At 43.1% G+C, this 106,596-nt stretch overlaps 1 pseudogene; it reads left to right on the forward strand.

Annotated features, from left to right (window-relative positions):
* The first annotated feature begins 6,132 nt into the window (after window positions 1-6,132).
* LOC143640087 (teneurin-4-like) lies at window positions 6,133-69,304 on the forward strand (annotated as a pseudogene).
* The last annotated feature ends 37,292 nt before the right edge of the window (window positions 69,305-106,596 follow it).

The raw sequence follows: 106,596 nt of genomic DNA on the forward strand, positions 1-106,596 counted from the left end.
CCACCCCAGTGTTGGTAATTTGACAGGCTGTCAAGTGGGACTTCCCATCTGGACTAAGGTAACAATCTACAAGACTTTGGATAAATTGTGGTGGAAGCTTGAAGAATCCCATTTAATCAGCAGGAGTTTACAGAAAACATTTTAAGGGTTTGTACAAGTCAGGCATATAAATCCATTTAAAGTATATCATGCAAAGGAGTGATTTACATAACCAATAACAGCATGGAGTAGCAAATGTTTTCAAGCAGAGGAAGATCACCATTATTATTTGCCACCTCAACTTCAAGTAATTTTTCTAGTCTCCTGAATACCAGCTTAACTCATTAAGTTCCAAGTTTTTAATTCTACAGATATTTCAATGAGATAGGAGCATTAAATGCAAAAAAAGTACATGTATAAAGACACGAATTGGTGTGAGCATACTTTATATATAAAGATATGAAAAATTGTGCTCTATATGTGTAATGAGAATTGTAATGCATTCTGCCATCATTTATTTAAAAAAAATAAATTAAATTAAAAAAAATAGGTTGGGGCCTGACATGGTGATGCAGACCTGTAATCCCAGCTGCTAGGGAAGCTGAGACAGGAGGATCACAAGTTCAAAGCCAGCCTCAGCAATGGCGAGGCACTAAGCAACTCAGTAAGACCCTGTCTCTAAAAAAAATACAAAATATGGCTCAGTGGTCGAGTGCTCCTGAATTCAATCCCTGGTACACCCCCCACACATACACCCCCAAAAAATAGGTTGGGAATCTAGAATTTATAAGTCCTTCACCTGTTACTTTTATCGAAAGAATAGAGCTCTAAAAACAAAATTTATTTCAAAAGTTACTATAAATGATATATTCACTGCTCAATTTAATTTTCTGTAGGTGCCCCCACATTGGGGATAATGAGACTTGGCTTAATTAGCTGCCTTCATTTAATGACAACAACAAAAAATGAAATCTGCAATTTTTCTCCTCTTATTCTTCTTTATCTTATTGTACAATATATACAAGAATTCAATATATACCTTGAATCATGAATTTAACTTGACTTCTGACCTTTTTTGAAAGTTTGTCATATAAAACATGTTAGCTGAAGCCAAGTGAGCCTTCTGGGTGGGGTTCCTAGCCCTGGGAGGCAGTTTGGGCTGACCACACAGAAAGACCCAGCCCTTACACCCTTAACCCTATCCCTGACAAGGTCAAGTAGCTCAAGTCCTCTGACATCACCTTCACCTTAAGTAACAGAAACACATCACATCTTTCTTTATTCAGTAAATAATCTATTAAGAGCTTACACTATATCCCACATTTAAACCTCTAAGGCTAACACCTGATACAGAGGTTTTCCTTTGCCACTGAGAAATGAGCATCATGCCCAATGCCAGGAATAGCGCAGTGAGGGAGATGTGGTTGGTCCCATCTTCAAGGGTCTTCTGGGGAGAAAAGATTGTCCTGATTATATGAGAGCACTCAGTTTGTGCAAAGGTAGCCTAGAAAGGGGCAGAAGTGTGTGCTGTTTAACGAATGCTCCAGCTGGGTCCTGAGGGCTGGGCAGGCAGTCTTCAAGTGAACAAGTAGAAAGATCCAGATACAGAGAACAATTCAGAAAGAGTTATAAGCATTGTATTGAACTCTACCAAAATTCTGAAGCTACTTGTAGTAGAGCTACTTGAGCTGGATCAGGTAGCACCAGATTAAAATGATCATAAATTCTTAATTCTAAATCCAAGCCCAGAAGGCATTGGATTTTGTTTTATACCAGGTTGGGGAAAACTTCAGTGCTCTTGACAGATGAGAGAATGGGCATTCAGAGAGTTCTGATGACTCTCCAAGGTCATACCAAGGCCAGAACTTGGAAGTGTTCTTCTGTGTCTTCTTCCTGAGTGACAGTGGCAGTTGGCTTTTTATTTGCTTGATTCCATTTTGTGATGGCCTTATCTCCAACAAAACCTGGCTACTGTCCTCAGGAAGCAGTCAAGCGTATCTTCTCCCTCCTTGCCATCAGCAAGGGTACCTCAGTCAGGCTCTGAGCGTAGCTGGACTAATGCCAGGTTGTTTGACACCCCCCTGGCCTGGCATGAACACTCCCTCCTGGCAGAGTTCACCTAGCCTAATTGCTTGTTTTGTATCCCAGCTGCCTGACATATGCCAAACCCATGTGTTGACTCCCTGACGCTGGAGACAACTACACTAGGGCATTTCAAATAAGCTTTTGTGAGCTTTTTACCAGTAACTGGGGACTGTGATTCATGCACTTCTATAACTCTAGCACCTAACATGGCACCTGACTCATCTCATGATAGGTGCCTGCTTTTTTTGTTTTGTTTTCTGTTTTTTAAGTGAATTTTAACAACTGCAGATCTAGACACAGTACTAACAGTAAGGACTTGGATGTAAGAAGTCCAAGTTTTGAGTGGCAGCTCAGACAATTGAGTTTCACTCTGGGTGACCTTGAGCAAGATTTCTGAGTTTCAGTTTCTTGATCATTATCAGTGAAAAGGAAACAATATCCCATGCTTACCCTACGCACTGGAGATGAGGTCCCAGTCCTCATCTACTTCACATGTAAGCACATGAGACAACTTTGTGAAGGTGAATGATATAATCCTAGATGCTCACAGAATGGAGAAATACTTAATAAGTATAGAGAAGTCCAGAAGAGAGGGTGATTAGTTGTGCCAGGAAGATTTGATAACAACCTACTGAGGTAATAACGGTATAGAAGAGACTCTAAGGGTGAGTAGAAAATAGCACCCCAAACTGTTATGCCAAGACAGTGGCCAAAAGATAATAAAACAGGTCAAATGTGGGACTAGAGGTAAGAGGATCATGTGAGCTATCTGGGAAGGTGACTTGGAGACATCGATTAGCTCCTCACCTCAGTGGTTTCTCAACAAGGTGATCTTCTATTATGGACACTCACAAATAAAACAGCAGCTATATCTTAGCCACATCCTCAACACTAAGCAAATACCTAATCCTAAGTGTGGGGTCAATGCTCTGGTAGTGTGCCAGCTCTTACCAGCTCACAAGAACTGATTAGTAAGTGCTTAGGAAGTCTTTAGACTGGCTGCTATACCAGTCACTATTAATAATTAAATCATATAAAATTAAATCACACTAAAAGCTTATAAATACTCAAATTTTGCCACTTCCTAAATATTTCAATGTATTTTATAATTATCTTTGCTTTTGAGGTTATTTGGGACTATTTATTTGTATCTCTATGGTGGGAATACTGTATAGTGGCCTTCTGTGCATCTCCCTCCAGCTCTGTATTCAGTGGCATCTGTTGGTAGCCTGAAATCAGCCATGATGGGAGTATTTACACCACAGCAATGGGCAAATGCTGCAAGTCACACTGTTTTTCTTTCTTCCTTTCTGTATTTTTCCTTCCTTCCTTCCTTTTTTGTCTGTTTTCCTTCCTTCCTTCCTTTCTTTTTTTTTCCTCCCAAGTCTACTGTTAAACAGACTTACCAGTATACCACTGGTAGCATCAAATAAATAAATGCATGAAGCATAGGAAAACTCCACATCTCTTCAAACCTCCCTAGACAAAAGCAAATGGTACAAGACACATTTCAGAGGCCTCTACAGAACTACCTTCCCCACCTTCAGCTTCTTTGTCCCAGGAAAGGCTTTCTGTTAAACTTGGGTTTCTTGACAACTGAAAATCATGGTCAAATAGAGGGGGATGGAAATGTTTTTCTCTAGGACTTGATTCCTGAGCCAAATGTCTGTTTTGACATAATGCCTCTGTGGTCTACAGGGGTACATAGAGTTGACTTAATTTTCTCCAGAATCCAAAAGCAATTCACAGGAGCCTAAGCTAAAATTTCATCTACTCTGGCTTGCAGAATTTGAGGCTACATGATAGCAAAATGGTGCTGATTTAATGATTTCCAATTATTGGAAAATCCCCAAAGAGAGATAAATCAGAAGATGCTGGTCTGCATGTACATAAGGGGCAGCAGCCAGGGTAGCTCCCAAAAGGAAACCATCCCCAGAGGGCTGATTATTGTCTAGGCAGAATCTGAAGATACGTATGTCAGGAGAAGGTTGGCTAGTAGCCAACATCAGGGGATAAGATCTGTTAGTAATTCTCTGGAAGGACAAAGTTCCTGCAATAAGAAATTCAATTGTCCTCCATTAAAGAAAGCCTCTCTCAGTACCAGCTGAATACAATTGATGGAATAAATCTTTCCCATTAGTAGAGAGATAATTTTACATAAATATATTGGGAGACCTTCAGAGCAGGACTAAAAGTCTTTGCTGAGTTTCGCCTGCTTAACTTGTTTGTCATGTAATTGCATTTAGACCAAGGGCCTCGGAAGGAAACCACTGACTGAATTAGCTTTAACCAGATTGTGGGGAGAGAAGTGGGGTGGGGGTGGGGTGCCTGATGCATTGTGGGTAGTTGTTCTTGCCTTCAGAAAGGACAAGCTGACACTAGTGAGACCAGCTGCTTACAAGCCTGGTGTTAATTGCTTTTCTCATCAAACAGAGAAAAGTTTATCACTCTAGGAAGGTAGAGATGTGGGTACCTAATAAGGCAAGGACAAAGTTTGAGCTCTTTCTTTGTGAATGCCCATGGGCCTCATCAGTGGTTCTTCCCTTGGCCAGAAAAAAAGCCTTCTCTCTTTTTTTGAGCACAGTAATATGAGCATCTTTTCCTCAGACTTGTCTTGTCATCGAGGGCTGGTCTCCAGTGTCCTGATCCTTAGGATGCTGACAGAAACCAGCACATTCATTCCCACCAATTGCCCATGGCAAATAGGTTGGTCTAGCACTGGACCCAGAGTTATAAGGCCCCAAGTCATGCCAAGCTACAATACCACTTCCTACATGGCTTTGACCAAATAACGTACGATACCACTTCCTACATGGCTTTGACCAAATAACGTAACCTCTTCATTTCCTCTTCTATAAAGTAAGAGGTTCCACTAGCCCCATGATTTTCTAGCTCCCTTCTCCAAACACTAAGACTCCCAGAGTGATCTTCAGAACCAACCCAAAGGAAGAGGCCTTTGCCACTGCTTCATGTAGAGAAGATCTTCTCTTCCTTTGTTTTCCACATTGGGATATTTATAAAAGTCATCTGTATAAAGGTTCTATTTCCCACTTATTTGCTCAATCCCCCCACACACTTTTTTTTTTCCAACTGTGACCTAGTACTTGTTAGGTATAGTACAGGCACTGTAGAGAGAAAGAAAGGAAGAGAACTTGACTCTGCCCTCAAAGAGCTCAGGTTCTGTTGGAGACAAAAAAAAGTATATGGTCTAAAGGTGTTTGTATCAGGTTTTGAGGGTCAGAGGGTCTGGTTCTGATTAGGGACATCAAGAACGATTTCAGGGAAGAAGTATCACTTGAAGTGGGTCTTTAGGAATGAGAATGTCGGGAAGGGGCTACAGAAATGACATTTTAGGCAGACAGAAGAGCATTATAGTGACACAGGGGCACAAAGCAACATTTGCCTGGCACGATGTTCAGTTAAAGCATGCGGTTTGCTGACTAGAATACAGAGGAAGAATGGGGCAGGGTGGATTGCTGGGAGAGATGACAGGTTCCAGAATCCATCCCATCGGAATGCTACATCTACCCTTCTCTCACTAATGCCAGGTGAAAGCAAGTACCCTCTATCCTGTTCACTTTCTTGTACATTCAGTTCCAATGAGACAGCTAATGACAGTAATAGCCATTGCTTCTTATGGAGCTTACAAGGATGAAAAAAACAGGCTCAAAGAATTGTCACATACCTGCACAATTCAGAAAGCTAGAAAGCAGCAGAGCTGGCATTTGAACCTGGAACCCCTCACTCCAAATCCATATGTATAACTACACTGTATTGCCCTCTGGAATCAGCTTTCTCTACTTACAGCGTAATATGATATTCTTACGAATATTATGATATTCTTATGTTTTATTTGAAGAACTGTTCTCTCAAGGATACTTTGATACCTTAAATTGAGGTGATATTTTTAAGAGGTTATTGTTTATCTGGAGTGACTACCATGAGCCCCTGGGTATAAGATGCATCTGAGTGATTATTCGTCTGTCTTCTGACCTCTGGAAGTTCCCTGCCAGCCAGGACTCTGACCATGGAAGGTACCTCAAGTCATTCTCTCTTCTTTTCCCACAGGCATGCATGTGTCATCCGTGGTCAAGTAATGACATCAGATGGGACCCCACTTGTTGGTGTGAACATCAGTTTCGTCAATAACCCGCTCTTTGGGTATACAATCAGCAGGCAAGATGGCAGGTAGGAGACCTTTTATGGGCCAGGAAGAGTGAAGGCCTTATTCTCATGGTTTGCCACATAGAAAGAGGATTGGACTTGGATCCAAAAGGCCTGAATTCAAATGTCTCTGCAATTTACTGGTCATAGTATAGCAAGGGTATGACCTTATGCCTGACTCTAGCCTATGACTCCTTGGCCATAAAATAAGCAATTTCTTCTCATGTGAACCTCAAACTAAATATAGGGTACCTTATCCATATTTTCCTGCTCCATGAATTATGGTATGAAATACTCTCATCATGTGGACTACTTCCCACAGACCACACAGCTCCAGAAGTCTTAGTTATTCCTCTTGTGTGGTTTCCATCTACAACTGCTCAGGTCTATGGAAGCCATTTAGGTAATAACCTTCTGACCTTAAATTCCTCCAAGAACTATCAGCAGAATGAAGTAAATCTTCCTTAAAAACCTTAGCTCTCCCCCATTACTTGTGTGTTCTTGGACAGATCTCCTTACTTCTCTAAGCCTGCACTTCTCCAGCGGTTAAATGGTCCCAATGTTATCCATCTCTCAAAATGGTTGTGGGGACTAGATGATATGATGGATGGGGAAACACCTGGCACATTATAGGTGTTTAATAAATCTTAGTTCTGGCCGGGTGAGGTGGTACAAGCCTATAGTCCCGGCAGCTCAGGAGGCAAAGGCAAAAGGATCATGAGTTCAAAGCCAGACCCAGCAACCTAGCAAGGTCCTAAGCAACTCAGTGAGACTCTATCTGTAAATAAAATGCAAAAAGGGCTGGGGCTGCGGTTCAGTGGTTGAGTGCCCCTGGGTTCAATCCCCAGTACCAAAAAATAAAAATAAATAAGTAAATCTTAGTTCCCTGCTCCACTCAGATTAATTGCTATATTTAAGGTCTGACACATAGTAAGTCTATAATAAATATAACTGATACTAAAATTACAAATTATTGAATAATAAGGAGGTGATTGTGACAGGATAGGCAATGAGAATATTTTGGAGAAAAGGGAAGGAGGAGCAAAGTGGAATATTTAGGCTGTCAGTGGTGACAAGTCCTCTATTTTTAATAAAATCAGGTGGTGGCATTCCATCTGACTAACTGTGGGCCCATAAGGTTGATTTTCACTCTGTGTTGGAAATTATGCTCCAGCCTGATTGATTTTAGCACCTCTTTAATCCAATATCAGATGTGAGCATGTCCCGGCCGAGGTGCTAATGAAGTAGAGGCTCATCTGTTTGTAGACATGTGTGCCTCTTAGACAGGGCTGGCAAGCTTGGCATGGGAGCCTCCCCACCTCCCTGCAAATGGGAAGGGGCCCAGCTGGAAGAGGTTCATGGCCAGCCCCCAGGGGTAACTGGCTAGGCCAGGCCACCACTCCCTGCCCTGCATACATTCCAACCAGGAAGCACATCAGTGCAGACTCCCGCTACAGTGAAAAGGAGTCTCCATTATGCATTGCCCTCACTGCCTGCTGGTTTGGGGCTCTCGGCTTTATGGAAATGGCTCATGTGAGCCTCCTAGGCAATAGGTGTTCTCACTACATGATTACCTGCTGGGAAACAGTCATCAAAAAGGAGCCTGGAGGACTGTTCTTTTTTGCCATGAAATTGTCAGTCACTCATGGGGTGACAGATCATCAGTCCTTGCACCCTGCTAGGATTCTCTAGGGTAGGTCCAAAAAACATACAGGGTCTGGCATAAACATGGTGGCCCTTGGGGAAAACTCACTCTCTGGCACCTTTGGGCTGCCCTTTAAAGGTATGGAGGCCCCAGAGGGATAGTCCCTGCATCAGCTTCCTATGTTATGGCATAGTGACCAGTATAACTGCCACTTAGAGATTGTGTTTCTGAGCAGTTCCTACCAATGCATTGTGGGGCTTAAATTTACTTCCCGTTGTAGATATTGCATACTGTATGAGGAAGTCGTCATACACTGTCCCCATAATGTCTGAGACTTCATTTGTTACATGTGAGCTGGTTGCATCTTGCCTGTTTCTCTCCTCGCTTCCTTGACCCACCTTCTCTCTTAACTCTCATATCCTTGGAGAAACCATAAGGCCAGAGATACAGTCTGGATATAAGAGTACATACAAGTGCACTGTAACCCTGGGGACTGATGTGTCTGTAATCCCCACTTTCCAGACAGGCACCATGACACCTGCGGCAGTTCCCCACCCCTGCACACATGCTAATAGACCAGATTTCAGGATTAACAGGAGCTCATAAACAAAACAGTAGCAGAGAAGTTAGCCAAAGAGATCATTAAAGAAATGGAAAATAGGAGTCATGAAGAAAAACTGAAAGAATCGCAGACAGGAGGAACAGCTCAGGCTCATTGAATTGAAAAATGGGATTATATAGAGCATGACACCCAGGAAATGTGTGGGGCCCTGTTCTTTTCCCATCTATCACTCATCTCTCAAATTAATAATGCTGCCAAGTGATTATGGTCATCAGCTTCATTTTACAGATGAGGAAATAGAGGCTTGGAAAGGGAGCATAACTCACCCACGGAGTATGTAGCAATGCTCAGGCGGCCCTGAGCTGTCTGGGCTTTGTCTGAGAACCAGGCAGGCCTTCTCTTTGGGGTCGGAGTCACATTCTTATCCATAACAAGGTTTTCCCACCAACAAGTGGGCCTGGCCCCAGCCCATTGCACTCAGCAGCTGGCAAGCCAGATGCCCCAGCCTGCTCACAGTCTTGAGAATGTGCCTTCTCATGTTTGTCTTTTCTTTCTCCCCACGCTCAGACTCTCATGAAGAGAGCTTTTGATGCTGGCCAAAATTCTGTTTGATAGTTTAAAATGTTCTGTCAAAGCACAGATGCTATTTAGTTCTGTAACAGAAAAGTCACTCTCTGGATATTTCCCCAAAACCATGGAGACCCACCACCTGAACTCTTGGTCCAAAATGAGTTCCTTCCCTGGTGTTTCTCTGTCATTACGAATTGAAGGAGGTGGAGCCTGACTTCTTCTTCCCAAGTGTGGCATAGAAATCAGGGAAAGTGGGTGGAAAGTTCCTGCAGAGGATAGATAGACAGGATAGACATCTTTGGAACCTAGGGATGTGAATCTGGGAGTGCCATGTACCAAGAGCAGGATTGGGCACTAGATCAGGGCAGTCGAGCATAAAACCCTTGTAGCTTCTAGGGGAAGGGAAAGCAAGCTGGAGCAACAGGCCCAATCCCATAAAGTGGGTTTATCAGACTAAAGGTGAGATCCGACCCTGGGTCTCTCAAACCAACTGCACAGGTGAATCCAGGTTGAATTGCAACCACCAAGTGAGAAGGGAACAAGCACTAGGAAGGCAGGTGCTGCTTAGACCTATCTACCATCCACAGGAGCTGTGTACAGGCTGGGCTATCAGCTCTCAGAGCCGTGTCATGGTGATCTCATCTCAACTGACAGTGCCACTCAGTCTTCTGGCCCCCTTTTAGTTATAAAATGCTGTGATTCTAATTTTATTGTCTCTAAAGTGTTCAGCTATTTGGAATTGAAAAGGCCTTTGTTGAATAATCTATCGTAATCAGAGCCAAAATTGCTGTAGAGTCACAGAGTCATTCAGAGTCACAAAATCTGAGTGACTTAAGAATAATCCACTTGAACCTTTGCATTTTACCATGAGAAAACTGAGGATCAGAGAAGCTAAATGACTTACTTGAGGCTGCACAGTAGTTCATGTCAGAACCAGGAAGAGGCTTAGGGTTCCCAACAACTGAGTCAGAGCTTGTTCTGCTGACTTTTTATCGGGCTTCAGCTCTGACCCAGGTAAAAGGCCAACGCGCCAGGAGCACCACAGCAGCAGATTTGTTAATATCCTGTGCCCTGAAGACTGGCTCTTTTAATAGTAGCTTATCTGCCTCCGGTAAATTTTCTATGGTGAGTCACTTGACAACACAGCAACCACAAAGGCCTCTGGAGTCACTGTCACCACTGTGGCTGCAGACAAGTCTTTAGGTGTTAAGTCTCCTCACTGAGTGCTCAGACCCTTTGTGTAATTTTTTCTCCTCTTTCTCCTCCCCATCCTCCTGGTTTTCCTGCTCCCCCCTCCTCTCCCCACCCTCCCTCCCTCCACACAGTTTTGACTTGGTCACAAATGGTGGTGTCTCCATCATCCTGCGGTTTGAGCGGGCGCCTTTCATCACACAGGAGCACACCCTTTGGCTGCCCTGGGATCGCTTCTTTGTCATGGAAACCATCATCATGCGGCATGAAGAAAATGAGATTCCCAGCTGAGACCTGAGCAACTTCGCCCGCCCCAACCCCGTTGTGTCTCCATCCCCGTTGATGTCCTTTGCCAGCTCCTGTGCAGAGAAAGGCCCCATTGTGCCAGAAATTCAGGTACCCGGCTTTCCTGGATGCATATCATTTAGGAGATCTCAGAGACTGTACTTCTCTGGAGTCTGGGTCAGACCCTCTCAGCCCATCTTGTTGAATCCAGCTGCCAAACTCCCTGATAGGCATGATGTCAGGACATGCGGGCCACCTTTCCTACACACTGAAAGCACCTGAGCACCTGCAACCTACCTGGCTCTGGCTACAGTAAATACCCTCTCCCTTTCCCCTGTCATCCAGCTCAGTCTGCTTTCCTTTACCAGAGCCTGCAGGGTGTCCCCTCTCTCAGTATTTCTGTTGAGAGTATTTATAATAATAGGTTGAACCATGAGGAATAAGCCACGGGATCCCAAATAGCAAGCATTATAATAAAGATTAAATGAGAAGAATGTGTATGAGGTACTTAGCATGTCTGACACCTAGTAAGTGCTCAATAAATTTTAGCTGTTATTATTATTAAGATTACTTAACACACGCTGCCTTCACACCAATTAAGGATTGCTTTGGCTCAAATCTATACACGCAAGTGTTTTACTTAATTATCATTAAAAGAAAGTAATTGGGAAAAATGCATTTTAATCTGATAGAAATCAAGATGGATTCATGGCTTGACAAAGAACCCCTGAGTTGAATGTCCTCTACCATCCCCAGGCTGGTTTCCAGGGGCAGAAAGAAAGGCCTGAGGAAGGGGAGATATATCAACCAGAAGTCCAGGAGAAGCCCTGGTCTCCTGGCCTGCCTAATGAGAACTCTGGTGCTGTGCATGTTAATGGATGGCCCTGGTGCTGCAGAGCAGAGAGTTTATACATTTATGTGTGTATTTCATGCCTGACTGAGCAAACACATCTCTCTGTGCGTACCCTGTTGAGTGGCTTCCAATGCCGGCCCACAAGAGGGAAATACAACCATTGCAAAAGTCTCATTGCACACACAGGTTGCAAGCTCACTCCTTTTCAGAGATTCAGCACCTGTCTCCTGTCTCAATGACCAGGCTGACCTTTCTATAAAATGGTTGTCAGTGGAGACAGAACTTGCTGGAGAGAACTAATTTGTTACTCAACCCTGGCTCTGCTCCAGCTAGACATTTTTCCCAGGAGCAGGGACTTTGGAACAAATGAGGTTCAAGGTCGCACCCTCTTTACACTGCTCTCTGAGCCAGCTGCCTACAGGGCCAGTTGGGGCACAAAACTTGCTTATTGTCAGACTCACAAAAAACATGAAAACAAACTCCAGGGTTTTGCCAGTTTAGTCATTGGTTACCTTTGCAAGTGCTGGCAGGTGCAAAATGTAAAGGATACACTCAGGAAGGGTGTTGTGTATGAGAGCATGGGGATAGCTCTGGCTCCTGCCTATGCTTCACCAAGGTGTACCACCTGCTTTGCCTTACAAGCTGTGACTTCGGAAGACTGTCATGGGTTAAGGCCAACCCCTACAATTCCCTGTATCCTGGAGAGCAGGGTTGGGACAAATGTTCCCAGCTGTCTATGGGATGGACAGAAAAAGGCCCAGCTTATCTGTGCACACAAGGTAAAATACTCATTGTCCCTTGAATGGACATGCCAGCCTTGATTGATTCAGTGTTCAATGTTTTAATGAGAGAGAGCCCACAAGCTAACAAAAGTCCTCCACTTTGGCCACATACCTGATTATCTGGCATCCACTGACTCTTCTACCTTGGGCTGGGCCCACAGCACCCAGCAGAAAAAGCACTGCCTTCCCCAACACTCCATTCATCTGTCACGGGAGCGTTGTGGGGATCCCATATGTACTGAGACCCCATGCTGCCAATCCAGCCTCTCTGGGGGTGAGCAGAGGCCTCGGCATTGATCCTTGCCAAGCTGTACCCTCAGCTCTCAACTCTGCCTGGTCATTTGTTTGGTCAGCCTCACATAGTCTCCGTGCACTTTCCTGGAAAGTAACACCATTTGAAACAGATCTCATTTTAAGGAAATTTTGAGAAGCTTTCCTTCTTGCTCAAGCAGCTGTCCACATTAGTCTGAGAGGAAGATCTCTCTTCTTAGGATCCCCCACTTTCAGCTCTGCTGACACCCACTGCACCATTGTCCTACCCAACATTGAGGTGCTGGCCACTTCGTATCCATGACCTTGCTTAGCCCTGTGCTAATCCAGGGAGGAAACTGGGCTGCAGAGCCTCCATGAGTCTTTTAGGATGCCACAGCTCGTGAGAGGCAGCCTGCTGCCAGGGGTCTCCTAAGCATTATCTTGTGTGTTTCTCTCAATAATGGGATGCCGTGTTGCCATCCATGTTACAGAGGAGGAGCCAAAGCTCATCGAGGTGTGGTGGCTCATGCAGGGATATGCCACATAAGAGCTGGCCGGCCAGAGACCGGTCTTCAGGTTTCCTTTCTCCTCCCTCAATTTCTTTTCTCCTTTCTCTTCCTTTTTTCCCCCTTTCTCCTCCTGGCTCTTCTCACCTTCCATTCTACCCTCTTCTCTTTTCTTCCTCCTCCTCCCCTTGCCCACCGTCTTCCACTCTATTTCATCCTCTGCCTCTTGAACACCAGAATCCATGGGCCATGGCTGTCCTCCTTCCCTTGAGTGATCCAGTGACCATCCCCAACTGTGATCTATCTTGCTTTCTAGGCTCTGCAAGAGGAAATCGCCATCTCTGGTTGCAAGATGAGGCTGAGCTACCTGAGCAGCCGCACCCCAGGCTACAAATCTGTCCTGAGGATCAGCCTCACCCACCCCACCATCCCCTTTAACCTCATGAAGGTCCACCTCATGGTGGCGGTGGAGGGCCGCCTCTTCAGGAAGTGGTTTGCTGCAGCTCCCGACCTGTCCTACTATTTCATGTGGGACAAGACAGACGTCTACAACCAGAAGGTGCTTGGGCTCTCAGAAGCCTTCGGTAAGCCGCCTGCTGCAGAATGCCCCCGCCTCCCCCCAGAGCGACTCTTGTCACCTTCTTGACTATTTTTCCTCCCTTCTTCTTCTCAGATCAAAAAAAGTCTTAATTGCCCTTTAAGGTCTCTCAGTGACCATCCATGACATTGAAGAATGTATTGAAAGACCTAAATGTGGGAAATTCCACATTAAAAATGGCTACAAAACCCAAACAGCCCTCAAAAAGCACTGTGATGAGCTAAAAGATGCCATGTGCCACAAAGGCCCAGCCTGTGGGCTTTGCCTGGCCACCCCACAGCCATCCTGCCTCAACCTAACCCTTAAAGAAGGGGAGCCAAGAAACTGGGATGCTTCCACATTTTGAGGCACAGGAACTAAGATAGTCCCTTCATCAGAAAGGCATTTTGGGCCTCATGACTTTATTCCCAATCAGAGAAGTTGTTTTTCTGTCATTATTATTGCTGTCTGTTTGTCAATATAAAGCAGAAGCTGGTTCTGGCCTTACCTAGCAGCCCCACTGAGAGCTTGGGCTTCCAGGGGCAGGCTATACTTCTTCCAGCTTCTGGGTCAGTGTAGGGTCCCAGAAAGGGCTCAGAGTGGGTCATTAGCAGTCCTAACACTCAGGGCTGATCCTCCAAGCCCTTAGGGAGTAACTTCTCACCTTGAACCATACTCCAGTCTCATTCCCTTTGCCTAGCCAAGGAAGGATAAGGAAACAGAGAAGCCATGTTGTGTTTAGAAAGGAATAAAGGGAAGGTAGGAAGGAGGGAGGACAGAAGGGAAGGCAGGAGCATGAAGTACATAAGAGACTGTCCCAAGCACCAGCTCTGGGCAAGATGCCCCCCTGTGCATTAGCATCCAGTGAATCCTTACAACCGCCTCCCCAGTCAGAAATCCTGTATGAGGAGGCTGAAACCAGAGAAGTGAGGTGACTTCCCAAGGAGCCACAGCTGGTAATGAGCAGAGCTAGATTTATTCCAGGTCTTCACTACAGTTTGCATTCCCACCTGTCCCACAAAGGAACACTGGGAGCAAACATGGCATCTTTCACTCTTCGCAGTCCCGTTTGTAGATCACGCCACATCTATTGTCTTTTCAGGAAAAAAAAAAAAAACATCTTTCAGTTGAAATGATCATATTTAGTACTCACAGTCAATTAAAAAAGAAGGGTCTGCACAGTGAAATTTCAGGCATGGGCTCACTTTTCTGAGGTCACAGGTGAACAGTAGGAGGTACTGTGACTCGGGGTCATAGGGAAGAGGTGACAGGGACATCGCCAGCCTGTTCCCCATTACCATAGTTGGTCAGCCATCTTTATGGTACATACAAGAAACTGTAAGGGGCTGCCCAGTTGTTAATTCCTGTCTTAAACATAAGGTAGGAAATTGTCCACTGGAAAATAGTGCCTATTCAGAAAGACACTTGGAAGAAATAACATTTCTGTCTCTGCTGGTTTCCTTCACAAGGTCACTGACAGGGCCTTTACACACCCAGACTCAAGGAGCCTGCTGTACTTAGCCTTCATCCCAAGTACCTACTGAGGGGCCTGGATTTATGAAACAAAAGTTAAGCCAAAGCATTTGCAAGTTTGGAAAGCTTGAAGCAACTTTTGGCTTCCAAAGTTCCCCAACTGAGCTTATTTTCCATGTATTCATTACAAACAAGTCCAGATTTCTTCCCTGTAAAAATTTGGGAAATAGACAAAGATAGAAAAAGTCATGTGATCCCATGAATAAATACAACTACTTTTTAATATTTGAATTTGCTTTCTTTATTCTTGTGTATCTTTATTTTCTTGGCACACATAGATTACTGAAGAAGGCCAGTCTTTTTAAGCGAGCATTACTCCACGAGCATCCCCATGTCACCATGTGTCTTCACAGGCATAGTTTCCATGGGCTGTGTAATATTCCTGGATTGGACATGCGTAGGTTTGCTCAGTCCCTCACCTCTTTCAGACCTTTAGATTAATTCAAATTTCCAACATTATAAATAATGCTGCAGTGAAGACATTTGTGCATAAAGTATTTTCCTTATTGAAAATAACTTCCCTGGAATTGATTCACCATGGTCCTTTGACAGTATTCAGTACATTTGTTTAACTTTTCCCAGTCGTGTTCAACTGTTCATCAAAAAGGAAAAAAGATTTTGAAAACTTGGCATCACTATGTCAGTATTGGATCAGTATTTCACATAATTCTATTTCCCAGGTTAGAAACATGATCCTTTTTGTCATTGTTGTCTCCTCCTCCTCCCCCCTCCTCCTCTTCTCCTTCCTCCTTATCCTCCTCCTCTTCTTCCTTCTCCTCTCCCTCCTCCTTATCCTCCTCCTCTTCTTCCTCCTCCTCTCCCTCCTCCTCCTCTTCCTCCTCTTCCTCCTCCTCTTCCTCTCCCTCCTCCTCCTCCTCCTCTTCCTCCTCCTCCTTCTGCAAAAGACAAGCAGAGGGCCTTGCCTACAAGTCTAAAGACCAAAGAGGGACTTTGCTCACCCATGCATTTTGCTCTTTTTGGTCCCTACAGTTTCTGTGGGTTATGAGTACGAATCCTGCCCAGATCTGATCCTATGGGAAAAAAGAACAGCAGTGCTGCAGGGCTATGAAATCGATGCATCCAAGCTTGGAGGATGGAGCCTGGATAAACATCATGCCCTCAACATCCAAAGTGGTGAGTGGAATAATAGAATTCCTTGAGCCAGGCCAGGTTGTCACCTTGCGTCCTATTCCCTGGGCCCTCCAAAGAAAAAAGTACACACTTTGAATTACATGGGTTCCTGTGCAATCAGTTCAACAGAAAGCTCAGTCAACAAATATTGCTTGGGTACCTGCTCTCAGCCTATCACTGTGCTAGGCACCAGGGATACAGAAATAAGAGGCTTCAAGACTTTACATGGTCAGAGACAAATACTCACCAGGTAGTTGCATTGCTGTGCACTGGCCACGCCATCACAGTGGGAGGTGCAGGACACCATGGAAGCACACGAAGAACACAGCACTCGGTGATTCAGGGCATCCCTGGGGAGAAGATCCCTGGCCTGAGTCTCAGAGGTCTGCAAGATAACTCTGGGTCTCAAAAAGGTGAACATTCCAGCAGAGGGCACAGTACCTGTGGAAGAGCTGAAGCCTCCAAGAAGAGTACTTGGAGAGAAGAAGGTCCACTGATTTGAGCAGAGAATGAGATGAAGGAAAGAGTAGCCAAAGCCAAAGCTGGGGGCTGAGCAGCTGGAGCCCAGGGTAGATTAGGACTTTGGACTTCATCCAGAGGCAAATGTCAAGCCTCTGAGAGGTTTCAAGCAGGCAAGTGCCATGATCGCATCTGCACTTCCAATAATAACTCAATCCAACTCTTTCAGGGTAGGACAACTAAACATGGTAACCATGTCACGTACCTTCTGCTGAAAAGTACAGTGCATGCCTGTCAAAACCACAGCATGTTTTAAGGAGAAGTTGACAAACTAATTATAAAATTTATAATGAAATGAAAGTTTATAAATAGCTAAGGCAATCTTTAAAATAAGAACACAGAAAATGAGTTTACCAGGTATTAAGTTAAACTAGAAAACTGTAACATCTAAAACTGTGTGGTGTTGGCACAGAAACAGGTAAATGGAGCCCACAGAGCTAAGGCAGGAATTCATTAGCTGATCTGTGAGTGGTGATTAAAATTAGCCTTGGCCACATGTGTCAGAAAAGCCAAAATAGGGCTCAGTGGTAGAGGTCTCACCTAGCATATGTGAGGCACTGGGTTCAATCCTCAGCACCACATAAAAATAAAAAATAAAGAAAAGCCAAAATAGGACTGGAGTTGTGGCTCAGAGGTAGAGCACTCGCCTAGCATATGTGAGGCACTGAGTTCGATCCTCACCTTTCTAGTTCACCTTTCAGGAAAGGATTTCCTGAAACCTAAAAAAGCACCAACTTTAAAGTGGAAAAGCAATTCATTCGACGACATCAAAAATTAAAGCAATCCATTTGATAGCTTTGGCAAAGCTAACAAGTGGCAGCTTGAGAGAAGATTCGTGTGACCCATAAAAGCCAAAACCCTCTCAGGCTGCAGGCTGGAAGGCAAGAGGTAGCCAGTTTGGAAGCTGTGACAATAAGCAGGTGGGGGAAGAATGATCTGGAATGAAAACAACATAAGCTGGGAGGAAGCTTCCCAGTCACTGAGGTCAATCTCCCCATTGGGCTGCAGGGCAGTTAAAGTGTGGAGACTGTGCAAGATCTGTGATCAGCCGGTTAGGAGCAGAACCAGGCACAAACTCCAGTCTCCTGGGAGCACCTCATTCATCTCTATAAATATGTGCCAGTGTCTACTCCATGTCAGGCTTTGTGCTTGGCCCTGGGGCTACAGAAGGGAAAAAAAGACATACTGTCCACACTTGAAATGGTTCTGATAGAAAGGGAGAAAGACACCTAGCAATTAGAATCCACACTGTCACAGAGGTGTGATCAGGGCGCAGGAGCCATGTGCAGCCCATTTGCGAGTCAGGGTAGCTGAACAATCAGGAGCTGAACTCTAGGGCTCGTCCACTTCTCATCTGTGTGGGCTGAGTGAGCTGCCTGCTCTATTCCCTCTGTACAATAGTGATCTTATCAGTGCCTTCATACGGGTTATGATGACAATTAAGTCAGTGAAACAGTGTGGCCTGCTCAGTCCTTCTGGGTTTCACTGTGGGTGAGGCACAGCCTTGAGAGGTGAGTTGGGAAGTGGTTGACAGAGACTGGGGACCTTGCAAAATCAGGTGACTGTGGCTGACCATAGGAAGAAGGACCCACCTCCTGCTCCCAGATGATTCTGTTCTTCTCTTCTTGTCCCAGGAATCCTGCACAAAGGGAATGGGGAAAACCAGTTTGTGTCTCAGCAGCCACCAGTCATTGGCAGCATCATGGGCAATGGGCGCCGGAGAAGCATCTCCTGCCCCAGCTGCAATGGCCTTGCAGATGGCAACAAGCTCCTGGCCCCCGTGGCCCTCACCTGTGGCTCTGATGGAAGCCTCTATGTGGGTGACTTCAACTACATCCATAGGATCTTCCCCTCTGGAAATGTCACCAACATCCTGGAGCTGAGGTATGTAAGGCGGTGCCTTCTCTAAGATCCTGATAACATCCCCTTGCCATCCTAGGGTCCAGCTACATTATCCACTGATCCAGAGAACTGGGACCGACAGTGCCATCCATGTCTGTCAGAATCTGACTTTTCACTCTCCAGATCAACCAGGTGCTGCCTCCCTCGGTGCACTGTGAAGACAAACCACCCTGGGAACAGGGAGATGTCCTTGGCATCCAGGTGACATGGAAGGCTGCTGGCAGACTTCTGGGTGCCATTGAGCCTTTTTGCTCCCTAGTACTAAACTGATTAAAATTAGTCACACAAGTCTCTTTTGTAAAATCAAGGGATGGATGGCATATGCCATGAGGCCCCTATGGCCATGTGCCCAAGTTTGACCCTATTTACTTAGCACTCATCAGAGTTCGCAGCAGTTCCCTTTGATTGGCCAGTACTGAGACAAGGCCCCACAGGCCTGACCCAGGCAGGGCCTTTCTGCTCCTCAGGTGCTGCAGAACCAGCTGGGCCACCCTTTTCCCCTCCTTCCATGAGGGCTGGTGCACAGCACAGCTACAGCTCAGGGAGGCCTCCGTGTTTTGCATTGTTTCTCTGTTTCCTGAGCCAGATCACTTTAGAACCAAAGCACTGTGGGCTCTGGGGCTATGGAGAAGCTGTGCTTTAGAAACAGAGGAGTCCCACCCACCCTACAGGAGAAATGACACCAAGTTCCTTCACAATTATTTTAGGGAATGGGACCCATCTGTCTCCTGGGCAAGGGTCTACATGAGCAGGACAGACCCTTGAACTTGAAAGCCTTTCTCCAATGCAGGCAGGGGAAAGTTGGGCTCCTACTGTTTGCCACATGTAACAGTTCTGTGAGGTTTTTATTATTATTACCCTTTAATAAGTGGGAAAGAGGAGGCCCAGGGAATTTAAAGTGCCTATCCAAGGTCCAGCTTCTAGAATGGCAGACCCAAATCCAGAAGGCCATTACCCAGTTCTGCCTCACCAAAGAATTGTCATCCAACCCAATGAGGACTACTTTGTCTTAATGCCTTATAAATATTCTCTGCTTGAAAGAATCTCATTCTACAGCACATGTGTGAGACGGAGGGCAAAGCTTGCTGGCTCCCTGACAGCCTCCTGGCACTAAGAGAAGTGTTAGCATCTGCCCCCACACACAGAGACAAAAGATGGAAGCTCATATGTGCAGGCCCATTGGAAATCATACATCAGGCTGATGAGAAGTAGGCCTCCAATGGAGTATTCTCTGCCTTTCTTCTGTTATGAGGTTGACTGGCATAGATATCTGTCAAGACAGAAGAAATTCTGAATGTATTGATTTACTCAGCTACATATATGTACTATAATGGAGAGAGCCAAGGACCAGGGGGTTGCCTCACCTTGGCAGAGAAGCTGTACGATTTTGGACCAAACACTTAACCTCGTTGGGCCTCCACTTTTATATATTTTAAATAAGTGATATCATCTCCCTGCCTCCTTCCCACCACTGTTGTGAGGATCATGTGAGACAGTGAGTAAGTAGGGTAGGGAGGAGTAAATGTAGTTTGGAAAGAAAACTAAGTTAATCATTATATCATTGTCTTGATATATTTTCCTCCAATCATTTCCCCCAGGCCTGTTTCTCTATGCCATGCCCTCCCTTCTAAATATAGCATATCTCCAATTCTGTTTCCTATTGTGAGTAGGTTTCCCACATTTTGATAACTCTTTGTAGGGAAGTGAGGATGTAGAGACAGAGCAGCGAGCCTGTGTATCACTGGGAATGCGTCTATACGGGGAAGGGAAGCGACTGTTCCAGTCTGTGTCTTAGCTCGTTAAGGCAGCGGAATGTGTCATGCTAGTCCTCTTTCCGGAGTCAGCAGTGGGGGTGAGGTGGAACCGTGCCTCCTCTGTGAAATGTAGCTGCTTGTAAGTGAACTCACTGACAAGTAATATCCAATATAAAATATATCAGTGTCATAGCTGCTAAGTCTTTATTTATTACAGTATTGTACAGTAGCATTGCTGTCAAGTTTTCAGGCCGCTAATAATGCTTCTAACCCTGCTGCTAACACCTCATTCTTTCTTCTATTCCCTGCTCTCCTGTCTTCTGTCAGAAATAAAGATTTCAGACATAGGTAAGCCAACCAGTGGAGAATTCCCTGTCTCTCCCCTGCCTTGTTGCATGTTGTATGGTAAGCTACACATGTCAATTTCAGATGGCTCAATGGCAAAGGAATCCTGGGTGATTGGAACGGATTGGGGATAATCAGTGGCAATAAGAGGAAGTCATTAATAATGGTGGCGGTGGGTGGCAAGAGCCTGAACTCTTTGAATCCATGGCAAAGTGAGGTGGTTATCCTATAGTCTGAGGACATGACAGATAGAAGCAACAGGAGAAAGAATTTAAACCATGACATGGTAATTTGAATGCCATAGTCTGCTTAATTCTCAGCATAAATGAGGATATCACTCAGACTGTGCCAAGTGACTGATGGTCATGATGGAAAATTCTGAAAACACATTGATCAGGTGAGGAATCTGAAATTTACACTTCTATGGACATTCCAGGTACCATGGCTTTTGGATCATCCCTGTGATCAATCCACTGATATCATCTAGCAAAGATTGAGCAGGCCACAGGGAATGTATTCAGAGGACAATCCCCAGATAGGAACTTTGTCACAGAATAGGCTTGTCATAGACTCAGAGTGGCAGTACAGCCAGCAGGAGTGAGTCTAGCCAGACACAAAGCAAAGTGATACCTGTCATTGTGGCCTTAGTCTACCCCCTAACAGAGTTCCCTGCCCTGCACACATTAGGGTGACTTGAAAACTAACCACAAGCAGATAGAGCTCTGGTTCAGACAGCCACAGAGGTGGTGCTGAGCTAACCACATGTAGTTTAGTTCAACATGGTGCATGGGTGGTGCTAAGTTGGGATAAAAGAAAGTCTTTGAGATGATGAACAGAGCCAGACAGACCCTAGTTCAATAATTGGATCCATTTCTATATAAGTAGATATTTTATATAATAATTGTATGTATTCTTTTAAAATAATAATAATTAACATGAATAGAGCTTTCACTGTATAGCTGAAAGAGTAGCATTTTGTCCCCAAACCATCTGTGAGGTGGATCCCTGTGAGTACATCCAATGTACAGAGGAGAAAACTGAAGCTCCCCAACTGGGTGGTCTCGAAAGAATTACCTCATTTCTTGAAGTTCTCATTTCTAAATTGAGGTTATTAAAATCTCCCTCAAAGGGTTGGTGTAAGAGTCACAAAGGATGGGGGTTGGGGGCATAGCTCAGTTGGTAGAGTGCTTGCCTTGCATGCATAAGGCCCTGGGTTCAATCCCCAGCACCACACACACACACACACACACACACACACACACACACACAAAGAGTCACAAGGGATGTTTACAAAGTATAGAACATTTTCACGCATAAGGAGGTGCTCAAAAAATGGTCATCATAGCAGTAATGATGATAACAATAACAAGATACATACATTGTTAGAATTACTAATATATTATAACTTATAATTAAATGATGATATTATGATGATACAATGATATCATATTATATGGTGATGATTGTGATGCCTCCATGTTTCCCAAAAAGGAATTGAGTTCTCTTACACCCAAAGACACATGTCTTAAAATTAAACAGGAAGTGGGAACCAAAGTCAAAAAGAAGAAACACGTCTGATTGTACCTCAGAGTGGACTTGATTTCAGGGCAGCAGAGCAAATAAATAGAAAAACATAGAACTACATTTAGGATTTGCATTATCAGAAACAGAAAATATGTTCACATCTCAGAGGAGAAATGTTTTTCCTCACACTGAAATCTGAGCTATTCCATGAGATTTGAATGGAGGATACTGAATTACACATTGCTCTCAACTTCAGTTTTGCAGAACAAAAGTACATTTCCCATAAATATCTTGGATTAAAACATAGCATTTCACACTGAAGCATCAGTCCATGGTGGTAGCTGGCTGGAGAACAACTGAGACACAGGTGACAAGCTAGGAAATTGGGGGCCATATGGCCTTGGGCTGATCACCCAGCCTTTCTGATTTCTAGTCTCATCCTCTATAAATTCAAAGAGCAGTGGTTGGAGTCTCTTTTATTTATGATCTTCAGTGACCTTTTGATATTTCCATTGTATGATTTCAAAACTGGGTTCTTTCCCTCTTTCAATTCATTGTTTTCTAGGTGCTAAAAACTATTTCTAAAGTGAGCCAAAGTGGAAGGGAAAGGGAACCATTTTGTGTGTTCCAGTTTTCCTAAGTCTATCAGGAAACAGAAAACCCGGTTTCAATAGTGATACCTGAAGATTGGCAAATCCCTTCTGCTCTCTAGACCTCAGTGTACCCCTCAGTAAATATTGAGATAGATTAAATTCTAGAATTTTGTCCTCTAGAAATTTGTCCTCCAGTAGCTGCCTCAGCTGCTCTCAGTAATAGCATTTGGCTGCATAGGGGTGACATCAGCTATGCATACGAGTGTGCACTCCCCAGGACGGGCTTATCTCTGCCTTTGGCTGTTTGGCCTCAGGCTCGGCATGTCCAGGACAAAGATCCATAATCCTTTGGGCATCTTCCTCTTTGGACCCCTTTAGGGAACAAGAATCCTTGCCTCTTTTCAGATCTCTTCCCTAGGTCCCTGAGGAATGCTCAAAGCCTCTTGTTAGAAATACACTTGAACTCAAGTCTCCCTTAAACCTAGCTGCATGTATTAACTCAACAGAACCTTTAAGTGCCCAGAAATAGGTTGTGCAGGACAATATTGCATCTCCATACTTAGCTTTTCCATTATGCACCAACATAAGTATTCTGGAGGCTTTGCCAAGGTGACCAGCTTTGCCATTCATTGAGCATTTCTCTCTCTTTCTCTTTTTTTAATGTATCTGGAACTATGCACAGAAATTTATATCCTTCATGCAATTTATATCCTCAGAATCATCCTTTGAAGTTTATATTTTCTCAGATGAAAAAACTGAGGCTCAAAGTAGCAACATGCTTTGCCCAAGGTCACTTCATCAAGTGGGTAGTGGAACTGTATTTATCTGTGTGGCTTTAATACTCAAACCCTTCCCACTAATTCTAAGAACCAGTGCAACAGGTCCTGCCAACTTGCCACCTGATATGGTTGAAGGGCGCTCCTGTATATGATGCAGACCTCACTCTGAGACAAAAAGAGAATTCTCACTTATAAGCTGGGATTAGATTACTTTTTGTCACAAAACACTCCTGAGTTCTTACCTCCTGCTAGGAACTTTCCTGCAGCTTCCAGAAAGATGGTAGAGTAAGATCTGACTTCAGCTCATTAACTTCAAGAGTGGTACCCTAAAGACCTCTACGTTTTTAGGTCACTTCCAGAGGGGCCAAGGTTATGTTTGAGGAACTAGGAAAGAATGCGTGTCCTTAGAGACTCCTGCAGCAAACTTTGGAAGTAGGTCTATGATATGATTCTGTGAAAACCTTTCTCAGGATACTGGGAATCAGAATGGATCATACATGGTCCCTGTCCAGGAAATGCTCTCTGTCCACAGAACCAGGCCATCTTCCATCACGTGCCCTGAAACCATTTGTGGTTTATGGAACGTTCCAAGGCCTTGCTACTCAAAAGTACAGGCAACCAACACCAGTATGCTTTGAGAACTGATCAGAAATGCAGACTCTCAAGTTCTACACCCCAGAATCACTAAACTACAATCCACATTGTAGCAAAATCTCCAAGAAATTCATATGCACATTGAAGTTTGAAAAGTACTTCTCAAAAGCCACGGTTCCCAAGTCTGCCTGTGCCTTGTGGTCACCTGGAAAGATCTCAAAGGTAGATGGCCAGGCCCTTTAGTCACTATAGGCAAGGCTTTTTTTTTAAGCTGTATTTAGAATCATCGAACTCAGATCATCAGCAGTGAGTGTTTCCTACATACCCTTAAGCCAGGGAGGCAGATATTCATTCATTCATTCTCTCGTGAACTCAGCAGAACTGTCCAGAGCATTCACTCCACATCAGCCAAATGAGAAGCACAGGGAACTTAAAGTCAATCTCTGCCCAGAAAGAGTTCAAGATTTTACTGAGAAGGCAGACAACTGAGCCGAAGTGCCTTAAGGCACTACAGATAACTAAAAGTGTAATCTGCTGAGGCTCTGGAGACACAGAGGAATGGCCCCTTCAGGAGTGGGAAGAAGTGGGGGTCCAGGAATGGTATTTCAGATGAGGTGGTGCGAGGGCTGAGTCTCTGGATATGGGCAAGAATGAGGTGAATGAGGGCTGTGGAGCTTTGTAGTCCCTGGGCAGCAGTGTGAGGAAGCAGAAAGAACACAGACTTTGGAGTCAAGCAGAGCTGGGTTGAAATGCCCTTAGCAGTTTGTGGTCCTGGTCAAGTCACTGCACCTCTTCTAACTTCAGTTTTCTGAAATAAGGAAAAAAAAAGTTCCTACCTTTCACAATAATTGTGAGAAAATGAGGTCATGCAGGTCAAGTGGTAGCACAGTGTCTGAGACAGAGTCAGCATCCATTGGTGGTGTCAGGTACATTGGTATCCATGGGTATCATGTCTGTGGCTCTGTCCTGCCGCCTGGTGAAAGTCCAGGTGGGCATCACAGACACAGGGACAAAGTCCAGCTGGGCATCATGGACACAGGGGTTGCTCCCTGTGCTAGGTAGCATGAGGAAGAAATAACTCCGAGAAGTTCAAAGAGCACAACAAGCTGGAAATGACTATTAATAATTTCACATAATCCCCTGACAAACCTGTGAGCAAAATGGAGCAGGGACTTCATCATTTGACATCTGAGGGACCTACAACTTGACCTAGTTGGGGGACTTGCCCCAATTAAAACCTATTCTTTCTAAGTTCCCAACTAATATTCTTTCCCCCATGCTTAACTAACCACCAAACCACAAAAGAGGTGGCCACAGCTCTTACAGACTCTGAGATAATCCTGCCAGTGCCATCATCTTCTGGAAGTCACCCACATGAGAAATCTACACAAGTGACATTTCTCTGGGGCAGTGAGACATGAGCTGGAAACACAAGCTGGCAACTCAAGGGGCTAATCTAAGTGGACAGGGCCCCCACCAGATTCCCCTGGGGTCCATCTTCTGCGAAGACAGATAGCACCAGTTTATCCCGAGTGATGCACAAAGAAATGAAACAATCAGCCCGACTCCGAGCTGTCAACAGGCATGCTGGAAGATCAGGCTGCTCCGGCATTGCAGGGCAGGATCTAAGGTCACTGCACTTTATTTAGCCAGAATCAGTGTCATCGGGGAAGATTAAATCTGTGCTCCAGTATAGAGTAAGTCACAAGAGACATTTCAAGATAAATAGGACACCTGTGCTGTTACCACTGCCCCCAAATGAGAAGTAAAAGAAAAGCTAAGTAATTTGAATGCAAATACTACCTAAATAAGTGAAAGTGGAGATACCATCCATTAAATCAAGCAGCAGCTGTGATGAGCTAGAAGGCACCAAGCTGAACATTGGAAATACAGAAATGAACAAAATCTAGTCTCTAATGTAAGTACTAATGGCTGGGTCTGGGAGAGGACCCACAAATAAATAGCCATGACTATTACATTAAGTGTTGTGTAATCTAGATGCAGACCAGCATGGATCTCAGTGCACAGAGAAAAAAGGTTGGGGAAAGATTGCAAGAAAAGGTACCATCTGAGCTGACACCTGAAGAATGAGTAGAAAAGAGAAGGGGACAGAGCAGGAACAACAGGGACAAAGAGGCCTGAGGCTTGTGGGGTGTAGGGCATGTGTGAGGGAGAGCAGAGAGATGGAGCAGCCCAGCAGGAAGGGCCTGGGGTGCTTCTGGACTTCCTCTGTGAGACAGAAGGATCCTGGAAGGGAAAATGTGGAAATAACATGTTGGTATTTGGGCTAGATCAGGAGGCACAGCCTGGCTACAGGCAGAGAAACCTGGCCCTGGTTTCAGAAGGAGGTGATAGGACAGCTGGGTTAGGGATTCAGAGGAAGGATCACTGGAGAAAGTCATGTCATGTTAGACAAATTCAGGGATAATAACCCTGGATCTGGATGCCTGGCTCTGTTAGAAGTAGCCAGTCCCCAAGGACACAACCCAAAGTAAGGGATATTTATGATGAACAGTCAGGTCCAGCTAAGACCCTCATTGACCCTCACCCCCAAATATTACTGTGCCCCAATCATTATATGTAATTCATAAACACCATTCTGTAAAATAAAATTTTGTTTTTCGAAAGGACCTAAAACCTACATGCTTATAAATGTACCATAGCCCTTATTCAATCTTTCTCATTCCCTCACTGCATCTTGAAGGGTGTGCAGTGGCCTCTCTCAGTATGTGCACTGAACATGGCCAAAGCCAGGCCATCCCATCTGAACAGAGAAAGATTCTTTTTAATCAGAAAATGCAGAAGAGGACACCAATATTGAGATGCAGTTTGAGGGCTGGGTGAATGACCAGGAATTGTAAATTAGCTTCCCAGGAGTAGAGAGTTCAAACTTTATTGTGCCCTAGACTTGAAAGAAGTTGGTTATCAGTACCAGTACCATGGAATAACAAAATTCAGGCTTTACAGGTGCTACCTATCTGGTACCCATCTCTAATGCAAAAACAGACATAATCACTAGTAATTAAAATAACAATTATGATTCTGAGCACCTCCTGGGTGCTCAATACTTAACAATGCAAGTGCAAACGACATGGCATTTGTGATTTCAGGTAATTTTTCCAACACACCAGCAAGGTGGCTATAGCATTCCCATTGAACAGTTGAAGCAAACAAGGCTCAGCGGGCCAGGCAACCTGCCCAAGCTTCAGAAACTGGACATCATAAAGCTAGACTTAAAACCCAGACTGATTTGATATCAAAGCCTGTGCATTTCCCCACCCTGTGGCTAGCGTGGTGCCTGGTCTCAAGGCTTCTACACAGTCTTTTCTTTCCTTTGTAACCTGAGCCTAGTCTTTGTGACTGATTTCTAGAAACATGCCCTCATTAGTGCTGCTCCTGTTCTGTTTCTTTTTCCTTGAGTTTTGCTGCAGATTTACAAACTAATCCTGCAACTCATTTGTATGTGGCTACAGGAGGGAGACTGCAGGGCTCCTGAGACAGGAGACAGTGTGGACGCCAACCAGGAGTCAGGTCCACTAGGGTCTCCCCTGTTCATCCCAAGATGAGAGTGAGAGCTGCTGTAAAAAATCCTATGGAGAAGGGCTACATCTTTGAACTCTTGGATTGTTTTTTAAAGTCACGGACCTTCGTGTTTCTAGTTTGACTTAACAGGCCACCTCTGACAAGCCTCACTGATAGCCTTTTTAAGAAAATACGTATCAGCACCTGATACAGGCACTTATCAGCAAGAGGTTTCTGCATTAGTATCTGGGTGGGATGGATAGTTAGGCCAACCCCTAAGATTGAAAAATTGAGGAACCATCCCCCAAAGTAGAGACATCATTCCCCCAAGACTATTTTTTGGCTTGGATTCAAAAAGGCCAGGGACACATCTCAAGCTACCTGACAGAGAAGAAAGTGCTCACCACTGGCCGTGTCTTTGTTTTGCAGTCACAGCCCAGCGCATAAATACTACCTGACCACAGACCCCATGAGTGGGGCCGTCTTCCTTTCTGATACCAGCAGCCGGCGGGTCTTCAAGATCAAGTCCACCATGGTGGTGAAGGACCTTGTCAAGAACTCCGAGGTGGTGGCAGGGACTGGGGACCAGTGCCTCCCCTTTGATGACTCTCGCTGTGGGGATGGAGGGAAGGCTACAGAAGCCACACACACCAATCCCAGGGGTAAGGCCTTGCATTGGAATCACTCTCAGTGATGTTTATTGGGGCACTACCATTTCCGGGAGACCTACATGTTTATCATTGCAAAAAATTCTCGGAAAATACCAATAAATATACAGAGGAAGGTTAGGATTGTGATAATTCTACCTACCAGAAATATTCCCAGTTAATATTTCTTATCTGTTCTTTTCGCCTTTATTCTAAATGTTTGTATGTATATAATATTCACCAAAATCAAGTAAACAAGATGAGGTCACATTAAACAAACTATTTTTGTATCCTGCTTTTTCTCCCTAAATGATATATTAGGAGCTCTTTTCATGTCATTAAAGAGTCTTATGTGTCCTCATTTTTAATGGCCATATAGTATTCCTCCAAGTGGACGTTCCATCATGTATTTATCATGCTATTGGATACACATGCTCTCTCATGTTATTGTTACCAAAAGCACTAGTGTGTCATCTTGGCATATGTTCATGAGCTATGGGACAATTAACTGTAGGTCTCAGTTTGGAATCCTTCCAAAAGCTAAACTTCTAAATGCTCAGTTTCAGTATTTGTCATTCACTTATTGAACAAGTATGTACGAGTGTATAGAGCTATGAGGTTGCATAGATAAGTTCTTTGTAACAGAATAAATAAGACTTGGCTGTGAAGCACTCTGATGTGGGAGAGAGCGAGAAGTGTTCCCTGAGATGGAGGAAGATCTGTGCATGGGGGATCAGAGCTGGGAGAGAGCTTGGACCCTGGGAGTCTTTTTAGAAGGGAAGCCATCATCATTCAGATGTCCTGCAGTGGAGGTTTGTCTGTGGTGCCAGCCCCAGGGCCAATGACTCCATGTCTCAGCTGCAGGGTCCTCATCAATAGAGTAGGGGTAACGATACCATCTGTGTAGACTTCCTAGGAATGGTCTAAGGGTCAAAATCAATGTATTTCACACGGTATCCTGTAAAAACATTATGAATGATTATATTAGAAGGCTGGGGTTCAAAGCAAAGCAGTAAACTCATGAAATCATGCATTCAAATCTAGGCTTTGTCATCCAGTAGCTGTGTGACTTTGGGCAAGTTGTCTAATCTCTCTGAACCTCATTTTTCTCATTTATGTAACGAGGATATAATACAGTTATAGTACAGATTAAATATCACCAGGAAGATAAATGCTTAGCATAGCAGCATCGGGCACATAGTAAACATTGCATAAATGGTGACTCCTATAACTATTGTTATATTGTATTACAATGCATTATGTCACCTCCCATGGTATACCCTCATAGCATATTATCTCTACCGCATGGCTAGAGTGCTCAGGTGGTAACTGTGGGGTAAATATTGTGTCATCAATGGTTAATTTCCCTCTTAATTATGATTTGCTGTATGAACAAGCAGTGAAGAGGGGAGTGAGCACCAACCTTGCTCTTGGGGACCCTGCCTTACGGTTCCTCTCTGCTACTCACTGACTCTGGGACCTCCTCTTCTGGACCTCAGTTTTCCCGATAGTCCATGAGAGGTTAGCCTAATGATCCATCAGCCTCTCTCTGCTATGACACTCTGCTCTCTGAGAATTCAAAGTTTGTTCTTGAGATTTCTGTTCTGCGCAGGCGTCCCTCAGCGGCCCTGCACACTCGCATTCCCTCCCCCTCACACAGATGGAGTGGCAGCGCAATTGCCCAAAAGCCTGCAATTAACCTAGATAAAAATGACAGAGAGTGCCACAATATGCAGACACTTTGCAGTAGGGAGGAGAAAAGATGTCCATCTATTTAGCACAACAAAAAGAGGGGGAAATAAAGTCATTAATCAGGGGACAGATCACTTCGATTAGCCTGTGCAGCCAACTTTGTAAACAAGAAACCCAATTGTTCATGAAGCGCTCATCAGTCCTGGCAGATGGAAGAGAAAGACAGGACAGAGCCAGGAAGACAAGAAAACTCCTGTCTTGGTACTTACAGAATGAAATTAATTTGCCTTCTAGGCAGGGCCCCCCGGGAAAGGCTCCCAGCCTCGAGGCCGCCTGGTCCTCTGTGTGAAACCCTCTCCGGCTGCCCAGCCTCAGGGGGCATGGAAGCCACACCAGTGCTCCAGGGGCCCTTCCTCAGAGCTGGTCCATCCCAGCCCATCTGCTGGCCCAGGAAGAGACACAGGGCCCCAGAGCAAGTGCCACAGAACCTACAGAGTGCTGGGTGTTTCTCATAATCCTGATAGCCACTAATAATTATTGATGGCTAACTATTGCAAGTCAGATGTTGGTATCCTCATTTTATAAATGAGAAACCAAGACTTAGAAGGGATGGAGTTTGCTGAGGTTAACACAGTTGGGAAGTCTCACATCGCAAGCGTCTCCACCTTAGCCAACCTCGTCTGACCCTTTTTCCCCCCCGCCTGCCTCTAGGAAAATCAAGCAGAAGTGACAAGTTCTCCTCAGGCATGTCATTTACTGGGCTTCCCCGTCTAGACCAGGCCCCTCTCAGGGGCAAATCTTGCCCATCATCCCTAAGCATCAATGGTGTGGTAGGGGAATGTCTGACAGGCCATTCTGGGCCTGGGGTGAAAATCAGAATCGCCCACGATCAAATTTAAAGTGTGCATTGGTCACAGGCACAATCACCCCCTGAACTAGTATTTCCAAGAGGGAGGTCAAAAGGGTGTGTGTTGAAAACACTCCAGGTGATTCTGATGCACATCACTAGCTAAAAAATACTGAATGCGTATCATGACCACCAAGGTGTTTGCCAAGATCAGAGAGGTGCTCAGGTACACTTGAGATCTGGAGCAGGTCCCCCAAGGGATTCTCACACACATTCAAAAAAGAAATACAGACTTACAACAATACCTTGGTTTGACAGATGAGGAAACAAGTGCAGGGATGTCCAGTGACTTGCCCAAGATCACACCGGCTGGGCCAGGGAGAAAGTCAACCAAGTGTCAATCTAGGGATGGAACAGATGATATTGAGTAATCCTGGCTCCTCTCTTCGATGTGCTATCCTTAGACATTAAATTTAACAATATTCTCTATGCAAACCCATAGAATTCTTTTCAGACTATGCTTTTGCAGTGACAGATGTTTCAGTCAGCTTTTTCGCTGCTGTGATAAAGGACCTGATCAGTACAATTGTAGAGGAGAAAAGGCTTATTCAAGGGCCCACAGTTTTAGAGGTCTCCATCCACAGATAGCAGCCTCCGTTCCTGGAGGCTCAAGATGAGGCAGAACATCATGGCAAAGTGTGTAGCAGAAGAAAGCAGCTCACCTGGTAATCAGGAAGCAGAGAGAGACCCGACTTGCCAGATACAAATATATACCCCAAACCATGCCCCCAGTGAGCCACTTCCTCCAGATACACCCAACCTGCCTCTAGTTACCACTCAGTTAATCCCAACAGGGATCAATTCACTGATTAGGTTAAGGCTATAACCCAGTCATTTCTCCTCCAAACCTTGCATTGTCTCACATGTGAACTTTTAGGGGACACCTCACATCCAAACCATAACAACCAATGAAATTAAAATAATAAGGATAGAAAAACTTAAAGAACTATCTTAAAAGAAAAGAAAATTTATTACCAAAAAAGTAAAATAAAATACAAAAAAAGTGTATTTTATTATTACATTTGCAGGACTTGAGAAGTCAGTTAATTTAAATAATGCACAGTGTAGTGAAAAATATCCCCTTACCACTACCTCTAGTGCTTCAAAACCCCTAGAAGTTATGAGTCCAGTTTTTGTGGGTGACTGAGGTGATAAATAAAAATCTCTGGAGGCAGCAAAGCAGGACTAGAGCCCAAGAGGACCTGAGAACCTGGGTTCCATCCCAGTTTCAAACAAAGCACACAGTTTCTGCACCTCCATCTGTTTGTCTTTAGAAGAGAACCAGAGGGCTGTGGGCATGGCTCTAGTATGCACAAGGCCCTGGGTTCCATCTCCAGTACCACACCAAAGGGAGGGGGCTGAGTGTCGTAGGAGCATCTGAGGAGACCAGGCTGCAAAAGTGCTTTCTGTGTCCTTTTAGCTCTGATGCTGAATTCCTGTTTTGGCTTCTCCATCCAGGCATTACAGTGGACAAGTTTGGGCTGATTTACTTTGTGGATGGCACCATGATCAGACGCATTGATCAGAATGGGATCATATCCACCCTGCTGGGCTCCAATGACCTCACATCAGCTCGGCCCCTCAGCTGTGATTCTGTCATGGATATTTATCAGGTGAGAAGATCTTGTCTGCTAGAACCCTGGGCCCCTGAGCTCATCCTCTCATCCACCACCCAGCCACCCAGCCACTCTGCTGGCCCTTCATCTTTGCACCAGACAAACCTTTAAAGGATGCCCACTTGGTACAGGCCTTTGATAAGCACCAAGGATGCAGAGATGACACTGACCCTGCCCCACTCACCTCCCAGAGGCTGTGGGAGGTCATCAAGAGGGGTAACAAGTGTGTGGGCATGGCAGAGGTTCTGGGAAATCTGCCCAAGGCCAGCAGAGTAGGATGGATAGAGCTTTAAACAGTGTTAATTTAAATCCACAACCTCCTGAACTTCCTCTTTTGTAACACATACAGGTACTTGCATATTATCTATTCTTTTTCTAGTTCATAAACTGCATGAAGCAGGAATTCTCTACTTAATCAGGTGGCTAGTACACATTGAAGAACAGCCCATACGTGTTGATTGATTGATTGAGTGATTAAATCCTGGCTTTGCCACTCACTAGCTCAGTAACTTTGGGCAGGTTTTTGAAGTCTTCTGAGCCCTATTTTTCATCCGAGAAATGGAAATCACTGCCATGGGCCTGGCAGAATTACCTCGAGAACACATACAACAATGCCCGTGAAATTCCTAGTGCTGCTCAACACTTCAGAGGTGAAATAAACTGAATTTCTAAGGTCCGCTTATACAGGAGGTAACATTTACTCCAGGTTTTAAAGACTGAATAGGGGTCTTTCTGGGTAGCAAAAAAAGAAAAGGAGATATTTCACAGAAAGGGGACAGGATGCACAAAGGCACAAAGATGTTAATGAGACTGATATGTTCAAAACCATTGGGAAATTGAACGCTAGAGCTCAAGCTGCTTGGAAGGAGGAGGTAGGGGTTGAAATAGGAAGCATGGTCTGGGGCCAATAGGAAAGAACCTTGCCACTTCAGGCCAGAGAGTTTGGACCTTGGCAGGTGGGCACCAGTATCCCAGGATAGACTCAATAGAGACACATGTGACTAGCAATCCAGCACGACCTTAGGATAGCCTACAGTGACTTGGCAAGTGACCCTTTATTGCTAGGTCCTCGGGCTGGGCTTGGCCTGTGCCATCTTGCCAACGTTACCAGAATCTAGGAGGTACCAGAAATTGGGAGGCTGACTGTGGCGCTTGCTCCCAGCCCCACTCGTCATGCCCGCCTGTTCCTGATACATGTGGCTTCCCCAGGGCCCCATGGCTGCTGCTGGCGCTCCCAGCACTGTGCCACGTGCCAGTCGGATGCTAGTACGGTTCCCTCTGCGCCAACTACTGTGATTGCTGCGCTCCAGAATGGAATCTGTTCTCTGCCACTCGTCTTTGCAATTTGGCAGGCTTCCCCTCGCTGGCTCGAGAGTTTCCCTCTCCAGTCTGTGAACAAGCTGGAATCACCCACCAGGAAGCAGCCACGGCCTAAGGATGTGCATACAAGTATTTTCAATTCTCAAAACGGGCCCTCAACCAGCCAGCATAGGGTGCTGAACATTTTCAATCCACACATTGAAAAACTGTTTAACTTTAGATAGAGATACTGCCAAGCAGTCAGAGCAAAGGCTTGGAAGACAACTGGCATATATTGGATGGGGGAAAAAATGAAAACCCACACTTAGATTCTGAAATCCTAGACTAAAAATTTCTTTATTGCTGGCCCTTACTACCTTTGTCTGAATCTAAGCATGGATTTTTTTTTTTTTTACAAAACTCCAGAGCAAGCATATATTTTGACATACACATATGGGCAGCGGGTACTGGCTTTCATTCTCAGAGCTTCCTCTGTTACCAATACCTAGATACTTGGCTGTCCCATTGGGAATAGAAAGGGAAGTCAAAGACAGAACACAGCTAGGAGGCAAGAGTACAAAGGGGAGAACCCAGAAACCTGGACCAACGTAGGAGGAGACAAAGACCAGGTCCAAGATGAGAGAAAGGGACGGGAGGAGGCATTGAGTAGAGAGGGGGCAGATTACATGCCTGTAATCCCAGCAATTTGGGAGGCTGAGGCAAGAGAAACATGAGTTCAAAGCCAGCCTCAGCAATTTAGCGAAACCCTAAGCAACTCAGTGAGACCCTGTCTCTAAATAAAATATAAAAAGGACTGTAGGTGTGGCTCAGTGGTTAAGTGCCTCTGCTTTCAATTCCTGGTACAAATAAAAAGAAAGAAAGAAAGCTGGATATTAATATAGCCAGGTATGGCCACCCCAGGCAGAGCATCACTCTCTACCTAGGGACCAAATGAGCACACTCTATGTGCTGGGTGCTTTTCTAGTGAGATTAGAGAGCTAAGCATGGCTTCTCTTTTCTCATGTAGCCATCACAGTAATCCTGTAAGGTAGATATTAGAGATAAGGAAACTGAGACCTGGTGAAATAAAAGGTGTTATTTATGCAGAGCCCTATACTAGATTTCATCAGAGATGCAAAATGAATTTTTTAAATAAAATCATGTAAGTAAACACCTAGTACAGTGCCTGGCAGCTGCCAATAGGGTGTCAATATTAGGTTCCTTTAAAATCCACAAAAGAACTTCCATGTACATTGCCTCAGCCGATCCCCACAACTACCCTATGCATATTTATTACCCCTTTTGCTATGGGGTGAGAAGGTCAGTGTCTAGGAAACTTGAGTAAGATGACGCTTCTGGTGACCGTGGAATTGGAGTCGAAGTGAGGTGTCCTGCCCTCCATCCCTTGCTGGGTCTGTGCCATTTGCTGGCCATTCATTCATTCATGTGACAGTCATTTCTGCAAGCACATCACTCTTTAACAAGGCAGTCAGCTCAGAGTGCCTCAGTGAAGCAGAAAATACTCAGGAAGATAGGGTGGAGGGGATGCCCCTCCCTGACATGGCCCTTAAACTAGGAGCTGGAGGACCTCCAAAGGCATAAGGTCTGCTCCCTCTGTTTTGGTGGTGGGAAATCAAGCCAAAGGCAGAATCATCCCTGATCAGAGGTGAGACCAGATTGGCTTACATACAGTATGCCCCAGAACCATCATGCCAGCTACATGACAGAGCAGCTCTGAGAGCCATGCCTTCTCCACCCCCGGGTGCCCCTGTGTATGCAGCAGCTTTCGACAACATGCTTGCTGTTCATTTCTTCTGGTTTCCTCTCTCCTTTCCCTCTACTGATTCCCTCTTCCCCCCTCCCACCCACCCACTCATCAAGACGCCATCTTTTCATCATAATGACAGGCAGAAAGGTCTCGCAAGCAGGTCCCCAAGGTGCCACAGGACCAGAGGGCATAAAATATTTAGCAGCCAGTGTTGACAAGAAATGGGTTTTAGAAAATTGAAAATTCTCCTGTCACTTTAGAGCAAACTGTGTTCTTGATGCAGCCGAAAGCTGGCACAACAGTGCTCCAGAGAGCACTGGGGAGCATGAGTGGCAGGCAGTCCAGGCCACAGCTCTGCAGGGTCTGCAGCGCCCTCGCTCTGTGCAGACAGCCAGGCACTGGGGTCGGGGGTGAGGAGACAAGACCCGAAGACAGACTGCCCTGAAGAACCGAGAAAGGTCTCGCCCTTCCTGAGAATGGCCCTGAGCTAAGGGGACAGATGAAGGTGGCCTCGCCTAGACATATAATTTATTGGGGTTTCATTCTACCTAGGCAAGCAATCACATGCACCTTGCAAGAAATTTGAAAAGTTTAAAATCACCAAGAATATTAGAATGGCCTTTTATCCTAGTATGGTTAATGTTTTGAGATATATCCATCAGGCTTTTAATCTCCTCTCTATCCATAATCAATCTAATTTATGATTACGTTTCCTCCTAATTGGAATCACACTGTGCTTACAATTCTGTGACCTGTTCTTTCTTCTTAACACATAGCAAACATTTCCCCCTGTCATTACATATCCATCTATAATGTCACTTATAATGATTACACATAGTATTCTTATTTATGAGTGAACTAAATATGCTATAATTTATTTAGCCAATTCTCAATTGTTGGGCATAACTCCAGTTTTTCACCCTTGTTAAAACTGGGTCTGATGAATATGCTTGTAGACAATGGTATACAAGAGAAAATTCCTGGGAGAGAAACTTCTTATCTAAATTATTATATTAGTTAGAGTGGACTCCATAAGGGACCAAAGAGCAAGGGTTTATAGGGAGCTCAGGAGCCCTAAGTTGAATAGTCTTTAGTTAGGGCCCAAAAATCAGCAGAAGGAAACACTCATCAACACTTCCAACCCTGTATGGTGTGGTTGGACCTCTTGAAGGCCCAACTAGTGAAGTGCCAGTAGTTCCCAGTGTGATCTATCCAACAATCCATGCCCCATGTCCATGTCCATTTCTTCTCACCTTAAACCCTGAAGGTTGCAGCCTCTTAGGTTCCCACTTAAAGACTTACCAGTCAGGCTCAGAAGAAGCTCAGAGTGGGGCCCCAGACCTGTGAACCCTAAATCCTACTGCCAACTTCATTAATCCTTTCCAGGAGGACCAGTTCTCAAAGGTATTAGAAACCATTATGTAGAGCAGGGCTTCCTAAACTTCAGTGGACCCCGAAATCACCCAGGGATTTTGCTTTAATGCAGACACTGATTCAATAGGTTTGGGGCAATTCTGACCAGCTCCCAGATGATACCAATGCTGTTTGTCTGGTTATCACCCAATATAAGAGGCAGGAATCCAGTTGTGTTTCCCAACTCCCAATTAGAATCACCCAGGAAGCTTGAAATAATGTCAATGTCCAAACCCCACCCAGGGAACCGACTCAGGGTGGAATGTGAATACCACTATTTTCTAAAACATCCCCAGATTATTTGAATATAGGGCCAGATTTGAGAACCACTGGTCTATAACTGTGTCTGACAGTGCCATGGTTATTCTGTCTATTATTTGAGAAATCATCTTTTATACACGTATCATATCATCCATTCATGAAGAGTCTCTTCTAAACCTCTGAACAAGTCCTACTTTGCCTCCAGACTTCATCTGACTTCCCCTCCCACCCCCATATCACTGTTTGAGCACTCTGCACAATTATTATTTCTGTTTTCCAGATGTGAATATTGTGGCTCAGAGAGGCACAGTAACTTGCGCAAGGTCATAAGTGGTAGAACTAGGATCTGAACCCAGGCCTGTCTGACTCCAAAGTCCATCTTCTCACCGGCTACTTTCTGTTGTTATCCCCTCTTCAGGTTTTGTCAGTCCTGACAGAGACCATCAATGCCTCAGTGACATGGTTTTCCTGTGCTCAGGGGGCTAACACTCCTTTTTTGATGGTAGACTCTAAGGATTGGCCAAGACTATATGTAAAGGTGCTTCGGATGCTGTTATGGGTTTTAAGGGGGTGTGTAATGATTAGTGGGGGACATCCTGCCAATCATTTGAGTGTTCATGTCTCCATTGTCAGGTTCGCCTGGAGTGGCCCACAGACTTAGCCATCAACCCGATGGACAACTCTCTTTATGTCCTTGACAACAATGTAGTCCTGCAAATCTCTGAAAATCACCAGGTACGCATTGTCGCTGGGAGGCCCATGCACTGCCAGGTTCCTGGCATCGACCACTTCCTGCTGAGCAAGGTGGCCATCCATGCAACCCTGGAGTCAGCCACTGCTTTGGCTGTTTCACACAACAGGGTCCTATATATTGCTGAGACTGATGAGAAAAAGATCAACCACATCAGGCAGGTCACCACTAGTGGAGAGATCTCCCTAGTTGCAGGGGCCCCCAGTGGCTGTGACTGTAAAAACGATGCCAACTGTGATTGCTTCTCTGGAGACGATGGTTACGCCAAGGATGCAAAGCTGAACACCCCGTCTTCCTTGGCTGTGTGTGCTGATGGGGAGCTCTATGTGGCTGACCTTGGGAATATTCGAATTCGGTTCATCAGGAAGAACAAGCCTTTCCTCAACACCCAGAACATGTATGAGCTGTCCTCCCCCATTGACCAGGAGCTCTACCTGTTTGATACCAGTGGCAAGCATCTGTATACCAAAAGCCTGCCCACAGGAGACTACCTGTACAACTTCACCTACACTGGGGATGGTGACATCACTCTCATCACAGACAACAACGGCAACATGGTTAACATACGCCGAGATTCTACTGGGATGCCTCTCTGGTTGGTGGTCCCAGATGGCCAGGTATACTGGGTGACCATGGGTACCAACAGTGCACTCAAAAGTGTGACCACACAAGGACACGAGCTGGCCATGATGACATACCATGGCAACTCTGGCCTTCTGGCAACCAAAAGCAATGAAAATGGATGGACAACCTTTTATGAGTAAGTATCCAGCTGCTGCCATTTGATGGCTGTTTCATTAGGTGCATTGCAGGTTAGAGATGAAGTGTTCATTCTTGAATGTATTTCATTTTTAATTCAGGACTTGGGATGCAAACCATTACCTTTAATATGCTCTCATGTTCATATTCTAGATGATTTCTCCTGAGAAGGAAATTTGTGTAGTGGAGAAGCTACAAGCTTTGGAATCAGAGAATTTGGGCTTCCATCCTAGCTGCACCATGGATTTCATTTTTCTGGGCTTTAGTTCTACATCTATAAAATGCTCATGGTGAACATAGTACAGGGAGATGATATAGATGAAAAGTCCTTGATAAACTCCTTGCCTCTCCAGATGACCACTGTTCAGAAACATGGTAGTGGGAGAAGGAACAATTCCATATAGGTGAATTTTTTTTGCATAATTGGAGCTCACATCTTTAAGTACCAAATTTTTTTTTTAATTTTTACCATTTTAGATGACCTTGTTATGAGGTACATTACCTGCCTCCTTTCTGAAACACGTGACACAGATCTAACATAACCTTTCTATTTATGAGTCAGGGTTGTTAATGAGGAGAGCAACAATGGCATATTATGCTGTTGTAGGAAAGAGCTTCTGTGGGGAGACAAGGATGCAGAACCCTTTGCCCTGCCTAAAGTAATGCTCAACTACTCTTTTCTTGGCCCCTCCATGGGGAGTTACTGTGTCCCCATTTGTTTTCAGTCACAGTGCTCACCTCATCTAGCTACAACCCTACTTCCCCCCATACAGGGCTTCTTAAGTGGTGTGGTCAGAGAAGCAGAAGTTCAGCTTATTACAATCCCAGCCAAAATTAAATAGACGTTATGAAGTGTTTCCCTATGAGGTATTTTAATGAAGGGATTTTGTAACATCTCTTTTTCTAGTTAGATTTTTTTTAAGCTTTTATTTGTTTTTCCCCAAGATGTTAGCCATGTTCCAGAGAACTGAGACTGCTGAAAGTGTCACCATTAGACATGTGTGCAGGGGATGGGGAAGGACCTAGTCTTGTTGACCATCAAAAGTGGGCCAGGAACTGCATTGTCATTGCAGCCTCCCTTCACAGCAGCTGGGATTTGGGCAGATATTATCTGCTTTATGGAAGTAAAAGCTGAGGCTTGGACAAGCCCATTTGCCCGCTGTTACATAGTGAGAACACGACAGAACAGGGATTGCAGCCCAAATCTGTCTGAGGCCAAAGCTCTTGCTCTTTCATTTCTGCCCTACTGCCCTCCCCCACTCCACCCCCCTTAAGGTTGTTAATCCCAAATGCACTTGAATCCTTGAACCCTACATTCTTCTCAAAGTGGATCAAGCATCAGTTTCTCACAATCTTGAAACTCAAAGGAAAAGGACCTATAATTGATTTTAAATATAACTTACACCAAAAAATGTCACAGCAGTTTGTACAAAGTTCACTAACTAAATTCCTTTCTCCAAACAAGGACCTTGCTAATTGCAAAGAAAAGACAAAGATCCAGGAAAACAGCAATTATCTTGATTAACTCATTGAAATGGAAATACGCTAAATAATTCAATTTTCCCCATTGCCCATGGAAATCTCATACATTATTTAGCCAATACAGGGATTTCTTTGTCAGAGCGAGTCTGTACACTTAATTAGTTCCCAAGGTCACTCCCTCAGATCCCAAACTGAATGCCTGCACATCACTGCCACTGTTACTCTTCACCACCCTGAAATCTAAAACCATTTCCTACACCTCTACCAGACAGGGTCCCTTCCTCTCTTTCCCTGATGAAATCTACAGCCATGTTTGATATTTTAGGAAGAAGGAAAAGTTATTACAATTGCTTTTTATAAAATAGCATTTGAAATTCCAAAGAATCCACTTTATAGGAGTACACAAGAAAAGCACTGATCCTTCTTGACACAAACCAGAAGTGGAAGATAAAAGCCATACAAATAAAAAAAAGAAAGAATGAAAGAAAACTCACTTTTTTGAGATCCCTCTGTATGCCAGGCTCTTTCCCATTTCATAGCATCTATGAGATGGTAAATCATAAGCCTGATACAGATTAATTACCTTGGGTCTCATGGTAGATCATTTTTCAGAGAGCAGGAAATTATCTTCCACATTTTTACATAAGAATATGCTAAAGCACAGAGAGATTAAGGAACAAGCTTAAAAATCACATAGTGGGTGTAGAGCACAACTGGAACACAAGTCCATGTTCCTCCAACTGCACTGGCCTGGTTCACCTGTGTTCTTTGTGACTTATTGGTATGATAGAGATCTAAATAGTGTCTATTCTATAAGAACAGCCTGAGGTTCAAAATTTCCGTGAGATAAAATATGAAAAGCTCCATAAAATGACAGTGGCTGCCATTATTATTATTATTATTATTATTATTATTATTATTATTATTATTATTTCAAGCAATATGTGGCAGTAGCAGTAATTATAGAAATGTTATTTGGACATGAAACATATTAGCCAGGAGCAGTTTGTAAGTAAACTAATCAGAGGAACAGATCAAAGTTTTAATAGGAGTAGGAATCAAAAGAGCAGACTCAAATGTCAAGTAGAACATATTAAGGTGTGAACTAGGAAAGAGGTCAGGTCCCTGAGGATATCCTAAATGGGCTGGAAAATGGCATGCTGAGTGGGCCAAGTAAAGTGGATCTGTTCTGGAAACAAAGCAAGGGAGCCAGGCACCTATCTTCACTGAACATTAGCCATGTGACTCAGGCAGGCTAGCTGGCCTCCAGGCCCATGTCTCAACCAAACAAACAAACAAAAATCCCTACCTTACCCCATTTATGGGCCATTCCGAGGATTAAAAACTAAATTAATACTGAGAGGAAAAAAATACTTAACAAGCTATTAAGCTTCCTAGAAGGAAAGGTGTACGGTTGTTTATTGTCAAGGTGTTTCTTTTTCTTTTTTTTTCTATTTATTTATTTATTTTAATTAGGTATATCTGACAGCAGAATGCATTTCAATTCATTGTACACAATTGCAGCACAACTTTACATTTCTATGGTTGTACATGATGTAGCATCACACCATATTGTGTTGTGGTGTTTCTTAACAAGGATTTGAACAGGTTTTACCAATGGACCATTTGCTCTAGTGAAATTTTTCCTTTTAGCTCCATGAGGCACCTTTGTGGATTCAAATTCAAATGTTCTAAAAAATTAAAAAAAAAATCCATCCAGGCCTTCCTGTGACATGGGCTATTACTGAAACAAGTTTAAGTTGGCTTTATCGATCTTCCTAGCAGATTAAATAATACATCTAACATAAACATCACACACTTTAGAGCAACTTGGAGTTCACAGCTCTGGAGATTCAAGGTTACTTTCCTTCCCTGAGCCCACAGGTCTGCTGGTAAAAACCTCCAAGGAGTCTGCAATAGGGACTTCATCTCTAGGGAGGGCCATCAATGCTGTCAGACTTGGCATATGGTCAGAAAACAAGAAAATGTAAGAAAATGTCCAGTAGCATGAGGCTCCTTCCAAAATTAAGGGCTGGAGATGTAGCTCAGTGGTAGAGTGCTTTCCTAGCCTATGTGAGGCTCCAGATTCAATCCCCAGCACCACAAAATAAGTAAATAAACAAAATTGACTTCCTGGGTGGGCATGAAAAACCAACTTCCCTAAATTTCAGAGCAGGAAGTGACTATGGTCTCCCACAATGCCTGACGACAGCTCCTGTTATAGGTATGTTTCCTTTAGCTATTGTGAGAACCTTACTAATTTATCTCTGTGTCAAGCTTAGGGCTTGCCACCTTGAAAATGATTCACTAAATATTTTATAAATGAAACATAAATTCAAGAGGGAAGGGAGATAAAGAAAGGGAGGAAAATATGCTGTAGTGAGAAGAATGCTGGATTCAAATCCCAGTTCTGACATTATCAGTATTCCTGGAAGGACACAGAATTCAACTCAAAGAGTTCAAATCAACAGATTGGGCTTCTTTTTTTAATATTTATTTATTAGGTGTAGATGGACACAACGCAATGCCTTTATTTTTATGTGGTGCTGAGAACTGAACCCAGGTCCCGCCCACGCTAGGCGAGTGCTCTACCGCTGAGCCACAATTCCAGCCCCCAGATTGGGCTTCTTGATTTTGCTTGGGGGATATGAGAGCTAGAAAGAGCATCATTCCCAATCTTATAACAAAAGTAAGCCTGACAACAGGCAAATTCATGGATTTTCCTTGAACTCCTCAGAGGTAATAGAGCAACAGACTAGCCCAGATTCAAGGAGGGACAGACACCTGCAGAGAGAGACAGGATATGAACTTAGCTTCCCTGGAGTGGATGCAACTGGAACTAGTAGGAGGAGCTCACTAGGATGGCCACCGTATTTCTGAAGGCCAAGTGTGTATGGGCAAGAGAGTATCAAGCCCTGGGAACTGAAATGGAAGGAGTCCACATCCTCTTCAGGAGTTTTCCGGCCCCCCCCCCCCGCCCACCACCAGTAGATTGAAGAAAGATCTCAGAAAGAGACCTTTTTGCTAGACCTGGGGAGGTGTGGAGCAATCGCTGAGGAGAAGAGCACAAATAGCTGCCTGCTCCACCCAGACCCCTATCACCCTGCATCCCCTGAGGAGCAAAAGCCTTCACCTGTGAAGAGAGAGCCAGTCACTCTCCCACTTAGACACAGGTGGAGACCCATCAGCTGAATGAGAGAAGAAAAGCAGAAAAAGTATGTAGTGCAGGAGAAGAGCAGGAATCTGTAAGAGCCCCAAACTGCCGCCTGAGAAGGGGTGGGAGCACTTAGGTGGAGACAGTCCCCAGGGTCAGGGGCACACATACCTAAGGCTGAGTCCTCCTCAGGACAATAGAGAACTCGCCCACCATCACCTCCTACTGATTAAAAAGCTGAAAGCAACAGTGCAGAGCAAAGCATTGCTGCAAAAAGGATGGAAAGCGGGTAGAGCATGGAAGGAGACCCTCTGATTTGTGGCACAAAGGACCTAATGCTAAGGATGGAGTGGAAATTGATGCCAAGAGAAAAACAGTTGACAGATCAGTTTCTCACCCTAAGCACAAAAAATTGCTAAAAGAACTTAAAGACTATGATGCACTGAGGCAACCACAGAAACCAGGAACTTCTAAGCCAGCCCAAATCCTAACTAGATTAACTCACAACCCCTCCCTGAAGTCCTAGCAGAAGTAAACTCATTTCCAAACACAAGCCATCAATCTCAGTCTCTACCATGCCACACGAGGTGTCACATTTTCAACTGAACACGGGTAGGAGAAGAAAAAGCAAAAAGGAATCATTAGAGCCATATTCTGATATGACACAGATGTTGAAACCATTGTTCACAGAATTTAAAATAACTGTAATTGTATCAAAAGCTCTTGTGAAAAAAGGTGAACAGTTTCCAAGATCAGATGGATGATTTCAGCAAGAAGATAGAAACCCTAAGAAAAAATCAGATGGAAATGCTAGAAATGAGAAACACAACTACAGAGATGAAGAATGCCTTTGACCGGCTCGTTGCTCCTGATGACACAGCATGACACAGTTGCGGAAGAAAGACAGGCCAGTAGAAATTACCCAAATGAAAACATAGGAGAAAAAGAGAGCAAAAGAATACTTCAAACCCTGTGGGACAACATCAAATGATCTAGTACGCACATAACAAGAATTCTAGGAGAGGAGTTGAAAAACAGGCAGAGGAATATTTGAGGAAATAATGGCCAAGAATTATTCATAATTAATAATGAACCACAGATCCAAAAAGCTCAAAAAATACCAAGTAAAATAAATACACACATACACACACACACACACACACACACACACTTTTCTAAACATATCATATTCAAACTGTTGAATGCAAAAGAAAAACTCTTGAAAGCATCCAGAAAAAAAGAACAAACAAAAATTACAGCAGACTTCTCATCAGAAAACACACACACTAGAAGACAGAGTTCAGAAAGAAAAAAAAAATTTCCACTCAGATATGATATGCAACATCGATGAGAGACAGACCTGCACTGGAAGGGTGGACTACACCTTTCAAATGAAAATATGTTTTAGAGGTACAGACAGGGATAAGGGGACCAAGAAAAGATGCTGAGGCACCCAAGCACTAAAAACACAACAGCCATTACCAAGCCTCAGGCTGAAGGTCAAGGTGGTGGGGGGAGCAGGTAGAATATTGTTACTGAAGCCCCGTGGGAAGGAGAATGCACCTGGTAGAAGCTGTTATCATAGATGGATGCAGCTATTCCTGGAAATATGGCAGTGAAGGAGAGAATGAGGAAAAGCTGGTTCTGACCTCCAGTGTCTTATCAGTGCTGGCCATAGACTTAGCTTAAGCAGACTTGAGTCAGCCCAGGTACTCAGTGATGCAGTGTGCAGGGGTCAGCCTCTCTGGGCACAGAGAAGGGCAGAGAATGATTGGGGAGAGCATGCAGAATAACCAACATAGAGACTGAGTGGCTCTGCAACATGTTAGACGTAAGGATCAGAGCCAATCCTGGATCCCAGGTAAACCTGAACCCAACATACTTTCCAGCACATGTTAAGCCATCAGTGAGAGACAGACCTACACTGGGAGAGCGAACTACATCTTGGGAATCCTGAAGGCTAGAATTCATTGTTGGGACTTCATTTTATAGGAAATAGTGAGTACAAGTTTTTACTGCAGAAGCCAGTAAGTGCCCTGGCTCTGACCTGATTTTTGAGTGGACAATGATGTAGTGATGCCATTCATTACAGTGACTGAGGCCAAGGGAACTATAGGAGTGCATGGACCGTGAACTCTAATTATTCATAGATGACACAGTGTCCGTTCCCGTTGTTGGTGTTGATGCTGGTGTTTGGAACAGTCACAGATGAAAGTCGTAATACTCAGATCTTTTTTTTCTGAACAAAAAGTTAAAATCATCAACAGTTTAGTATCAGAGAGGAAATTTGGCATTTTCCTCGCTAGCTGCACATAGTAAGTGGCTCGGGATGAAGTATCAAGTGTGAAGAAGAAGGCCTTACAGTGTGTGAAGATACCCTTTAGCAGTCCTCTTCTGAGAACCAAGTTCACAGCAACTCGATGAATCTTTTATGTGTTTTCTTTCACTGTGCTCTAGAGATGCTTTGGGAAAACGGAGTGAAGAAAAGTCAGTGGAATGAAATAATGGAAAGCCAATCATTGGGCCATCTCTATCCTCCCTCCAAGAGGGGGCCTGGCATCGCTGCAAAAGTCAACTGCAGCAGTAGCCAAGCGAAGCATCTTGAAGGGAAAACTGTCAGTCTTCTTGACCCACTTGGGACTTCCAAACAGAATTTTTTCCTTAACACAGTGATGAATACAAAGGTTTTGATTTGAAACAGCATCATTATTATGGAAAGCTTGATGAAAGAACAAACTCTTGAAGGTCAAATAGACCTGACTTTGAATCTATATTCTTTAACTAGCTGTGTCATTTTAAGCAAGTTACTTATCTTCTCTGAGTCTAATCATCACCATTTGTGAAATGGTGATAATAATCCCTACCTCGAGATGATTACAAGCATGATGCTTGGTACCTAAAAGATACTCTGAATCTTTGTGAACTTTCGCTTCCTCACACAGGGAATGGAGGGAGTAGTAAACTCTTAATTGCTTTCAATCCATGTCTTCAATAATCAACAATAGTACCTACCATCTTCCTATGTATTTATTCACCCACTCAATAAATATTACTGAGTACCTTCTATATGCTGGGTAATTGTCTAGGCACTGAGAATATAGACAAGGTCCCTATCCCCCATGGAGCTTATCTTCCAGTAGGAGGAGACAGATAACAAGCAACTAAACAAGATAATAAGTACAATGAAGACAATATAGTAAGATAACATGATAGAGATGGGGGACCTGTCTATTTCAGAAATGGTAGTCAGGGAAGGCCCCATTTGAACTGAAACTTGAATGGTGGAACTGGCCACACCTGTGTGGAAGAGCATTCCCTGCAAAGTGACAGTCAGTGTAAGCACCAATAGCATGGATTGAGCTTGGCATATTTGGGGAACAGCATCAGGGGCAGTGAATTACAGAGGTACAGAAGAATAAAGGTCACGGGGAAGTCAGAAGGAGAGGCTGTAAGGAGTCAAGTCATTAACATTGTTAAATGCGTGTCTAGCACTCAGAGTTCTGGCTACAATAGTAACCAATTGAAGTGCCTGCTTCAGGGAGTTGACATTCCAATGAGGACAGTCCCCTGGGGTCCTGAAGGCCCTGGTAAGAATTTACATACATTTTAAATATGTTACCTCTTTTGGTCTTCTCTGGGTCTCTATGAGCTAGAAGTTATTATCCTCATGTATAGAAGAAGAAACAAAAGGCTCACTGAGGTTATGCTGCATTATGTAACCTGCCCAAAATGTGGTAATTTGTGGTGGGGGTTTGAGGCAGGTGGGAAACAGAACTGCACGCTCATCCTCCAGGGTCACATTGCTAGCAAGTGTGGAGCCAGGATTCAAGGCATAGACTGTCTGGCTCCAAAGACTTCATGCCAGCCATTCCTTCCATTTCTCATGGAGAGAAAGAAAACTTGTCAATGCTTTTTGGGTTCCCATAATTAAAGCCATGATGGTCATAAACAAGCCATTGTCCAGATGTCACCCAATCATAGGACTAGGACTTAAGGCAACCACTCAGAGTCTGGAGTTCTGTGTACTCCCCCTTCCAGGCCCCTGCACCTGTTTGAGCAGCTTTGCAGCAGAGCAGAAAGGGTTCTGTAAGAGCAACCCTCAGGGCAAAGGTGTTCAGGGTCTGTAGAATGGGCAGCTCCAATTCTTCCCATGCAGAGTCAGAAGAAACTGCTCTGATGGGATAATCATAGGTATTGATCAAGCAGCAGAGAGATCCAGTGGCATTTCTCAAACTTTGAAAGGTAGTGAAATGAATGAATAGGAGAGAAAGTTTTATAAATTGGTTGTTCTATTTGATGTTCATTTAATTAAGACATTCAGTCCTTCTAATGGAAAATGCAAGGAGTGGAAATTACGGGTTTTGGGCTGTCTCATATAAAATGAAAACCAGATCTTGAAGGCATGGGGTCTTTTTGCTGTATCTTCTTCGGGCTCAATTTAATTATGCATTACAGGATACCTTCAATAATAATTACAGTTGTCTGCCTTGATACAAAACCTCTTTCTGTCTTGAGACTAAAACTCTGGGGAGATACCTAGGGAGAGGGCCATAGTATCTTTTATCAAGAGCAGCTTCTTCCATGTGTGCCTTCAGCAGATGTTTATCAGGTGTCTACATGTGTCCAGTTTCTGTCATGTCATACAGCAGGTAGAGTGTGAATAAGTCATGGCCTGTTCTCTCCTACAGAGCAAGAACGAGAGGCCTTGCATGTTCGATCCTGCATTCCTTGAGTTGCTCAGCCAGCATTCCCTGCCTGTCTTCCCTATGCCTGACTCAATTCTGCTGAAGCAGGGATGAACTGGGAGTAGGTCCTCCTGGGTCACAGTGCTGACAGGTGGCAGAATCCAAGTGGTGTGACACCAGATTCCCAGCCTAGTAATCGAACTCCATAAACCATTCCTGACCTCGACAACTCACAATCCCAAGAGGGAAATGCCTTGTACATCAGCATCCCAGCACAAGAGAAGCATCCTAGGAAAAGCTCCTCACAATACTTCCAGGGGGTAGGCAGGGCTGGGGTATCCTCTCCACTATGTGAATTGGGAAAGGAAAACTCAAATGGTAAATCATCTTCCTCCAGTTAGATGTCAACAGGTGACCAAGACTTGAGCAAGGAGAGGAGGGAAACAGAGGACTGTATCTGATTGAAAAGGAAAGCAGAACACATAAAACCAAGGCATGAGGTAGAACATTCCAGCTATAGCACCGTCATATTTTTGTTACTCAGTGCTACCCCTTGGTTTCCAGGTATGACAGCTTTGGCCGCTTGACAAATGTGACCTTCCCTACGGGCCAGGTGAGCAGTTTTCGAAGTGACACAGACAGCTCGGTGCATGTCCTGGTAGAGACCTCCAGCAAGGATGATGTCACCATAACCAACAACCTGTCTGCCTCAGGTGCCTTTTACACACTGCTGCAAGGTAAGCCAAGCAAGTCCGGGAGCCTTTGGGACACAGGGGGCCTTTGAGAGAAGATCCCTTCGTCAGAAGAATGAGGCTAGAAATGTTGCTTCAGGAGCCGCCCAAGAACAGCAAAGAATTATGATTTGTTTCTCTCCCTATTGCCACCTCATTTGCAAAACACATAAGCCGGAGTCCTGTAAATTCTCTCCCAGAAGCTTCAGAGTAATATTTCATTGTCCCATCCCATTATCATCAGAACAAGGGGGAGAGAATCCATTAGCTGCTAATCCAGGTGACCTCACCATTCTGCTATCTTAATGGCTTTCAGATTAAAAGACTTACACTCACTCTGATGCAGGCTAGGACAAAGGACAAGAATAATTACATCTAATTATGAAGGGGATTTAGTCATGGAGAAGTCCTTCCTGAAGCCCATGTGAGGTTTGTACCTCTGCTAGGATTCCATAGAAAAGAGGCTTCTTCTCTGCATCTGTCAGATCCCCCCTGAGACAGATTGGTCTTTTAGTTTCAGGCAAATCTCATGGTGGGACTCTGCTGTTAGTTGTCTTGCCTCAACTGTTCTCATGGGATGCAGTGGCCCAGGGTGTGCTTGAAGTTTTATTGGATTTTGTAAGCATGAAAGGAAAAAAATAATAATCCCTAAAGAGCCCTGCCTGACTCTTTCCCACCCTCTGATAGCTCTTTCTTACCCCCAAAGGCTTTGCCACAAAGCAGTAGAAGGAGCTTTGGGCTGAAAATCAGGCCAAGTTCTAGTTCTGACTCTGCCACTATATCACCCACCATATTCCTCAGTTTTATTCTCCAGGAAAAGAAAGCAAGTTGAAGCTGTGTTGAGTGATGTGAGGCAGGACAGGGGTTGGGGGGAACCTGGGGCTCCTGTGCCCACTGTGCCAAATCCCACCATGTGAACTGGAAGGAGTCAATCTTCTCTGAGCCTCAGTTTCTGGGTGTGGAAAATGGGGCTGCATTATACTACCTGCCTCATTGGCTGCTCAGATGATCTCTTTAGATGATATTTGTAAAGTAACTAGCATGGGCCAGGCACAGAGTATTGCTCAGTAAATACTTGTTGGGTTAATTGAGTAATTAATTAATTAGCAAGTAGCTTGAGTTACCATAAAAGAATAAATGTATATTTGTATAACAGCTTTTATTCGCAAAGGTAGTCCTTCACTTTTCAAAGAGATAGAGGAAAAATAGTGGTACTCAGAGAGAGAAAGCAAGCCCTGGCATTTCTTCCCCACCTTTAATAGTGGGTTGAGACACCCTGAGAATTTATCCCCTGGCAGGGTTACTGCCAGCAGAAGGTACCAGCTCCCAACCAGCCAGGGTCATGCCTGACCCAGAGTGGCAGGGCCAATGAGTACTCCAGACATGGTCCTTCAAGTCTGTTTTCTTCCCAGTGGCCAAGAATTGTATCGTCCATCCACTGCATCTTGCTACACCTACTTTGAGCATTTTCTTCCCCAAAGATTAAATCAGCCTTTTTATATTTAGGCAACTTTTAAAAATTCAAAAGTGCCATATCCCTCAATTTTAAAATGTACCATCGTTTTAATAGTAGTTTTTCAGGCAAAGGATAAAAAGGACACACTGCTTAAAATACATAGCTGGACTGTAAGACACATTCCAATTTCAGAACATTGAGATGTGAAAAGGAAAAGTGCATCCTGGGATCCAGGAAAATACAGTACCTGTTTCCCCCTTTTGTACCTCTGCCAAGCTCCCTTTCCTTCTTGCACACCAGGCTCAGATGCTCAGCTTCACATTCGCCTCAGTAGAGTCCTTGTGAAAAACCCTTTCTGTTTCATCCTGTCTGAGCCATGGGAAGTAATAAGAAGCAGCTACTAATGAGCAGTGGCCTTGGGAAGTCACAGCCTGCATTAAGTGAGGTCATGTGACATGGGCCTCTGCAGATGCTTGGTCCATCCAAAGTCCCTGGTAATGGACATATGTGGATGCAGAAAGAAGCAGCTTTAAAAAGATAAATTGACAGGTTTTTTCACTCTTCAGAGGGAGTAAAATACAGATTGCCAGTGAATGATGCATAGCAACTTTGGGGCAGATTTTAGAATTCATATGTGCAAGGGGAAAAGTGTAGAAAGATAAAACAGGGAGGGAGTTTAAGAGAGGGGGACCAATTTGATGCCATTCTAGCAGAGAAGATTTGGTGAGGGTTTCCCATGAAAACTATACCCTTGGGACTTGACATAACCTGCATCATACCTAATCAAGCAAATATTTGCTGATTATAAAAGTAGAGCAATAAAGATACCTAACATTTTTGGAGCACTTATCAACTATAAAAGTATTATTTTTAGCATTTTATATTCATAGTCTTTTTTAATCCTGATAATAAGCTGATTAGGCAGGTCTTATTAATATCTTCATTATCCAAATGAAGTCAATGAGTAGTTAAGCAGCCTGTCCTAAGTCACACACCTGAAAGAGTATTTGGACTTGGATACATAGGCTCCTTCACCCATTCTCTTGGCCACTAAAGACAAGAAAGAGAGCTTTTATTATTTTTTGTTTTTGTTTTTATTTTTATTGTTTTTAAGGAAGAGCTATTGAACAGCACTAGAAAGTTCACTATTACAGCTGTGTGAAATGGTGGGGGCAGAATGCATGTGATGGTGACCACCTCAGTGCCACACACAGTAAACTAGAAATAGCCAACATTTACATAGTACCACCTGCCAGGTCCTGTCCTTAGCTCCTTGTATTCATCTCGCTTCACTCTCAGAGCATCCCTGTGAAACAAGGGCACAGTTATTACCCCTATCTTACAGTGAAGCAACAGAGGCACACCAAGCCACGCATGTGGCCACGGTCTCACAGCAAGAACATGACAGAGCTGGAACCCAAGCCTATACTCTTTCTGGGCGATGGTGCTCAGTGAGCACTTAGACATTGGGGAGTGTGTTCATTGCAGGATGGTGAACCCTGCACCCCTCAGCTGTGAGCCACTGATGAGGCCCACATAGAGGCTGAGAAGTGTACAGGAGGGGAAGGCATTCCTCTGACCAGAGGAACAGGGGGCATCTTGGAAGAAATGACATATGAGCAGAGCCCTGCAGGAAGGACTTGGGATAGCTTCCTCTAAAGACAGCAGAAACACAAGGAAGGACAAAGGAGTGAAATTCCCACACAAGCCCAGAGATACTGTTTCCATTTACAGAGGAGAACTCATGGTGCATTTTAAAGACGAAGTTTACCTTTTTCTCCAGAAGTTTCTTTAGCTAAGGAGCCAAATTAAAATGTTTTAATTAGATTTAAATTTTCTAATCAGAGCTATTTTAAAACCATTGTCGTAACAATTTAAAATGTGTATGTATGCAACATTCTGTCAGTGATTTTAGTATTATTTTTTACATTATTATAAAGAACACTTTTATCCTAGGGTATATCAAAAGACTTAAAAATGTTCTAGTAATCCTACTTTTAGGAACCTATTTTGATTAATCCAAAATGGAAATTTTGGATTCTGATTTATCCAAAGAAAAACATTTTAATTGAAATATAATGACATACCTCAAATTTATCCTTTTTTATTAATATGCTGAAGCCTTCAATCTTTTATTTATTTATCTTTATGGGGTACAGGGATTAAACAGATGGCCTTGAGCATTCTAGGCAGGTGTTCTACCACTAAGCTATGCCCCCAGCCCCAAAGTTCACTCTTGCTAATAAAAGCAATTCAATGGCTTTTATCATATTTACAAAGTTGTACTGCCATCACCAATATCTAATTCTGGAACATTTTTAACACCTCAAAAAAGAAATCTCATACCTATTAGCAATCTCTTCTGCCCTGGCAACCATTAATCAACTTACTTTCTGTCTCTCTGGATTCACCTACTCTAGACATTTCCTATACATGAATTCATACATTTGGGTGCAATGTGGCACATGCCTATAATCCCAGTGACTCAGGAGGCTGAGACAAGAGGATCCCAAATTGAAGGCCAGCTTCATCAACTTAGCAAGACTTTATCTCAAAATAAAAAATAGAAAGGGCTGGGGTTGTATCTCAGTGGTAGAGCACTCCTGGGTTCAATCCCTAGTACCAATTAGAAAGTAAGTGAAAAAATATGTGGTCTCATACAACATGTGGCCTTCTGTATCTTCTTTCGTTTAGCATAATATTTGAAATATATTTATTTACACTGTCCAGTAATTGTGAAAAACTGGAAACACACTGAATACCTATTTGGGGCATGGTTAGATAAAGTATAGTACTTCCATATAATGGAATACTTTATAGTCATTAAGAAAAATGTTTATAAAAATATTCATGGGTATGATATAATGCAGTGATGAGTCCAAAATTCCACAATTATTTAAAATTTTAAGTGTATTGGGAAATACCCTGAAATCTACAAATATGCAAAATATTTCTAATGCTGTTATTTGAGTACTGAGATTATGGATATTCTTGTCCATGTATTTTCCCAGTTTTCTTCAGTATCACATTTTACTCCTATGGCTGGGGGAATGCTCACCTCCATCTCCATCCCCAGCCCTCCTGAGCACCTGTGTTTTCCTCTCCTTCAGACCAAGTCCGGAACAGCTACTACATCGGGGCCGATGGCTCTCTGTGACTGCTGCTGGCCAACGGCATGAAGGTGGCACTGCAGACTGAGCCCCACCTGCTCGCTGGTACTGTCAAACCCACGGTGGGCAAAAGGAATGACACGCTGCCCATCGACAATGGCCTCAACCTGGTAGAGTGGCGGCAGCGCAAGGAGCAGGCTCGAGGCCAGGTTACCGTCTTCGGGCGCCGGCTGCGGGTGAGCAAGGCCTTGGAGGCCACTGCACAAGAGTGCATGCTGGGAGAGGATGAGGAGACTCGAAGAATCGGGTCTGTTCTCAAAACTCTCTCTGAGACCTTAGATTCCTCACCTGCAGAGGGAGGTTCTAAAGTAGGTACCACGTGTCATGAGAGGCTCCTGTGTGGTCTTTTCAGCTTTAACTTATGTAAGGATCTATGGCTTTGGAGTTATGTAGGAGGCGAATTTCCAGCTTATTGCTCCAAGTGAACTTGGGTTTGTCAGTCGTCTTAGAGCTTCAATTTTCTTCTCCATAAAAGGAGGAAGATAAAACCGATTTTACAAGTTGCTACAAGGATTAGAGGTAACGTGTGAAGTGTCTGATTTAGACGAGGTGGTCAAGGATAGCTGCTCTTCTTGTCAGTGCTATTATTGTAATTGTCAGTACTGTTGCTAATGTGTCCCAAAATTCTTTGTATCTCTTTGGAACCTAAGCCATGGTCTCTTTCCAGAAAGAGTGACTGTTCCTAAATGACCAAAATGACCTCTGTCACTGCAGGGAACTGGCTTTGTGCTATGGCATATCAGAGCACCTTGCAGGGTGTGGATGCCCTGATTCAGTGCCTGTCTGCTCACCTCCCATGAGTAGAGTGTGGCTGTGGCCTGGGGGGTCACAGCCCAGCAGTATTTTCCTCCAGGTTCACAAAGGAAAGAACAGGCAGAGTCAGAGCTGGTGACCTAGGCCTGGCTTTCCATCCAGCACTTTGCAGACCACAGGTGCTCGGTAGATGTTCACTGAGCTGAAGTGAACCACAGAGTGGAGCCAGATCTTCCCAACATCCCCAAGACCAGAGAAGCCTCCTTATAGCTGCACAGCTTGGGCTCCCTTCATTCCCTGCCTTTCCTCAAAGATAGCTCACCACCTAAGTTCCTTTTTTACATGTGGGGCAACCAAGGTCCAGAGAGGGCCAGTGATTTTTCCAGAGTCACATAACTAGGCTGTGGTAAAGACGACAAAGTAGGCCCATAACAGATACCAAAATGTTAAGTGACGTCCAATATCAAAAACTAGAACCAGGCTTCCTTTGTTCCCACCAACTCAGCCCAACGCTCTGGTAACCATCTGATGTGGGAAACAGCCTCCTGCTAGTTCTCTCAGGAAGGCCTCACAGCTTTTGTTCTCAGGGGTCCACCACCATCTGTGGCCCTCACTGAGACCCCACCAGAATTCTCAAGCAGCCCTTCCTGCACATCTGAGGCAGTGTGCAAAATGGGAAGTTAAACCCAGGTTGGCTTCCTGCTGGGCCACGTGTGTAGCCTCAGCAAATCCTCTGAGCCTCAGGTTCCTCTGCGAAACAAGACGACATATTGAAAGCACCTAGCCCAGTGCCATAGATCCCAGGTGCTCTATAAAGGGCAGCAATTAGTACTATTAGGATTTTTCTCTCCGCTGTGCGAACTGGACCAAAAGTTTCCCAGGCTTTAATTGGTCTCTCTCCCAGCCTGAGAGATGGATGGTGCTCCAGTCGGGTGGCCACATCTCGGCTTCCTCCCCAAATAAATGACCACCCACAGTGGAAGCATGTGGAATTAGAATGTTAGCCGGGTGTGCCTCCCCAAAATGGAGCTCATTTTTTATATGACTGGGAACTTTTTTAATAAAGAAAGATGTAAAATAATCTCATTGCCGCCACTGCCGAGCACAGGAAGCATTAGGTGCTCCCCAATGAGCTGCTTAATTCAATTTTATTAATTTTTGCTACAGAGGTACAACTCCCCTTCACTGGGGTCCCAGGGGGTGTCGGGGCAGCTGTGTGGGTGGCACCACCCTGGGGGCAGCCATAGGAGGCCCTTCCAAAAGGTGCCTTAACAAGGCCCCTGTCTTGTGGGTAGTGCAGCCCTGTCTCTGTGGGCCATCTCTGCAAGGAACAAGCGTCAGCCTCCAGTGCCTTTGATTTTTCACAGGAATTGTCTGCCACACTGTTTTTGCTTCTGCAATTGTGTTCGATTACCCCAGGGAAGGCAACCTTATTATAACCAGGCCATTCACCGCTAAAATCGTCGCAGTATCGTCATTATAAATCCTTATTTTCAAGGCCTTAGAACTTGAGTGGGGAGAGAGGGAGACATACACATCTCTCCTTTCTCTGAGATTGACCATGAACATTTGCTGTCATTTAATGGGAATAATCTCAATCATTTATCCAGTACCGTCTCTGTTTCTAGCATTCCACTATGTAATTTACTTAAGTTTCTCCGATCCTCACAACAACTCTGTGCTTACACAGAGGAAGAAACCAGGACACAGAGAGGGGAAGACACTTGCCCAAGGGCACACAGAAAAGCCTGTCACAAAGTTGAGGTTGGATTCTGGCCTTAATTCCTAGACCTGAGTGTGCCCTATCCCCCCACCCCACCCCCCACACACACACTTTTTTTAAACTACAGAGGACCCCAGAGAGATTTCATTTCCTCAGGCCACGTGTGCCATTGTGCATTATGTGACCTAATTATCTGCTTTCCTCTTTTTTTTTTTTTTAATTAATTTTTATTGTAGGTTGTTCAAAACATTACATAGTTTATCTGCTTTCCTCTTGAGTCTTCCTACCTGTTGAACTTAACCGGTAACTAGTGGAGAAGACAGAATATGTGCCCAAATGTCCCATGAGGCCAAGTGGCCATTAGAGGGAGCCAGCATTTTAGTACCTGGCAGGGTTTCAGGGGCAGTCAGTGCCTAAGGGCCAGATCCAAGTACAGAAATAGATCCCCAAAGTATATTTCTTTACTAAACTACGAAAAACCTGATCTCCTACCTTTGAGGGAACTCTGTATTTCTGACTCTGCAAAGAAATTAAATTGCATACTGACCCAGCAGCTCAAGTGGAAACTGTACAAGGGGCTCCTGATTCTGGGTTCAGGAGCAAAGCATTCTGAAGCTGAGACTGGACCCCAACCAGCCCAAGCCAGAGAAACTACCCTAGGCCCAAACACCCACTGCCTCCTAGGCCTCTAGAAGGAGGAAGAGGAGGGTGGGGGAGGAAATGATGATGTCTTGGGAGCTGATGGAGGTGATCACAAGCTCTGACTGTGGGCAAGGGCTGGAGAGTTCCCAGAGGCGTGGGAAGTCCAGGATCCTAAGAAGGCCAGGTTTTGCCCAGAGAACCACTGAGTGTCTATCAAAATGTCACAGTGGTGAGTCAGGTACAGACTCAGTGGTTCCCCAGCCATGAGATCTGCAGCAAATGCCTTCGCTTCTTGGGGCTTTGTTTTCATCAGTGTCAAACATAGCACAGTGTCCATCACAGAATTGATGTCTCAGGTATTTTCTTTGCTAGGCCTACTTGGTGGCTCTGTTTTAAGGAGGGAGCCAAGAGAAATCTGCCTGGTTTTTTTTTTTTTAAATATGTCCTCATTGAAAAATCACATTAGAAAATCATGTGGATCCTCTTCAGTCACAGCTGCCATGTGCTCAACATCTGCCTTGTCTGTCCTCCCATAATGCCCTGTGCAGTTGGCATTATCATTCCCATCTTTCAGATGAAACATCACAGCGCCGACAAGTGACAGAGCCAGGAATCAAACCCATGGGTGTTGACACCCACAACCTGTACTGCCTCCTCTACTCAGGAGCTTCTCAGCACAGGTGAGAGCTACATTGTCATCACACAAAATTCAGTGTCCAGGCTAATTTTCTTTATTACCCCTTCCCCAGGTTCACAACCGGAACCTCCTGTCTCTGGACTTCGACCGTGTAACACGCACAGAGAAGATCTATGATGACCACCGCAAGTTCACCCTTCGGATTCTGTATGACCAGGCAGGGAGGCCCAGCCTCTGGTCACCCAGTAGCAGGCTGAATGGCGTCAATGTAACATACTCCCCTGGGGGCCACATTGCCGGCATCCAGAGAGGCATCATGTCTGAGCGAATGGAATATGACCAGGCGGGTCGGATCACATCCAGGATCTTTGCTGATGGGAAGACATGGAGCTACACATACTTAGAGAAGGCAAGTGTCTGTCTCCCTCCACCACTGTCCTTGCCATATAAAAGGTCAATCATTATGGTTTAACCCATGGTTGGACCTCGCTTGCTGACTTCAGTGGAATAAGTGTGACCCAGGCAGTCTTCCAAACGGGAGTGGCAGGTGGGGGTCCTAGGGAAGGAAACATGAAGGTCTTGCCTGAGAGAGTGGAGGTAGGAACAGGACCAAACACTAACTGGATTTACAGAACAGAACTCATGTTTCTGACATAGGGCCAGGTTCTGCTCTGAGGTCCAGCACTTGGTGCAATTCCATCATGGAGAACCAGGCAGAAGCCTGGAGATTGAAGCTTAGGCAGGAGGATTCATTTCATCCCAGGGACTAGAAATCAGAGATGACCTAAAATCAAAAGTTGGTCCCAAAAAGAGAAAACCATTGCTTTAATGACTAGATGTGTCTAGGCCTGTTATCTGCTGACTTTTTCCTGAAAAAAAAAAAAGATTCTGAACTTCATGCTCCAATTCTGGTACTCAGATCCCCACTTTGTTTCCTGCTCTTGGTCACCTGTCCAGGACCAGACTCTGTTTCCTCTGTGGTATGTGTTCCCTGCCTGTGCTGGGTGAGCCTCTCTTGAAAGCAATGTTCTGTGTTAAGACCGAAGGAGAGAACTTGAAGGTCATCCAACAAATGGAAAAGCCAAACCCAGGGGAGGGGGAGACATACCCAAGAGCCACACATTAGATCTACTGCTAGAGGCCAGGTTCTCCCTATCACAGCCTGCCTCTGACCTGGTACCATATGAGCAATTGAGCAAAGCCTTCTGTACCCTTCTCAGACATGGTCTTGATGCTGTAGGCACAGGGGGTCCACAGAAGCTGCTCAGCCAGCAGATGACACCATGGGACTGTCTTTTAGAGAACACCTTGCTTGAGTAGGAAGGTTAATTTGAGAAGTCTGCTGCAAGGAAGCCTGTAGGGGGGCTGTTGAATTTTTTAGGCCAGTGCACCCCAACCTTCCTCACAACCCACCACACACAGAAGTGATCAGGCCTGTGCCACACCAAGGACCTGCTCACAGAAGAAAGCAAATGGCCTGAGTGTTCTGGGGCCCAGCCCTGCCAGGGCCAATGGCCAGGGAACACCTCATCACAGTACATCCATAATAACCTGTTTGCTGCATCCTACGGCGCACAGGTTGGAAGGCTCTGGTTGGGCATCACCCCACCACTTTCCTGAGCCTTGGGTACCAGATGTAGCCTTCCTCCTCCTTCTCCTCCCCTCATCTCTTCGTTTTCTTCTCCCTCTAGTCCATGGTGCTGCTTCTGCACAGTCAGAGGCAGTACATCTTCGAGTTCGACAAGAACGACTGCCTCTCCTCCGTGACAATGCCCAATGTGGCCCGGCAGACACTAGAGACCATTCGTTCAGTGGGCTACTACAGAAACATCTACCAGCCCCCTGAAGGCAATGCCTCGGTCATTCAGGACTTCACGGAGGACGGACACCTGCTCCACACCTACTACCTGGGCACCGGCCGTAGAGTGATATACAAGTACGGCAAGCTGTCGAAGCTGGCTGAGACACTGTATGACACCACCAAAGTGAGCTTCACCTATGATGAGACAGGCGGCATGCTGAAAACCATCAACCTACAGAATGAGGGCTTCACCTGCACCATCCGCTACCGTCAGATCGGGCCCCTGATCGACCGGCAGATCTTCCGCTTCACCAAGGAGGGCATGGTCAACGCCCGTTTTGATTACAACTATGACGACAGTTTCCGAGTGACCAGCATGCAGGCTGTGATCAACGAGACCCCGCTGCCCATTGATCTCTATCGCTACGATGATGTGTCAGGCAAGACAGAGCAGTTTGGGAAGTTTGGTGTCATCTACTATGACATCAACCAGATCATTACCACAGCAGTCATGACCCACACCAAGCATTTTGATGCCTATGGCAGGATGAAGGAAGTGCAGTATGAGATTTTCCGCTCGCTCATGTACTGGATGACAGTCCAGTATGACAACATGGGGCGAGTGGTGAAGAAGGAGCTGAAGGTGGGACCCTATGCCAACACTACCCGCTACTCCTATGAGTATGATGCCGACGGCCAGCTGCAGACAGTCTCCATCAATGACAAGCCACTCTGGCGCTACAGCTATGACCTCAATGGGAACCTGCACTTGCTGAGTCCTGGGAACAGTGCATGGCTAACCCCACTACGGTACGACCTTCGCGACCGCATCACCAGACTGGGTGACGTGCAATACAAGATGGATGAGGACGGCTTCCTGAGGCAGTGGGGTGGAGACATCTTTGAGTACAACTCAGCTGGCCTGCTCATCAAGGCCTACAACCGGGCTGGTGGCTGGAGCGTGAGGTACCTCTATGATGGCCTGGGCCAGCGTGTGTCCAGCAAGAGCAGCCACAGTCACCACCTACAGTTCTTCTATGCAGACCTGACCAACCCCACCAAGGTCACCCACCTCTACAACCACTCCAGCTCTGAGATCACATCCCTCTACTACGACCTGCAAGGACACCTCTTTGCCATGGAGCTGAGCAGTGGTGACGAGTTTTACATCGCTTGTGACAACATCGGGACCCCTCTTGCTGTCTTCAGTGGAACAGGCTTGATGATCAAGCAGATCCTGTACACGGCCTATGGGGAGATCTACATGGACACCAACCCCAACTTCCAGATCATCATCGGCTACCATGGAGGCCTTTATGATCCACTCACCAAGCTCGTCCACATGGGCCGATGGCATTAGGATGTGCTGGCTGGACGCTGGACTAGCCCAGACCATGAGCTGTGGAAGCACCTCAGCAGCAGCAACATCATGCCTTTTAATCTCTATATGTTTAAAAACAACAACCCCATCAGCAACTCTCAGGACATCAAGTGCTTCATGACAGGTGAGGACTGGGCTCCTTCAGAGGGTGGGACCCCCATTGCTCTGGTCAATTGGCAAGACCTAGTCTTCTTCTTCTTTTTTTTTTTTTTTTGAGAGAGAGAGAGAGAATTTTTTAAATATTTATTTATTTATTTATTTTAGTTTTCCGCGGATACAACATCTTTGTTTTTTGGTTTTTTTTAAATGTGGTGCTGAGGATCAAACCCGGGCCACACGCATGCCAGGCGAGCGCACTACCGCTTGAACCACATCCCTAGCCCCAAGACTTAGTCTTCTTAAGGAAACATTAACTTGACCTAAGGGCATCATCTCCCAAAGCATATATATTAGAAAAAACACTAGTTCAGAGAATACACTGAAAGTCAAGATTCTGGCATCAAATAAACTTGAAAGGGCCACCATTCTTAAATATATTTCATAACACTTTTCAGTTTGTGAGAGGCTCTAAGAAGTCATAGTGAAGAGAGCTATATTTGCCCAATATTTCTCAAACTTATTTGACCATGAAAACCCCTTTTTTACCATGAAATCCTAATATCTCACTGGATACTTCCCTTGGAGTGCACTTTGGGATTTTCTGATATAGAAATCAAACTGGCTCTGAGATTCTGATAAATCAGGTTAAGGTATGATTAAAATAAAATCAGTTCTTAATTTGTGATGATGGAATAGAAAACTCAGACTTTGGAGACAAAGCTGAGGGAAGGATCCGCCATTGCTAAGCTATCACAGGTTTGCAAAATTTTCTTAATGTCCCTGAATTCCAGTTTTCTGATCTATAAATTAAAATTAGAATATTCACCCTGACTCTAAATAGGCAAATATGCGTATGAAAAACCTTACAGCAACAACTAAAAAAAAATTAAAAATAAAAAATAAAATAGATACATAACTAATAATCAGTAGTAAAGATAAAATAGAAGATGAAGCGAAAAATCCAACAGTTGCATGAAAAGTAACAAGGAACACATGGAAAAAAATAGAAAAAAAATACTTACCTACCACCTAGTTGCAAGGGTAAAATGAGATGTATTTCATATCAAACACAGTGCCTGACTCACGTTGGTTCCCTTTCCTTTTCTCTCTAATTGAAAAAGTGAGCTTTGATTTCCACTGTTGTGAAACTGATTTGAATATAGTATCCAATGGGTCCTGCAGGCAGGGATGTCTCCAGCAGCCACAGTTCTCCCAAGCAAGTAACTATGCCCAGGTCAGCCACAGAGAACCTCAAGTGGGAGTGGCTGTGGGGCATGGATAAAGCCAGAATGTCTTATATGAGAATGTGTAGTGGGCAAAAATTGGGTGTATCCCAGCTTGTAAACATAATAGTCTCCAATCGTTTATCCTGTGACACAATCCTCTGGCCCTCTCTCTTAGGACAGTTTTCTTCATTCAGTAAATGTCTCCTCTGTGCATTCATTGTTTTAGGCACTAGAGATAGAAAGAGGACCCCTGCTGTCCATAAATTCACACTGTAAGGTAGGTGACAGTTGCTGTCCAGTGTGGGAGTCCATGGTGAGGATTTGCGGGGAAGGCCAGTGCAGCTCAGAGGAGTCCTGGGGAGGCCTCACAGAGAGCTGACACTTGGGGCTATTTTTGAGGTTTTTTTTTAAGGTAGTGAAGAGAAATGCGTTCCAGGGAGTGGGAACAGATGTACAGAAGTGTAAAGAGGGCATCATGTATAGCTCCCAAGAGTGTCCCTATGGACATGGCTTCCTGGCCCCAAACTTGGCGTCCTCATCTGGACCCTGTTTCTGCTCACAGCATGGGAGGATTCCTTTTTTCAGGAAGGAACTCCAGGTTGTTGTATTAAAAGCAAAAGTCTCAAGCATGGGCAAGAATTGAGAACACGGTGATACACAGGTGTGATGAAAACATACTTGGATCCCCGAGATAAACACGAATATCCTGACAGTGTTTCCAAGCATTCACTATGTTCCACTTGGCCGCTAGCTCTAGAGAAACTTGACAGATTGAGATGACATTTCCATTACATCCGTCTACATTGAGCACACCCCCTGCCTCACCCTCCAGTGAGTTTCCTGTGAGACATTTTGGCAGGTTACTATAGCTGGAAAACACTGGTGAAATAGGACATGTACTTTCTATCAAAAAATCATTTCAGATTGCCAAAATATTATTATCCCCCCCTTTTCCTTTGTATACCACCAATGCATATGGTCTCCTTTCAGAATAGCATTAGCATGACTAACTGCTCTATGCCAGGCCCTTGCAGACTTGATCTCCTTTAAACTTGGTGATAACTCTAAGATCACTTCCATTATCTCCGTTCTACAGATGGGACATTCAAGGCTCCAAACAATGAAGTGTCGCCCAAAGTCACTTAAACTGGGGCTTTCTGGCTCCAAAACACTTCCCAGGACAATCATGCTGGTCTCCAAATCCTGTTTTTAAGAAAACAATTCAGCTGGGACTATAGCTCAGTTGGTAGCGTGCTTGCCTCACATGCATAAGGCCCTGGGTTCAATCTCCAGCACCACAAAAAGTAAATAAATAAATAAGAAGTTTCTAAGAAAGCAATTCACAAAGGATAGGAAGGGCAGCAGAATACAACAGACACTAGTATGGCAATATATAAATCAATGGAAGTGTAACTGATGTGATTTTGCAATCTGTATACGGGGTAAAAATGGGAGTTCATAACCCACTTGAATCAAAGTGTGAAATATGATATATCAAGAACTATGTAATGTTTTGAACAACCAACAATAAAAAAAAGAAAAGAAAAAAGAAAAAAAAAAGCAATTCACCACCCAAGGGGGTACCTGACACTTTCAAATTGGGTTTTCATATCCAAGTCAGTTAAATCCAATTATATATTTCAAGTCAGTCAAATATTATTATATGTTTTGCTAAGAATCTAGAACAGACTCAAGCATAATGCTGCCTTCATGGAATGCATGGCCCAGGGCTGCTTTTATCAAATGTCTTTGTGAACCCACCATGAGAATAAGATTTTTATATCACAGTAAGACACTAAAACAAAAGGCTTGCAAAATAATCCGTGTGATATGCTCATATTTTCTAGTCTAATCTACTCCATTTCAGGAAATATGCTTGTCATGACCCACAAAATTGTTTTTACTTACATAGTAGGTCCTATCCCACAGTTTGAAAAACAGTGGTGTACAAGAGAGGTGCCAGATAAGCAGTCAAGATTTTAGCAGATCGCTAATGAGAAACTAAGATACTACTCTCACTAAACCTGACCTTTTTATTTCTGTGTAGGCTATACGCATCCTCACTTCCAGCAACAATGACAACAACAACAACAAAAATCTCTTTCTCCAAAGATTTCTTCAGGGTTCCTGACATACACTCCAATCAGGAAGGCATAGGTCACATAACAACCCTTGAAGCAATAACTAGGGCTGGAGACAGCACACACTCATTGACTCAGCCTGGGTCACAAGAGCCATTACTGATTCAGCTTCCCTAGAACTACATGAATACTCATCCCCCACTCCCACCCCACACCAACACCCCCACCCAAAAAAGAAGGCAGAATGGGATGCTGGGAATATGACCAAAAAATGTCAACCCAGATATAATGTATATATCATTGCACTTAATCTTCACTTGAAGCCTGGGAGTGGGGAATAGTGACCCCATTTGCAAAGGCAGAAAGTGAGGTTCAGAGAAGTAAAGTAACTGGCTCACTGAGACGTGGCAAGGCTGGCATTAGAACTCAAAACCCTTGTTTTAAAATTAGAATATACTTTGTAAAGAACAAAGCTGTGTACCTGCAAAAGGATTAGTAGAGCTTGCATTTCATCATCCTACTTGGCCCCACCTGCACCACTGATGTCTGGGTTAAGATGGGTTAAGAGGAGGCTTTTGTTGTTGTTTGGGTTTTTTGTTGTTGTTGTTGGTGGTGGTGGTGGTTTGGGTGGTTGGTTGACTTTGGTACTGGGGACTAAGCTTTTTAACTGGAGGGAAACACCCATCTCTAATGTTGTTACAATTCTCAGCTCTTCAGAAAAAGCACAGTAGGAACACCAATGAGAACATATATCTTCACAAAAAGGAAAGATGTGTGACAGGAATTTGCCACCTCCCCTCACTCTCACTTGTAATTAAGGCCCAGCCCTCTTCTCAGCCCCCTGCTTTCCTGGGAATTCATGACATTCCAGAGAGAAGCTTTCTTTACAACTACAAATTCAGGTGCAAGTTCTCAGCCTCAAACAAAATGACTTTGTAAGGTTTCTTCCCCTCCTCTTCTGTTTGTTTAAATTTCCAAAAGAACCATCTGCCACGAGTCAGAGAATCAGAGACTCTTAGAAACTCAGTGAGGAAAGAGACTCTGGAGAACAGTTGATCCAAGTCCCAACCTTTATAAATGAGAAAATGAGGGTTCCAGGGTGTGGAGGCATGGGGCTGGGAAATAAAGAAAACCCTCTGGGAGGCAAGAATTGAGTCAGCCACTTCAAATATATTAAATCCAACAATTTATGTACAGATTTGGAATAGCTCCCGCTATATGACAGTTGCCTCCAAATGATAACACTATCAGTATTCTTCTCCACGGCATGGCTAAAACCATTTCTATTGTCAATATGCAAACAAGAAACCTAAACCTCACAGAAGTTAAGTAAACTGTCCAAGGTCATGTAGACTATGAGCTGGGAAGCCAGAATTTGGACCTGGGTTTTTGTCTGGCCTCAGTTACCACATTCTTTCCCTTCTGTGATCCTACCTAATAAGGCCCAGGTGAGAAATGGAACCTGGATTTCTAAGCTTCCCCTTTACCACCACTTGCCTGTACCTCCTGCTTCCACACCAGCAAAGGGCCCCAGGGACAACTAAAACTAAAATGAAAACAAGCTTGAGATCCTTGAATGGGAGAGAAATGTGATACCCCACAGTGACAGGGACACAACTGTTGACCCCATGGGCCATCCCACCTCTGTGGATCCCACCTCTGGAATGAACCCTGCACCTGCTGGGAGAGGTAATTTCCAACTAGTACCCTGCCTGTGGGATTAGATCCTCAAACTCAGTGTACAGACTGGAAAATGAAAGCACAGGGAGGTTGAGTGGCTTCCTTGGGCTGTCAGGAAATAAAAGGCAGGAGCACAGGGAAACTGATCTCAGTACAGGTCATCTCCATGCCCAGTGGCACTTTGGCCATGAGGCTTTCATCCCTGCAAGGGAGGTAAGAAGAGAGTGGCTGTTTGTTTCTCAGTGAATTTTCTCTTTGCAAGTCAATCATTAAAATCTTCCTCTGGATCTGACCATTCTTTTGTTTCCTTTTAATGACTGGTCTGGTCAAAGAGGAGGCTCTTCATCCACAACAGTTGTCCCTGAGTACGAAGCTGGAGGTCCCAGGGGTTGGTGTGAGAGTGGAAAAGGATGTCTGGAAACCTAGGTTCTACCTAAGTGACATCTTTCCTGGGTACACATCTGGGAGGAGAGTCACTGGGTCCCAGGAACGCCTGGGGCTTTAGACCATGAAACCATTTTCCAAAGTGTTTGTAACAGTCACTTCTTCCACCAGCAGTCCTCCATGCCCCCACCCCACCTGCAGCCTCTCTAGGTGTTGAATTAGGATGAGTGGCATCGGAAGGCACTTACTTCATGGGGATGTTTCTGCTTCTCTCACACTCAGATGTCAATAGCTGGCTGCTCACCTTTGGATTCCAGCTGCATAACGTGATCCCTGGATATCCCAAACCAGACATGGATGCCATGGAGCCATCCTATGAGCTCGTGCATACACAGATGAAAACCCAGGAGTGGGACAACAGCAAGGTAACTCCTCAGACAGCACCTCACACCTCAAGCATTTCAACATTGCAGGATGGTCTTGCCAGCTTTGCAGGAGAGCTGGGGTCAGTGATGGAAACCAAGGCAGTGACTCTACAGGGCCTGCCAGAGAACATTTCAGCAAACATTTAGCAACTCTATTGCTAGGCAGGCCACTGGGACCCAGCTGCAGGGACACACAGATGCTCAGAAGCCATATGAAGGCGCTTTGTGTATCACAATAAGTGTGGAGTTTCACAAAAATAAAAATCCTCTGTCAATATCTGGGCAAAGGTGCAGGGGGAGAAAGTGTGTTCTAAATACAAATGTGATATTTTTTGAGCACCTAATGCACCTGGCCTCGTGTGAGGTATTCTGCATATGTTAACTCAAAAATATCCCACTGTGTAACTGTTCTCGATTTACAGATTTAATGCCTGAGGGTTTTCGATACCACACAGCAAGGAAGGGATTCAAACCAGGTTTCTGTTCTGTGTCATCTTGCTGAGTGCCGGGCCTGGTATACTGTAGGTGCCCCAAAAGCATTATTTTTTTGTCTTCCTTTTATGACCCCATTTCAAATACAGAATTATACAGCTGGAAAGATCTTTAAAAACAGTCTAGCCCCACCCGCTCACTCTTTGCATTCATTTTTCCCCTTCTCTGTCCCTTCTTTTCCACTGCCATTCATAAATTCTGTACTAGAAGCGGACTCCATGCCCAGCCCTTTGCTGTGCCCAGTGAGTGCAGAGATGAATAGGACTTTGAGGGGATCCTAGCCTGGAGGACAACAGGCTGTGGAGGAAAGCGGCGTTGCCAGATGGTGTCCTGCTAGTGATTGGAAGCTTTTGCATCCCTATTTCTTATTTCAGACTGATTCCTTTAGGCCTCAACTTAGCCGTCTGTATTGTCCTCTTGCAAAGCGCTCCCCACACGTAGCTCCAATCAGTTAAGTTCTGGGTCTCATTTAATACCCAGCCTACAGGTTAGCACAATACAGGTACACAGAAAACTTTTGTTGAATGAATAAATGATTGAAAGAAAAAAGAGCCCATTTTACAGATGGGATGAGGGTTCAAAGAGAAACTTACCCAAGGATACTCAGCTGGGAAGGTCAGAGGAAGGTGCTGAAAATTCGGGGTTGCCCAACCACAGAGCCCATCCTCTTTCTGCCAACACCTGCTCCCCAGCACCCCGGCCCTGCCCCAGATGTCCCAGCATCTGCAGTCCCCAGGGATGATTCTAGAGCGTAGCTCTTCCTCCCCCACCAGGTTCCCTGCTGTATTCCTCAGTCCCTGTCTCTGACTGCCTGTTTGCCAACCTCGCCTGTCAATGCATTATTGATTTCCGCCCTTGGCAAGCATCGGAGATCTTTGTTGTTGAGCACTCCAGCTTTCGTGAAACTCTAGGAAATAATTGTTCACAGACAGGGTTCTATTAATTATAAAGAGGACTTAATTTCAGTGGGAGGCTGATGGGCCTATTTCTAAAGCCATTTCCCTGAGTTTCCTGATGAGGCCCTGGAGCCATCCCAAACATGGCTTACCTGATCTCCAGAGCCATGGAAGGGACAGTAGATGATACATCAAGTTGGCAAGGCCCAGCCTGTCCCCCAAAGCAGCCAAGTGCGGGAACACCTGAGGACCCCCAAGGAAGCACAATAGAGGCCCTTCTGGCAATTTATCTGTATACATGGTTAAGAGCAATAAAGCAGAGTAAGCACATTGATTCAGATCACCACTTTTCCTCTTTTTCTGCATTTCTTGCCATTCTCCCCCTAATATCACCCCTCACATTCTTCAAGTCCCAGCTGAAGCATGAACCTGTCCTCAAAACCCACCTTCTCTTTGTCCTCTCCCTTCAGGCTGGGATACTTCTGAGCCTTGTTTCTCCCTATAATAACAGCCCTTGAAACCGAGCTTCAAGAATCAGACAGAACTGGGTTTGAATGTTGACTTGATGTCAGTCATATAACTATGAACTATTTATAACTTCTTAGAGCCTTGGTTTCTTTCATTTAAAAGTAAAATTGGAATTATAAAATATCCACTACATAAAGTTATTATGATGATCAAAAGAGACAGTGATAATTATTTAGCTTAAAAAGCAAGAAATGTTAGCTATAGCTCCTATTATTATCTCTCTTAGACCACCAGTGGTCACATTTGATGGCAATCATTATTGTCACATCTGATTTTCCCCATGAAACAATGAATTATTTTGGGGCAAAGGTGATGTCTGACTTATTTGAGTACCTCCAGTGCCCAGAAAAGGACCTGGCCCAGAATAGATGCTCCTTGAACAGTCTCTGAATCGAAGGGTATGAATGGTGGATAATGGACAGCTAGCCATCTTGTGGTCAGCAGTAGAGATACAGGCTTCTGGTTAATAAATATGTACAGACTTGATTTATTTAAGTGGATTTTCCATATTCTTGTGGTTTGCTTTTTCCCTTTGTCTTATTCTCTCTCTCTTGTTCTCTTTCTCTCTCTCTCTCTGTCCTCATCAGTCTATCCTTGGGGTACAATATGAAGTTCAGAAGCAGCTCAAGGCCTTCGTCACCTTAGAACGCTTTGATCAGCTCTACGGCTCCACAATCACCAGCTGCCAGCAGGCCGCTGAGACAAAGAAGTTTGCATCCAGTGGCTCAGTCTTTGGCAAGGGGGTCAAGTTTGCCTTGAAGGATGGTCGAGTGACCACAGACATCATCAGTGTGGCCAACAAGGATGGTCGGAGGGTTGCTGCCATCTTGAACAATGCCCACTACCTAGAGAACAACGTCGAAGAGAAGGTGCGGGTGCTTGAGCTCGCCCGGCAGAGAGCTGTGCGCCAGACTTGGGCCCGAGAGCAGCAGAGACTGCGGGAAGGGGAGGAGGGCCTGAGGGCCTGGACAGAGGGGGAGAAGCAGCAGGTGCTGAACACAGGGCGGGTGCAAGGCTACGACGGCTTCTTCGTGATCTCTGTCGAGCAGTACCCAGAACTGTCGGACAGCTCCAACAATATCCATTTCATGAGACAGAGCGAGATGGGCCGAAGGTGACAGAGAGGGCCAAGGCCTGGACTTCTTGCCAAAGACAGCTACTCTTTTGTGGCCACATACCTGACTGTGTTGTACTTTAGAAAAAAAAAATCCTTTTTTTAACAAGTGCAGAAAACAAACAAAAAGATACTGGTTGCATTGTTAATTCATGCAACATTCTTTTTTTTAAGAAAAGAAAAAGACACAAATTTGGCCTTCACACATTTTTTGCAAAGAACAGAAGGTTTTTTTCTTTTTCTGTAGTGTGATCACAATGAAAACTCTGTCTTTTGTTCCCCTTCTCCTTGAGGAATTTTTCCTGTTGTTCGGGGTATGTTTCTTCTCTCTTTGGGGCACACATCTAGAGTGTGTCCTTGTCTGTCCCTAGGTACCCAGTGTGATGTGAGACATGAGTGTCTGTGCTAAGGTGTCTCATGTGCACCCCTTTCTTCTTTGACAGGGGGTTGTGCAGGAGTGGGGGTGCAGAGTGTAATGGGCCTGGAGGAACTCAGGAGCTTTTGCTGGGTTTCCTGCAGGGGACTGGTGGCTTTTTACTCACTGTGTTTTGTACCTCCAGAGGACCACACATGGTTACATCTTGCTCTGGAAAATGTCATGATGTTGTTCAGCACCTTTTCAAGCTGCCCCAAACTCCTGTCCAGGCTTTATATTTTAATGCTAAATGAAACCCTCTTCCCCTTTTGCAAATTTCGTGTAGTTGTTGGTGCCACCCCCATACTGGGATAGAGAACACGTCTCCCCACTCCTTCCCCCAGTCTGGTAACATAACATCCTGGGGCTATGAGCCCCATCCTCTCCAAGAGGTGACAGCACCCAGGATGTCTGTGATTGGTTGATCCTCCATGATGCCCCTTGCTCATCTCCTCCTCTCTCCCAAAGCCAGATGTGAGAACCAGCACTGCACGGTGAACCCTCCATGGCGGCACCATTTCCAGGGAGGGGAAAGAAACCCTCTCCCCTTGACTTCAGGTATCTTCCTTCCATTGTTCAGCTGCCACTCCTGAGAAATAGGCATGTGGAGAGAGGTGCTTGGTGGCCTTTGATCCTGGAAAGATGCATAAGAAAAAAAAAGTCAGCCAAAGAGAGGACTCCGCAAAGGCCTGAGCCAGGAATCCTTCTAACCAGCTCGGAAGTCTCCTCTGCCTCCCTTGTGTAGACCATCCCAAAGCTGGGGTGCAGCAGCCTGGGCACCCAGGAAATTCCCTCTAGAGAAGCCCTGCTAGGGTTTTTGTTGTTGTTGTTTGGTTTGGGGCTAGGGTTTTTGTTGTTGTTGTTGTTGTTGTTGTTTTGTTTTTTAAGATAAGGGAGAGAGAGCTAACTGGGTGTGATCTGTCGGTGTCATTCAATCCCACCAGAATCAGGGACAGTTTCTAAGACCAGTACACATATTGGGAGGCCAGTCTGACATGGTTCCCTTGGAGACCTATGAAGGGACCCGGAGCAGGTGCAGCCCACAGCTGGAAGGCTGCCCAGCAGGATGCAGCAGCCAGCAGGCCAAGGGAAGGGAGGAGGGCAGAGGAAGGTAACAGCATGAGCCGGGAGCTCCTTGTTCAAGGATTCCATTCCTGGTGCATCTGCCTAATTACCATTGTCATTACCACTCACAGGACGCTCTGGGAGACAGGAGGGGAAGCCAAATGCTTCCTTTTGAGCTGGGCTTCTTAGAAAATGGGACTTTCATGGGTTACATTTACATTAAGTGTGGAGAATGAGTTCTGAGTCAGCTATTCCCGTGGAAACCTTGTTGGACTGATAAGTTCATGGCACCTTTATAGCCTTATTCACAGAGTCTTCAGAATACGAAATGAGTTCATGAAACCAAGAAGGGCTCTTACTGTATGAGAATTGGAGCAACATGTAGCTTGCGTTCTGCCTGGCAGAGGGAGGCATCCAAAGCTTCTCGAGGAGGGGATATCTCGCCTTACATCATCCCACTGGGATAAGAGGATGTGTTTCGCTAAGTGCTCTTCCTGTTTCCAAAAAAAGTCACACTGCCTCAACAGTGTGCTATGGCCTGTTTGTCCACTGGTGGCCCATCGTCTCTGGATCCAGAGCTCTGCCAAATCAGATTTGCTGTTTCTCGGGTCCACTGTGTGTGGCATGAGCTGGCGATGGGGGCTCCCATCTGACAGGATTGTTCTTGGATGGGATGGAAAGCAGTTTGGCCTAAAGAACACAAGTTTTTGTTTTTGTTTTTGTTTAATCCAAAGGAGACTTATGCCTCTCAAAATTGTACTCTTGCTGTAAGGAGCCCTTGGCAAAGCTCTCCTGCCCATTGGCCTAGTTGGCCAGTCCCATCCTGGCTGCCTGACATCATCAAGACCTGCTGTGGATGTCTTCTTGGGGCAAAGACAGCATGTGGCTCAAGGGACTCATCTTCCTATTCCTCCCTAGCCTCTGTCCCTCTTCAGTTGCCCCCCCCCAAGAGAATAGAGTAGACTTTTAAGGATCAAAAACACAAAATTATTGGGTATTATTTTATTTAAGGAAATGATCCCATACTTTCCCTGGTCTTCATACCACCAAGAAGGCACAGCTTCTGGGGGGAGGAGTGGGGAGGACAAGTGTAAGCATCCCAAAGCTTTAGAGAAGGAGCTTATCTGCAAGGTGGGCAGTGCCAGGTATCACCATTTCACACTGGTGCTCTCATGTTGGAGCAGGTGCTATGACCTTGGCCCATTTGAGCTCGTTTCCACTGGGACTGGCGGGTGACTCCAGGCCTCACCTTTTGGTCTGTCCTCCCACTGAGATCACCAGTCCCAATCCCATACCAAGGATGAATTTGAAGGCATAAGCAGAGCTCCTGTGCCTACATTGTAGGTTCTAACCAATAAATCCCAGCACTCTTGGCACTGATCAACCAAAATCTGTCCATTCGATAGCATGACCAGGCCTCCAACCCTGGCCCAGGTCATGATTCTGCAAGAGGTTGGCTTCTGACCCTGGAAGAAGATTTAGTTTTGAATAGTTCCTGCCTTCTCCACAACTGCCAGTCAGCCCCTCACCTTTTGTTCCTCTGCCACTACTTTAAATAAGACCTTACAAATTCTCCAACTTGTCTTTCGTACAGTGAGTTCCTTTGTAGCCACCCTTCACACAGACATCCCTAGAGGCAGAGCAGCGATGGAAGGAGAAAGGCAAGGAACTCCAGGGTAAACCACACTTTGACAGCCCCCGACACTTGGTTCAAAATGACTCACTGAGAACCATCCAAAGACCTCACCAGGGCCTGGCTTCGACTTAGGGATGGAAGGTCTGAAATAATCCCCAAGAAACTGACTGGAGGTTGAGAATGGCCAGAAAGTGTGCTTCCAAATAATCAGGGTGGGCTGGGTCTTGGGCACAGAGGATGGAGAGGCAAGAGAGGTAAGCTGGGCCATGTGCCATAGACACCAAAAGAGGAACCCAGTTCTTTAAAGAACCAGAAGAACCGTTTTCATTGTAACTTTTCAGTCACCTTTATAGATGGCAGAGATCTTCATTCTGCAAAGACAAGGCTTTTGATGTGAAATCTTAGAATACACTTTTACCATTTGCAGCAGCCACATGGCGAGAACAGTGATGCTAAGATTTGTGGCCACTGGTCCTCAGCAGGGACCCAGGCTTTGGTATTTGATCACCAGAGTCTATTATCCATTCCTCACAGCAGCTGCTCAGCCAAGAAGGTGACTCCTGGTCCCAGTTTAGGGGGCCTGCTGCCTGAGGGGTCCCAGAAGGAACCCAGTCTCTCCTTTCCCTTGGGCTCTGCTCTCGGACTGAAAGCCCTCCATTTGAGGCACATCATTCCCAGCTAGATTCATGCACCTGTCTATATTTTATTGGAGGGGAGGGAATATTTTTAAAAAAAGAACTCTGTAGTTCAAGGCCCTTTTATTTAACCTTCCAAAAACAGCAAACTCATTTCAAAGACTCATTGCTCAGGTGACAGAGAGAAACTTTATCTTCTCCAACCTTTACATTCTCAAAACCAGCCTTGTGTACTTGACTGCCCCAGACACTGGTACACTCTGAGGTTTCATTGTGGATGCACAAGATCAGAGTCAGGGAGACCTGGGTGGGGCCTTTCGTCATGTTTCTTTCCCCCTCTGGAATGCCAAAGGCATAAGACTGGATGACCTCCTGGTCCCCAAGAAAATGTGATTTCTTCTGAGGGCACACTGCCCAGGGAGGCCTGATCTTGCGCAGGCTCAGCTCTCCTGGCAGAAGCTGAGTTGCAGGTGTGTGGCAGGGCCTTGGCAGCCCCAGATTCACCCCCCACACCAGAATCCCACTTTTCTAAGTCTGCCTATTGTTCTGAGGACTTCTGAACCCGCAGCTTCGGCAGAAGGACTGTTCCAAGCTGCCTCTGGACGACCAACACTGGAGACTCTGGCCTTACCATGTGGAAATAGTTTTCCTGAAGTCTGGAACTAATTTTGAGAAGTTTTTTTCTCAATACTTTTGTGTTTCTAACACTGTATTCTTGACTGTGTAAATACCAACAAGGCTGTAAATAAATGCAGATGTAGATACCTTCTAGGAAAAAAAAAAGCATAAAAACAAAACCAGAAGTGATCCCGTGTAGCCTTCGTTGACAAATAAAAGAATATTTTGTGTTTAAAAGTGTTTGGTGGCCTCTGTTGAGACATAGTAGCTCTTCTCAGGATGATCGGGAAGAAGTCTCAGTCCAAGGTCCCAAAGTCACTTGTAAACCTTTCAGGTCACAACTGTCAAAGAAAGGGACCTCCAGAGGGTCAGCACAACCCCAAGTCTCATCTCGCAAGACAAATGTCCAAGCACCTCTGACACAACCTTGTGCTGCACAGCCCAGGCCACATCCTGCCCCCAATCAGGCCAGACTGGGTGCAGACATGGCTCCAGTACTTAGAGATTTTCAGCAAGTCTCCGGCCTTCCATCTACATGCACGTACTGTGGTGCTTGAGTCCTTTAAAGGAGAGAGCACATTGCTCAGAGGTCATGGATTTGGCACATAAGTTCAGTGCCTCCCCCACTTCCCATCCCCACCCAGGGCAGCCACCCACCTTACATGCCCTCCTTTCTAGTATTCTTTCCACTAACAACAGTGCTCCTCAAACGTAGGTCTGCATCAGAATCACCTTGAGAGCTTATTAAAGCAGAGTTTCTGGGCCCCACCCCCAGAATTTCTGAATCAGTAGGTTTGTCCCAAGATTTTGCATTTCCAGCGTGTTTCTAGGTGATGCTACTATGAGAATCATTACTAACTACACGACCCTTCAGGCTGTGTACAGAATAAGCTGCTTAGCCTGGCACTTCAGATGCCCTTAGCCAAGGCAACCTACCACTTCCACCAATGGGGAATCCCAGGCCCTCCTCCACCCACCTCTCTTGTCCCCACCTACACCACACTTGGCTTCATGGGAGAGTGCACAAGCCCCAGGTACACCCTCAGAGTTTCACACTTGTGGGCCTTTGCACACACTTTTCTTCAAGCCCAGATGAAATAAACTCCCAGAGCCCTCTGGTAAGTCCTCCCCTGACCCCAGGAGGCCCTCAATGCACATCTGTTAAGGGCCTGTACTTTTTCAATACTGGATTATTCAGGGCCTAAACTTCTCAAGGTCCACCAAGGCTGTCACTAATCTTCCATGTGTCCTCAGCACCCAAAACAGGTTACCAGCAGTGTGTCACCTAAGGCCAGCCTCCCCTTTGCCTTAGGGGTCCACTCCTTCTGATGAATCTGAGAAAGAAGGGCATCATCTCCTGTATGGAGGCCTGGCCTCCTCTTAACTAACTGTTCTACCTTGCTTAGCTGCACTCTGGGCACAGCTGCTGCATCAAGGCCTCCAAAAAAGAAGAAGGGACAGAGAACAAGGCAATCTCCTTCCCAGCATGCCCCAGGTCCTCATATCCCTCCACAGGCCTGACCTCAAAGTTAGGACTTCCCCAATCCACTAGAGGCCTTGGAGAAAATTATAACATGTAAGGAAAAAAACTTTAAAAGTGAGCACTAAATGTATCTTTTCCCATATCTAAAGGAATATCTAAGAAGTTAAATCTCTTGACGGTGGTCCTCCATTTGGTCACACCCCACACCAAACTTGTTCCCGGTCCTCATGCTGGCACATCTATGGGAATTTCTTCTTCGAACCCCCATGTTAAAATCTCTTTTCACCATTTGGGAAACTCTATCCCTGCCCAAGGGCTCACCCATGTCCTACCAGGCAACCCAGCGTTTACTTCTCAAGCCTGATCAGCTTAGAATAAGCCCAGGTGGGCTCCAGCATCTACCTCCCTAGATCAGTGCCTTCCAAGGTCTTGTAGGCAATAAGAGTTGCAAATACATTCCACATCCTTTCCAGAGTCCAACACATATTTTGGAGATTCATACCTTGCAAGAATAAATATCCCTTCGCAGGGAATAAAAATCTGCCCCATAAGTTGTAAGTCCATCCGATCCATTGGGACTCAGTAGCAGACCTTATATGTAGATCTTTCAAAATGTGCTCTCTCCCAGGACCACCAGATATATAAAGGGCACCCACTACTGGGCCAAGATCCAGCAGAAATTTTGAAACTCCTTCTGATGAACACCTACATTCTTTTTTTATTTTTTAATTCTAATTTGTTACATATGACAGGAGAATGCATTACAAATTATATTACACATATAAAGCACAATTTTTCATATCTCTGGTTATATACAAAGTATATTCACATCATTGGGACACCTACATTCTTATATAGGGTAACAATCTATATGGTATGGGGGTGGAAAAAATAGACTCATCCTTACAGATACTTTTATTATATGACTGAGCAGATGGATAGATGGAGAGAGAATGTCTGATGCATGAATAAATGCCAAATCCAGCCCCTCGTCAAGGCTTGAAGAAGTTGTAGTTAATCAACTGTATGTAAGACAGCTCATCCCAACCAGCCTTAGAAGCCCTTAAGATGTAATAGGACCTTTTGGTTATAAATATCATCATCCAATCAAAGTCTAGAAGGACTCAGAAAATACTGCATTACCAAGGTAGGAACATGCTCTGTGTCGCTACTCGAGAAGCCTAAGTGTCCAGGCTTGCCAGAACCCAGAAGTCATGGGGAGAGGGCAGAAGCCCAGTTAAGAGGCACCAGAAGTGTGTGCACCATCTTGTGGGTGTGGAGTTGCCAATTGTAGAACCGAAGCAGGGCAAGGATGGCAGGGCCTCCAGCAGCCCCAGGGAAGGGTATAAACTGGATGATGTGGGGATACTGTGGGGATGAGAGGAAAACCCCATCAAAGAGCAGGCCTAAACCCCAAGGGGAGGTGGGCTCCAGCATCTACCTCCCTAGAACCGTGCCTTCCAAGGTCTCGTAAGCAATAAGAGTTGCAAACACATTCCACATCCTTTCCAAAGTCCAACACATATGCATCCAGTCAGAGGAGCTGGAGGGGCAAGCAAGGCAAGACTTCTAACCTGGCAGATAGATTCCTAGGGGTGCACATTTGACTGACAGGTTTGATTATAGGAAGAACCAGGCCCTGGGGACCTTAAGCTAATCCCCTGCCACAGCCTTGATTCTATGACAGTGGGCTCACTCATGCCCTAGCTGCCATGGCTGAAGTTCTCCCTGGCAATCAGCCTCTGGTATGGGCTGGTATGGGCTAGAAACTCAGACTCCAGCTAGCTCAGGGGTAGACAGCAGGGGAAGGGGAGTGTCCAAGTGCTAAGAAAGTGATCCCAACAAAAACCTCTTTCCACAGGGCCTAGAAAAGAGAGCTCAGGGTGGGCTGAGTGGGGAGAGGAAGGCATCTGAGAAAATAATCTTGGGAGAGGTGGGTTTAGTGGGAAGGGATTAGATAAGAGGGGAAGCCATTCCAGCAAAAGGAAAGCATGCTGCTCATGTGGGCCTCTGAACCCGACTCCTGTGAACCTAGTCCAGGGACACATGAAGTCAAAATGTCCCAGCATGCCTCAACTTTTTCATACGACAAAATACACAGAGGATGATGCTTATGTGGAGCATAAGCCCCTCCCGTCCCCGCACGTGGGTGTCTCTGGGTTTGGTTTACCATAGTTGTCAGTTACATGCAAATCCCAGCCAGTAGCAATGCCTCCTCCTTTTCCCCACTCATAAAGTATAGCAGAGTACAAGTGAGGAAGAGTGATCATATTACAGGGACAATTTGAATGTTCCCCTAATTCGTAACAAAAGGAACTAATTTGCAAAGCAGTACTTCATTATCCATAATGACTTTCTTCTGACACATTGCATCAATTTATAGTAAAGGGGACAACTGCTAACTCCTCCCCTGACCACCGCCACTTTTTATCTTGGGTGGGGGCATTCCCCCAAATAGACACTGAGATGAGGATTTGTCCCAAAGTTAGTTATTGGGAAGTGGTCCCGGGAAAAATAGGTAGACTGATGAAAATGAGAGACAAGAAAAGAGGGCCAACCAAGGGAGCGAAATCAAAGCCCCAAGAGAGTAACTTCAGCTCAGCCCTGAGGGGAAGCTGTGGAAACAATCTAAGTCACACCTGGGAGTTGTTCCCATCCGAAGTGGGCTGCAGTCATTACACCTCTGCACCTATCAGTCATCAGTTAGGATGCCCCACCCCATGGCATTTCCCAGGCACTTCTGGTTCTCTGTGCTTAAGCAAAAGGAGCTCCTGCAGTCGAAGGACAGTCGGCCTAGAGATTTGCAGGTGGGGCTGTGAAGAATGACTGACTTCACCCATTTCCATCAGGAGGTTGGTAAGTCCCATTTCCTGTCTCATCATAGTAGGCATCTATTAAGTGCCCATTACCCATTAACTAGTGAGGGATGAAGCTAAGAGAATAGGCACAATAATCACATGCACTAAGTTAACAGAGGGCAGAACCCCACCTGTTTTGCTTACCAGTGAATACTGGCACCTGGCACAGGAAGTGTTTATACATGTCATTTGGATCAACGGTGACCACATTTCCCCACCACCCAACCCCATAGTAGTGATTATGTGATCTAAAAGTTTCTCCAGGGCCTCCCAACTTTTCCCTTTCATTCCTTGCTTAACTCTATTGACACTGCCACTCTCATAGGGGGACCCGCTTCACTGAGCAAGGGCAGCCCAACATTGGCCCGACCTCCCTGAGTAGATATGTTTCTGAGGCCAAGCATAGTGACTCCCTAGAGCCAGCTCAGTAGGCACAGGAGGTGTGGGCTCTAGACCCAGGTGATTTCTACAGCTAATCTGGGTTGAACTGGCAACACTGTTTGCGATTAGTATGATTACCTTCCATCTTGCAGATGAGCTGTATGTTCATGATTTGTGCTAGTAAGTGATAGATTCAGATTTTGAATCCAGGTTTTCCTAACTCCAAGTTCTAGGCTATTCATCTTATGCTGCAAAGCTGGGAGTCAGGAAATGTCCAATGTGAAAGGTTTCATACACCAAAAAGTCTGAGAATGAACAAGCACCTTTCAGCAGGTCCCCAACAACAGACACAAGGCTCACCTGAGTCCAATGCCAGGGCCAGCTGCTGAATGTGAGACATTAGGAGTCACACAGGGCTCTATGCCCAGAAGGGCCTAGCTTTCAGTTTACTGCTCTGCTCTTAAAGTTCTTAATTTTTGAACAAGGGATCCATATTTTCATTTTACACTGGGCTGTGCCATTTATGTAGTCATTCCTGTCCACATTGCTTACCCATCATAAACAAGCTCTGAGCACTCTAGGACATGCTCAAGGATCAGAGGCGGGGGGGGGAGGTCCCTGAACCCCCTAAGAGGTGGGAGAGAGATGGGCAAGAAAGCCCTTACACATGTTGCATGAGGACTGAATAAAATCAGCAGAGATTTTTCTTCAAAGCCAGGCCATAAAATGCCCACTTAGTAAACATCTAATTCCATTAAAGTGAGAAAGACCTGTGAAAAGTCTTCATGGAGGTATAGGGACAGTGGAACACAAAAAAGGCTATCAGCCCATTTTGCTATGGGGAGGACCAGGAGCGGCTTCCAGGAGGAGGCAACACCTTGAAGAGAAAGGAATGAAGGGCATTCCAGGTGGAGGTGTGGTGGGTGGCTCCAAGGTGCCCTATGGGGTAGCTTGACACATCTCATGGGTGAGGCAGAGAAGAGACCTGAGTGTCGAGACTGAATGTGGACAGAGACCACACAACCATGTAGGCCTATCTGCCTCCTTCTCTCCTGGTTTTCATGCACATTCCTAGGTCAGTCTCCATCCCAAAATCTTACCAAATGGGTGGAATGTATTTAGATGAGGATGCTGATTCTCTTCAGATAGCTGTTTATCTGCAGTTCCCCTTACACAGGATTGCAGATACATGAAGGGTTCTTCACAGTGACAGCACCACCTAGTGGTTGCCTGCCATCCTTTCCCATCTCTCCAGACTGTCATGTGGAACTGGGTAAGATCATGTTAAACCATAACGGCCTACCCGGCTCCTGCACTTCTAGGATTTGGATCACCTTTACACACAAAGGCCTTTGACCTGCAAAAGAGTCCCAAGGTTAAGCAACGACTCAAAATACACTCCAGAATCACTATGCACACCAGAAAGGAAAGGGAGGAAAATTAGCTTCAGAGGTCTCTTCCTCCTCTGCCTCAGTGCTTCTGATCCTTGGGCCACCCTGAGAATCCTTCAGTTATGAAGGTACTGACCCTGGAACCCCATGCAGACAATTGCAGAAGCCCTGCTGAGCCTGAGGTCAGAAGAAGGTCAACACAGCACTGACTCCTCATAGAACTCAGAGACTTACATAAGGCAAACAATCAATGACAATAACCAGGAGGTGGAGGAACTGCTATTTCTTGAGATCTGTACCCTGTACCAAGCAACTGCACTAGGCCCTTTACATATCTTGCTTGCATGCATTTTACAAGTGTGTTAAATCTTTCTCAAAGTGAGGCAAGTTCCAGATGGCACATAACATGTTCAATATGCCTACTGTGTGCTAATCCCTCTAAATGCATTTGCTCATTTAGTCCTCAACACCCTACAACAGGAGAGGTATTCATATCTCCATTTTTCAGGTGGAGAAACTGAGACACATATGTAAGGACCTACAGCTGGCAGATGGAAGAACTGAGATTTGAACCCAAGCAATCCAGTTTCAGGAATTAAATTGCTATTAATCATAGTGACATAACCTGGGTCATGTCCCAGACTACCTCCTAGTCTCAGAGACAAAAAGAAAATGTACAAATACTGACCAGGGAAGAAGACTATGTAATTGGATGCTCATAATACATTTACTTATTGACTCCTTTCAGTAAATTCTCCCTGATTGACATGTTACGTCAGGTGTGGTGGGTGCATAGATGGGGAAGAGAAAGGGAGCCAGGTTAGACTTTTGCACAGTTGACTCAGGATGAGGTGAGAGGTGTTGAGACTTTGGGACAAGAAACAAGATCCAGGCACAGTGAGCAGGAAGTGCTCAGACCCTGGTCTAACTGGGTCTGAGGACTACCTCTCTGCCTTGCAAATGATGAATTCTCAGCAAAATGTTAATATTTATTATATCTAAAAAACTCCACCCATTTTCTCCCCTTAATTTAATGCCTCCTCCCTAGGAATAGAAGAGAAATAAATGCTGGCTGATGGGTGGTCAGGCAGGGATAACAGCTTGTAGCAAAAACAGGACTCGGTCCTCATGGTGGAGGACTCCAGGTAGATGGACCGGAGCTGCCACCTAATGATCAACTGTGCACACTGCACCAGACATTTCCAGGGTCCCGCTTTCCTGCCCAGGTGCAGAAGGAAGGCCTAAGATAGCTGAATCCTTTGGTCCTTAAGCAGTCTTGAGAGGGGCACTAATATCTCCCTGTTTTGCAAATGAAGAGGAGAATGAGACTCTGAGAGGTGACATGAGGTAGTAATAATTTTCATTTACCATTTGTCAGGCACCATGCTAAGCACTTTACATTCATTATCTCATTGAATCTTCTCTAGAATCCCATAAGTACTATTATTTACCCCCTTTTTATTATTTATGTCTCTAAAGACCATTTATTAAATAATAGTGCCCCCTTCTTTTTTATGCCATTTACTCGGAGAAACCAAGTCATTCTAGAGAATGTCTCATGACACAACCTGGATTCAGCTGATAGCTCATCATAGAATCTCTTCACTTATCTTAAGCCTGCATATTTTCTATATGCTAGCATGTAGCTCTAAAAGTTCAATTAAATTCAGGTTCGATTGTTTAAGGCAAGCTTAGTACATATTCACTTTCTCTTATATCTGATCAGGAGGCACACAATGTTTGGTGGTCCTGTCTATTGTCGATAAGATTTCACAATGTTAAAGCCATGAAAAAATGTTGACTTTCTAAGATTAGTGTTCCCTTATTGTCTGGAACTCTTCCTTAAAGAAGAATTTCAGGTTCTGAGTATCAAGGGAGATGGAGCAACTATAGATCCTCTACAGAATACAGACAGCAGCTCCATGAGAACTCTGGAAAGCAGACTGTAGCAGCTAGATTGGGGAAGAAGACCAGAACGTGGAGAACCACTGAATCAACAGTGAGTTGACCTCTTTTTTTCCTTCTCACCCCCCCTCCCACACTCAGAGAAGTTGAGAATCCAGAAGCAGCTGCTATTTGGGGGCTTGAGGAATAGGAAAGGGGCCTCTTGAGAACAGACTTGGAGGCAGAGGCCCACCCTTCTTTTCCTAAGAAAGGGAAAGCACCTCTCTAATCAGAAAGGGATAGTCTCAAGAGCACAGGTGAATCCCACTATATCTTTTCTCTTTACTCTCCTACAAATTGGCCCCAAATGCAAGTGCTATAGTTGCAGGAAGTGCATGTCAGAGGGTGGGTCAATAAAGGGGAATCTCTGGAAAGAAGAAAATGTCTGGGAGATGATGGTGACAAATGTGCTCAGAACAGTGAACCCATAAAATCATCTGTGAATGCCTAGACTCACCCCTAGGCATCACCTGCTCAGATCTGACCAAAGCAGTATACCATCAACTTTGAGAACTAACCTAAGAAATAGACCTTGGCCCATGTCCCAGACTGGCATATGGGTGGTATGCATGCAGAACAGATCCAAACAGCCTGACAACATCTTTAAAAAACAAACAGCCTGTAAGGCCACAGTCTACAGAAGGTTGATCAGAACTTGTGACTGAACTCAACTTGGTCAATTGCTGGCCTAGAAATAAATTCTCACTAGAAGGTAAATAATATCTTTCTTATAATATTTAAAATATTTGGGATAATTAGCATATGAATAACCAGAAAAGTCTCAATTTAGTTAATGTTAAGATAACACAGATGTTGAAATTACCTAACAAAGACTTTAAGGTACCTAAAAAATAAGGAAGTGCTAAAAAATAAGGATGAACATTTTTGAAGCAAATGGAAAGGTAGAAGGTCTCAGATAAGCAATACAAATATAAAAAAAATGAAAAAATTAAAAATTAGAAAACACATTAACCAAAAGTTTAGCCTCAGGACGCTGAGGCAGAAGAATTGAAAGTTCAAGGCCAGGCCCAGCAACAACAGAATGCATTACAATTCATATTAAACACATGGAGCACAATTTTTCATATCTCTAGATCAGATGGTTACACACAGAATGATTCCATTTATATGATATTCTTTAAAAAGACAAAACTGTAGTAACAGAGAACAGAGAGACTTTGTATACAAAGTCAAGTCACATCCTTCTTGTCTTCTTACATGTACTTAGGTAATGATGACCATCGCATTCCACCATCTTTCCTACCTCTATGCCCCCTCCCTTCCCTTTTCCCCTTTGTCCTATCTAGAGTTCATTTAACACACACACACACACACACACACACACACACACACACACACACACAGAGCATATTATGGATCAGCATCCTTAAATCAGAGAAATCATTTGGCATTTGGTTTTTTGGGATAGGCTAATTTCACTTAGAATTATATTCTCCAGCTTCATCCATTTACCTGCAAAAGTCATAATTTTATTCTCTTTTAATGCTGAATAATGTTCCATGTGTATATATACCATATTTTCTTTACCCATTCATTTACTGAAGGGTATCTAAGTTGGTTCCACAGTTTAATTATTGTGAATTGTGCTGCTATAAACATTGATGTGGCTATGACCCTGTACTCTGCTGTTCTTAAGTCCTTTGGGTATAGACCGAAGAGTGAAATAGCTGGGTCAAATGGTGGTTTCATTCCCAGTTTTCCAAGGATTCTCCATACAGCTTTTCAGCTACTGGATGTAGCTCAGTGGTAGAACACTTGACCAGCAAGTGTGAGGCACTGGGTTCGATCCTCAGCACCACATAAAAATAAACAAAATAAAGGTATTGTGTCCATCTACAACTAAACTTTTTTTAAAAAGAATAGCATTTACAATATCTCCAAATATATAAATCCAATAAAGCATTCACAGAATCTCTGTGATGAAAACGGTAAAACACTGTTGAAAGAAATCAAAGAACTAAGCAAATGAAAAGGTATGCCATGTTTAAGGAATGAATGTTTCAAATAATAAAGATGTCAGTTATTCTAAATTGTTTTTAAATATAATGCACTTTTTATCAAAATCTCAGCAGGATTTCTTGCAGCTAGAGATGAGCGGCTTCCAAAATTGTATGGAAGGCAAAGTTGAAAAAATACACTACATGAATATATAATTTTACTGAGAAAAAAATTTGCATATTATAATTCACTCACTTCAAGCAATTTTTAAAAATATTTTTTAGAAGTTGATGGACCTTTATTTTATTCATTTATTTATATGCAGTGCTGAGAATTGAACCCAGGGCCTCACACATGCTAGGCAAGTGCTCTTACCACTGAGCCACAACTCCAGCCCCCACTTCAAGCAATTTTTAATAAATTTGCCAAATTATACAATCAAATGTTACCATTTAAAAATCAATAGTAGAGATGGAACCCAGGGCCTCACACATGCTAGGAAAACACTGAGCTGGGTCCCACTCCTTTTATTTTTTATTTTGAGACAGAGTATGGCTAAATTGCACAGGGTAGTCTGGAACTTGCAACCCTCCTGCTTCAGCCTCCTGCGTATCTGGAGTTATAGGGATGCACCAGCATGCCTGTCTATGCTACCTAATTTGAAGACTTCTTATAAAGTCACAGGAATCAAGACAATGTGGTAAAGGGATAGACACATAAACCAATGGAATAGAATAGAGAAGCCAAAATTAGACCCATACAAATATGGTCAGTTGGTTTTTCACAAAAGTACAAAGGAATGGTGAGATACCATCTTCCCAACAAATTGTGTTAGAACAGCTGGACATACATTTTTTTTTAATCAAACTAAACTCTATACCTTATACAAAAATTAACTCAAAATGGATCACAGGACTACATGTTTAAGGCAGAACTATTTAACTTTTAGAAGAAAATGTAGAAGATCTTTATGACCTGGGAATTAGGCAAAGAATTCAGAAATATGACAGTAAAACCAAGATCCATAAGAAAAACCTGATAATTGGATTTCATCAAAATCTAAAATTTTTTCTCTGTAAAAGACTGTTATGAAAGTAAAAGATAAGCTATAAAGTGGGAGGGAAATATATGCAAATCACCTATTAACCAAGATCTGTAGCTGGACTATGTAAAGTTTTCTCAAAATTCAACAATAAGAAAAGCACCCACTTTTTTTAAGTGTAAAAAACATCCAAGCAGGCATGTCACTGAAAAGGTATATGAATGGCAGATAAGCACATGAAAATATGTTCAGCATCATTACCCTTCACGGAAATGCAAATTGAATCCATATACCTATAGGAGTACTATACACCATACACCTGTTAAAATGACTAAAATAAGAAATACTGAAAATACCAAGTCCTGGCATGGATATATGTGGAGCAACTGGAATTCTCATAAATTGCTGATGGGAATCCAAAATAGTACAGCCACTCTGGGAAACAGCTCAGCATTTTCTTATAGTTATAGTGAGACAGGGCAATCCACTTGTAGAAATTTACCTTAAAGAAGTGAAAGTCAAGGAAATGAAAGCTAAACCTGTGCAGGTATGTTTATAGTAGATTTATTCATAATTGTCAAAACCCAGAAACCACCCAAATATCTCTCAGGACAGAATGGATGATAAGACTAGGGTGCCTCCATATGATGGAATTCTACTCAGTAATAGGAAGGAATGATGTTGATACTTGAAACTACTTGGATGAATGTGAAAAACATGCAGAGTGAATGAAGGCTAGATCAGACGGTTACACACAGAATTATTCCATTTATATGATATTCTTTAAAAAGACAAAACTGTAGTAACAGAACAAATTAGTAATTGTCAGGGATCAAGAGAAGGATGTGACAAAGGGATGGTAAAAGGGATTGGGGTGGGAGTGGGCATAACAGAACAGTTCTGCGTCTTGATTGTGGTGGTGATCAGATGAATCTATTCATATGTTAAAGTCTACAGAACAATACACCCAAAAAAGGTCCACTTTCACAGTACATTACTCTAAAAACTAAAATATTTTTGAAAGAAGCTGAATAGCAATTCATGTTGTGAGTTCTAATCGGGTATACTATTCAAAATACCAAAGAATTCAACAAGGAAAGTTTCTATTTATTTAAAGGACTGCTTTTATAATTTGCCAGTATTTACACAGCAGCCTGGTAGATGTATGACAGAAACAGCCCATCTCTCTGTCATGCCCCATGTTTGATTTGGGCAGCCAGTTACCCCAAGAAGTAAATAGTCTGGAGACTAATGGCTGGTTAGAAACATTGCTCTCTATGTCATTAAACGCCTCTTGGCATTTTGCAGACTAATCATGAATCTGGGGGAGCCCAAGTTAATGACCCTGGGCTGAAACCTCTGAAAGTACAAAGTAAAAGAAATCTTTCCTTCTCTTAAGTTATTTATCTCAGATATTTTGTCAGAGTTACACAAAGCTGATGAGCACAAGTCAATACCAGCCTGTTTTCCCCAAGACCCCTGTTATCACATAATGGGCTCATGATAACTAGTAGGCAAGCCCACATAGTAAAAGATGAGAATGAAAGTCAAATGTGAGATGGGTTCCCAGTCTTATTGTTCAGCAACTAAATTGTGCAGTGGGCAGCCTAAGTTGATCAGTTTCATAAAGCAGTTCTTCAGAAATTAAGCACCTGTTTGAGCAGTTCTTAAACTATCTGGGTTGTGACTTTGTACAAGATAGAACATGTGGACTATCTCACTTAGCCCCTGGCAAATACCACATGTACAATAAATAGTGGTTGCTATGATCACTGCAGTAACAACTTCAACCTATGGAAGGGATTTCACAGGGTGGGTTGTGAGACACTGGACTAATCACACACTGAATCCATTGTTACCTTAATAAAACTTATAAAAGGGCTGGGGGTGGAGCTCAATAGTAGAGCATTTGCCTAGCATGTGTAAGGCCCTGGCTTCAGTCCCTAGCACCACACACACACACACACACACACACACACACACACACACACACACGGAGAGACTATTTCCCACTGTTTGGGTTGAATTTGGAGTGGAAACCAGGGATAAATAGAAAAGATCTCATTGGTTCATTCTTATGCTGATATTCTGTGGTCTTGGATTTAGAAAATTTCTTGGATGAACTGAAAAGGTAGGGACTAACTAAATGGATAGTCAGCAGTTATAAAGGTGGGATCCCTGGTCAGCAAGCCTCTTGAGGGTATAGACAAAGTGTCTCATTTATTTATAGCCTGGTAACTAACACAAAATCTAGACTACCACAACTGCTCAGCAAGCAATTATTACATCTGTTAATAACTTCTACATCAAGTTCAACAATTGCTGAGGTCACCAGTGGTCCCTGTTTAGGGTAGCTTAGATTGAGAGAAGAATTATTGCATCCCATAAGCCTTATTTTTTTAGAGTTTTTTAATATTTATTTTTTAATTTTTGGCGGACACAACATCTTTGTTTGTATGTGGTGCTGAGGATCGAACCCGGGCTGCACACATGCCAGGCGAGCACGCTACCGCTTGAGCCACATCCCCAGCCTATAAGCCTTATTTTTGTTTGTAAAATATAAACATTTTTGTGCAGAATAACCCCATCATCCACTTTCAGCTTAATCTGATGCAACTTTTGTGTTTATGTATTTTTTGGACTGGGAATTGAACCTAGGTGTGCACTACCACTGAGTTACATCCCCAAAACTTTTATTTCTTATTTTGAGAAAGAGTCTTACTAAGTCACTGAGGCTGGCCTAAAATTTTCAATCCTTCTGCCTCAACCTCCTGAATCACTGGATTACAGGCATGTACTACTCTAAAAACTAAAATATTTTTGCAAGAAGCTGAATAGCAACTCATGTTTTGAGTTCTAATCTGGTTTACTATTCAAAATACCAAAGAATTCAACAAGGAATTCAACCTGCACTGCACGCATGCCAGGCGAGCGCACTACTGCTTGAGCCACATCCCCAGCCCATAAGCCTTATTTTTGTTATGGAGAAGTGACCCAAATGTTTGTAGCTACTGCTGTATTATCTTCTCTCTCCCAGCCTGCACATATGGCCCATGCATAATCTCCACCCCTGTCATCGTGGCCCAACTCCAATGCAACATTTATGGAACATCTACTATTACAAGTCAAGTTTTATGAACAACTTACCAAGAGAATTATTTTATTAAAATAAAACCTACCTACTAAGTACAAACTGAATACTCTTATCAAGCACAGATATTGTCAGTGCATGCTGTATTAGTTGCAGTTTTCCCAAGGCACAGAAAGACTATAAGGAATCATGGAGGCTGAAGTGTCCCAAGGTCTTTAGGGCGAATCAGGAAGCTGGAGAATTAAGGAAGTCAGTACTGTTGTTCCAGTCTGTCTGAAGGCATGAGACCTAAGAGACTGATAGTGTAGTTCCAGATTCAAAAGTGTCAGGCTCAAGCCCTAAGAAAATCTTCTGTTCCAAGGAGAGAAAGCATCACACATTGAATGCTGATTTAGAGCACCACTCACTCATTTGTAGAACCTTGCCCTATCCCTGCAAGGTTTTGCCACCTAGAGAGCACTGTATTGAGTCTCCTACAAGGCCATTCCAAAGTCCCATCCAGTTTCTTCAGGATGGTGGAAACAGTAAGACCAGTGAATTCTATGAGCATGAGCCCGTTATTGTACTTTATTTTCTGTGGAGTAAGTTCTTTGATCAGAAGCAACGTTGTGTGGAATACTGTGACCATGGATAGGGCATTCTTAAGTCCACAATGTTAGTTTTGGTAGAAATAATTCATGCAGAGAAAATAAACAGATACCCAGAGTCAGGGCATTCCATTAACAACAGAATGCTGCTCGTTCTGTGATGACAGTGGTCCAATGTAATTAGCCTGCTATCAGGTAGCTGGTTGACTGCCCAGTGAATGCTGCTGTATCAGGGACTCATTGCTGGTCTCTGCCGCCGGCAGATTGGACACTCAGCGGCGGCTGTAGCCAGATCAGTCTTGATGAGTGAAAGTCCATGTTGTCGAGCCCATGCGTAATCTTCACCCCTGTCACCGTGGCCACTTTGTTCTTGAGCCCATTATGTGATAACAGGGGTCTCAGGGAAAACAGGCTGGTATCCACTTGTGCTCATCAGCTTTGTGTAACTGTGACAAAATATCTGAGATAAATAACTTAAGAGAAGGAAAGATTTCTTTTGGTTTGCACTTTCAAAGGTTTCAGCCCAGGATCATTTGGCTTCGCTGTTTGGGGGCCTGTGGCAAGACAGAACATGTGGCAGGGAAGGCCTGGTGGAGGAAGCCTCTCACCTCCTGGTAGCCAGCAAGCAAAGAAAGAGAGACCAGGGGTTCCAACATTCTCTTCAAAGGCATTCCCCCAGTGGCCCAGCTTGGCCCCACCTCCTAAAGCTTCCACCCCCCAACAACAGCACCACAGGCTCAGTGACCAATCCCTTGGCCTAGGGGCCTGTGGAGGACATTTAAGATCTAAACCCTAACAGGTAAATCCCATCTACTTAATTATTAAAATTCTCCTTGCTGAGGTTACTCTCTGGTGAATATTCACATAGCATAAATATCTTCACATTTTATGCCTATTAAAATAGGTCTATCTCCGAATTCCCTTGTAACCAATTTTCCAATCATAGTTCATGCATGCCTGTAATCCCAGCAGCTCAGGAGGCTGAGGCAGGAGGATCAGAGTTTTGAAGCTAATCTCAGCAACTTATTGAGGCTGTAAGCAACCTATGAGAGCCTGTCTCAAAATATAAAAAGGCTGGGAATGTGGCTTAGTGGTCAAGCGCCCTTGGGTTCAATTCGTGGTACCAAAAATGTGGGGGTGGGGGTGAAGAGTAGTTATCCAAACAAGACAGCAGAGATATGTATGTTGTGTATGTGTTAATTTGCTCACATAATGAAACCACATCTGTTACAGCAGCTGCAATTGGAAACATCACCTGGTTAAGTGTATAATTCACTATCATTCTCCAAGATTCATCTTTCTTCTGTGCTGGCCAAAAAGAGCTAAATGGGGATGTGGTGGGAATCACCACACTTGTGTCTTTCAAGCCCTTAATCATGGCATAGTCTCTGCTGTCTCCCCAAGAATGCAGTACTGTGTTTTTTGGTTTTTTTTTTTAATTGACAGTAGAATGCATTTTGACATATTATACACAAATGGAACACAGTTTCTCATTCCTCTGGCTGTACATGGTGCAGAGTCACTCCAGTAGTGTAATCATACATATAAACAGGGTAATAATGTCCATCTCATTCTACCATCCTTCCCATCCCCACAGTCTCACCCCCCTGTCCCCTCTACACAAACCAAAGTTGCAGCATTGTTTTTGATTTACTATTTTCCTAGGCAGAGGCAGCTCTAATGGCTTCCTTTTGGCCTTTCCCACCATAGTAACCTTCTGTCCACAGGTTAGGAAGCCAAGGTAGGGCTTCTGTCAGCTGCTAAGCATATCTACTCCAATTACGCATTCTAGAACTTGGGGAAATAACCACAGGGTGTGTTTGGGAACCACTGAACCATTTTGATATAGACCTGACTTCCATACCCTCCTATTCTAACTATAGATCACAGCAAGGCGGGTCTCCTGATATTAGTGTCAGTTCAGAACCCCAGGGCCCAGTAATCCTTGATGGGTTTGATTCTTCTATTTCTTCCATGCACAGTTACTCAGGTAAAAAGCTATAGGCCCTTTTGGGGAAAGTCAGAGGAAAGATTAGCAATATAAAATTCTGGCAGTGCCCTTGAAAGTCCTTTCAAGAAGACTCAGCCTCCCTTATTTCAAGGGGTTCTGGGTCTATAAACTGGCTCAAGTCTGGGAATTGATAAAGGGCCATGTTTCTCTGTTTTTTATAATTCAGATTAGACTTTTGTTCACTTGACTTAGAACTTTTCTGCTTACATAAATCAAGAAAAAAATTTAGTAGACTTTCTATCTAGCTAATGGAACAACTAGCTAATGGAATAAGTCTGTGTGAGTCAAAACTATTCCAATCACTGATTTGAGTCTGCTGTTCACTCTTATAACCACTCCTACATTGACTTTGGTGGTTGAATGCCACCACTTGGTTGACCCCTGCCACTCTAATATAAATCTCGTTGTATAGAGTAGCTTTATCACCCACTTTTAGCTTAGTCTAATTCAGCATTTCTTGAGCACCTACTATTACAAGTTATTTATGAACAACTTAACATGAGAGCAAAGTATTACAAGAAAACCTATCTACTAAATATGCATAAAACATTCTTGTCAAAAAAAGATCTTATCAATGTATGCTTACTTAGTTCTTCCTCTCCTTCACAGATGGCCCAGGTCAGTCTAGGGGTCCTCAGCAAATTCTCAGCCTTCTGACTGAGCACAAGGGCCCTTGATTTGGTAACATTTTCCACTTACTCTGGGACTATTCATAATTGTCCCAAACCTCAGGTCCCTGGGTGCCATCTGAGCTCCTGACCTTTACATATTTTCTCCTTGTCACCAGTTTCTGAACTAAAGCCACACAATTGGAGATGCTATTTGCTCTGGTTTTGTAGCTCTGGTTTTCCTCCCACCTAATGCTCACTTTTCATTTGACTTTCTACAAAAGGAAAAGGGGAATGACTCTAGATTTTTTGAAGGGATCAGACCCTTTTACCTTCAGAACTCCTTTTATAATGTCAATATTTTAAAACTTTCAAACTAAACTGGGCAGATTTTAAGCAAGTTTACAGATTAGGATCTTTGCAATATGTTGCCGTTAAATGTCAGAACTGGATAATGTCAACATTAATCAAAATGGCCAGCTAAGGATTGAAATGATGTGAAACTACTTGAGTCCTAACATTCAGGAGGTAATGTTGCATTAGCAGATGTCAACATTAACAGCATTAGCTAACTAAACGTGGAACTTCCTGGGCATATGGAGGTTAGCTGGCCAGCATCAATATTAATCATGCTTTAGACAGTAGACAGACAATCTATAAACACCCAGTTTGCATCAGGAAAGAACACTGATTTTAGTTTCTTTTATTGCTGTTGAAACCCTTACCACATTTCTTGTCATACTTGAAAGAAGTTCATTGACTCTGTCCCGTCTATATTTTGTATATATTTCAGTGGTTAAAATTTACTACCACCTATTCTGATTATTTGCTTATCTGTCTCACTTTCACATTAATGTGTAAGACTCTTGAGGGTTTGTAATTTGCTAATATCTGTAAGTCTACTGTGAAATAAGTAGGGAGCTTAGGATAAAAAGGGCTTGGGCTAACACCCATCATTCTACTCTGCCTCTGTGAGTTTGACTGTCTTTGACCTCACATCTAAGTGAGATCATTTCTTTCTATATCTGATTCCTTTCCCTTGGCCCAGTGTCCTCCAGGTTCATCCATATGGTCACAGATGACAGAATCGCCTCCTTTTTGAAAGGCTAAATGCCATTTTATCATGTATATATACAGCACATTTTTTGATCCATTCATTCATTGGTGGGCATTTAGGTTGATTCCATGTCTTAGCTATTGTGAATAATTCAGTGGTGAACAAGGGGGTGCAGATTTTCTTGACATACTGATTTTATTTTCTTTTGGATATGTACCCAGAAGTTTAATTGCTGGAAAATCTATTTCTTAAATTTTTAATTTTTCAAGAGAAACCTCTATACTGTTTTCCAGAATGGCTGTCCTCATTTACATTCCCCTGAATAGTGCACCAGGGTTCCCTTTCTCTCCATCCTCACCAACACTTGTTGTCTTTTTTTAAAAAAAAATCTTTATTTCATTTTTATTTGGTGCTGAGGATTGAACCCAGGGCCTCACGTGTGCTAGGCAAGCACTCTACCACTGAACCACCACCCCAGCCCTGTCTTTTGGTTTTTGATAATAGCCATTCTAACAGCTATGAAGTGAAATCTCATTATGGTTTTAATTTGCATTTCCCTGATGACTAGTAATGTTCAGCGTTCTTTCAGATGCCTCTTGGCCATTTGTGTGTCTTCTTCAGGGAAATGTCTGCTGAGGTTCTGGCCCATTTTTTTAATCAGGTTATTTGTTTTCTTGCTGTTTATTGTTTGAGTTCCTTTTATATTTTGGATATTAACTCTGTATCAGATATATGATTTGCAGAATTTTTTCCTGATCTATAGTTTGTCTCTTCACTCTGTGGATGGCTTCCTTTGCTGTGCAGAAGCTCTTTAGTTTGATGTCATCCCATTTGTCTCTTTTTTGCCTTCGTTGTTTGTGCTTTCCAGGTAATACTTACACACACACACACACACACACACACACACACACACACACACTCACACACACACTCACAGTACTTCTGTAGTTTCTTCTAGAAATTTTAGTTTCAAGATTTATATTTGATGTCATGTATGACTAAAAAAAAAGATTTACATTTGAATCTTTAATTCATTTTGATTTAATTTTTGTATATTGGGTGAGATAAGGGTCTCATTTGATTTTTATGAATGTGACTCTGCAGTTTTCCCAACACTGTTTTTTGAAAGGACTGTTCTTTCCCCATTGCCTGTTCTTGGCATCTTTTCCAAAGATCAATTGACCATAAATGGGTGGATTTACTTCCCTCTATTCTATTCTATGAAGCACTTGTATTTTTTATTTTTTATTGGTTCTTTTTAGTTATACATGACAGTAGAATGCATTCTGACATAATTATAAAAGCATAAAATATATCTTGTTCTAATTCAGTCTTCAGTCCCTCTCCTTTCTCTTCCTTCTCTCCACCCCTGTTCTCTTCCCTCTACTCCACTGTTCTTTCTGCTATTTACCCATAGTTATGTTTTCTATTAATTTCTTGTGGATGTACTCAATGTTGAAGTTCACTATGGTGTATTCATTTATGTACATAGGGAAGTTATGTCAGATTCATTCCACTGTCTTTCCTTCCTATCCCTGCCCTTCCCTGCATTCCCCTTTGTCTACTCCACTGAATTCTATTCTTATTTTTTACCTTCCCCCTTATTTTGGATTAGCTTCCATATATCCAAGAAAACGTTCTTTGGTTTTTTGGGATCTGGCTTATTTCCTATAGCATGATATTCTCTAGATCCATCCATTTACCAGAAGATGTCATAAAGTTATTATTCTTTATGGCTGAGTAATATTCCATTGTGTATCTATACCACATTTTCTTTATCTATTCATATGTTGATGGGCATCTAGGGCTCCATGGATTAGCTATTATGAATTGAGCTACTGTAAACATTGACGTGGCTGCATCATTGTAGTACGCTGATTTAAAATCCTTTGGATAGATACTGTGGAATGAGATAGCTGGGTCAATTAGTGGTTCCATTCCTAGTTTTTTGAGGAATACTTAGAGGACTTATATTTTTAAAAGGCTGTAGAAACAAATTTAAAACACAAGAAGAATATGTGATACAGACTGTAAGTGGCCTGTAAATCCTGGAATGATTACTATCAGCCTCTTACAGAATGAGTTTGTCCACCCTAACCTAGAAACTCAATCAAATGTAACTTTTATTTATTTGTTTTTGTTTGTAAGCTACCCCCTGAAGTGTACTAAGTATTTCTTATTGTGTCACATTAGAAGGTATAAAACGTCTCATCACACTTTTAAGGACCCTAAAATCAATCAGTGATTTCAGAGGTATTAACCTGATCAATTCCTTATGAATTTCCCTATAAATATTTCTTGTAATGGTTTTAGCATTCATTGGTGATTGTTGCCCAGATATTTCACTAATGATTATAAAATGGTGATTCTCAACTTCCTCATTCACTTTGTTTTAATTAGTTGTAATATTTCAACATAGAGTAACTTTTCATGAGCCAGGTGTGGTGGCACATACCTGTAATCCTAGTAGCTCGAAAGGCTAAGACAAGAGAGTTCAAAGTCAGCCTCAGCAACTTGGCAAGGCCCTAAGCAATTTAGAGAGACCCTGTCTCTAAATAAAATAGTTATGGCTAGTTTTTAATTTTATCTAAATAAAATTTTTAAAATGGCTGGAGATATGACTCAGTGGTTAAGCGCTCTTGTGTTCAATCCCTGGTATCAATAATAATAGTAGTGATAATATTAATAACTTTTCATGAAATACAGTTCAGTAAAGAAAAGATAGATGCTTGTTTCTTCCTTATTATTTATCAATTTTCAGAATCATGAATTGGTGTCTTTAAAAAATTTCTCAGGACTAGGTTTATGGCTCAGTGGTAGAGTGTTCACCTAGCACATGTGAGGCGCTGGGTTCGATTCTCAGCACCACATAAAAATAAATAAAATAAAAATATTGTGTCCATCTACAACTAAAAAATATTTTTAAAAAAAATTCTCAAAGTAGCCAATTTTAGATTTTAATTTTTTTGTTTTTTAAGTATACAGTATTTATGATTCTTAAAAGTCTATGTATTTGATATTTTAAAAAATAGCAGATGTTATTTGTGTATATCTGTAGATATACAAAGTACTCAACTCTGGGAACCCCTTAAGTTTTGGATCTTTTTTTAATTCCTTTGACAAGGCCTAATTGACATTTGAGAGTTTTCTTTCTCTTTGACCCAGCAAGATGTCCCACTTTATGCATTTCCTGTCTCAGACAAGAAAGTGGTGATTTCCCCAGCAAGCCCTAGTTCCATTGGTGGCTCCACTCAGGCCAACTCCATTCTACTGGTCTGTTAATGTCACTAAACACACCAAAGTCCTAAAGCCGGAGGTCAGTTATCAGTTCTCATCTGACTTGACCTGTCCATGACTTTCAGCCTGGTTAATCACAGCCTCCTCCTGAAAACGCTCCTTCTACTTCGTGGCAGCCATACTCTCCTGACTTTTTCCTCCCTCGTGGGCCTCTCTAGGGTCTCCTTTGCTGATTCTTCCTCATCCTCCTAATTTCTTAATATTGGGTTTCCCAGTGGTCAGTACTGGAACCTTTTTCAGTGTTTATCTACATTGTCTGTTTTGAGATGTCACTAGTTTTATGACTTAATGTCACACTTATGTGCCACTGACTTTTAAATTTGTCTCTAATCTAAGCAAATCCCCTGAGACTTATATATCCACCTGCCTACTAAACGTCTCCACTTGGATAACTAAGATATCTTAGACATAATAGGTCTGAAAACAAGGTCCTGATCCGGCCACCCCAACCCCAACAAAATTTTGCTTTATCTGAGCCTACTTTTTTTTAAAACACATCTTTTTTTTTAATCTTTATTTTATTTATTTATTTTTACATGGTGCTGAGGATCAAACCCAGTGCCTCTCATGTGCTAGGTGAGCGCTCTACCACTGAGCCACCACCCCAGCCCTATCTGAACCTTCTTAATCCTGTAACAACTTCATCCTTCCCTCCATATTCAGTTCAAAATCATGGTGTCATCTTTGACATATCAAATACTTTGAAAACATCAAATAAATAGACTCTTTTCTCACATCCCACACCCAATACCTCAGGAAGTCCTGTTGTCTGTACTTCAACATATATAAGATCAGAGCACTTCTTAAGACTCTGTGTTAGTTTTGCATCACTGCAACAAATACCTGAGAAAAATAACTTAGAGGAGAAAAGATTCATTTGGGCTCATGGTTTCCAGGTTTCAATCCACTGTTGGTTGGTTCCATGGTTTTGGACCTAAGATAGGACATCATAGAGGAAGGGCATGGTGGAGGAAAGCTTCTCAGCTCTTGGCAGCTAGGAAGAAGAGGGAGGGAGGAGGGAGAGAGAGAGAGAGAGAGAGAGAGAGAGAGAGAGAGAGAGAGAGACTGAGACCAGAGGCAAGAATACCATTCCAGGCATATTCCCAGTGACCCACTTCCCTCAGCCAAGTTCCACCTCCCACTTCCACCATCTCCCAATAGTCCATTCAACTGTCAATGGATTAATCCACTAATGAGATTGTAGATGTCACAATCCAATCACTTCCAAAAAGCTCTACCTCCAAACATCACTAAATTTGGGATCAACCCTTTAACACATGAGTCTTTGGGGTAATATAGATAGATCAGATAGATAGATAGAAAGAAAGAAAGAATATAGATTTAGATATAAATAAAATAGAACTCTACTGCTACAACCCTGTGCAAACCCTTTCTCTTCTGGAATATTCTAGTAACCTCCTAATGCTCTCTGTTTCTACCCATGCCCCTCCCCTCCTAATCTATTCACAATACCGCAACCCTTGTATTTTTACATAATATACACCAAATCGTGTTACTGCTCCTGCTGAAAACCTTCAGGTGGCTCCCCAACTTGCTCAAACTAAAAGCCAAAGTCCATCTTATGATCTACAAATCCCTAGGTGCTCTGGCTCCTGGCTATCTCTCTGACCTCTACTTCCTGCCTACCCCTCTCTACCCGTGTTACTTAAGTCACAGGCCTCTTCATGGCTGTCCTTTGATCTTACCAGTCATATTTCTCCAGCAGGGCTTTTCAGCGTATTTCCCCTCTGCCTAGGACACTCTTCCTTCATAATTACTCCTTGCCTTCTTCAGATGTCACCTTCTCAGCAAGATCCTTCCCAGTTACTCTGTTGAACATTGCAATTCTCTGAGCATTCCCCAACTGCTCTCTTCACTTTAACTCCTCTTAGTATTTCTGAAGACAATTTAACACACTGTGTGTGGGTGGGAGTTGTGTTAACTGTCTCCACTACTAGAAGGTATGTTCTGTGAGGGCAGGGATTTTTATCTACTTTGTTAACTGCCATATGCAGTTAACAAACTAGATAAAAATAAGATAAAAAATAAGCCTTTCCTGGCTCTGTTGGTTTTGTACAGAGGGAATGTGAATTTTAACTTGGATTTCTATGAAAGCAGTTATATATTCTCTACTGAATTTCCATCTTGCTCTTGTCAGAAGCAGCTTGTGGTACTTAGGATTTTTTTTTCTTTTTTGTTTGTTTTTTTTAATAAGAGGAGGCTTCTGCTTCAAAACCATCACCTCAGAGCTATTGTGGGCCAATTCAGGTCTCAAATGTATTCACCTCAGATAAAATATCTCCCCATGGGCTAGGGATATAGCTCAGTTGGTAGAGTGCTTGCCTCACATGCACAAGGCACTAAGCCCTGGGTTCAATATATATATATACATATATATATATATATATATATATATATATATATATATATATATATATATATATCCCCTTGCAGATTACACATGTCACCACCAGGTGTCAGGAATGTTTGATGAATGCTAAGAAATTCAAGTAGTTCATTTCCACAGATACACATTAATAGCAGCAGTATTTTATAGCAAAATATAGTGAAGCATATTTCCCTGTTAAAATAGTTAAACTACATATGAGTATTTATCATTTTATTTATTTCTTTTTATTTTGTTTTAGTTTTTAAAAAGTACTATTTTTTAATTTGTTTAATTTTTTTATTTTTAAATTTTATTTTATTTATTTATTTTTGGGGCAGGGGTACTGGGGATTGAACTCAGGGCCACTTGACCACTGAGCCACATCCCCAGACCTATTTTGTATTTTATTTACAGACAGGGTCTCTCCGAGTTGCTTAGCACCTTGCTGCTGCTGAGGCTGGCTTTGAACTCGAGATCCTCCTGCCTTCCAAGTGGTTGGGATTACAGGTTGGCACCACCGTGCCAGGTCTAAAATAAGTACTACTTATTTTAATAAAGAGTTGATCATAAAATTTGCCAGATCTAGGCATTTGAAGTAATCATTGAACAAAAGAACCTCAAAGATCTTTACCCCTGTGGCATTCACTTAGTGATTAAAAGACTCTGGAACTGGAATACCTAGGCTCAAATGGCATTGTTATTGCTTACCAGCTAAGGGACCTAGGGCAAGCCACTCAAACTCTTGCCTCTTAGTGGCCTTATCTATAAAATGAGAATGATGAAAATACCTACCTTTGGGGCTTACTGATTGCATAATCATGGTTTATTGTAGGCCTAATAGATATCATTTGCTCATTTTAACAACCCCGTGAATTAAGTATTACTATCTCTATTTCACAAAAGTGGCTCACCCCTTCTTTACCTATGAGAGGGAAAGACCTTGCCCATGGGGAGTAGCCTAATACATGGCAGAGCCAGGATTTAATCCAGATCTGTCTGTCTGTCTAGATGGGCCAATGTTTTTTCAGTCTGTTCACTAGACAACCAACATAATACAGTGAGAATAATATTTTTTGAAGTAAATTTCAATTGAAGTTTAACGTATATTTACATAAAAGCACACAAATAAATAAATTACTGAGTAAGAACACCTGTGTATTTATCTCCCTTCCAGATCTAGAAATAGAACATTGTCAGTACCCCAGATATTCCTCATAATTTCTCCCATCTTTCCTCAAAGTTAACTATTTTCCTTGTTTTATCACCATGTTTTTAAAAAAATTTTGGTGGGATTTGCTGTTACATATTCATACATGCACACACTATAACAATACAGTTTGGCCAGTATCACTGCCAAGAACTTTTGCCATTTTGTATACTGGCTATAAATGAGGCATAAAGTATGGATTCTATAAATCCAATTTATAAGAGATTCTATAAATATCTTGTGTCTGGCTTTTCTTTACACAACTTATATTTATGAGTGTCATCTTTGTTACTGTACACAGCAGTCCTTTATACATTTTCACTGTATTTACATAAATATACAAGAATTCACTCTCAGTCCTTCTTTTATTTGTGAGAATGAGTACTATGTCCGTCCTTGGTTTAATAAAAATCTACCCTAAAATTTTTCTCTATTTACCATCCAAAAAGGACCTTACAACACTTCAACTCCATTTACTACCTCCTTGCATTTTGTACCACTGAGATTATATACTTATTAATTTTTAGCCTTGCAAGAAATTCTTACATTGTTCTACACAGTCAATATTTTTTCTACTTTTTACCCTTTCCCATGTTCTTTATTTCTTCTTGACTTTTTTTTTTACTTCTATCTTGAGAGTATTTTCCTTCTACACAAAGAACTACCATTAGGGTGGGACTAAAGACATTGAATTCTCTCAGTTTCTGTATGAAACCCCATTTATTTCATCTTCACTGTTGAAGGATATTGCTAAATTATATAGATCTACATTAGCAGAAATTTTCTTTCAGAATTTTAAAGACACAAGGCTGGGGTTGTGGCTCAACGGTAGAGTGCTCACCTAGCACGTGCGTGTGAGGCCCTGGGTTCAATCCTCAGCACCACATAGAAATAAATAAATAAAATAAAGGTATTATGTACAACTAAAAAATAAAATATATTTTAAAAAAGAATTTTAAAGACACTACTATTGTGTTTTAACTACATTATTTCTGTTGAAAAGTCACTTGTCAGTCTTATTCCTGGCTCCTTTGGATTAAATGAAAAAAATTTAAGATTTCCTCTTTTCCTCTGGTTTTCAGTAGCTTTATCACATGACTAGATGTGGTTTTATGTTCATCCTCTTTTGGATTTATAGAAATTCTTGAATCTGTATTTTAATATCTTTCATTAGTTTTGGAAGATTCTAGATATGGTCTCCTCAATCTTACACTGAGTATGTCTTTCTCTCCTCTCCTTCTAGAGTTCCAGTTACATGAATATTAGAGTTTTTCCCTATATCACATATGTTTTCCAAGTGGAACAATGAAGCAGAGATGTCTGCAAATTTAACAAGTCTAAGGAAATTAACATGGCCAACCACTGCCACCTCCTAGCATTATGTCCTCTGCTTTCAACACTCAGGAGTTCTTCAAGTTAGAAAATTCTAATCTGGAACCACATGAAGAGAGAATTCTGAGAGTTCCTAGCTATGGATAGGGGTTGTAATGGCATTTGACAGTGTATAATAAAGCACAGATGAATCCTTATGAAGTATTGCTCTAAAATTAGACCTCAAACTGATGGATAGAAAGAGCTAAGAGCAAGCAGCAGTATATTGGTACAAACTGTATCATTAATTTCAATACTTTCTTAAGCCTTCTGTATACCTATGAAATATGCCTATTTATCTTCTTCTTTCAAATGGGGGTAGAGGCCCTTTTTTCTCAAATAAGTCCAATTTTAAAGGAAAACCCTATATTACCAGTATTGGATATATTCACAGTATCAAAACTGGATTTGAAGGCAAAAAAACGTACATTTTTCAGCTATGTGTTAAGATTCTATATCACTGATTCCCACAAAATAAGAGGAAATGTTTATATCCCCCAAGGAAGTATATCTGAATCTTAAAGAATTATGACTTACTTTTTAAAAATTTTTTAAATTTGTTTTAATTAGTTATATGCATAACAGTAGAATGCATTTATGCACTTTGATATACATAGATGAGACATGATTTCTCATTTTTCTGAGTGTACCTGTTGCAGAATCATATTAGTCTGACTTACTTTTCTAGGAGGAATCTCAAGGACTTTTGAATTCTTCCTATCCTCCCTTCAACCACCATGAGCCAGTGTTATTTGTGAGTGTGTCTTATTCTGGGGGGTTCAGTGGGGGAAAGTAGCAAGGTCCAATGTTCTACATAAAGGTGAAGAGAGATATATTTAACCAGTTTATAAGTTATTGATGGTGTGCAAGAAACTATCCCAAAACTTTTTCTTTTTTTGAGTGGATGGGTACCAGGGATTGAACTCAGGGGCACTAGACCACTGAGCCACATCCCCAGGCCTTATCCCAAAATTTAAGCATTAAAACAAAAGTAAATATTTGCTCTCCTCACAGTTTCTGTGGGTCAGAAGCTAGTGATTGGCTTAGTTTGGTGATACTGGCTCAGGGTCTCTCAGGAGGTTGAAGTCGATATGTCAGTGGGCGCTATAGTAATCTGAAGGCCTTGGCTGGCCTAAAGGACTTGCCTCTAAGATGTCTCATGCATGAATCTGGCAAGATGGTGCTGACTGGCAGGATGCCTCACCATGTGGGCCTCTCCACTGGGCAGTTAGATATTTGTATGACATAGGACCTGGCATCCCCCAGAACAAGTGATCCAAGAGAGCTAGGCAGAAGGAGTGGTGTGTTTTATGACTTGTCATCAGAAGTGACACACCAACACATCTGCAGTATTATTTTGGTAATACAAACTAGTCCTGTGTGATTAATATTATAGAAAACTACACAAAAGTGCTAATACCAGGAGGCAAGGATCATTGAGGACACTGTGAAAACTGACTACCACAACCAGTCACTAGGAGAAGTCAACCAAATAATATAATTTTGTAGGGCTCCATCCAAATTGGCAACTGTTAAAATATTACACAAATGTGCACTGTATCAATGCCTCTTAACTTTAATTTATGATTTGTGTATCTATATCATACTTTTTGTGACACAGACTCTAGAAAGGAATGTTTAATTGCTTGATCTAATGTAATGAAAACTGAAATTTTTACATTTTTATACCTATTGACGTACATGATTCTGAAAGTAAAACCTGAAGAGGAAGACAAATCAGTTGTCAGTCTGTCTTCCTATTGCTGTTCTGAGGGACTGGCAGAATTCAGGAAGTTCTATTGTAGGAATCAATTTATTAAAGGAAACTTCCAGGTCTCTGAATTCTTAGGCATTACTGTTTATGTGGTAGAATCAACTAGCCATCTTTGTTATCATACAGTTTTCACAGGAAGTTCAAACAAATTTACAAAATAGCCAATCATTTTTTCTTCTTCTTCTTGACAAACAAGGGCATAATATTATTTCCCTTTTGTGTTTATAAAGGCTTACACAATTGTCTGTGGGTACTGATGGCTGCCCGGATTCTAGGAAAACCACTCTTCAGATTCTTTTTCATAAGGACAATAGTGTCTCACATTTTGGAATTCACAGATTTTAAACAAGGCATATTCTTTTTGCAAAGATATCCTTCATATTCATGACATTACATAGCTAGAGACACATATACTGGGAAAGTATAATCCTTGAGAACATCCCTAAGTGAAAAGGTTGTTTTCTAAGTTAACAGAAAGTGTAGTTAATGCAGTGGCATACGTGGGTCAGCATATGCCAGGGTGCAGACAATAAGGAGATGTGTGACTATAGACAATTCTTAAACAAAAATAAAAAGTCCAACTGTTCTCACTAAAACTATAAAGTGATAAAGTGTTATTCCCTGACAAAATATCTGAACACATGTGGATTTTACTATTTCTGAAGAATTTTCTTCTTTTTCATGTGTAATGCTTTTGGAAACTTTCAGGGAGGGAATTGTCCATTCTTTTCACCTCACCCATCAATGCAAAAATACTGTAAAACATAAGCATAATAATAAAAAGACTTTCCCAGAAAATATACTCATTATGAAACCATGTACGCAATAAAGACACATTTTCACAAACCAGTCTCAACCTTTGAAGTTCTATACAATCCAAAAGAAAATATGAATATGAGAGGATAAATTCAGGTTTTGCTATCTGCTATATACGATTTTACTTTTTCTGAATTATATTATTTTATGGTTTGAAGTCTTAGAGGTTAATCACACACAAAAATATTTGCGAACAGCCAGAATCGGCCTTGAGCAATGTACAATAAAGTTCCAAGATCACCACATAGAAGATCACTAACCAAGCAACAAAAAAATATGTAAGAAAATAGAAGTTTAAGTGGGAAAAAAGAATTCATTTTTAAAGAATGACAGGGGAAATCACAAAAAGTGCTGATCTTACATTGCCAGAAGAAATAGAAAGGGCCACACATGAGTATCTCAACTAAAGCAAATGATTAAATAATGTTGAGATTTGCTATCATTCAGCCATTTTCTCAAATTTACCATTGTAAGGGTGCCCTACAGAGTGGTTGAAGATTTTTGCAATGCACATAACTGAAAAGAGCTCATATCTAAAATATATACCTAAGAACTGAGATAGATCAGTAAGAAAACCAATAGTAAGAAAAAAGATCCCTCTACAGAAAAAATGGGCAAAAGCCTTAAATAGTGAATTCACCAAAGAAGAAAAACCAATTAAACACACAAAAAAAGGTGCTCAGCAAGAACAATAATCAGTGACGACAAATTAGATCTACAATGAAAAAAATAATTACAGATATGAGTATACCCCCACCAATATAGCTAAATTTAAAAGTCTAATTCAGACAAGAGGGTATAAAGCAACAGAATTCTCACACAATGGATAGATGCTTTGAAACAAGTTTGGCTTTTTTAATTAAAATGGAAATTTGCATATCTTATAATATATAGTAATTTAACTCCCAGATATTATTACCAACTTAATTGCATATGCATGTATAATGAGTTATACACAAAAATATTCATAGCAATGTTACTCTTAATAGCCCTAAACTGGAAACAGCCTAAATATCCACCAACAGATAGATAATAAATTAGGTTATTGCTATGATTTGAATGTGCATTGTCCTTCAATAGTTCATGTACTAAAGAAAGGTTCAGGCCCTAGTGTGACAGTATTAAAAAGTGGTGGAAACTTTAAAAGGAGAGATCTAGTGGAAGATGGTTAGGTCATCATGGGGATCACCCACAGAAGGAATTAATGCTTGTCTTACTGAGTAAGTTCAGTCTTGAAAGAGTGAATTGTTATAAAACAGCAAGCCTGGCCCCCGAATCCCTCTCTGGCTTCCAACTTTATCTATTCTCTTTCTCTCATACACACTCTCACCATAGTGTCATCCATCATGCTATGACATAGCCAAGAGGGCCCTTACCAGAAGTCAAACAGATGAGGCTTTCAGTCTCCGAAACTATGAGCTAAATAAACTTCTTGTCTTTATATAATACCCATCAAGTATTTTGTTATAGTAACCAAATATAGACCAATACAATTATAGTCATAAAATGAGATGATATGTAGCATGCAAAAATGAACAATCTACAGTAGTCCTCCCTTATGCTTGGGGATATATTTCAATAGCCCAATATATGTCTGAATCCACAGACAGTGCCAAACCCTATACATATTATTATTTTTCAATCTGATAATAATATGGCTACTAGGTTACTAAGGGGCAGGTAGTATATATGGTACGGGTACTCTAAACAAAAGGATGATTCATGTCCCAGGGATGGAGCAGGACCATAAGATTTCATTATGATCCTCAGAAAGGTGTGCAATTTAAAACTTATTTCTGAAATTTTCCACTTAATACTCTTGGATTGTGGTTGAACACAGGTAACTGAAATGGTAGAAGATGAAACTGCAGATAAGCTGGTGGACTATTGTGTAGCTACAGGCAATGATATAGTTGAGTCTCATGAAAATAATACTGAGCAACAAAATCATGCACAAAATAACAACATAGTGAAACATATCCATTTATATAAGTTCAAAGCCAGGCATAATGTTTAGGTTACATATGTGGGTTGTTAAACTATAAATAAAAACAAGGAAATGATAATCCAAGAGGACAAGAGAGTAGGAAGTTGTGAATATAAAGAAGAAGGGGTCAGAAGAGTCCCATTGACAATGTTCTTTACCTTGACCTGGATGGTGGTACGTAACCTGTACGGTTACACAGGAACTCATTTTGTAAATACCCATTAACTATGCACTTATGTTTTATCAATTTTTTTCTGTTATGTGTGGGATAATAAAAACATTTAACCCCCCTTAACCTCAGCAGTGAAAACCCAGTGCAATTATTTTTCAAATTATCCCAAATAATAAGGCATAAATTGGTATGCTTCACACATGAACCTATTTGAAGAGGATATTACAATTTACTTTCAAGCCCATTTTAGGAAATGCAAATATTTACCAATGAGCCAGCCAATTAATAGGTATCCAAACTTAATTGCACAAAATTAGAATTTGTAACCAATCCATCTACTGGCAGTTTATGACCAGTCATGCAATATTTAAATTTTAAAGAATGATTTAAAAAACACTGGGCACTCCCTGGAGCAAGTATGTTTTCTTTAATCTTTACTAAGGTCACATAACATTACCGAAATATATTTTCTAAAATTTTTAGGCTTTTCTAAGTATATAAGTACCATGGTTAGCAAAAGCAAGGTGGTCAAGATTAAGACCTCAAAATGAAGGTGAAGAGAGTGATTAAACACATAAAGTAACATTCAATATATTTTTAAAATAAATTTTGGTCTTAATCTCATTTTATTTCTAGGCTTTATCCTGCATACATAAGCCATGTATGTACAGCATGTTCAGCACAGATTGCAACAAGGTAAAACTGAAAACAATTTAAATATTCACAGTAGGGAAAATAGTTAAATTATGTATAGTTTTCCATATAATAATGTAGCATATGTCTATCATAAATAATACAGATGTTTTACATTGAGGTAAAATATAGTAAGCAAAAAGATGTAGAACAAGTGGATCATATTTAATGGTAGATGTACATATGCATACATATATGCATATACACACATATTTTATATGTCTAGAAAATTTATGTAAAGATAAATAGTAGCTATCATCAGGAACAGTACATGGAAATAGGGTGATAAAGAACTTCTTTTTTATGTCATTTGTTGCTGCCTAAATCTTTTTTTGTTGTTTCTACAGTATTTTTATCAAAAAATAATAAAATTTGTTTAATTTTTTTCAGAGAAAATATTTAAAAATTGCTATATATAAAAGTACCATGACGTCTGTACTCTGAAATAACCAGAGGCTGACTAGGAGACTGAGGCTGCAGCCTTATTCTAATGACTAGGAGACTGAGGCTGATTAGGAGACTGAGGCTGCAGCCTTATTCTACTCATTGGTCCAACATGGTACGGTTCAGGGCAGTGGTTTTCAAATTCTTTCTTGCCTATCTACAGAAGAAATATATTTTACATCTTGTCTACGAGAAGCTTCATCAAACAGCAATCACTAATATTACTTGAGATACAGACAGATTGTTTTTGTTTGGTTGGTTTTGGCTGTGTTTGGGATTGAACCCAAGGGTTCATTCATGCTGGACCACCACTAACCACTGAGCCACATTCCCAATACCTTCCTATTCTGCTGGTCAAAACCCAC

The sequence above is a fragment of the Callospermophilus lateralis genome, unplaced genomic scaffold (genome assembly GCF_048772815.1).
Source record: "Callospermophilus lateralis isolate mCalLat2 unplaced genomic scaffold, mCalLat2.hap1 Scaffold_112, whole genome shotgun sequence".
Classification (NCBI taxonomy): Eukaryota; Metazoa; Chordata; class Mammalia; order Rodentia; family Sciuridae; genus Callospermophilus; species Callospermophilus lateralis.